General features: G+C 31.8%; 5 protein-coding genes across 7 annotated transcripts; 2 read left to right on the forward strand and 3 right to left on the reverse strand.

Annotated features, from left to right (window-relative positions):
- Positions 1-5,499: 5,499 nt before the first annotated feature.
- Positions 5,500-20,634, forward strand: LOC113396439 (solute carrier family 15 member 1-like). 3 transcript variants are annotated; one of them, XM_026634381.2, is made up of 12 exons: positions 5,500-5,586; positions 6,938-7,127; positions 7,202-7,284; positions 10,943-11,122; positions 12,977-13,213; positions 13,342-13,587; positions 13,898-14,001; positions 14,079-14,225; positions 15,819-16,062; positions 16,373-16,480; positions 18,262-18,408; positions 20,366-20,634. In XM_026634381.2, exons 1-12 carry the CDS (start codon positions 5,512-5,514, stop codon positions 20,546-20,548), a joined length of 1,944 nt encoding a protein of 647 aa, XP_026490166.2. In that variant the 5' UTR covers positions 5,500-5,511; the 3' UTR covers positions 20,549-20,634. The 3 variants fall into 3 exon arrangements, with proteins under 3 accessions (XP_026490166.2, XP_064076380.1, XP_064076381.1); XM_064220310.1 differs by lacking the exon at positions 18,262-18,408; XM_064220311.1 differs by lacking the exons at positions 16,373-16,480; positions 18,262-18,408.
- A 9,484-nt stretch (positions 20,635-30,118) lies between these two features.
- Positions 30,119-31,814, forward strand: LOC113396376 (uncharacterized). The gene is made up of 3 exons (XM_064220296.1): positions 30,119-30,148; positions 30,373-30,569; positions 31,310-31,814. Exons 1-3 carry the CDS (start codon positions 30,119-30,121, stop codon positions 31,737-31,739), a joined length of 657 nt encoding a protein of 218 aa, XP_064076366.1. The 3' UTR covers positions 31,740-31,814.
- A 162-nt stretch (positions 31,815-31,976) lies between these two features.
- LOC113396396 (protein scabrous) lies at positions 31,977-46,164 on the reverse strand. Its single transcript, XM_026634320.2, has 6 exons — positions 45,899-46,164; positions 39,396-39,561; positions 39,080-39,247; positions 34,171-34,632; positions 33,885-34,085; positions 31,977-33,710 (listed from the first exon to the last, which is right to left on the reverse strand). Exons 1-6 carry the CDS (start codon positions 46,063-46,065, stop codon positions 32,988-32,990), a joined length of 1,887 nt encoding a protein of 628 aa, XP_026490105.2. The 5' UTR covers positions 46,066-46,164; the 3' UTR covers positions 31,977-32,987.
- Positions 46,165-62,422: 16,258 nt separating this feature from the next.
- On the reverse strand, positions 62,423-83,994 carry Oseg1 (Outer segment 1). Its single transcript, XM_064220462.1, has 23 exons — positions 83,755-83,994; positions 83,238-83,468; positions 82,368-82,578; positions 81,863-82,010; positions 81,628-81,782; positions 81,280-81,477; positions 80,856-80,993; positions 80,213-80,341; positions 78,626-78,790; positions 77,296-77,436; positions 76,820-76,917; positions 76,493-76,646; positions 75,985-76,143; positions 75,469-75,629; positions 74,753-74,881; positions 74,374-74,519; positions 73,531-73,681; positions 73,037-73,225; positions 72,437-72,545; positions 70,891-71,053; positions 70,635-70,813; positions 69,096-69,248; positions 62,423-62,985 (listed from the first exon to the last, which is right to left on the reverse strand). Exons 1-23 carry the CDS (start codon positions 83,814-83,816, stop codon positions 62,809-62,811), a joined length of 3,546 nt encoding a protein of 1,181 aa, XP_064076532.1. The 5' UTR covers positions 83,817-83,994; the 3' UTR covers positions 62,423-62,808.
- A 43,833-nt stretch (positions 83,995-127,827) lies between these two features.
- LOC113396305 (fork head domain-containing protein crocodile-like) lies at positions 127,828-131,521 on the reverse strand. The gene is made up of 3 exons (XM_064220383.1): positions 130,432-131,521; positions 130,101-130,273; positions 127,828-128,605 (listed from the first exon to the last, which is right to left on the reverse strand). Exon 1 carries the CDS (start codon positions 131,454-131,456, stop codon positions 130,446-130,448), a length of 1,011 nt encoding a protein of 336 aa, XP_064076453.1. The 5' UTR covers positions 131,457-131,521; the 3' UTR covers positions 127,828-128,605; positions 130,101-130,273; positions 130,432-130,445.
- Between the last annotated feature and the right edge of the window lie 12,658 nt (positions 131,522-144,179).

The following is a 144,179-nucleotide window of genomic DNA, read 5'->3' on the forward strand; positions in this document are numbered from 1 at the left end:
AACATCTTCATTTAAATCGTTATGCTACTGTGGTCTAAAAATAACACCAGTAGTTTATTACTTTTACTTAGCATATTAAAATCTGATGATGACTAGCAGCCAAACGAGAAATTTAAATATGTTACGTTGCACAATTTTTTAGTAATAGTAATAATATAATCAAATTAATAATAATATTATAATAATTGTAGCATTATATGACAGATATATATGTAAAGATATAGATAATGGAAATGCGTCAGTTTGAATACCTTTGTATTTATACCCTGTACAAGACAGCTTGATCTTTTTGACAGATGCAAATTATTCTGATCGACATAACTTTAGAATGACGAACATATTATTTTCTTAATTTAATGATTTTAAAAATTGTAAAAATGTTTAAGAAAATACATATAATAAAATAATAAAGAAAACACAAAAAATTCTAAAGATTCAAGCGTTATCCGTAAATTTTAAGACTTTTCTATTATATATTATTGCTTAAAAGTAAAATTTAAATAGAAACACTGAAAATAATAGACGCTTGTACAATGTTACATCGGTCGGACGGTAGGGATGCGAATAACAGGCAGTAACTGCTACAAATATCGATTACAAAAATCCTTATTAAGTTATTGTTACGAACGGGGGTCCTTTTGGTAGGGTTCTCTTTGGCTAGTGGTTGGGGTCTCTTTAGCTGGTATAACTCTTTTTAGAAAGATAAGTTAAAAAAAAATGTAATTCTAATTTGAATTACGCATTTCATCCTTCCATCGACTGTTATATTTTCTGTTTCTCATCACTAGCCCGTCTGTCAAAAAGATCAAGCTAACTTGAACAGGTATAACGTTGCCTATTGATTTAAAAAGTACTTTATTTTCCATGAAAATACCAACAATTTCTTACAATAATATGGCGTGATTCGTGCTTCGGCTTCGATATCAATTACAGTTGGTATAGACGATATTCCATAATTATCAATTTAGTGTAAAACACTATTTATTAACATTATATAGAGGTCAATGTTAAGAGCATCTGTACTGAGAGAGTCGAGTCAAAGCCGCGATCACTATCAAGCATCAAGCGCGATCCACTAGCATACCCAATTACCTAAATCGAAGTGACAAGAAATCTATTGGAAAAATAAAAAAAATATAAGGTATTTTTTTATAACAAAAACTTTTAAGTCAAAAAAACTAAAATTCTCAGTTTTTTGGCGCCTGGCGTGTGACGCCTTTAATACGAAACTGACGGAGAACAGGTTGCGTATGAAAATGTAAGGCACGCGAACTGAATAAACTCGTGTTACCTATCAAAACCCCTCAATATATATATATCTGTGCACTATAATCATATATGTCGTATTTTCGGAATCTTTATATAGGTGTCTATAATCGATATTAGATGTAATCAAGTAACTAATGTTTTGTCAGGCACTATCAACTATGCCTAAGGCATGTCAGTACTTGCCGTGTTTTTAGTCTGTTATTTTGTCATAATAATTTGAGTACGTTATATATAATTAAATGTTATTATTTGTATTATATTTAATGAAGGTTATGGAAAATTTATTACGTTGACATTTTGTTGTGAATGCGAAATGGACAGACGTTTCCAATTTTTGTTATTAATTGTTATTGAAGAAACATTTACTTGTTTTAATCGGCGTATGTCCACCCAACGCTGTTATTATGATTGTCAATTATTCAAAATTATACATGTGTATATTCGAAAAGGAAAGGCTGAACTGTTTAGAATTAAAGTGGGGTTTAAATCGGAAGGTTGTGGCTTATGATGTTATACACATAATAGGTTAAAAAAAATCAAAAAATTGTTTAAATTTCATTTAGTTTATGCAATTAAATTGATAGTGTGGTGACTATAACATATATGCATACGGTAATACTTTGTATGAGATATTTAATATCTAACATATGAATTAAATATTTATAACCTTTCACTTATTCTGATTTATATTTGAAAATATAATTTGGTGATAAAATATTTTTGTTGTAAAATATTTATGATTATATTAACTTACGCTACGTCCCGGCATCGGATGGGTACTATACAATGTTATATATAGCCTATTCCAAGCACTAAACGCGAAAATACAAATAAAAAATCTTAGACGAGTTGTTGCTCATTGGTACATTGCGAGACCTTGACTAAGCTATGATATTATTTACGCAACATATCTGAACTTTGGATGTTAAATAATTAGGATATGTTTATTAGTATTGTAAAAATACACATATAAAAATCGGTAACTACTGTGCGCAATATAGTTGATCTATTCGAAAATTGCATAGAATGCGTGAAATATAAAATTGATTATCTTAATTCTTCGATTGGAATGGGAAATATGTATTTATTATAATATTTTTTTTATAATTTTCTTTGTATTTTTTATATACGTATATGTATATATCGGATATTAAATGAGAAGAGTAGGTGAGTTAATTTCAATTTCAATTTCAATTTCAATTTAAATTAATTATCCGTATACGATATAAAAAATAATGAATGTAACTAAATGTTAATTCTTAGAATGTAATAGACAAGTACATATATATATATTTGATTTAACAGTTGTGTTAATTAAATGTTTTTTCTTCCTAAATAAATATGATTAAGTATCATGTCTATTTTCTTATTTAAATGGTTTTCGTTTTCAGTATGAGTGAAATAACAGCCATCGACAATAAAGTATAAGATACATAGAAATGTGTCTGGAACAAAAGAGCTTTATTTTAATAATTCATACATAAACTGAGTTAAACTCCTTACGCAATAAACAAAAACAAACGATGTTTCGTATATTCTTTTATCTATGACATATCATAACAATATTTTGACATTATATTTTCACATCAATAATGACTAGAATGTTATATTTTATTGATCTTCTAAGCGTTCCATATTAATATTTTATTTAATTAGATTTATTCTAATTTTGTTTTAAATAAAATTTTGTATAATGCATAGCCGTCCAACTTCAATATTTTGTATAATTGCAACAGAATTTTGCGAACGTTTTTCTTTTTGTGGATTAAGAAGTAAGTTAAATTAATTATTATTTTAAAAGAACACTAATAATATTTTTTCAATTGTGACTGTAGGAGGTGTATGTTTCAAACTAAATGTATAGGGTATTTCCTTCTAAGGGCAAGATTGACAATGGTATAAGATCGTATTGATCGTATAAATGGAGAAAAAAATCAATATAAAGGTGCTCGGTCGGAATCAGTCGGAAATTCGATCGGTATTATTTTACCCCAAAGCTCTAGAAATAAAATTTTATTTATTTTTATTTTTCTTCATATAATTGCCGAAATGACCCAACGGAAAGTACAAGTTCTTAAATAAAGGTTGTGGGTTCAAACTCGGCAAGCACTCTAGCGCGTTCGTCAGAGCAGGAACATTTTACGCGGGTGACACCGCGCGGAGCAACTAGTTACTCTATAATACTGTATTCATCATAATAAGGCTCTCGACACAGATCCTACCTACTTGCAACCCTTTGGCGTACTCTAAAATATACAGATAGATTTAGGTCAATACCTGTTGACCATTTGCGGCGATGAGTGCCAAATGCCAATATTTAGCGTTCCCGCCGCCACCTGTTACTTTTTTGTTTGCTATATATTACCATTTAAAGTTTTTAGTATTTGATAATATTATGCTACTTGGTTGCTATTGTAATTACAAAACCTATTTCGACTCTTAAGACTTTGTTTTCAATGTGTGTTGATTTTCAATGATTTTCGTAATGGTTGTTTAATGTGTATTGTCAGCAATTTAATCGAATTTAAAAGCTTACTTATCTACCTACCTATCCCTTATCTTATGAATTAATTGGGCATACCCCTAGAATATTCTATTTGTAGGTTTAGTCTGGCCTCATATCAATAGTCCGGTGTTTCGTATCTAGAAAATGCTTAAAAAAAGAATGAACTATATAGTTAATTCTTTTTAGCGATATTATCATTGTACTTGCGCAACGTACTATGCCTACACGAGAATGCGGCTACTGTTGTCTACCACATCTTCATCATGATGTGTTATAGTATGCCTTTATTTGGAGCTATTCTAGCGGATAATTTTATAGGAAGATATCGGTGAGTTTTCTCAAGTTTACTTATAATTTCTACTTTATTTATTTACTAATTGGGAATAAGTTACTGTAAAAACAAAATAAACGTTGTTGAAAACTAAATTTTGTTTTGACGGCTATACTGAATGAATATAAAAGATCATCATTTCAACACAATTAGTTTGTTCCCACTTCCCCATGTAGTAGACAATAATAGGTAAAGTGTACCTAATAAAAAATTAGGACCAAAATACTTTAATTAGGTTCATAAAAGCACTACACGAATTGTCAGTAGGTTTAAAGCTACCACTGTTTCAGAATATAAAATATTTCTAGGTAGAGACCTAGAAGAACCGGCAAGACACTCAGCAATTATCTTTTTCCACCAATTTAAATATGTATTTAATTAAATACACTTCAATTTATTATTTAACGTGTATATAATTCAACGGGGCTATGAATTTTAAAATATTATTCTACAGACTCTTGCTTCTTTTCAGGGTGATTTTGTACTTTTCAATTATTTATTTTATTGGAACGATTTTGTTATGTTGTTCTGCGATTCCACCATTAATGCTTCCTCAAACGTAAGTTATTTATATAATTAATTTTAAATTTATATTAGAGATGTACGTAAAGTGTAATTTAATTCAATTCAATAACTATATATGAATTAATAACAAGTTATTATCCCTAAAAACAGAATTCGTCACAGGGTGCGATTCAGATTTGATTTTTTTACGTACGTGTGATATTAAAATATTGTGAATAAGACAGGAAGTTTATGTAATAATATTCTATAAATGTATGGCTTTCATTCAGACATTCAAAGACCGAATTTAAGTTTTGTTCGAATACGAATTTCCACCAGCGTCTTTAGTGGTTATTTTTTTCCCGTTGCTTTGAAATAAGTTTCTAGTTGTTATACATTTTTGGAGAGCTAAGAAAACGGTAATGTTTTTGAAATGATCTGCAAGACCATTTTCGTAACGGTTTTTTTTTTGTTTTAAGGCATTTTTGTGGAAAAGAAAATCAAAAATATATTAAAAAGATATCATTTTCCGTTTCGCATTTTTAAATTTGGACCGATAATTATTGTTTTAATATTGATAAATAACTACTGTTTAATGGTTTTAATAAACCAGAAGAAAAAATGAGATTTAAATTGTTACTTTTTTAAAATAAATACGTCGAATTACCAGTAACCATGTATATAATTATGTGTACATTCATTTAATAAGTTTTTAGTGACTATAATACCAAGTACTATGCTGCCCCTAACATTTCCGCTTCATTTTGAGGACTTTTGGAACTTGCCTCGTATTTAATTTATATTAATTTATTAATTACGTAAAATTAATTGTAATGAACTAGTGTTTTAATTTATGATACTTACTAAAGGAAATGTATGCTAAATTTGTAGTTATACATCGATGATTGGTTTGGCGTTGATAGCGACAGGAACAGGTGGTATCAAGCCCTGCGTAGCTGCCTTTGGAGGTGATCAGGTAATGATATACTTAATACCTGTTAGTTCATACATATTTATTAAAAATAAATTAAGTACTATGCGAGTCATTTTGTGACTTAGTAAGAGAATGAAGTTGTATCAGTTCAGTGCAAGTGAACTAGATGACGCTGCTAAAAAAGACAATGATATTCACATTAAAATATACTTTAAAAATAAATTGAGTGTCGAAAGTGTGTCTTGAGTATCGATAGGTTAATTAATAAAATAAAATCGGCTAGATATGTTTATACAGGAAGAACTAATAAAAAATGTATTCAGCGTAATTTGCTAAAGTATCAGTAGATGGAGCTATACGTTTTAGTAGATACACCGAATGATTATGAATGATGAGATATACCGAAAATACCCTATATTTTTGGTAGTGAAAAATAAATTATGAAATTTGATAAAAATTAAAATATATGTAGAAATATACTTAAATATTGATTTGATTTTGAGTCATAAAAGCGCATTACCAATTTATTATATTGAAATTAAAAGTCGTAATTTTTAGTCTGTATATCACGTGACCTAAAACACGAGTCGGAGTCAGATAGGCAAAAACTGTCATTTCAATATAATTTGATTGTTTGATAAACAACTGAAGTTTTAATGCTAGTATTTGTACACTACACTCCAACGATAGTGATCGGAATTCATTATTTTCCCAAAAACACATACTTTCTATTTAAAAGCAATTTATTTTAAATACAAATCGATATCACAAGTGTTGCAATTACATAGTTTATAAAAATTGAAAAAAGGATTTCATGAAGGTATATTTTTGTGAGACTAATAAAAAAATACAAATCTCGATATTACCAAATTGAATATTTACCTTTTTTTAAAGTTATAAACTAGAATAATTATAAACAACAATAAACTGTAGTCCTCTATTTGGGACGGAAATATATATTCAAAACAAAAAAGAAATTAATAAAAAAAAAATACTTTTTTTTTCTTTGTTATTATAACTTACATTTTCTAATCATGATTATAATGATTGCATGATTATGATGTTAGCCGAAGACTGCGGGTTCGAACACCAATTATTTTTTTTGTACTTAATTGGCGTTTATAATAATTCTCTAATACTTTTAAAAGTGGTAGTGCCACTCCGCATACAAAATATGTATATATATATCTCGTGCTCGACGCTCGACGCGTGCTCAAAATGAAAATATTTTTTTGACTAAAATCTGCTATATCTGTATGCACCAACAGGGATTGGAACAGTGTGGCAAATTAAGCTCCACGCCTGCTCAAAAATGCAGTAGGCTTTAGCCCGGAATAGGGACATTAAAGGGCTGCTACTTTACTATATAAGTATTTGTTTTTCTAATTTATAGTTTCGTTTGCCAGAAGACAGTCAGCAGTTACAAAAATTCTTTTCAACATTCTATTGTACGGTAAATTTCGGAGGATTTATGGGAATGATTGTAACGCCAGCTCTTCGCAGAGGCATCATGTGTTTTGGTGATGACGCCTGCTACGCACTTGGCTTTGGTTTTCCTGCGATTCTTGTGCTTATTTCAATCGGTCAGTCAGTTTAAACTATAGCACAAAAATCATTACATAATTTCATCTTCCATTAACTAATATCTCTGTTGTAGTCATATTTGTTATGGGAAAACCGTGGTACAAAATTAAGCAGCCACGTGACAACATTACATTAAAGTTTGTTTTATGCGCATGGGTAAGTCAATACCTAAATTTAGTTTTATATTCATCATTTACAGCCGTGTTCCTCGTTTTACAATAATCCTAAATCTCTAATGCAAATATGTTATCACAGACTTAGTAAGCGCCACAGCGACGGGCACGGAGCGGTAAACTTAGCGCAAGTTAGAGATATGTATAGATACATACATAAATCGGATGAACAAATTAAATATAAATAGATCAACATCGGGTGCATGGAAAAGGCATTTTTATATTGCATTTTGTTTACAAACCGAGATATCTTGCATTATATCGATTATATATTTAATATCGCGAACACATCAGGGGTATCATAGATTAAATCAAATCAAACACAAAATATTCTTTATTCAAGTAGGCATCGTTTTTTCAACATGAGATTTAAATTTATTAATAGGTCATGTGTAAAAATAGACGTCTTATCATAGAAACGAAGGCCGTGCGCCAGGATACATCCTGTATTGACTTTGCGAAGTCGGAAACTAGCATTTATAAACGAGGTATAATTTACCTTTATTCCTCGTTTCTAAATCAAAATATACTATTCGAGAAGGAAAAGAAATAAAAAAGTGAAATTACCTTAAGGCATAATACTAGTATACAAATAAGCAAATTATACTAATTTAGACAACTAACTGATGTTAATACGAGCAGTAATAACACATATACATAATGATAAACCTTAGAGTTAGTTGCCTAAATTTTCTACCGGCGAATGCAGTGGAGGAAACCATAAACGAGGAATACACTGTCGTCTTGAGTCTAGAGTGATTCCCAAATATAGTAACCATTGGGATTTTTACATTAGTCTTTTTGGCATTTAGAAATATTTTATTTTTGGAAAACCAACTTTGTATCAGTGTTAATGTATTGTTACATCGTTATAATTAGCTTGATTCTTGATCTTTCAATTCGCAAACCCAAAATTAATGAAATATATTAGCAAACAATACAATATAACTAACCATACCACTACAATTTACATAAAAAGGACAATCATTTATATATAACAAAAATAAAAAAAGGACCCAAAATTGATACTTGTGGAAAATATATATTTTTAGTACAGATCCAGAACACTTTATTCCAATAATAGATAGGTACCTTATAATTTCTTTGTTTCCAATGAAGAGCTTAACCGTTGACACCGTTAATTTTTAGCTTGTACAAAAGCGTTTCGAGCACGACACAATCAATTGCTTCAGATAAATCACAGAATATGTTATACATATCTAAGTGTTGCCATTTCAGCATCAATAGTTGAACGAACCTTAGTGAAACCGAATTATTCGCTATGAAAAATAGTATTTATACTAAATTTTTTTTAGAAGTTTTAATTATATTCTGTATGAAAATTCGTTACGGGTATAAAAAAGTTTTATGTGTCAAAGATTTTTGATTTTTTAACTTAAATAACTTACCTTTTTATGGCAAGGTTCGTCGCTATTTTGTATTTTGTTGTTATAATGAAATTAGAGATATCCTTGGACTTTTAAATTCTTTCAGGATTCACCAATTAAAAATTTCAATAGGTATTTATTAATTAGTGTTACGAGACTAGCCCTAGCCTCCATACGGAGCTACGTCATAGGATATTATAAATATATACAATTATTATTGTAATTAATTGATCAATAATTTGTACACCTTTAGTTAATATTATTTTATGGGATAACATTTAATACAGGCATGTAACACTATTTCTTATTTTAAAAATGATTGAGCTGTCATAAGGAAAACAATTGGATGATTGTGAGGGATTGAAAAGACATATAGAGAGATTGGAGCATCATTGTAAAAAACATAATTTTATTTTGCCATCCCGAACTACTGAAATTACATTAGTTATTTTATATATCTAAAAACATAATAAATATAATACAAGCCAAATTTACTCCCCAACAAGTTAGTTCCAGACTTCACGTCAGTATTTCATTAAATTGCACGTCGTGAAACAGGACATGAAATGCCTTCGGATATTGTTTTCCGTCGTAGCATGTGGAGGTGACTTCGGATAAAACGCATTTCTAGTTACTAAGGGTCGGTCTTGACGAACATTTAAGATATATTATTTTTATTTCCTTCAATAAGGCACGATACTGCCCAATAATCGCTTATTATCTGTAAGAATTTACAGATTCTTCTGTCTGAATTTTAAATTAGGAATTTCATTTACCCTATAGTAAAGATTTCTGGGTAGATACAATTTATTTTTAATAATACCGCCAAACATCAATACTCCGTATTGCTTGGTTCCGATTTGAAGGTCGTGCCGTGGCATAATCAGGCACTAAGAATATTCTAATTAAGATCATATCATTTGCAATGCATTAACATGTTTTCCAATTTTCTTAATTTAATCACACACACTAGGAAGCAGCATTCCTCACCAGTCTTTCTAAATATAAAAAAAAAATAAACAAAAATGTGACACATAGGTATGAATGCTAAGAGTGTGTGGGTATACTCGTAGAATTCTGATGCATTTATAAACGTATTAGTGCAATGATGCAGATTTTTTTTCGCCAGTTTTGTTTGGTGGTTGACAAAAGTATTTTTAAAAAATGTACTGATCCAGTTTTCATTTTAAACAATTTTAGTCTCAAGTCTCTTTTGAACATTTATCGACATTCCTTCCCATGTGTGATTTTGCTACCCGTACACATATTAATTACCAATTTAAGTTATAAATAGAAAAAAAACTTAATTCTTCAATTTGTATAGTTAGTTATAAAAATATAGAACCTATTTTCACATCACATGTACGAATCAATGCTATTTTTAAATAACCTTATCATTGTTAATATAGATTAATTGTAAATAATGTAACAAATGAATTCCAAATTGAATTATTTAATGCAAAATCCGTTACATAATTCAATTTGGACACACAATACAACATTATATTATGTTTTTTTACATATTATAACTTGATATTTTTAAATGGTTTTCGTTTGTACTGAATATAATATGAAATTGTCAGAATGCAAACATTTAATCTTCAATATCCTTTGTCATTGATAATAACCGTTGGTTCATCATAGTTATACTGTATAGTTTACTGATAAGTACCTATGATTAAGTTTTTCTCGGTGGACGGTTGGAATAATGAAAAACTATTTGCAGAAAACGTACCAAGGTTTTTTGTGCGTTTATGGAGCCATTTTATATATTATGTTGATAACTACTTGAAACCAGATTGTTCTAACGAATAACTTTACTCGTTTACATGTTCTATACAAGTAGGAAAAAAAACACAAATTTTACGACTCACTAATAGATCACCTAATAATCAAAACAGACATAGCGTCACAAAGCAAAATATCACAGGTTGCATACTAGGCAATGCATTGGCTTATATTGCCTGCAGCGTCTAATCTTAAATGGCCTTTCAGAAATATATTGATTTTTACGAATTTGAATAGAAAGTTTAAAAAATTTATTGATATATTTCGAACATCATAAATCGTGTTCTTCGTATAATTGATGACCCAACTACATCACATAAAGGGTACTCAGGCACATTCATCATATCAATAGAACGAAAATAGTTACAATCATTTTCTCATTTCTATGTTGTTACACTTTTTTTATAAGTAGTTATTATGCTGTTAAGGCTGCTCTACGTTTTTGTATACGATTTTATTTTTTAGTATGCAATTAAGAAGAGAATACGGTACAATAAAAATATCGATGGCCCTCCCCGTGGACATTGGCTCGATTACTCAATCGAGAAATATGGAGAGAAATTAGTTTCCGATATGAAAGTCGTCTGCTCAATATTATACCTCTACCTCCCGGTGCCGATTTTTTGGTCGCTATTTGATCAACAGGTTTGTCCTTATTATTTTGATACTCATGTAACATGACATATAATATACATTATTTTTAATCAAAACGCGCGTTAAAATTGGAAGAATTGATTTTTTACTGTTTCATTTTATAATTTTGAACTATACAGTTGTACACAGGAGTATTCATTGTCAAATACTTACATATAAAAATATTTTAATACAAAATTTAGCTACAAGTACAATATTTGAAAGTTTTTCTTTAATAATAATTAATTAATTTGGTTTAATTTAATTGTTTTATAATAAATAGTTAGTTGTAGTAGACAAAATAGTAATTGAATAATAAAAACTATAAAATATTTGAAACAAGAATTATTCGGCCTGACTGGTTTTACATTTTTAAATTAAATGCAAACCGCCACATTTATCATTAGCCAAATCATTTAAAATTTGTACTAAAACAGTATTTATTTAATTCTAATACCAGCAATATATTATGTATCTAAATAATCATCAATATATAAAGTCTTAATTATGTTTTAATAAAGCAATTGACATCTGTTCAAATTCTAAGTACCAAAAGTAATTTTAGCATCGGGTTTTTTTTTATTTACGTGTTGATCTGCAATATAGCTCTATGCCTAAACAGACATCAGCTTACACTTGACTGTTAATATTTTCCTTATTTAGTTAGTTTATATTGTAGCGTAAAGTCGTGTTTTTAAATGGATAGAAAGATTTATTTATTTATTCGTCAGTTCCATAAAACGAAAACATTTTCAATTTTATTGTGAATATAGTTTAAATTGGGCCTAGTTCGATATTGTACATTGATTTTTTTGCACCAGAGAACCGAATGTATATACAAGTTAAGCCGTTTAAAGTTGCTTAGTGTACTAGGTCAGCGCTAATCAACATCACGATGAAAGTATTTTTAAATTCATTTTGTCAGCTGTGAATACGCTATTTAAACTTATTCACTATTATCGTGTTGTTTACGCGGAGGTTCATTTCATTCAGAAAATAATTAAAATAGTCGGCTTGGCCCTGCGGTTAGAAGCCTTCACGGTTGCATGCAAAATCGATTCCGTGGCACCCACCGAAGAGACGGAGAGGGTACCGTTGGTCTTTTAGTGGGTATTCCGGTGTACCTGGGCGCACTCGGCGTCCTGGGCACCGGCGAGTCTCACTTACCCCCCACTTTAACCCTCCCCTCCATACTTTCACGTGGAGGAAACGCGAAAGACATTTTTCCAGCCAAATAAAAAAGGAGTTAGAAGCTGAAGATTGCGGATTCAAATACAGACAAGCGCCTCTTTCATGTACTTCATGTGTTATTTAGTTCATCTTGTGCTCAGCGGTGAAAGAAAATACCACGTGGACACCTGCAAATATCGGATGCGAATTTGCCACGTGGTTATCAACCCACACTGGATCAGCGTGGTGGAATAAACTTTTCTTTTCAAAAGGAAAGGTGGCCTTAACTGTTATGTAGTAATAAAATCTTATATGCAAAATTTGTTTAAATTTAAGAAAAAGAAGAACCAATTTAAAATAACAAAGTCTTCTGCAATATTATTATAAATAGTTAAATGACCACGTTAAGGTCTCGCTTCCATAACCGTAACGCTAAATTACAGATCTTTCTTACTTGTAAATTTAAATACAACATGTTAATTAAGGCTATTGTCCAATACCCAATGTTTAATTAAAATGTCAAGTGGTTTTCATTATTATAGCTGATCTAGTAGCGTGTCATAAGTAAATAAAAAATGTGCATCTACTCATCAATATAGATAATAATAAATCTACATACATAAAATTCTATAAGCGTTCCTCTGTACCGATTTTTTACGGATCATTGCGAAGACTATTTACTAATTTTAATACCAGGGATCTCGTTGGACCTTTCAAGCGTCTAGATTGCGAAGCGAAGTATTTGGCGTAACATTGATGCCCGATCAGCTTCAAGTGATGAACCCTGCAATGGTGCTATTAATGATTCCTATGTGTCCCGGCGGCGCTTGGCCACTCTTACCTGATCTCTCTCCGCTACATAAAATGTTTGCGGGCGGGATTTTAGCCGCAATGTCTTTTGTTTGCGCTGGTATACTCCAGATAAGTATAGAGGTACCTATATCTACTCATAAATATAATTGGAACGTAGTAAAGCAGACTATTAATTTAGTTTAAATTATAACATTTATATTTTATATATTCAGTGAAGACGGAATTATTTAGATGTTTTATGTCGCTAGCGTTCGACTTTACAACCGCCGGGGCATGAACAGACCGGTCTCGTAGCACTGAATACATTAGGATGTCCGGTGGAATTATCGGTAAGCGGCGAGGGCTCAGCGCGAGTGGACGCACGCGGCACAGCGCTCCTGTCCCCTTTACCTCACCGCACGTATGATGTTACCGTGATCTGCCCCCGGGATTGCTCCGGTAGAATTATGAAGCGATATACCGTCAGAACGCATCTGAAAACTGTAGCTGGAATGGTTAATTTTTATATAGCTATAAATATCATGATGTAGGTACACAGTGGAAATTTGAGATGGGGCAGCAAGGCTAGGGAAGAATAATTTTTAACCGTTTAAAGTTGGTGTCTTAAGAGCCGTCTAAGCAGTTTTATATCAGCAAGTTGCGTCTCCACAACCTAGAAATGATGGCCCAGTATCAAGGCAACTAAAGCGTTTCTGTCCTTTTTTTAATTTCCAACGTATACAAAAGATCACCATAATTTATTTCCAAATTTATATCTTATATATAATATAATTTATCTTATAAATTATATTGAATTGTCTGCAGTTTATGCCAATCATTATAGGACAAAACTCAGACGATGAAGTATCACTTTACTTTATGGATCCAGGAACATTTGTGAAATCGCTAACGGGAAAACCAAAGTTGAAGTATGATTTTTATTCAATTTTAAATGTCAAGGTTCCGTAAGAAATTATATAATTATAAGTTAATGTAATTTTGCTAGGGTTGTTTACATAGGTAACACGGGACCGAACAAGAACGTGACGATTAATGTGGAAACGGAGAAGAGATTGAATGATATTTACTATGTGTCGAACTCGCCAGTCGATCATATCGGAGAGTCCGCTTACATGTGCCTACAGCCAGGAAAGTGAGTCATTTGTTTTATACTCGAATTTGCTCTGAACATTATTATATTATATAATAATTAATAGCGTTCGTTTTTATATAAATAAGTAATGCAATTACGTAGACTTCAATGACGGTGCCAATTAGCAGAACATCTTGGTTGTTTATTTACGTTCTTTTCAACATTGGATCCCTAGGATTATATATACTTCAATAACCGTTATTTAAAAATATTATTATAATGACTAATTTCTATAAGAATAAATAAATACAAAGACTGAATTTAAAATCGAGATAAGTTTTTAAGTTTATTGACCTGTGTTTACAAAATTGTATAAATTATTTTATCATTTCGGCTTGACCAGTTTGGATGAGCTGTATCGGATAGATAAGGTGATAGCAACGTTTGAGTTGTTCAGGAGTTTCTTTGATCATATACGTTTTTATAATATTGATATTCACGCTGATATTATAAGCATGTAAGTCATGTTTGTTTGTTTTTGCAGAGGAATAACTACTAAATGGGATTTCATACAATTTTATTGTTAATTTTAAGCTTTTACTCTAAATAAAAATTATCTTTTGCAATTTGGATAAGTATTTGCAAGTATACTATTATAAAAAAAAAAAATATAATGTATCAATCGTTAAGCAGATAAAGAGGTATCGACATAGTATTATAATTTATAATATTTGTTTGTAACTTATTATTGAGAGAAATTACCAAACAGCTAAAAATTCACTATCCACGTGTAAAGTCAGCGCCAATAACTAGTTTAATAAACTTCGGTATCATATTAGTGAATCGTGGAGCTACGTGTTTAGAAATTTCGTGGTATTGTCAAGTAGTACTTGAAATTTCTAGTGACACGGTTGGATTTAACTTTGATATTACACCGTTTACTGTAAATATTATACTTGAAAGCTTATCACATATTTAAACGGCAATGCCATAGTTATATATGCTATGATCAATTATCACGTCTCGTACTGAATGTCGTCAGTTACTTGAATTAAACTGAGAACACTGAAGTGCTTTGATTTCGTTTTTATATGCGTATCTGTATCATTATAATATTTTTTTAAACTTGTGAGTGTGTTTTTTCCTACAGTTTTCGAGTGATAGGAAGTCGGCATAGTGAAATAGATATTGTTTTGCTATATATCTACTGCATGAGAGTTACGTTTGTTTTGTTCGACTGCTGCTAAGACCTGCATATTTATAATCTTCACTAGTTCGTAATTATACATAAAATTAACAAATCATTTAAATATATTAATGTATGTCTCTGGAACGACTAATAAATAAATGAAAAGGTTCTATGATAAAGTCCTCACTGACGGTTCTTCGGTTGTTAGTCGTTTGATTTTAATGAATAGAATGTTTCCATGAAGTCTCTTTGCGCCAAAATAAAAAGCTAAATCTTGATATGAGGAGAAAATATTTACTCGTTTGCACGCTTGTGTATTACTCTCTGCAGAATACAAGATAATATACATAAAAAACGTGGCGTCATATTATGTAAAAACAAACGCTCGTTAGAGCCTAACTAATTACAGTATACGTATGTATGTTTATTTTTGAATATTCATACTAGCAGCATGATGTTATTAGATTTGAATGGCGCGCTACGAGTGCTGATGGACAGGTATCAGGATCGGGCGAAGGTGACGTGCGCGCGGGCGGCGTCTACGTGCTGTGCGTGCGCGAGCGACTGGACCGGCTGGACGCGGCGGTGCTGCACGCTCCCAACCCACCCAACGAGCTGCAGCTGGCGTGGATCGTGCCGCAGTATCTGCTCGTTTCGATGGCAGAGATCATGTTCGCCGTCTCGGGGCTCGAGTTTTCATTCACTCAGGTGATTTTTTTTATTGCGGTGCCTATCATTTTGTTTGCTTTGCATTATTGAATATATCTTATATTTTTGACGATGTGACAGTCTTTAATTTAAAGCAAACGTATATGAACGTATATAAGATGTGAAAATATTGCACGTTCAATAAAACCAAGTTGAAGAATATAGATAACTATTATTTACATATACATTTTGAAAGTATCCAACAATTAGGCAATAAGCGTTTATTAACAGATTAATTATAAATTGTTTTTATATTAATAATATTTTTTTTTTGTTATATGGTTGTTGAGCGATTACATTTTATTTCCAGGCACCTAAGAGTATGAAGACAATCACGATTGCCGCATGGTACATGTCTGTAGCGATCGGAAATCTCATAGTGATCCTTGTAGCACAAACAAAGATATTCGAATCTAGGGTAAAAACTTTAAATTTTGTATTTACTCAATGCTTCAGCATCATTCGATTGTTTTATCTTATATTTAATGTATTATTTATTTATATATTTTTATATCGTAATATAAAAATATATAAATAAACAATACATTAAATGTGTTCACTCGTCGGAATTGGGATGTTTTTTGTTTCCTAAATTTCTATTTTGATCTCTTGTGAAGACCTATAAATTCCTATCTTTAGTAATGGTAAGCATTAAAACCATCTTTTATCGATTTCATTACTAAACATTAAATTTTGCTTTACGTATTAAATTAAACATTCATGTGAGATATAATCCGGATCCGATCAGACGAGACTCCGTTATTATTACTTTATAGATTAGTTATCATACGATTATAAAATAGCTAGATTAAAATTTTTAAAAGTTAATCACGCGAAATAGTTCTGTCATTCACTCTTAACACACGTATATAACACACTACGTAGACATAATCCGCTAAAACATTTTTCTTCTTTTGGCTTTGCCAGAGTCGGATAGTTATTCAGAAATCCTTTGCTAACGTTCCTTCGCTCGAGGACTCACATTTTCGATATTCTTCGATTGAGTTCCATCGCATTCTGATAGAGCGCGGATTAATATATTGTAACATTCCCGAAGACATTTCCTAAATAATAGTCTAAACCCTTTTCATAGCTTAGAAAAAGATAGAAAACGAATAGTAGACGTGAAAAGCGCTTTGTTTCGTAATATTACAAATTAATTTTAAATTTAAATTTTTCATATATACATTAGTAACATTAAATTAAACCTAAATCTGACGGTAATTCCCGGAAATTCTCGAAGTTTCTCATGCTGCCACATATTGGACCCGGTGCGGTGAATCCTTGGGATCCTAACAAGCTCGTCACTCTTAAATAGCAAATTTAAATACAATTTATGTTTTTATAATGTTTTATTTTCTATGTGAAATAATAAATATATATAATTGTTCGGAAGACAACATGGATGCATGCATAGACAACCCATTCTTGACATATTTTCTAGTATGCTAAATTTGTTATAAAGTATGTTTCATTCAATTATCAGCTCGGTGAAGGTCGTTTTTGGTTCGGATCTTCTACTATAAAGTTATTTCTTGAAAATCATCTTTCATTTGAAGTTAATTAATAAAATCCGTATCAAGTTGGTATTGAAAACTTCGGCCGTGAGCGTGATCGGACATATATACTTGGAACCATTCATTTTCATAACTAATAACCTTCTTGTAATATAATATAATATCACCAAATCAACACATGTTGAGAAAATAATCTTTTCAATATGTAATGCATGCATTAAAATTGGGTCGAAATCAGACAGGATTCCTTTACCTGCCACAAAAGTTAACAATAGTCAGAGGACTAATGTTAACTTAAATCTAGAGGAATTTTATCAGTTCAGGCAAAGCACTCAAGGAGGGGTTACAATGAAGATTAGGACAGCCACTGTTTTGTTTAACAATTCCCAAACCACTGCATAACCCGCCAAAACGGGTTGTAGGCCATCGTTTTTCAATAATGTAGAATGCTTTAGTAAAATGAAAGCGATATGAGTCAAGTTAAATCACTGAAAAAGTATTTAAATTTATTGTGTAAATAAACGTAAAACTATAACAACAGAAAATGGTAACTTGATAATTTATTTATTACAAACAAATTTGTGTCTTCCCAGACTAACTAACGTTTTTGCTGTAGAATATTATACTTTTACGAAATATTAAAAAACAATTAATTTAACATATTGTATTTTTGTACGTATAGGCGAAAGAATTTTTTGTTTACGCTGGTATGCTGATGGCCGCCATGTTTCTTTTTTATCGGATGGCTGAAGGCTATTGTTCAAGAACAATAGAGGGAGACGGGTCCTCCTCAGAAAGTCATCCATTACTGCACCACACACATTCTAGGGTTAGAAAATGTTATAATAACTAAGATGTATTAATTTAATTTACGAGTGTGTCGGTTGCGAAATGTAAACATCACTATTTTTTCTGGGTTGCACTTGCATCTTAATCAACAACGAGACTTAGACGGGAGCGTCGTTTGTATTCGTGACAAAAGCGAAATCCGCCCTATTTACTTTCCATGCTGCCTTTTACGTGACGAAGATCTATTCTACTGAACATCTGTATCTATTGAAGTATATCATCTGTAATCGAAATGTGTTTCATATGACTTATAGCAAATAATTCTATAGCCTGTAATATCTAGTAGTATTATTTAATAATAATAGGTATGATACAAATTTGTGATTCGATTTTAAACATGAAAATTTATATGTAATTTATTTTTTAATATCGACGTTATGTTTATATCTTTTTATTGTAAAACAATATCATAATATTTATTTAAGTACCTACAATCTCTATTCTTTAGTGAGCTGTCTAGAGCAAACGAGCTATCCCTCGTGCCGAGTTTGAAGTATTCGTAGTTCGAAAGGATTGCAGAAAGTCGTCAACATAAGTATTTCACAGAAATATATAAATGTCGTCGAATATTATACATCGAAAGCTGTAAAATATATTCTTAGAAATTCAACGTTTTGAGTTTGCAGGGTATTTGAAAATTTTATGAATTTAATCTTTTATATATTTATTTATTAAAGAACAATAACCAAATAATGTACAAGCGAATATCATAACTTATGAATAATATTACATTAGTATGTACTTATTCTATGAGTTCAGGAGCCTCAACTAGGCCGAGTCTGTGTCTCAAACGGTTAGTCTTTTCCGATGACGTTATACAATTATATACAAATTTAAAGTGAAATGCTAATGTGTATGTAGTAACATTTCTAATATTAGCAAAGTAGTCTGTTGTCGGTAGTAGTGAGTTAATAATAACAAAAGAGATGTAATTATTTTATCTTCATCTACCGACTTATACACAATTTGTTCGGTTTCACTACTTTGTGTGTTGTGGATGGTGATCTTATTGATGTTGGTTGACTTTAATGTTTTAGTGTCAACGCTCATATTTGCTTCAAGGTGGATATATTATTTTGCTTATCTGATGTATATTTATAAATTGTTATTTGTTATAACCGAAAGAAACGTAACTTAATATATACCTACCATAATAGAGTAGTATTTAAACGAGCAAATATATATTTAAATTCAAGTAGTCAAAGTACTGCATATGCCTACCGAAATATAAGTGGGCGAATATAAGCTATGCTCGGAGTATTTAGAAGGCTAAAATTAGAAATAAGGTTTTCCTAGAATTACGGACATAGTTTACAAGACTAGCAGACTGAAAGATCGATGGCTGTTGAAGCAGACGAGTCCTAAACAAAAGACCGCGGATCAGCAAAACTCAGCGTAGGACCAGGCCAGGTGGACCGATGATCTGAGGAAGGGAGCGGGACCCGACCGAATACGGAAGGCGGATACTTTGAGAGAGGCCTATATCCAGTAATACATTCTGATTGGCCGATGATGATAATGACTTAACCGATATAATTATCGCTTATATCGTATTTAATAAGACATTCCACTCGATATTTCCGCCATTTTAATTAGATCACTTAAAATTAAATTGCTAGCTTAGAATAATTACTGTTCTTTTTCAGCAGTGCGTTTTAATTATTTTAGTGATTAATTAGATTCGCCAGTTAATTTTTCGCATAATATTACATAATTTTACGCCGCTCAGTTTAGTAATAAATTATCCCATTAACAGCCGCCAATAATTTTATTTTATTCCGCGGTTTAATAATATCCCATTATAATTCGGTGTCTTTATAAGCTTAAATATTTAATGTGATTAAATTGTTTTTGTATTTGTTTTTCTATTAAAAATATACAGGCGGGTTTGGATTAGGGTTGGATTTTAAGCATTTTCTATAATTATTTTATTATAGGTGCTATCGGTTCATTCGGCGAAAACATCTGTAAGTCGTCCGTACAGTGAACCGGGTAGCACCGAGTCCTGTCTGGGTCGCATGGAGCGCGCTAGACCCTCGGCCTGGCCCGCGCATGCTGTCGTGCACGTCGGTACTCCGAGCACCACTGACCGGAGAACTACTACGTTAGCTAAAGATTAACTTATACTTTTTCCTGTTAAATAATTTAATTAGTTATTGCATAGCATGTTTTACCAAATGACTGTATTTGTATAATTTAAGCTTTTCCATCTTAATAAATGATTAGTTACGTACCTTTATGGATTTTTCATTGATGATGCGAAGATGTTAAATTTATTACTTAAACTAGCAGTGCTCGGACTTCGTGCGCGTTTGAATTTGACAAAAACATTTATTGTTGTAGCCTAAGTTACACCTTATTACATCAGTTATCTGCCAGTGAAAGTCCCGATAAAATCGGTCCTGACCTTCCGGAGATTAACCGGAACAAACAGACAGATAGACAAAAATTGAAAAAAATGTTATTTTGGTTTATGTACCGTGTAAAAATACATATGCATTTAGTAGAAAGAGGTTATTTCAATATTACAAATAGACACTCTAATTTTATTATATGTATCTATAGATTTAATAATGACTATTACGCGGAGTTATTACAAATTTACAATACAATTTGAGAGAAACACTTGAGACTGAGTCCTGTCCTTTACGAACCGATTTCTGTGAGTATGCCTAGTTGGGAGTATTGTTTGGTGATACAATTCGATAATTTAATTCTTAAGATATTTAAATCTCAAATTAAAATTATTTAGGCAGAGTGATATTTTTTCTATACAAATTTACTTTATTTGGCATTACTGCTTAATTACTCCATCTTCCATAGCACTGGCGCTACTTGATAACAATATTAAATACCTACTTCATACATATCCTTTTCTGTTCTCTCTTTGTTCTTAAAGTTTGATCAATCGTCTAATAATTGTAATTAAATAACTGAGTCGTTCGTCTGGTACCATCCACTCATTAGATATTTTACTGCAAAACAATACTTAGTACTGTTGTGTTCCCATTGAAATCAGTGTATCTACAGGCACATGGGACATAACATTACAGTTTTCAAGGTTTGTGGTGCATTGGCGATGTAAGGAGTGGTTGAAATTTTTCACAGCGTCAATGTCTATGGGTGGTTGTGACCTATTACCATCAGGTAGCCCATTTGCCTGTTCGCCTAACTAAATAATAAAACTAATTGTGACGTGAATAGAAAGAGTAATTGTAATGCGGAGTATCTACCGTTTTATGATAAATATGAAAATCGTTCAATAGGAAAGCAGTTATGCATAAAATTTCATAACTAATTCAGAGCTACTCCGTTCGTTGGCTTTGATATAAACCTAATAGTGATTTTCATTTTTTAGTAGGAAACCTTCCTAGTACAAAACTCAAGCAGCTTAATTTGTAATTCTTTTCAGATAGACATCTTCTCAACATATGAGTATATGCAACTGATTAGTACCGTATTTAATATGCAATATTTCATAACACTATCCGAAGTAATTTTAGTGGTATAAAAATGTTTAAATGTTATATTCAAATTTATTTCACTTTACCTAATAACTTATTACATTATATACAGATTGTTAACCGTTTAAGCAGTCAGGACGTTTAATTTAATAAAACGTAGATTTTAAGGAAACGAATGGATGGAGGAATTTATTTTCCGTTCAATCCACGAAGACGCGCCCACTATTTTCTGCATGGGGAAAACATGGGGTGGGAAACTCAATCCAATCTTTAGTCTTGAGTCGAACACGGCTCGGTGTACTTTGCTAGTTTAATCTACGTTACCGTGTATATTAAATTACTTTAGGTGGTTGAAGGATAGACTTAAATCTCATCTTCCGAAAGATGCAGTAGTCTTACACAATGCAGTGTACCATAACTCTGCTGGAAAAAATATCTTACAAAAAAACAACTATCCCATTCAATTAAAAATATAATTTTAGAAAGAACAAAGTCGACAACTTCTTAAATGATCATAGTTTCACTGCATTGTGCTTGCCCTCATATCAATCGGACCTTAATTCTATCGAAGACAACAGAAAAAATTTACGCCAATAGAAATCCTTTATAAAGCTTTTGATCAAATAAACGTTGACGTTTGGGCAATACAAGTCGGCACGTTGAAATAATAGCAAAACGAGTGTTTGAAATACTTTCATTGAGATTTACTTTTACTTTAGTAAATGTCTGTGATGATTCGGGTTCTGAATCAAATATTTTTGAACTAAGAGACCATTCAGAAATCGATAGGTATCGTTGTTCGTAGCTCTTTATTTTTGAAACTTATTTGAATTTATTTGGACATATGTATTTGCAATTTAAATATATATTGCGATAAAATGTGGGTGTTTTGTTTCTAATTTATTTAATATGTATAGGTTTGTTAATCATAAATGTATTGTAAAAAGAATTAAATTATAAAAAAAATAGTTTTAATTTTACAATTAATATTATTAGAAAATAATAATACGGAATATTGTGCACTGAATAAAAAACATAATTACCAAATTAGGAATATGTAGAGCATATTTCCAGTTGACTATGAATCTCTTCTATCTTTTAAGATATTGTCCGCCTGTCCACATAGACATTGAGCGTAGCATTAGAACTCACACTCTAGCAGCGTACATTGGACACTTGAACTGTAGCGATTGGGAATAGAGTGGGGTTTGTCATTATGCAGTGAACTATCTGGGATGAAAATGATCTTTGTTGAGTTAATTTAATATTCTGATTATGAGTTAATATGTACATGTGTAGTATGTTAACATAAGTTTCGAAGTTGCAACATGCAGTGATAAACTACACTCTATTATTTATGGTATACTTACTTACTTACGATGTTTTACCTGAGATAAATCTCTCAATGCTATAAGTATAATCTGCAGTATCGATTCGCACTCAATTGAATAGGTATATGCTCCATTTACATTCGCTTTAAAATGAAATAAAAACGCCAGCTTTGATGTTAATTTTCTGTAAGTTATCAAAATAATAAATAAAAAATTATGCGATATTCAGAGAAAACAAGCATAGTAGCATGATATCTTTGACGAAATATTTGCTTAGTTCATTCTAACAGACAACATACCGTACATTGTCACGAGCATCTTTATTCTCTGTGGCTCTGTAGGTGTGAATGACGAATGACTAAGTCTAGCTTTTTGTATTTTTACTTATTAATATGAAAAAAAATTAAGTATTATAAAAGTGCATGTTAACTAATTTACAATTGATCGATCTTATAAAATTTCGGTTGTAGTAACTGACTTATGGTAGGTAATAGCAAAAAAGTATACACGGATATTTTATTATTTTGTGTCGTGTATCATATATTATGTATTTTTACATCACAGTAGTAAACTTTTTGAAGTTTCTTGATCATAATGTTAACGATAAAGATTATGTGATACAGTACATTTTTGCCGTTTTTTAAACCATCAATGCTTCGCTAACTAGGGGAACAAAGAAATTAAGCCCCTTGTATGTATCATATTGGCTTTCTCACCCTTCAACCCATAATACAAAATGACATTAACACTTAATATTGCCAGAAGAATAAAATTATAGAACAGTTTATTAGCAAATCATACTTGTTTACAAATATATTTTTAACGTACCTACACTCAGGGATTTCACTGTATCACCAGTACAATCTATTTTTGAATTATTTTAAATATGAATGATTAATCATTTTGTTCGAAGCCATTTAGATTTTGACTGTTTTTCAGTGAGTAGGCAATGATAGCTATTGCATATCTTATACGTTAGTATTTATGACTTTTGTTTCTACCAATGTTTATTTTCCAATTTATTTAAATTGTATATTGATTGAAATAGTGTTTTGGCCGGCGGGATATTTTGGCCAAGGCAACCGGTATAATGGAACCGAGGAAGATTCGAATGCGACATTATTTGAAGTTACCGGTTATCCCTTGACGGGTGACATACCTCTACTTAATCGAAAGGTAAAAAATTATACGTAAGCTTTGCAAAATATATACATAAAAACAAATTCAACGTCTTATCTGCATTGTATCAAAGTTTAGGTATTCGTATTATAATTAATATTCAATTATCCACCAGAATAGTGATCTCCTTCACCCATGAACATTGGCACTGTTTGACATATAAACCAATTCTTAAACTGTCTATGGGCCTCCAATTATAAGAACTAAGATCTTATATCTACTGTACCTATAATTAAGTTAGGTCAGTCTCCATTCAAACCGGAACATGGCAGCCTAAATTAATGCTTATTGGCGATAAATTGACTGGTGAGTGGTGAGTTACCGCCAAGCGCAGGCCAGCTTAAACACCTACTTGTTTTAAAATCGTTTATACCCAAATAAATTTGACTTATTATATGAATCAATGAAACGTAATAGCAAGGACGAAATATGATTTTATAGAAATGTGTCTTTAAAAGAGTAATCCTATTGCGAGCAAAGTGAATAGGACATATAATTTGAAATTTGAGACACAGTACACAATGTTAAAGAGTGCCTTTGTTCAAATAGTGCAGTTAGGGATGTGACGTATTTCGTGGAAAAATTTAATTAAACTTTCACTCAACTTGAATGAAATCTATAAACGATAAAAAAAATTACCGAACCTATAACGCTTTTTAAACGGCAGGCAAAACTGTTGTGTTCCCGCTACAGCTGTAGAACAAAGTATATTATGTTACTGGTCTGTTGATTCAGTAATTCGGTAATTTGAGCGATATGAGGTCCATTTATAAAGATCTTTAGATTTATTAAGATTTTTTTATTACATTGTCCGGGTAGACATATAACTCCACTCTACCTGATAGTAAGTGGAAGTGGATTCCAAACGCGAAGACGACTAATACAGTCAGCAAGGATAAGCTAAATAAATATATATTAAGTATATTCGTATATATTTCATGTATTTTTGTTTCAATTAGAATAAATTTTAATTAGATATATTGCATAATAGCTAAAGCTTAGTTAGAAATAATCAACGACTATATTTATTTAATTTAAAATGTCTACAGAAATGTACAATTTGTCTTAAATATAAATTTAAAAAGCTTATGATATGAATATGACCATTCTTTGTAGATATTCCGAGGATCTCGAGTAAATATAAGAGAGCATCCTTACATTGTGAGCATACGTCGAAACAACTGTCACTACTTAACGGGCACTTTAATTACGAAGAACCTTGTTCTAACAGTGGCGCATCCTATAATAGGGTATTGATATAATATATTGTATGATAAAATACTTGATATTCGAAATAAAAGAAAAATAATGATACCAAATATCCAAACTTTAGAGCCGAGCAAATAATCCGTCTTATTGATAAAAAATAATAATCGTTTTGTTTTTGTAATCATAATATCATTTATGAATGTTGTGGTGGAGTTCGTAGCTGCGATTTCATTTGGTTGTTTTTGTGTTTTCTCGAGACCATATGTATTCCTCTTTTTGCGGAAAAATGCATTCGATGCACGATTAAATTTTCATGTAAGCTTTCAGGATGAAATCCTTAACCATGAAGAATATCGAAAGCCGCTCAAAAGCCTTATGGGAACAATTTTTGCCCCATATTATAGTACTGATATGCCCCATATTATATACTGCCTGATATGGCCTGACCATATATACCCTGCATATATAGTTTAAAAAATAAATGGGGTAGTGATATTTTTTTATATGCCTCATCGCCACGGTTCTTCCTCTTTTGGAAGATTGAATAAAAATGTGAAAGCGTATTGGCGGAAATAAATTACATTCGCAACTGATTACCGACTGTTAACTGTCTGTGAAATCATAGAACCTCAATTGCAAAAGATACATTTATTGGAATTGGAAGTATATATTTTTTAATATAAATTATATTTCATCTAGGCATTTGAATTATTCCATTCTGCCTTTTATATTACGATTGTAAAATAAATAAAATAACTTAATTTAATCAGCTTTTATATTTCTATTTCCGTTGACAATAAAATAGCAGTCACTTCTTATTTGATAAACTACACTGTGATTCATAAAATAACTTTTTATTTTTCAGGTTTTCAGCGGCTTATACGGACTAAACCATAACATTAATTTATCATTGTTATTAGTTCCATTAAATAATCCAGTCGCAACAGATAATTATACATATTTATATATTTTATAAAAGCTTTTAGTTTTTTATGACTTAATCCTAACTTATAACGAATTTATTAATATTGCAGCGGCAATAATAATAAATTTCAATTTTTATAAATTTATGATAAGAGCCTCGATGTTGAAGGTATTGGTTGGAATTAGTTACTAGACTAAACATTAACTACTCGGTACTACGTTCAAATTCATCTACTAAACTAAATGAAAGTTCGAAATGTTTCTTGCTGTGCATATTGGCACATTGCTAAAGATTTCAGAAAATAGTTCTCGTACGATATAAGTTATTCCTTGTATATTTTTAGTTATAAATTGTATTTTGTATGGTTTATACATAATAATAAATATAATGAAAATTTGTCGATACTTTGATTGAATATTCATATTTTAGTGTCCCACTACAACATCTAAAGATAGTTGCAGGAGAAAACTATTCAGACAGAGGAACATCACTATTGACAGTAATACTGGTTGTAGTTCATCAAAACTTTGATCCATTTACGCTCATCGCGGATTTGGCCATGCTCAGGTTTTACGAAGATGTTATATTCAAGTAAGTTATTTTTATTAAGCAATTGATTATATGTAATGATATGATTTTACTCAAATATACAATATATTATATAGGTATAGAGTATTTTGCACCAAATATGCAGAATAATGTTGTAGATATATCTTTAACTGGCTTAATATAGAAGTTCAAGCGACATACGCCAAATGAATAAACAAAATGTTAACTCGTGAAATGGAAGTGCAATGAAAAGCAAATGTTTTGACTACCGATCGCTACTTCCAATTGACAAATAATCTACTATCCCTGATTGCTTTTAACTCCATTCAAATACCATAACTAATATAAAGGGTTGACATTTTGCAACGTATAAACGCTTATCTGACATTATTGAATATATTATGAAAGTGACTATGTAGTCGCGTGCTTAGGATGTCCTAAGCACGCGATTTTGTTTACTTGGACCTTTGGTTTAAAAATAGTGTTTTGACTTGCAGTGAGTCATTTTGAAGTTGTTCTTTTAGTATTTAGCTAGGAAACCATCATCTTTGATTCAAACGCCCAGATAGTTAATATTTACAAAAGTTAATGTATTTAAAAGTTCGAAAGATCAAAAAATATTTCGTGAATCTACGAATAAGACATTTTATTTGTATTTCTCTCTTCTGTAACGATAATAATATATAAGAACCAAGGTTCTTTGAAAATATATATTTTAAGTAGTAAGTACTTAAAATATATTATTATTATTTACTCTTAGTATCCTTAAAGAAATCGACTAAGAAACTATTTTATTGCTTTCCCTGAAAGTAATTAAGAGAGGAACAAAATGAACGTAGTTTAGTTTAGTTAGAAAACTTTTCAAATACATACTTGAAAATAAATTATATGTACACAATATGGATATCACACTTCCAGTTAAATCAATATTAATGGAAAACTGACATCCTATTTCTCTGGAAGTTTTGTGATCGATTAAGCATGCCCAATGCACATTTTTTATTGTTTTCATTTTTGATAAATTCGAGCAGTTACGTTTCATGTATTATCTTTCGTGTTTTTACGCAAATAGAATACCTACAAATGCACGTATAAATACGTATTGTACGTCCAATCAAGATATATTGTCTATTACTTTGAATGGAATTTATTAATTAGAATTTTCAATTTCGATTTAATTATTCTTTATATTATATAGTCTATTTCTTGAAAATTCATTCATTCATCACGCTGCGGGGCGGATCAAATCAAGACCTATAAGTAAAATCTTATTGGAGTTGTATTTAAATTTTTTTTCCCCCGTAACTCGTATCGAAAGAAACGAATAGATTAAATATTTTAATTAACAACATCTATAGCGTTTCATCTTCGTTTGACAAAATTAAAAATATTAAAAAACAAAGACGTGTGAGATCTGCGTGGGCATATAGGTACATTAACGCCCTATCTAGCAAGGTCGACGACGTACATACATACAGGGTTATTGGTAATTCGACGTATTCCCGTTAGGGGGTAATAGGGGTGACTATTTGCGATAATTTTAACCCCCATATGAATTATGCAAAAGTGAACCATTTTTGAGTTATCGCGTTTTTTAGATATTTTCAAAAATAATTTTAAAGAGCGATCTTTAGTACGAATTCGGTCATGTTCGAATACGAATTTCCACCAGCGTCCTTTCTGATCATTTTCGGTTGCTTTGAAATAAATTCCTAGTTTTTATACATTTTCGGAAAGCTTAAAATAATCTGCAGACCAAGTTTCATAAAGTTTTTGTTTGTTTTTCAGGCATAAAAATAAAAAATATGTTGAAATAATATCGTTTTCCGTCTCGCATTTTTAAATTTGGACCAATAATTATTGTTTAAATATTGAAAAATATCCAGTGTTTAATCGTTTTTATAAATCAGAAGAAAAAAAAAGATTTTAATTGATACTTTTTTTTAAATAAATTTTTGAAGTTGCATTTTTGACTTATTTTGAAAATATCTAAAAAACGCGATAACTCAAAAATAGTTCACTTTTGCATAACGCATATGAGGGTTAAAATTATCGCAAATAGTCACCCCTATTACCTCCTAACGGGAATACGTCGAATTTCCAATAACTATGTATATCCACTTCTTAAGAGCGAATCCACCCGGAGCAGCTAGTTATTTAATAATCGTGATTTTGATGAAAGCGATTACATTATTCAGCATTCATATAAATCAAAGGCACTACAGTAGATAAACAAATCAAATTTGTGATTGTTCTACGACAATGACTAATTGTATTACGTAAAATAATATTGCTTAATATTGCTGTGTACGAATGCTTAAATTATTGGATTTCATAAATCTTGACACAATGAACTTATAAAACACAATTAAAAAAGTTAAATTAGTGAAGCTAATATTAGACGATGTTTCAGATCGTCAATAAAGAGCATTTCATTAATAATGCCTCACAAGCCATTTTTTGAAAGTGACGCGTTTGTTACGGGTTGGGGCAGATGTGACTTAACGGTGCGAAGTTAATAAAACATCACTTTCATGGTAACAGATATCAATTGTCTCTGATTTCAGCATCATTTATACAGACGTATTTGATATTTATTTACACTTACAATATTAAAATGACAATCACTAAATTTATTCAAGTGCTCATTTATCATAAATTCATAATTAATTTATGTTAAATCGTCATTTTAACTTCATATTCTTCCTGTTTTCGATTTTTTCTTATGACTTTAATAAATTATTTGCAACCACAAAACAGGACAAAGAACTCTGTCTGCCGCGTTCTTCGGACTGGTTCCCTGACGAAAGAATGGATCCAATGCTGAGAACCGTCTCGTTTCATATTAATCGTGAAAATTTTTACGCCGATGGATATAAACAAGTAGAGTATAAAAAATATTATATCTGAAAAAATATATCACTTTTAACACAACATTGTATGGTATTTAATTTCATATCTCTTCTCGTATTTATTTGCATTGATTTATGCTATTGGAAGTTCACATATTAAGAGTGATTACGTAGTATATAAATGTACCATCCAGATTTATTAGATGGTAGGGTGAGTGAGCCTGTGTAACTATACGAACAAAGGACATCTAGTTCACACATTGTAATGGTTGGGGATACATAGATGATGTAAAGAATAGTTCAAATTTCTTACGGCACCAATGGATATGAGTAGTGGTGGCCACTTACCATCGGGTGACCCACTTACCCGTCCGCCAACTAATAATATAAAAAGATATGAAGTTTAGTACAAATATTATGTAATTTATCCTTCAGCATGATACGAAAGTGCGGCCAGGGATGTTATGTCTGGGTCCGGCTCGAGAAGAGAAACCGTCTTTTGCATGTTTAGCTGTTCCCGGGGCCCCACTCGTGGTGAAAGCCAAATTGGCCGGTATTTTGTCCTGGGGGTTTGGTTGCGGCTACCTTCACGATCTTCCACTTGTATACACAAGTGTTCAATATTATACAATGTAACTAATTTTTTATCACAGTTATGAACATATTCACTTATTTGATATTAAGAACGTAAAAGAATATTTTATCTCCCTTGTATTTAGAGGGATTATTGATATCCTTCATCAAAGTTAAAATAATTCAATTGATTACACGAACTTATCAATAAATTTTTAGAGTATATGAGTATAACATAATATAATAACTATCTGTACGGAATGAGAATGATACACATTAAATGTACTGGTAATGAGGTAGAATGTATGCTCAGTAAGATTTTTTGCTTATCATTTTAATTTACATTTATCTTAATCCGATATAATGTTTTCCAATCCAAACAAGTCACATTTAACATCTAACTAGAAAGCAACGAGATATGTACTTTATAAAAAGTTTTAGGTTAAAATCACATTTAATAATCAATCTTAAAGTGTTTTTAATGTTTAATATTCGCCGGGTATAGCCTTTTGTCCGAAGTTTTTGTATTGATCCGCAAAAAAAAACACAAAGGTCTAAATTACGAGAAACAATCAATCAACAATGGCGCATAGAAATATTTGTCATGAGGTGGTTGGTCACGAGTTAGTTTTGCGAATGTATTTTGTTTGTTTTCGACTCGACACACCTAGGACACTATACAATTGCGAGAATATAATGCTTAGGAGACGTTTTATAAATAGTTTAAATTAATTTCTTATTCATGTACTTTCTTTATTTGTATTTTTTGTTTATTAAGAAATCTATTATTTATTTTTAGGTGGATAGCACAGAATATAATATCGTTTCGCAAGCTATCCATGAAAAACTTTTCTCAACTGTTCCAAGCAACAAAGTCCTGCATAATATTGGAATGGTTGGTAAAGAATAGAGTTTCGAAACCGCCTTATCATCAACATGGTGTCAGCTACAGAGAGCTGCAAATGTTAGAACTGGACCGCGAACTTTCCAAGATACAAGGTGATCTGTACGATATTAGAGACTTTATTAATGAAGAAGAACTGCGTTCAAAGAAACAACTAATGTATCGACTAATAAAGGAGGAACAAATTAAAAATAAAACGAAAGATATGGAAAAAATTGTTCTAAAGCAGCAGTTGAAAATAAAAACGTACCCATTCATAAGTAATAAATCCTTACTAGATTTTAATATCAAATATGACGATTACAATAATTCTGATGATGATTAGAAATTCGAAATTTAGACAGTAGTTTAGCTAGATGAGTAAACCAATACCCTCACCTATAACGTGGTTTAAACTTATATCAGCCTTTATACTGATAGATGGGGGTGTAAAAGAAAATAACAATAAATAAGCAACAAATTAGATACCGATGTAAAGAAATATTTTGATTTAGTTTATCGTGAGAATGTTATCTTTATATAGATTGGTGTTTTTTTGATTCGGCGAAATAAAAGATATATGTTAATTTTTATGCTTTATTTGGTTTAAATCCCTTGGTACATAATCTCTATAATATTCAGTAGAATTCAATATACTTATATATATTTTTTAATGTATGTGGGCTGAAAAACATCGTGGAGATTGATATAATATAAAATAAATAAATACAGTTTCCCTCTATCTAAGGCGGCGTTCACTTGCCCCGAAATAATGTTATCTTATATACATACATAATATTAGGAATAAGGGTACATTAATATGACACTTTAAGCATAAAACTACAACTTAATTTCGTAACATTATAACTAAAGTAATCGTGAGTGGTGAAAATAATCATTGCTTGAATTTGACAAATCATTTTAAATAAGACTTAACACGTTTATACACTAGAAGTAAAACTTAAATTTAACCTATGAGTAAAGTAATATATTTACAAGCAAATTATTCGCTTTCAAAAAGCATACTAAGAATAAACAAATAAATAAAGGTCAATACTGTTAACAGTAATTTTCAAGTATATGTTTTCAGATGGGCCTTGTTGGGGTATTGTTTTTTTTGTTCAATAAGTCTGTTTGTTAAAACAGTCCCACTGACCGAATCGCGATGTACCGCGTCAATACAGTGAATCGAATGCCGCTTTTTAACAAAAGATATAAATCCAGCCGCTATTACATATTGTGTCTCAGTGACGAAAGCTTTATTCGATAATTACAGAGTACATTTATTAGTTACGCTTCACAATTTAAAAATAATGTAAAAAGAATATTAAATTCTGAAAAATAAGTATAGACATGGCGAGACTCTGATATTGATTTGAAATAAACAGACAAAGTAGCTAGAAATTATATATTTATCCTACAAGAATCTACTCAGTTCCATGAAACTTTAAATATTAAGTACCATTGTTTTACTAGGTTATCTTTGGTATGATTAATATATATATAATAATTATTTAGAAATTTTATAATTAAGCACATATGTGTGCGACTATATGATTGATTAATTATTGTATCGTAATAAACAACGCACTGTTTAAGAACAACCAGGCCGGCGGTACATACGCATCTCGCTGGTTGCCACAGCGATCCACTCATTCCTAGCAGAGTCGAACCAAGTGAGTCCGAGGGTGTACTTTCCATTAATGTTAACATGCTGGCAGTGCGAGAACCACCATCCGCCTTCGTAATTTCCAGCACAATGGGTGTTAGAGATATCCCGATCGCGATCAATAGTCGAAAATTCCATATGGTTTTGATATTCAAATGCGTCACTTGCATTTCCTTTGAATCCGGCGATGTCCAATACGTAGCCAGTGTCAGCGCTGCCCACAACAAAGTATTCGTATTCGGCATACCACCAGCTACCGTAGATATCGGTCATATCTATCCTCATAGAGGAACAGTTATCAGAAGTCAGTTGATGCATAGACTCTAGTCCTATCCAGTATTCGGAAGCTGGCTCACCGAAACCGCGAACGTACTCGTTAAATTTGCGATTGAAGTCAACGGATCCATTGTAACGACGTTGAAGTAGAGTGCTTCCATTAACGCACCAGGTCTCAATCGGATAATTGCCGGGGTGGATCAGATATGCTTCTGCGGGACCAGATATGCGAGAACAGTCTTTTGACAGCTGACTAACAAGATCCTCGTATTCGCGTTCGATAGGTTGCAGTTCTTTAACTTCAACCATAAGATCAGGTAAGGAAAGCCCCATTGTACCGTTTGATAATTTATCAAAATGGTTAGCTTCACTCTGTAACAACGAAATTAATACTTTATATAGACATGGTCTATTTGGAAACGCTGGAGAACTTATAAATATCAAAATAAACATTGTTTAATAAAACTAACAATGTACCAAAATCAATAAATAACTTATCAAGAAGACTACATTTTTTCATGCTGTTAATAAAATAAAAATCTTTACCTTGAGAATGTGATCGTTAAGGCGATAGTAATGCTGCTTAGACTTAATCTCCAGATCAGCTATTGAATCGTTAATATTCTTAATAACAAGGCGGTCTATTTCAGCACGGTCAATAGCATTGCTTACGCTTACGGCAATCGCTTTCACCGACTGTCGCAGATTCTCCTGATCTTCTTTTAAATAAGACGATTGTGCATTAAGCTGAACGAAAAAAATAAAAAAAAATTAAAGCATATATTTATAAGAAAGAAACGAAAAGGATAGTAAATATTTTTATTTTATATACCTGTGCGAAACTGACGTCTAATTTAGATATTTCTTTTCGGAATTCTGGTATAGTTTTATCTGCCTTGTTTTCAATGCTTTCGACGTCTTCACGTAATTCTAACATTGAAGAATGTATTTTGTCGAAATCTGACATTTTCTGAGAAGTGTTTTTGAGCTCATCTCGTAGTGATTTGGCTTCAAGTTCGAGAAAGTCAACTTTAGCAGAAACGAGGTCCCAGTTAGGTTCTTCGACACGATCAAGTCGCTTTTGTATATCAAGCATCTGTGCCTGTAGATTTTGTTGATACTCATCTAGTTGATCTTGGCTGCGAGCCAGGCGAGAAATTTGCGCATGAACCATTTTGTTGTGACGGTACTTATGACCGTGCTCCGCTTTCAATTCTCCCGCCCTGATTTCATGTGGCTCTAAAACGTCGTTGTAACTGTCCATGTTAAGTTCTTCGAGTTGTTTTGCTTTGAGCTGAAACAAATTATTATTATAAATGATAGCCCTTTATTAAAATTAGTTTAGTCTATTCTATATAATATTGTTACCTGTAATTATTACAAGTTAGTTTCATGTTTCATTATCATCAAAATTATTATATTATTAGAAGGAAACAATTATCCGTATTGAACGAACGATATTAGTTTTGACGTAATAAGGTACCTGTTGAATACCTTGCTGAACTGAAATACACATGCATCCCGTCTTTGAAGTTAAATATTACAGAGAGCTCTGTGACGGTACTCACAAAGTGGTCATTGAATCACAAATAATTAATTAACAACAACAACATTATGTTTAGTTAACATTGTTGTCCATACAAATTGTAGAAAGCAGTGACAACTGACAGTGAGACATGATTACATATATTTGTAGGTTTATTTTTTAATTTGATAGTACCAAACAAGATTAAATAAGATAGTATATTACGATTATTTTGATTTTGAAAATTTTTAAATCTATTTTTTAGTAATCTAAGTAAAAACTACCATCGACTTGGAAAATAATACACCCAGATTTGAAGACAACTGGCAAAAATGAAGCCCCGTTCTATTACATAATAGAAAGTATTAAATTATTTTGCGATCATGATACTTGTACTTGTACTTGAACATGATACTTGTTCAATTTCTCCTTAATGTCGTTTAAACTTTGATTAATAGTTAATTTAATACTCAAAGGCTCTAAAATATAGTAGACTTCAGTATCCATTTATATTCTATGAAGCCTATTTTTTAAACGTTTTCTATTACGAATAAAAATCGTATTAAAATATAAATAGATAAAAATAGTTTCCCTGTAAAATTAGGAAATGTAAAATACATTTAGTCAAAGACTTATAGATCGTTAATTAGAAATGTCAAGATAAAAACAATATGTATCTGTGTTTCCTATAAAATCAAATACATATAACTAAAACCATAAGCATATTTTTCTCATGGAATGGCACTAAAGATATATTGTAATATTTACTGATACAAAATTTAATTATTATTAAAAAATACTCTTAATAACATATAAAGCTCCTGTGAGTTAACCGCAAAAGCTTTATAATAATAATAATAAAAAAAAACATAAGTCTTTGACGGGGCCGTATCCGTTTGTATTATAATTTATTGAAAATAAAAATGTTCTCGTTTAACAATTCTATTCATGCTTCATAAGACCACGGAAACCGAACCAGTTTTAGTCCATATCTTAGTTAGTACATTATTTTACTGCATTTTGTTAACTTCCACCGACATACAGATTTAAAGGTTTTTAAATTATTTAACGATTTAAAAAAATCAGAACTCTGCGCCCATTAGATACTTAGTCATATTCTGTTTCAAAAAAAGCAGATGAAAAAAATAAAATTCTTAACAAATTTTTATTTGGATGTCCGCAAAAAGTTGTCGTATTTTAAATTTAAAATCACATCAATGCTTGTTTTAGCGTGTGACAAAAACTTAATCACGTCAGCCTAATTAATTACTGCCGGGGATCAACTTTCGTATAAAATGTTTCGCGCGGTGTGGTGTGAGGTCTTCAAACTTTTTGCCAACATTAAATGGGTCGACTTAACAACATTTCACGAGTAAGCGGGTATTGCAAGCTAATACTTCAAGGGGCAATATTTTCTCACGGTGCTTCTTTCACCAATCCAGAATTTAGAAGTACAGTCACTTTAATATTAAAGTAAAATACAAGTCTTCAAAGTTTTCTATTACGTTACTTTGCTTATTGATTTGCCTTTTCATTTAGAAATGAGGTAAAAAAGAGAAAAAAATATATCAATCATTCTTATTATTTTAAACGAAATTTATCTCACTCCCTTCGGGATGTTTTTAATCAAGTGTAATATTATGTATATTTACAATAATATAGATCTTTTTGAAAGAAATGGTGACAATCAACAAGACAAGTGATTTCTAGGCAGAATATTGAGTTATTTTTTGAGTAAAATATTCAAAAAATAAGTGTAGGCATATTTTGGTTGTATTTAGGAATTATTCTAGTTTAATTTCAAAGTTCAACCCTTTAGGAATTTATCCTTATGATGTTTTTTTAAATTAAAATATATTTCAAAGATATAGCTATTTTAGTGAAGGTTATGCATTTGCCTTTAGACGTGATAAAACCCGGATTGAGCGCTCAGAAATACGAGCTTCAGGCGCTTCAAAGGAGGTTAAAAGCGCTCGTTTGGAAGAGAGTTCGGAAAATGCATTTTTTGAAGTCGAGGAAGTCCAATGCATGGATCAGGAATCGCAGATTGAAAAACGGAAGTATAAAGTACGGTGTCTATACATGGCTCTATAGCATCAACTAAAATTACAATACAAATTTACTATTTAAATGAAAACCTTAAAACAAAAATGCATGTCTCTAGAAAATACCTAAAATAGAATGTGTACTGTGCAATAAAAATAATTAAAAGTGTGCTTAGAAATAAAATAATAAGTCGGTATACTACTTTAGTTCATTACGTTTGTTGTAAAAGAATACTATTAGCAACCTATATTGATTTGGTTTTGGAATAAAAGGTGATATAGTGTAAAGGACAATTTTACCTATATACTCAAAAAAAAAAAATGCTTCTTTATGTAAGCGTACGAAAAAAGTTTTTGGGTAAAGGAAGTCGTTTATCGTTCTCTATTATTAAAAACCGCACCAAGAACAGACAGGGCCAGAGAGTTATTTTGTTTTATACTATATATAGTTTGTATCTCATATATCAAGCTATCATCAGATATATCCGGTACAGATGTAATGGTTTGTTGTATATATTTACTAAACTATGTACATATCTCAAATAAGATACCACATAATTATATTGCTATGGAGTATATAATTACAGCGTATCACTCTCACATCTTGTAGGTTATCCTCAAAGCTTCATCGTGAAATGTATCAATGAAAATTACATTGCGATTGACGCAGATGGATGCCATTCAAATTTCGCGGCACTGTGGTTGCCATACCTATACAATTATATTGCTACAAAGACCTTTGTAGTTAAATCGTTGACCCGGTGCAAAACATTGTCTTTATAAGGAACTTATGGTAAAATATTAATACGTTTCGTTGAGCGACGAAGCGATTTTCTATTTAATTATTTAAATCATATTCGTTTACAATCATATCGACCAGTAAAAAGTCGCAGGCGCAACGGTTAGCGACGGTTATATTCATCGAGCGTGAAGAGGGTCAGCACCTGTTATTAGAAGTTACATTTCATCTTTACCACATTCAGTCAACGAAAACCTTTTTTTATAACGTTTAATAATAAGTTTATAGATAATATTAAATATCTAATTATTTTGTTAATTTACATAATTTTAATTTTAGGGTCAACACTATTTTCATTTTGAGAACTCTTATGTAGATTTTGTTATTATATAGTGTGATTAAAACAAATATAATGGCTAAAACAATGTAGTCAATTTACCCGTGAAAATAATGATTAATTTTTATGCATAACACATAAAAAAAGTTGAATAAAATAAAATCGTACTATCTTGTTAATATTGTTAAAATGTTTGTTTCTACGTTTGTTACTGAACCCCGTTCGAATGACTGATCGGATTCTAACAAAATTTGGCACGGAAGTCGTTTGTGTATTGGAACACGGTTTTAAATGAAGCAACTCCGGATCCAATACTGATATAACCAAAAGTTTTTCCTTTGATATTTTTTAAATGCATTTCATAAATCGTTTACAAAATTTAATAACAATGTCCAACACAGACGTAAAACTATTCGGAGCTCAACAATTCTCTTGTTAAGAGTCCGACCATATCCCTTTAAATGACATTTCATATTGCATTCCACGTGATCGTGAGTATGAGTGTAATAAAGGAACTCTACGAAGTTGACCGTTAGGTTGGCTTTCAGCGGTTCCTTTCTCTAGCAGAGCTATTCATCGGGTACAATACGTATGTACGTACGTATACGTACATAACTTTATAATGAATTTGAAAAGTTTACGAAAATTTTCAGAATAAATTTATATCATTTTAATTTAATAATTAACTCATATTTTAATATGACTAGAAATGTTCAGAGTTTGAAGTATATCCGCCTATTCCTATTTGATGATATTTCACATAACTACGCGGTTGATTTTGAACACAACCCGAACTTTTTGAATTATAATTCGGCATAATAGTTTTAACAGTAAAAAAATAATGCAGATGGTATTTAGTTACTAATTAAAATATCATTTTTGAATTGCTAAGAAAAATAACATTTCGTTTTTAAACATATTATGTAAAAAACTCGATTTTCACGATAATGGCTAAGGCTCGCCCCTTTTCCCCAAACTTCATTTACAATCGACGTAAACACTTAGTACCTCTAGGGGACCGCGTAATTGGTCTAAATTGCAAACACGAAACAAAATATTGAATTAGGAACATATACAATTAGATGTCCTGCTTACCTCCTTAGTTAGTTTTCCGAAATGCGTGCGCAGATGTGCAGTCATACTTCTCATCTGCTGGCCCTCTAACTTGAGACGTCCCATTTCTCTATCCAGGTTGTCAACTCTTGCCTCTTGTGTTCGCGCGAGCTGAGTCAAGTCCGTAGCTTCCGACAAAGCTCGTTTCAACTAAAACAAACGAACTTATAAGATATTGCTATACCCGAATGGTCGTGCACCTATTACTCTGGTAAAATAAGTTTTGATATAAAACATTACATTTATTGTGTATGTTGAGTATATTTATGATTAATAATTGAATTGAATACAAACTCACCTCATTTCGAATGGTATGGAGCTGGTGAAGGAGTAGAGAACTATTGACGTTGCGGCTAAGCTCACGCATCTCAGTACGAAGTTCCTTCATGGAACTCTTGGCCCACTCCAAAGTGGCTTGCTCGTTGCGTTCATGATTGTCGGTGCAGGCAGAAGCTGGATTTTTCCTAAAAAACCGTAAGTAGTTAGAAACGCATTTCATTGTTTTACGACGCAGTAATAATACCTTATAAATAAAAACACTCCTTAAAGAAAATTACCTTTCACTAAGAAAAATTGAACATATTTAATTACTTATAATTACTTATAAACAGTAGATATATTTACGCAAATTAGTGAGCAATAGTGCTCGGAATAATGTACCTCTATTGGAGTTTACTTCCATTACCGTGAAATATAATGTTTCCGATTAGTGGATGTATAAATAAATGTACGAGTAAACAGGATGCGATGCTTCGCAAGAGCGCGCGAACCGTGTCTCCCTCGTGTGCCCTTTTATCTGACTATTGATACCGAATAATAATAAAAAAGTAATTAATAATTATTATTAAAATAAAAATCAGTATATCTGTTATGCGCTCAGTGTTAACTGTCTTCGTCATATTTGTTTAAAATTTGTTTTATAAATAAGCATAAAAACATATATTCAGACCAAGTCCAGAGTCCAGGAGACCAAGGAATATTCGGGTATTATAATTATAATTTTACAACGTAAAAGGCTACAAAATATATCGTATGAACTACTTACATAAATTTAATAAGTGTCCAAGCAACTTATTACGTAAAGTTATATTTGACCGAACACACACATGCAAATAAATATGGTTAACACATGTTATGTATAACTTAAATACTACAAATCAATTCATATAAACCGTGCTGCTGTAATACTAATGCCAGAAAAAAAATTTTTTTTTCATATATTAACAATTATTGTATTAATAAAAATAAAATCAAACTTTGATTCAATTATTCAACATGTAATGTATTCTACGGTTTTATAGAAATAGGTAAAAATAATAAATAGATTTAGGTTCAATGCTTAGGTATTTGTATTGATCATATCAGCCAAAATTATATTTACACAACCCTGATGCACACAATGGTAGCATCGAAGTGTATTTAAATAAGACGTTTTCAAATGAACCAACTAGGGCATAAATTAGATATTATTTAAATTTGTTTCTTAATTAAATGTAGGAAAATTAGATATTAAAAAAAAAGATTATTTTTAATACAATATATTCTAATAACAGATTTGAGTCTACCGACAATTTCCAAAACTATACGACTGATATAACTAACAGGATTTATAATTTTGGGAAGGTTATATACGTACTATAAAAAATATCAAGGTAGGCAGACAGACATATCTCTATACCTTATATCCATATATATTGAGAGGTTTATGATATCTAAGTTATTTCACTTTAGCTTTATTTGCTTATCAAATGTTGAAACGGTATATGTCGTCACAAACAGTGCTTTGAAAAGAACTTTTTGAAAAGATTAGTTTTTTTTTTTTAAATGACCTTGTATTAAATTTAAACATTATCAACCTTACTATAATCGTTATTTAGTGTGTGTTTAGTTAACACTGATTTCTAATAACATAAAGAAGGCAAAGTACTCTGTAACTTATCAATCACGGGCTAAACAGCGCGTCTTTAAGTCCATTACCGTCGTTATCTGTTATTATCTATAAAACTTTTGAGTTACTTCATAATTTAAATGTATATATACTTCAAAGAGGTCAGTTAAATTATCATATATTAAACATTTATACATTAAATCGCGCTGGGTATTTATTTGTAACTATTAACATCAAATTACGTATTAATTAAGCTTAAAATTGTTCAATAACACCTAACCATAACCAACAAGTACTTGTGGATTTTCTGTACAAAAAATTGAAACTTATTGAAATTTAATATCTCGCAATGGTTATATTCATTACAATGACTTCCATTAAACAGGTTGGCCGATTATGCAGAGACGTTAATCGTGAGAAATCGATAAGTCGTCGTAAAACAGATTACTAACAATTAGCAAAATCATTTCCAACCACATGCTTGAGCGAATTAATGATTTCACCGATAATTATAGACATTTTTACCCTATACATTCATACCCTATTACATACCCCTACCCTATTCGTGCTAACACTTATTTTGTGTAACGTGTTATTTTTTTCATTTTCTCCTTTCTCGTGTTCGATAATATTAAATAAATAAATATGATACCTTAACTGATAACAATTTATTTAACAAAAATTATTTTAAATAACTTTTTAACGTTTTATCGTGAACGTTATCGCTTTACCTGTATTAGTATGTAGAACGACGAATTAAAGAGAGGCCAATAGCCATAGCCTATTGGATCAACGAGTAGCACCTGCCAGTTGATTACGAATTAGAAACACGCCGAGGACAGCTTTAAATCTCTCTTATTAATAATTACAAAGATTTCGAGATATTTGGAATACGGGACCGATGGGTTCATAAGCCATATTAATATATTAGGTAATATGTAATATTAAAATAAATAAACGTTACGATAGACTTTATGTGTACAAACAACTAACTTCTGATTATATATAATTCATATATTAATTATTTATACATGTGATATAAAAATATTCGGTGCAATAGATTTTATCGCCCTACTCATTTGTGGGCTTCCGGATGGGGGCTGGCAGCATATTATTTCCGGTTGGAATATAAATAACCCATAATAGCCAGATGTTCACCCCCATCGATATATTTAAAAAACGACCTTTATAGAAAAAAATATATACTGATAAATGTATGAACGGTAAGGTGTAAATTCTTGTTAAGGCGGATTTTAAGAATAATTAAAATAATGTTTAATTATACTGTCTTGTACATTAAAAGTATCTACGAAATAATTATAACGAAGAAGCTGACGTATATCATCAGTAATAATTCAAAGGTATTAAAAAATAAAATCGGATAGATTTTTTTTTTTTATTTATATAATCAAGATGTTAGGATTTCGAATGATAAATTAGATTTTATTTTAATTCAATATTTTTGTATACTTAGTTATTTAATCTATTATTTTCAATATTTACATTAAAATTACAAAAAAAAACAGCTAATGTTACCAGTATACTATGTTAACTTGCTGTCGATAAATGCTAGCAGGTGGTCAGATATGGATACGTCAGAAATATAAAACTACACTTAATAATCTTAGATTCACAGCGCCAACGCTATAAGGTCCATAAGATCGGTCTTAGCCTCTTAATAAAATTAAATTGTTAAAAATCGATGAACAAAACACGAGCGAACAGCTGGCTTCATTGCATTCCAAGTATGCAAACCCATTCTGTTGGTATAGTCAGAGGTTCACGTTTGCAGTTTAGCGAAACTTGTAAAACCAGCCGCGGAGCGTCTCGTTCGAGATCCTGTGCGGAGGATTAAAACTGGGAAATTTGTTTCGCCAAGCACCAAGCATTCTATATCTCAGTTAAGTATTAATATACGAGCACGGTCGCACGGCGATTAATACTTGAGCGGTGCGCTAAAGCCTGTTCTTAAGTTGCGCGTCTACGGGCGCAGGTGTTCTCAAAGTGCTGATTCCACATGGTTTACTGTCCATATTTCGACCAATTAAAACTTTATACAAATATGATACAGACATTTCTCTCGGATTTATCTTTGGAGTATTTACAAGAACGATGACACTTTATATTTTGAAATCGACGTATGAGTGTCTGAGAGGTTATCGCTTTTCATAAAACACAATGCACTGTACCTACTATTTGTTAATGTCATGAATTATTATTTGGGATGTGCAAAGTGTAAGCAAAATGAACTTTGAATAGAAGAGGAGATGACAGCCCTACATGTGTACATAACCATATTGATTATGTTTATTTCATATTGAAATTGTGTCTAATGTGTATCGATATTTACTAAAGCAGCATGGTGGAATATGTTAGAAGTTACCTTTTCTCAGTGTTAGACCATTAATTTAATTTATAAAAGTTTTAAAACCGTGAATTGGAAATTTTAGAATTTTCAATTTTCACCGTTCTAATTAATGACTATTACAATTAGTAGTGAAGCTAGGCATATAGAGACCTCAGTGTGGGGTTGATTAAGGCTCCTACTCCTAATTTATATATCATTTAAATACTCATATAAATACAGATGACCGTTTCCGTTTGACTAACATTCCCTCTGACCAAAGTATCTAAATTCTAATTTTTATTAATGAAAATGTTTTATTGTAAAAAAACATGCCACAAAAAAGCAATAAAATACAAAATAATACGGATTTTAATGAAAATCGCTGTTTTTTTTTTTTCGTTTTTAATGGCTCGCATTGACATTGACCCCTGCGTCTCTTTCATTGGTATCCAGAGACAGCGATCGCTCGAGCGTGCGGTGTAGGTCGATTGCACATTCATTCGACGCTTAAAATGACAATCCTTTAATTTACTATTATAATATATATATATATATAATATAAGTTTAAAATTTATTTTATATATATTATAATATATAAGTTTAAAATTGATGCCTTCGAGATTCATCAGTTTAAAAATATTTTATAACTTATGGTTTCACTTGCCTAAAGATATTTTATAAAATAAAGTAGTTAACGGAGGAAATGTTCTCTTAGTCAATATAAACCATATTTTTATTTTATAAGGTTTACGGGAGAAGTCTTTCAGTTTATACGCGCTTTAAAAACATCAAAGGCTAAATATAAGGCTAATAAATGTATAATATGATATTTCAGTTAGAGAAAACCTTAAAATAAGATCAAAGTTTATTACATATACAAAAACATTTATATATATTTATATTTATATACTCGGAATTAAATTGATATTTTGTAAAATTATATACGGAAAGTTTTATTACGAAAATTAAACAAATTCGTAAATAAAATAATTAAAAAAAATCATATAGTTATCAATTTATCTGCTAATGTATCTTGATTTTAATCTTCTACAATAAGTAAATCTATATGAATAATTAAAGTTTGCATTGCATGTTCTCGGTGTTTCAATTCAAGACTTGTTATCGCCTGTCACCGCACAAGTGATGTTTTTGGAAGATACTTTGCTAAATCCAAGTGATGGACTGTTCTTGTATCTTTGAATATTATAAGACGGCAAAAGTATTTACACCGAAATCTTACCTAATCCTTATGCAATTGATATCATATCAAATATCCGTTCATTACATTATCATCATTAAAATCTATATCCTGAACTGGAACTGATCCTACAATACGACGATACGAAAGTCTTGTTCAGTCATATTCCAAGTATATTTTGATTGTATTTGTTTTGATCAAGAGCAAAAATAAAAACTATATAAGGAAGGCACTGTTTATAAGGAAGTATTTATTACAAAATTCTGAAGCATAATCCTAAAAATACAATTACAATATACATTATTATTATAAACACAGATAACTGGGATTTAGGTTCGACCGAGAAACAATCAAGAAAAGCCGAAAATCAAATAACGCTATTATCCTTTATACGTGACTAATGAAGTAAAATTTAAATATGATACTATTAGCTTGGTATATTTGCTAAGGGTGATTGTAAACATTTTTACGCAATATGTTCAATATAAAGATATGGCTCTCGTGTACAGATTATGTCGAACAGATGACCTGGTTCTCGGTAAGAGACACTCCGTTGTCTTCAAACACCACTTGTATTCTCAAACTTTTATATTATGACACGTTTGCGCGATTCCACGGGCGTAAGTAACGTTCCTTTTATGTCGTTTGAGGCAAGGATAAAATTTTCGTAAAAATTGGTTATACACGATAATATACACTTAATGATTTTAGAAGTTCGTGGCTAGTCTAACTTTGTAAAGAATATACTTTAAGTTCGTTAAACTTAAAATTTATATTTATTAATGTTTGATTTTTTTTTCGTGATTTTATTGTTCTGAAAGGACAAAAAGAATACCTTCAAAGACATTCTTCTGTTTTCATAAAACAACATTTAGTATGAAAATAGTTTTCTAGCTGATTAGAGATCGATATCGCAAAGCTTTTTGGTAACATTTATTACTTATTGAATTACGAAAGCACACATTGACGTCCGCAAAACAAATACTACTTTTGATACAGTATAATAATGTTTCGCCATGAACTTCAACTAATTAAAAATAATATAACTATACTTTTAAACAAAACATTCAACAGTGTTGATTAAAAAGAACCGTTTCCTCTCGATTGCGGATCCTTCAAAGTATGTTCCATAAAAACTTAATCGATCTTCAAAGTTGCTGTGCAAATAATTCGCATAAGCCTTTTAAAACATTCGCCATTTCAACAGTTTTAGTTATGGATAAGTTATTTATAGTTAGCAAATTATTAACAGTTGTTTTTGTGCATATAATAAAGTTCCGTTAACATAAAAGACAAAGTAAAGAAATTAATACAACTTACAATAAAATTAACTACTTTAAAAATTATTCCTCAAATTTTTAAACTTACTTGAGCTCGTCGATTTCCTTCTTCAGGCGAGATACGTCGGTCAGGTGAAGAGTTTTAAGCAACTCGATCTGTTCACCCAACGCCTGCAGTTCTTGCTTAAAGTCTATTTCGCGGGCATTCACAGTCCATAAACAAAATAAAAGGGCACAAAATATAATGCACTTCATGTTCGCGATGTAGCGAGCGTAACTCGTGCGCGGGCCTCGGGAGACTAGTTGCGAGTGGCGAACGTACGATGCGCTCGGAGCCTGAGACAGGAATGGGCCGCGTCCTGCCCACACTCTTATTATACAGAATGCAGGGTGCGTTAGGCGCAGATGCGTTCAACAGTTGTTCCGAACACCGAAACCCACAGTGATCTTGTTCCAAGCTCAGACCTATGTACCAAATTGTAGTAGCTGCATTATTATATGCTCTATTGATTATGTTCATCGATATCGGGTAATTGAAACACATTGTAATAATTAATTGTTAATACCGATATTGTAATAAGATTAGGTTATTTCTAACAATAAGGTATATTGTTTAAGAAATAATAAAATATTAATAATATTTGGCTTCGGAAAATGATTCAGTCACGAAGCCTAATTAAAACATATATAGATTTAGTTTTTTGTGCTCAAAGTAATAAATGGTCCGTAGATAACATCCACTGCGCGAATAACGTTATCCTTTCTTAATAAGATACTTTCGATTTTATTCCATTAGAGCGGATTGGCGGATTTAGTATGTGAGATTCAACTGACAGGCAGGTTGCATCTCGTTTTTACCTCTCGCGTAACACGAAATGAATTACAAATACAAATTGAACAAACGATAACTCACTGCTCCTATTCTAAGCTGCGAACACTGGCAATCATGAGTCGCGGATTACAATAGTATAATATAAAATCGTACTACAAAATTATATTGGAAACTTATAAGGCGTTTCATAGAAAATTGAAATATAATAATGCATCAGGCCGTTTAATTAACTTGTACAATGGTATATATGTTAAGATTATTTTACTATGCAAAAGGCAATTCGATATAAATATATCAAAGAATGTTCGCACGAATTGTTATTATTTCCACTCGAATAACAACAAAAACTTTTTAACAAATTAAATATAATATATAATGAATATATTACCAATAATTATCTTTATATTTAGGCTTATTTTAATATGTTATGATATGTAATACATAACCTTTTATAATACATTTATTTTTTAATGCTTGAATCATAGTTCCAATGGACCTGAACCAATACATGGTTACGACAATTCTAATACATAGGTAAAATTTGGAATTGTGATATGTAACTAAAAATAGAAAAAAAAGCATAATAGTTATATAAATCGAAACACGTATAACATTAAAGTTATTTTTACTTTAATTAATCATGGGTTCCATACATATGTATGTATATTTAAGATATATATTCGCAGAACACTTATAAGAAATTATAACGCTCTGATAATTCAACGTGGATCCTAGCATAAGATCTCTAGATCTCTCGTTCAAATCTAGACAAGCCGTTCAGTGATTTTATTTGTGTTTATCATCTTTGTGAAATAAGCCCTGAATCCATTCCTGTTATGGTACTTATCTGAAATAGCATTCATTTTTAATAATCGTTTGTTATTTAAATTAAAAAATATATATAAATTTCCACCCTTAACTACATACGCAATTTTGGAAATTTAATCTCATAGAATCTCTATCATAGATACCACGTATTAATTACGATTATTGCGCATAATTTAATCGGACTAACTACGTAATAATTGCAATAATTAAACTAATATCCGAGTCGCACAATAGTAGCGTGATATAGCAGCCTATCTATCTACATACATGTTTCTAGATTCAGCCTTTATTATATATATATATATCAAGCAACTAGCACAATTAGCCTACTAAGCCTCAGATCTACCGTTTGACATCTCTGTCGAAGCACACAGAGTGCGAATCAGAGGGTAGAGGAGAGGTTTCGATTCTGTCGTATAATATATTGAAACGATATATTTATAATTCGGCATACCGAAGTTAGAGAGAGGTTCTTGCTAGCAATCTGGTCCGTTATGTCTTATAATATGTCTTAATAAAAATATTGAATATATTTAACTTTGTAGGAAGGTCACTATTTAAGTTTATTTCGAGACGTTTTAGTCCAACCCATCGATCGAATTTTCCCAATTTAAGATACAGGCTCGAGACGATGAATATAAGCGTCAGAATTTAGAGGGACATTAATAAGTTATTCAGTATACAATTAGGTGTTGAATAAGGTGTGTAATATTTATAAAAATCATGAGAATATTAAAGTTATTTTTGTATTATATATGCGAGAGTAAAATCACGGTCGCAGACATGTCGTAAATCATTACATACATCAAAAAAAAATCAGTGCGAAAAAATCGATTTGGTTGAACTTACTTTCAAGATGCTGCGGAAATCAATTCGATAAAAGTTTGGTTGATTCAATTCAACATATACCTACGTTTCAACAAAATAATGTTAGTCGACTATATAATCAAACGATGTGACCCTCGCAAAGAGTTTTGCCAAAATGTTGTCTACACTGGGTCAAATAAGATAACTTAAATATGGGAAGTTAATAAAAGGTGAAGCTCCTAAAAGCCCGCTTAATGTTACTTGAGAGCTCTAAGGAACGTTTTACGCTCTGAGTAGTCGATATTGATTGACACGACAGATACTGGATTTAATTATTTTTTTATCATAAATCGTATTTAGGAAATAAGTTGTCATGACATTGTATGATTTTTATAAAGATGCTTCGATCAAATAATTATATCATTAACGAATAATGTCCCTGAATGTTTTTTACTAACTTTTTGGTCTAACATTGAAATCTATCGCGGTAAATGTTCGTTTTTAAGAATGCAAAAAATAAAATCTAGCCTTTGTATGTAAATGAAATAATATCTTTCGTATAAAAATACAATTACATGCGTAACATATTTTTTTGAAGACCAGCCTTTTGTTTCGATTCATTTAATTTCAATATATTAACTTACAAAAATTTAAAGGGAAAACGATATTAAATTTTTGGCAATATTTATAAAATAAAAACATAATAGAATATGTGTAGATAGATAGCAGAAAAATAGTGTTTATAGCAGAATAATGTTAATATTAGTTTAATATAATACGAGTAAATTATAAAAACCATTACGAACATTGTAATTAATACCTCGGTTTGGTTAATAATGTGCAAATAAAATAAGTCTACAACTATTAAAAAAGTATAATTGTAGTAACAAAACCGCCTTAATGTTATTTTAGCCGGCATAATTTTTAGTTATAGAACAACTCAAAAACTGTAACTAAATTAAGTAACCGTAAAATTAATTTAAGACCTGGAATTGTAATAACAATATGTATAACATAATTATAGTCTGTTACTTAAATTAAATAGCTATATAAACAAAACTGTCTTCTTCTTCCTCAATTCCCACATTTTTTTAAATATAACAGTGTTCCGGAAGCTTTACTAATACAGAACGCATTATCCATCGAGTATCTGAGGGATTTGATTATATGTGTTATCATCACGTTGGCTCCGAAGTGGTTCATGAGTGTCTCGTCGGCTAAGAACCGATTGCACTGTGCTCTGTCTTGCTCTCTGGTGCCATAATCCGTTCACCAACGTTATCTTTGGTACTTCCCAGTTCTGAAGGAGATATCGCTTTCTGTATACTGGGCTCGAGCAGTCATTGCTGTAGATACTGGCTTCTCCTTATTCGAGTCTCATCTTTAACAGCCCTTCTTGTTGGTTATTATAAACATTATGGAAGCTGTATTGGAAGATTTTTGTGACTTTCGTAGCTTGGAGTATTGCTACATACCCGATGAAGTCGTGGCCATGTGGTCTACAGGTTTGATTATCTGTTTTAAGCTTGGCGACTGGAATTGTCCCATGTCTGCTTTAATTTTCTGGATGGTGGTTGCTTTGGAGGTTATTTTTTTATCGCTTAGGACGCTTACTTTTTGGGTTAAGAGGGCTCTTGTTTGATTTTAGTTGCACTCTTTAGAGGTAGAATACATGACGAAATGGTGGTACTTATCAAGACAGACACTCACAAAGCCATACAAGTAAATCTGTCCTCTTGGTCACAACTGAAAGGAGCTTAGTAATTATTTACTATTTCATCTGATTTACTCGTCGTGATTTAACAAAAATATTAGCTATTTTTGCTTGCAAATATATGATCAATGTTGATCTGAAGGTCTTGCTGAAGGTCGCGGTTACAAATCCTGATATAATTTTACGTGTTCATTTTTTTTTTATATAAATGATTTTGTACTCGGCCTTCAAGATTCAAAACATTGTGAGAAAGTCTTTCTGTATCGGATGAAATCCTGCACAATGTAGTCGAGAGCAGTGTGGCTTTTTATTAGCTCCAAACCTTCTCATTAAGAGAAAATAAGCCTTTTGTGCATCATCGGGATATTTATCGATTTTATAGTTGTTAAGTATTTATTTTTGCTAATTGCTTTGCAAAGAGGATATACTATTTTTATTCTCCTAATTGAAAAAAAAGCTACTATAGATTTATTCACTGAAAAGGTTTTTGTATATTATTTTATTATATACGTAACAGCGCCTCGTAGTTTGATCCGCTTGAAATGTAGACTTTTTATGTAACAAGCGTGAATGTTTTGTTCTTTTTTTAATTTAATTCTTTTGTGTAACGTCAAACTCTAAAATATAACAACCCTTGCATTCATTTTAACTTTATTCGATATTTTTGTAAAGTACAATAAGACAGAAAATGTTTTATGTTAATATAATAAACTTATTTTGTAGATAACTTACTAGATTTAGGGTATTTAAACCAAAAATGTGTTAAGTGAATTACTATTTAATTAACTTCTAGCTGCAATTACAAAAAAGAAAACATGAATGCTTAGAAAGGGCACCTACTCTCGAAATGAGTTTCGCTGTAATCACAAAAGTCGCAACGCAGATATTACTGTACGTGTACTTAGCCGAGCAAGTCTTCTATGACAACATACATATTTATACAAAATAATTTTTACGTCAGTAATGAAATATGCACGTTCGTACTCCAAATAAATGTTATTTAGAAAAGTCGTATGACTTAATAAATAAACAGGGTGGTTTGTTCAGCCGAATTAACGTACATTTTACATGGACCCAAAACTTCTTAAACACAATTTTTTTACAAGTACTTATAAGAATAATTTGTTTCAAGTCTAATAACAAAAACTGCGTTTGTAGTCATATCAGTGACAAAAAGGGCATTATTTTATTTTTTATTTGAATTTGTGCTATTTGTATTTATAATATTCCTGTCGCAAGCCAAATATTTAATCTTGTACAATGCTTGGATATAGGTAAGAAAAATAAAATACGCGGTCATTTGCATTTTAACATATGGTCTATGAATGATATGAGAATTCAATGGACCGTTAGAACCATTAACGAAAACTCCATGAAAACTTCGTATATATAATATTTAATAAATATGCAGAATTATAAAATCGCGTTTGGTTTTAATTTAAATAGTTTTTTAGAGTTTTGCGCGTGTTGAATCGTTATGTAATAAACGAGGAACATTGCATTAATATGAAAAAAAACAATGTTGCCAAATAAAGTGAGAAATATTTTATAATAACAGTAATAAAAATATTTGTAATTGCATAGAAAATTCCAGCAAGGTTCCATTAAGGATATAACTCTTTCTCGACTATCTCGTTGGTATCTATGGCTAGTTTATGAGGCTGCAAATTCTGAGGTCCCGGTTCGAAACCGCAAATCGGGCCAACACAAATGTTTTGGGTTTTTCTTTCGAGAAATTCTCATTACAAATCGGAGTTTAGTAGTTGGCAAAGTTGGCCGGTCGTGTCGGATTTGTAATCCCATTAGATTTTGTGAGTAAGGGAATAAAGACTAAACTTGTATGGACGAACACACTAGTGCGAAATAGTATCTTTGTCGCTTTGTTTCTCCACGGTGACCACACCATGAAGAAAATCGGTCAGATGGTCTTATTTATCGTAACACATACATATGCAAAAAGTTTAATAAAAGTAACAAATTATTTCTAAGATGTTCATAGAGCTTCTCTTAATCTATTGCAATTTATTACACGCTTGCCGATACACGTTTTGAACATAATAATACCGACATATTCGACAAAAATACAGAAATGTATAAACGCCAACACCTACTTAATATAAAAGAAGGCATTTGCCCAGCTGGGCCGTAAGACATTTATGGGCTGTAATTACCTACCTTACCTAACTTACACGTGTGGTACTACCGCACGTGTAAATTATTCTTCGAGTTTCAAGCTATCTCTTTAAAAAAATCTACGTAAGTCTATTACATAGGTTCAATTAAGAATTTAACATTGGCAATAATCTAAGAAACTAAGAGAATAAAATTACACTCGGAAACGAATCAAAGATAATAATCACCAAAAATTTGTATTAAATTTTACCTTTTTTTGTTTTACACGTGTGTTATGTGCCTTCTTTGTGATAATGACAGAAATTCAGTTGATTATGTGTTGTTTTTAATCTACAGTGTAAACCCCTATGCGTATTGCGTATGGGGCAAAAAATCGTCTTAAATCCATTCACGGAGCAGATGGATTACGCGGGCGCCAGGTGAATCTGTTCATAAGATAGTCCTCTATAAGTAAGGAACATACCAACTCCTAATGTATTTTTAATAAACATTTATTACTTTGTACTGGGTTATATATTTATCTACGGTTATTTTTAAGTGGAATAAGATTTATTAAAAAAGGCATTATAAAAATAAGCTTTTTTGAATATATCTGTCCAAAATAATGATATTCAGTAAACCCGTTATTAAGTATTGTTACCATTTTCTTCGGTTTTGTTGAAATGGTTCAATATGAGATTGTAAGATTTTAAGAGTAACACACATAGTATTTTATTCGTGTAAAAACAAAAATACACATCCATTTAGGGAGTAGCAGTTGTTGAGAAACAGCAACACTTCATATTGATTTTCAGTGCAATAAAATTGTTAGTGAATTATACGCATAATTTAATGAACTAGAACATTATTTTCATCATTATTTATATTAGAAATTATATTATTAATATCAGTTTTTTTTTATAAACTATTTAAGCTGAGTAGATATGGGCCTGATGGTAATTGAATTCGGTAATCGTTGGTTTGTCACATAATAACCAATTTTATCGAATATTTCTAAAGCAAACATTAACGTTGGCTTTTCAGGTTCTGTGTCCGTCTAACCTTTTTCTGCACATAATTATGTTTTATCTTCATTTCCATGCAATCCGCGACATATACGCAGCGGTGCGGAGAATAGGGTGTTAAATTGAATGATTTGTTTGTTTGCTAGAATACTTTGCGTTACTTCCCTATTTATTTAATATCAGACTGAGCCACAGCGAAGAGTGACCGGGCTTAGCTTGTAGGTATATAAAAATAGCAATAAATGACTTTTTATTAGCAGAAAGAGGGTAAGTTTGGTAGGAATATTGGTGGGCAAGAGGTTTGTATAAATGCAAAGGTAACTCTGTCTGCCTGTTGCTCTTTTACGGCCAAATATCTGACGACTAACTCCTAAAATGCGAGTAAAGTCGCGGGCGATAACTGTTATTTAATAATGACGACACGAGTGTGTTTTTGCTTAACCATAAATTAACACAGCTTAAAGAACAATTACATTATTGCCTGTATATGTGTTTCATAAAATATAAAAGTAAAATAAAATCAACTCGGACGAAAGCTCATTAATTAATAATAATTGTTAACATTGTGTATCTTCGATGCTTCTAGATCCACAAACAAAATTGCACCATCAAGAGGCAGCCTTGGTTTTAACGTCGTCAGGTGTTTTTGAGTATAAAATAACTCTTAATAAAATACTTAAATTATTACCAATGAAGAATGAACATCGAGAAACAAATAGAGAAGGTACTTTGCACAATGTACGAATTCAGCACCGAACAAAATTTATGTTAATGTTTAAATTTTAGCTTTTAGTGTGTGTGTTATCAAGTTGTTTTATATTTACTTACTTTTTTTCCATATTTTCACAAATATAGAATTCAAAAACGATTACGATTGATATAATCGTACTAGATAAAATTTATTAGTATTTCAAAACAATAACGAAATATTCGTAATGTACACTATATTAAAGGTGAAAGAAATTTTAAGGAATAGAGTCTCAAATTATTTGAATATTGATAGGCGTGCAGCTGTCCGAAACTTCAAAAGCAATAAGATTAGTGCGTGCCGCGTGCGCTGATACATTTAGGCCGAAACACATTGTTATTAGCGACAGCTGCAAGACACGCTCCTATTAAATATGAGCACAAGCAATGCGCGTCTACCTGAGCTACAGTTTTTTGGTTTCTTCGGAGCGCGCCTGTTTAAAATAATGTCGTTAAACATCACTTCAAATATTGAGTATTCGATATCTATCCGACGAGCAATACAAGTATTTCTTTAGCAAAAAAAATGACTATCAATTTATGAAAAAGCATAGTCCATACACCAGTTACAATTATACGCTATAGCAGCTATTAGTATATTTTAAAAGGATTAGTTAAATAAAGAATAAATCTCAAAATCGATTAAAACAGTGTCGAGCTATAAACTAATTAACTTAGATTTTACTTCTGAGAGCACTGTTTTTTACAACCAACTCGCTACTCAATGCAATCAAAGCCCATTCAGTGGTTTGTTACGTGATTGCAATGAAATTTTTTTAAAAAGAAGTTTCTAACTTTTATTCACGAGCTTCGTTTTTAATTATTATACACGGTACGAATGTGTGTGTGTTGTCCTGTTAGTTGCAGAGCTAAGATTTTCAAAAGGAATTTGTTTCATATTAAGGTAGTGAAATGTTTTTATTTATTCATAAACAATTGTTTCAAATGTTAAAAACACATGAAGTCATTTGGTCATTTAATGAGAAATTTTTAATAATTTGGCATGGCAAGAACAAGAAAAAGCAGTTAGTTACCAAGTGCCTAATAAATTATCGTTAGTTATTTTAACGTAAAATCTACTTATGTAATTAACAAGAGGCCAATAATAATAATCAGAGAGTAATTCTCCTATAACTCTTAAAGATTAAGAGTTATTGATCATTCTGTTTAGAAAGCCGCAGCATAATGAAATAGCTTCTTAATACACACACAAATTACTATTGACGAAAATAAATCAAGGCAGTTCTAGGTCTTCTGATTTTTATTGGTTTTAAAAACAAATGGTTTTTAGTAGGCAATGATATAAAGGTATCCGTACCTTTCTGCGCTAGAAAAATAAATAATATATTCCGAAAAAGAATCCTCGCTTGTATAGAATCATTTGCACCTATTGCTATGAAAACATCAGGTATAATTACCGAAAATGGCTTCTTGGGGACGTTTCCCTTGCAATAATCATCGGCAAAGCGGTCCCGCCGGAGGCGCGGGAGCATATGTCGAGGCACATCTGTCCTATCCTATCTCGTGCACGTTAACAAAGTAGCGCACGAGTCATGTTTATTCCTTTAACAGGATGTGATATTTATAGTGTTTTTCATCGTTTAGAATTTTTTGTTGACGAATCGGTTAGATTCGTTAATATAAAATTTATCATATTATATATAATATGTCAATAGATTTAACGCCTAATCCGTATATATTGATATTTACTTATACTTAACTGTTTTTTTTTTAATATATTAGAGCAAAGAGTAAGCAACATATATGAAAACAGATTTTATTCAAAGTAAATAAATATGTGTCACGATTTAAGGAGGTGTTTGATATTATGATTTTTAAATCTACCACACGACCAGTTTATCGATCGACAACAACCTGTAGGTATATCGATATCGGCCGAGATCGCGGCGACACCTGCGCGTACGCACCTGCCCTCCTCTGATTCGCCAAAAACGAACAGTCGGACTCATCACCTGCCGCTTATCGATAATCTTGTTTGTCGAATATCGACTAGGTATCGATGTTTAATATCGTATTTTGACCTAAATATCGTAATTGAGACAGGTTTAGGTAACTAATACAGTGTAATAACCAACCGGATGTTTCATGCATGAAGAGATATTTTATTAATAAAGTACATTCAAAATTTTGTGTTATATTAAAATACAACGTAATATTTTCAACACCAATAATAATGACCATATAAAATCCTATAATTTGTCATTGTTATAAAGAAGCATCAAGGACAAAGTTTCGTCACTTGATCGGGAACGTCACTATGTGATGTCGATACGAAGTATTTAGCATTAAAGACATTAATTGTGAGGCTACAAGCTGTATGCAAATCAAACCGCACGTCAACGTAGTATAAAATACTTTCAACTTTCGTTTCCTGGTACGAGGTTGATTTTTGTGCACGTGGCAATGCAATTTGACTTTAGTCACGTTTTGTTCTTATAACCCAGTATTTCCCAAACTTATTTTTATCGTGGACCACCTATTGGCATGTGTCTGTAACCACAGTTTGAGAGAAACACTAAAATATGAACTAAATTTAAATTTGTTTAATATTGGTGCTTTTAATTCTATCCTTAGTAACCCTACGAGTATTTCAGCAATTAAAATCTAAGGCCCTTATAAAAACTTTGCTTACATTTTTGCTCTTTACTATCAAAAGCAGATAAATTTTCGTGGACCCCCATTAACATCTTATGGACCCCCATTTTTTATTCACGCCTACTTAGACCCCCAGCAAGTCTCCCGTGGACCCCTGGGGGTCCACCTGGACCACTTTGGGAATCACTGTTATAACCGAATATAAAGCGATTAATTCTTTGATAGGTTTATTTCAGCCAAATAAGTACTAAAAGTAACAATAAATTAAATAAAATATAATTACGATAAATTAGAATATCAAGAATTATATGGATGTACAGATACATTTCCTACCTTTAGTCATGTAAAGCTTTTAAATTTACAAAAAGACATTATGTGGGATAGGTTTGATTAATATTACGTCGGGCCGACTGTTTTATTCGCTAACAGACTGTATGTTCTTGCTACTATATTTCGTGCCTACAATTTATTGTATGGTAGATTTGAAGTAGGTAGATGTCGCATTATAATTAAATAGTACGAAAATCGAGCGTGTCAGTTTTTCCAACCTACGATGAAGACATAACACGACAGAATTTAACCACCATCATTAAAATTAAAAAGGTATCGAACTCAATTTTAATATTGATGAGCTAGTTCACGCAATATCTACCATAAATTACGAGGCCTTAAAACTTTTGAATTCAATTATAACAAAATTATTCAATTTTAGGATTCAATGCAGAAACAGGAAAACCGCTTTGTTCAGCCCTGTCCAGCAGTGGATTGTGAATTGATCACCTATCTATCGTGTCAGAACCTACGGAGATTGTGTCGTGGGGTATAGTTTCATCGTATAGTGAATACAAAAAAAAACATTTGTCGGGATGATGAATGTGTTGGTGACCCAGCTCTTGTCTTATCCAATATAAGATCGAATGTTGCTTAATACCTGTGAACCTTGGCTTATATAATTAATTTATATAAACGTGCCTAGAGGTTACCCACATAGTTTTTAGTTTTAGGCGTTTTTAGTAAGTACTAATAATGGCGTAAGTAGCATTTTCGGGCCAATACACAAAAACGGTATATTGGAATTAAGAAGAACTTATTTTCTTGTCGATTTTTGGAACGTTTTGAAATAATAGAATCACTTGTGACTCGCTAAAGTCTTAATACCAATATTACCATCGTTTTGTTATGATAACATAGAAAAAGGAAAGATTCACATCAGTAGATTTATTCAGAAATAAGGTTATAGTAAAAAGTCAGAAATGTCAATAAAACAAACGTATGTCTTTGAACGTTAACTTTATTTAAACTAATACACGGACGGTGGTTTTATCACAAAAGGTTACATTGTCTTCTATTTATATTAACTAAAAACAAATCAAGAGATCAGATTCTTGAGCTTAACTTCTATATATGTATTTACAGTAAGTACAAGCAGATTTAATCTTACATAGTCTGAACTAGGTATTGTGTTACTTCAATCAATTAATACTACACACAGTACAGAAAGTTATAATTAGAAATAGAATATTTATTATTGTATCACAAAATCATGATAAATACTTAATTTAGGTGTATGAAATAAGACAGTGTTGAGAGCAGACATTGATGATTTTATACACATTTAATACTTTATGAGAAAAAATTAATCATATAATTTTTTACAAAAGCTTCTTTTTCAATTAAAAAATGCATCGCTTTTTAATACACAAATCTGGTAATAAGTTATAATTAACGCCAAGTCAGAATTATTTCTATATTGTGACTCTAATTAATACAAATATTACATAATATAGCGTGCACCTGTAGTGCAGTTATTACGTTGTGATTCTTAGTAATACAACGCCTTATATGCGCGATTGTAAACAGTACATTCGTATTGATATAGAGTGCATTATCAGTGCGTATTAAAATTTTTACAATGTGATTTTTAAAACACAATATAATGACTCTAAATAAAAGAGTAGAATAAATAAATCACAAATTTAAATATTGTACTTGTCATTATACATTACCAGCCCTATAAACGTCGTTTCAGAGTATTTTAGTGAAAGAATGATTTCTCTCTTCACTGATTTGACATTCGAGAGGAGAAGACAGCATCGTTTGAACAATCACCTCCAAAACAACGTTTGTGGACAAAGCAGTATTTTTCTAAATAATACATTTATACAATCGAAACCAAGACTTAACAAATTATTTTTAGTCAGATATTGTTTTTTTTTTTATTTCTGACTTTGATTTTTTTTTTATTTCTTTTGACGAGTACAAACAAAGTTTTTTTCTCTTTCATCAAACTTCAGACGTCAATTATTTATATTTAGTTTTATTAAACAAATAGGTGAGATAGCGATATAAAGCTTGAACTTAATTTCGATTAGATAATCATATGGTATATTTTTTAATGTTCACAATGCAGCTGTCGCCATATTGGGCTACCATTGTAACATCTGTCGACATATTGTCGTTCAAACCATAAAATTTCGAATGCATCTTTGCTTTATGAAAAACACGATCAAGGTGTTCTTTCTTTTACCTCGGTAACCTCGGTAACTATAGTCAAACAAACAGTTCCGTCACTTCGAGATATATATTTCTTTACAACTAGAATAATAATTAGAATCTACGTTTTTCTATTTCCGATTTGCCTGCAGTTTTATTATAAATATTACTGCTGAAAGAAATGAATAAGATATATTGGCTGTTCATTAAATTCTTCTAAAATGTTAAATAAATGCTTATAAGAATTCATCGTAAAATTTTAATCCATTACTTGAAATGTATAATTTTTTTTTAAAGATTAAATAATTACAAAATATTGTATATTATATTGATATATTCTTATTTCGCGCTACATTATAAATTAATGTATACTTGAAAAAAAGGTTCGACCGAATTCCAGAAATTAATTAACGTGAATCAAATACATCTGCGTCAAAACCAAAGCTGCATATTACAGCGATATGAGGATTAATTGACGTACACGAACGGTCACGAAAACATGTATACATTGTCGGTCTATATACAATTAAAATACACACATACGAGTTATTTTAAAAACGATGTGAGTACTCTACACGGATAACACAGGATTTTGTTGTAAGATTACATGAAATATTTTTATTATAATTAAAAATTACTCAATTTTTTATGTCAACGTTGACGTTTAGCTAAATAACTAAATTAGCAAACGTTTACCCGCCTATAAGCAATACAATTTAATTAGATTATTTTGGTGTTTTAGTATAGATATTTAGTAGGAATAATGCAAAAATTTAATATTTTCAAATGAACGTTGGTCAATGTTGACCCGGCCTCGACATTATATTGCAATTTATAGTGTACGGTGTTGTGTTTCGGTAAAGGCCGAGAGCCACCGTAGGTGTAAGTGAGTTAACCTGATGTAACGAGCGTTGCATTTTCAATGTGTATACTTGAGATGACAAGTTATCAGCACACCTCCCACCTGTTCATCTGCCGTTATTTTTTAACCATGAGAAAAATATTTTTGTTAGCTTAGAGTGCATCATGAACAGCAGTTTGTGTTAATCTGTGTTTATAATTAAGTTCGATCGAAAGAATGCGAATGCATTATATTCCGATATGAAAAATAATAATAATAATATAAAAAATAAACTTATTACCATATTATTTATTATAGTTAGCTTTTTAATAACCAATGCGGTTGCACGCGTCATTCAAAAATATTTATATATATGCCCTTGTTATTTAAATTAAACATTTCTTTACCAGGCCGAAGAATATGATTAACCTATTCTAAACAATGATGAATGCTGCTGTAGGCTCAGTTTTTTCTGCTACTACCAATGTCTCTATATTGCGATTGTTTGTATATAAACTGTAATGTGAAATTAAAAAAAATTGCAATTCTAGTTTTCATTCAAAACACAGCTTTCGACTTTTTCGTTCAGCGCACTTATCATTTTCTTGCATTGGGCCTTAAAACGCAATTTCCGCCACTGACGCCGGAGTTTGGCTTTGGTACTAATAACATTTGTGTTCTGTTACGTCACAGATCCAGTTCACGCCAGTCACATCGTCGTCACCCATCTTGATTGTATACTTGGAAGTATACCCGAATCGAATGAGGCCCGTCCTTAGACCTGGCTATAGAAATGTAAACACGCGATCGATGCTGAATAACTTGCATACAAAAGCACCCGAAGCGTGGTTTAAAATCTGTGCCCGTTAGCGACAAGAGAGAGACAACCTGGTGCGTAGTACAACACACTCCTGCGTGTAGAGCAGAAAGCGGTAGAACAGAAGAGGACGTAGCTTTGAGAATCATCTAAGAAATTTTCGAAAAACTTTAAATATGACAGTAGCGGAAACTGTCAGCTCGTACTAAAAATATTTCGAAACAACGTAAATCCTATACGAGGGCGAAACGTGGAAAATTACAAAAAACAATTTGCAAAACCCAGTATCCGTAAACTGGCGTTTTCGATGAAGTGTCGGTATTTTCTTGACTCCTGGAGAAGATAATTAACCATCAGCTGATAGAACACTACAACAATAGGGCTTCAAATAAGGCACTGTAATTGAAATCAGTACTCGACTTGTGGTGCTCTGCCGATTGGCAGTCAAAGGCTTCAGGAAATCTTGAATTCAAGCTTGAATCTCAATACTGAACAGGAAAAACAAACACAGTAGACGCTTTCCGACCTACCTAAGGGAATTAGGATCCTAAGTGAATGCCCATTACTCGCCGTATTCCAACTTGAAGTATATTTTTTTATTTTTAATTAATAAATTTATTTGCCGACACAAACAATCTCTACAATACTCGTGATCGAAGCAAAAATAACTAAACATTATCCAATACATTTTATCGTTATCGTAAACATAATGATAATTAAGTTCGACTTAACATTAATAATATAGTTGTAGTTTAATTAGTATTTACTTAATTGAAATTGCAATTGGTATATCATAATTATAGCGAGTACTATCTTAATTAGCGCGAAGGAAGATACAAACACGATCTTCATTAAGGCAAAGGAAGCGAGACTAACGCTTGACATGACTTATGACAATTATTTAAATAGCATTTAACATTATTACATATCTGGACACATATTCGTGACTCTGAAGTATTTAAAATAGTTTCAAGACATTTACTATTACATTATAATTTCATATTTGTATAAGAAAGAAAAATATATTATATCGTATTTAATGAACGCAAAGATATACTATAATATATATAAAGTGTACACTAAGGCGGACTCATTTACCCATAAAACGATTAACGATAAAACGGTAACGTCTACCTATCGAAAATAATATTTATAAACAGACATATCTACATTTATATTTTATTATAAGACAGACTTAATATTATTTGCAACCAGTGTAACTACCACTCAAATGTCAAGGGAACTCATTACTGACAGTATTTCATTATAAAATTTAAAATAATAAATATATGTACATGAATGTTATATGTATAATAACTGTCTCGTCGGTGTAGTAGCTTGTTATGAGGCCGAAGATCCGGAGGTCCTGGATTCAAATCTCAGGTCGGGCTATTAGAAAGTTATAGGGTTTTCTATTGAAAGATAGTCAGTAACTGCCCGGAGCCTGGAAGTTGGAAGTGTTTCCATTTCCATTACAGTCCCTTGCCTCGTAGAGCATGTAAAGCCGTTGGTCCGCGCCTGAATTCTTCCCCTTCGTACCGGATTTGCCGTCTCATCGGATGAGAGTGGGGAAGGGAGAATGCACCTGTGTCTGCACACACACTTGTTCACTATAATATGTCCTGCGTAGTGAGCTGGTCTCCCTTGGGGTTGGCCGCCGTGGTAATCGGTCACAACTTCATCATCATCACATGTATAACAGCTAAATCATACAACAGTGATGTTGATTATTAATTAAAAAAACTACTTAATTAAATTTGTTTAGGTCAAAATACAGACATTATGATCAATATATCAATGCTTTTTGTACTGAACCCCTTGAATATAAAATCTGTCAACACGAAATCCTTGATGTCCGTTGGCTCAAGTAATAAACTGACTATATTATAAACTACTCCACGGACATAAATACAGGGCAGGTGAAACTTTGCGGAAATTAATATATAATGTAATAACGATCGAAATTATTCAGAAAAATACACTAAGTTTGCAATGAGGCTGCTGTATAACTACCAGATACTTACTTTTATTTATTGTGCTGAAAATATACAACACTAAAATATTATTTATCCTTACGCATTAATAAACTTGAAATCAACGATAAATCATAACTTAGGTATAGTCATTATAAAATATCCTAAGTTGCGATAAAATCGATTATTCTTATTATTGCCACGTGACGTCTCCATTGCTGGGGCTGCGAGGCGTCGGCGATTCGATGTCGTTCGTCAACGAGCCTTCTCTACTGTCCTCGAAGTCCCTTATTTCTTGTGACGGTTGTCTACAGAATGGACAATGACCCTTCGTAACTACTTGTATTTCGTAGTCCTCCATATAGAACAACTGCAAATTCAATAGGTATTGTTACGTTCGACGCGCCCGTAATTACAATGTCAATTGCATTCATAAAAGAGTTTATTCATGGTTATTGCTTTATTACATCGATTGAAAAGGATACCGTTGAGTGGATTTAAATTTGTTTAATGGATGATGAGAAAGGACTTTAACTGAATCTTTCGGATAATCCATTAGCGCAAAAGATACTACGACTTTTTTCTATGAAAAGGATTGTCCCGAGCTTCATGACAAATGTACGAAGTATGTATGTAGTGGTTTGTGTTGCAGCCGAATGTCTGTGTGTGTTTCCTACATACCGATAATAATATCACTAAGGTGTTCTTTATTTATAATTATTCATTTTGGCTATCAAAATTATACACTAACAAATAAAAATGTTATTTCTGTCTAAGGTTATACAAAATGAATATTATAAACACGAAAGTTTGTATGTATGGATGTTTGTTATTCATTCACGCAAATACAAATTAATAGATTTAAATGATACATTACAATAATATAGTTTCTACATCAGAATAATATATAGGCTGTGTGAAAAATACTTGACAAGCAACCCCTATAACGTAAAAATAGTATGATCTTAATAAGTAATGATCAGCTCACGTGTATAAAAAGATTTGTGAAAATTATTTCGAATTACTGATTTTGGACGTACCAAGAACTGAAAAATTTTACCCCTATTAGGTAACTTAATATTTAAAGTTAATTACGTGTAACTTATTAGTATTTATGTAATATATGTTATGTTAATGATTTCTGTTAGGTTTTATAACAAAATTATTTCATTCAATCAAATTTATTTCAAATTCAATGTATTATTTATACAACGAGGGAACACTTTTAAATAGTCATTTTATAAGGTCACAAATTCGCTTAAATTAAATTCAATTAGCCTTTATAATTGATATATTTTACAATTACTTTGTGTCAATGTCACAAGATTGTCGAAGTTTTCAATATACGCTCAGGAAAATAAAATAAGTACTTACTTTTAAAATTATTACTATCGGCATCAATTAAATGTAGATATGATTTTTTAACTATCGACTCGCCCGGCTTTGCACGGGTGAAATGCTGGATACATAAATATACTAAATAATGTCTTTATATTCAATGCTCACAGCTTTTGACATTTGACAATACAAACCGCTATGTCTTGCGGTTTAATTCTTTAATATCTTCGAAAATATTCATTTAAATTACCTGTGTGGCCCATATTGATCTATATTAAATGCACAATGCATTTTAGGTACTTAATTGGATAAGGATTAATGCTGTATTGCATAAAATCGCTTCGTAAATAAGCTATCATTTGTCGTAAAAAGTAAAGGATAAGGAAATGGTTATTGTGAGTTATACCTAAGAGATTCAAAAACACATCAAATTCCATCGCGGATTTTTATATAAGGTGTACAATACTGTAGTACATTATTTTGATCTATCTCGTAGGGTTCAGCCAACATTTGCAATGTAAGCGTAAAAAATGTGTTTATTTACATCACATTTTACACTACATTAACAGCCTGTAAATGTCCCACTGCTGAGCTAAGGCCTCCTCTCCCTTTGAGGAGAAGGAGCATATTCCACCACGCTGCTCCAATGCGGGTTGGTGGAATCATCACATTAGAGTTTAAGGAAACGTGCTATAAGGTGTAAGGCAGGCGAATGTGTTGGCCAATTCGCAACTTCGACTCTCGATACCTTTACTATTTTCGGAAGTATCACTGCTCACACACACATGTGCGAGCCATATCATGCATTTAACATGTATATATATATGGGACAAAAAGAATCTGCCTAAAATGTAATATTGTTCTAAAATAGTTCTAAAATGTCTAGTATGTACTGTGTCGTAGTTAGAAACTCATTGTCTACGATACTATGTGGAGCTCCGAGCGTGATTCTATGCAAATGTCTGCCCATACGATTACCGTCTCCCACTTTAAAGTTTATTTCCAACACCGTTACACTTGGCGTCATCTCTTTACTCTATGACCGTTCCTCTTTTGCTTTAAAACAACAGTGAGATTCGTTAGTGAAGAATACGCTTATCTACGTATAATCCAGGGATGTTATAGAGCTCTGTGCCCGTTAGGGAAACAATCGAATATCCGAAATAAAAATCTATCAAAAACCGTAAACTAATCCAATAAAAAAATACTTTATTAAAATTTTGCAGTGTCATTAAGATCAAATAATAAGGTAAAATAGTAACCTTGTAATTATTTGTATTTCCCTTTTTCCAATTTCTAAACCTATATATTTTTTCGGTAACTGAAATTATCCGGATAATCCTAAATAATTGCCAACCCGTAACCATATCCGAATCCGAAAAAAATATTATACATATGTTCATTTACATTCATTTTCATATCTGAAATAATATTATATATAAATGTATTTATTTTTAATTTTATTTATTAATTAATGAATTATTTTATATATATTTATATTATCATCTATCCTTATCACCCTTGGTATTATTATCAAAATTTCGATAAAGGCAAAAAAACTCACTACTCGATGTCAGTTGACGGCCAGAGCACCTTAACATTCTGTTATTGATCTCTGGCAGGCAAGTGCTCTCCCACTTGAGTTGCATTGATTTTTCTTATGGTTTCCACTGTAAGTTCCTGGTGCTTAGTTCTTACCTCAGAATAACTTTAAGAACGACTTTTTATCACAGTACTCACATTAAATACTCCATCTCTCGCAGTTGTTAGTTTTTGCGAATTTGCCGCTTAAGTCCTAAATCTACTGTTGTCGTTTAAGGTTATTTAAAACGACCGACTCGCCATGTTTGAACTTTGATTTTATGTAAAATCTTTCGAATCAAATCTTTTCGTTCTTCTAAAATATTACACGAACAGTCCACGAACTGATTCATAAATTAAAATTATAATTATCAATTTTGTAAGAATTTCATAAGTCTATATGGCATTAATTTAACTTTACGAAGTAGGTTACCATGTCAAAATATGGTACGCAGCTTATTATTGAAACAACACAACAGCAAACGTGGACAGGTATTATTCTGCCTTCAAAGGTGTCAACGGTACGTGCCAATATGTTTCCAACAAAGATTTATAAATAGACTACTTTGAAAGAGCTTTTACATTGTCTTTTATAAATTATTTTTTCTACTCTTCAAAGGATTATGTACGGTTCTTTTAAATTTATTATAAGCCTTTTTTATATGTCCGTAATATGCCCCGGGATGGCTTAAATGTATATGTTATATGTATGTATTTTATTTTAATACAAAAATAAAAGAAAAATCTTAATCGGTAATTTAAAATAATATATCTATAATATTTTACTTTCATGAAAATGTGAAACGTAACCACGTTACATTCGAGAATAAAAGAAACACACACTATGAGCTACGTACCTCAAAGACAGTTGGTATCATGAGCGTAATTTAACCGTAAGTAAATAAAAAAAATTGAAATTGTGTGAAAGATTAATTTATTTAAAATTAAGTACTTTTTAAAACGTATAGGATCAGTCCAGCATCAGTCCCGGACTAGTCCAGATACTCCTTCATTCCTTTCCCCAATAAATTAACATTAATGATTTGAAAATAAAATGGAACATCAAACCTTTAAACTCGCACTGAATATTAAAAGTACTGAACTTTCTCCACGAATTCGCGTCGCACTTGAACCGGTTTTAATTATATGAACTTTCTTAGAATCTCATCACCTCTTTAAAAATTTGGGTTTTAAAAATGTTTATTTAATCAAAATAAGATTAAATTTGCACAAATTCGTTATTCCATGACTTATAATCAATGACACTAAGTGCCCATATCAGTCCATGTCAAATAATTTCTCCACAAGATACAAACTTAGGTAGCAAACCTAATTTTGTATCAAGTTGCATTTTGTTCCATCCTATTCGCTTGTAATATACTAATCTCCCTTTTATTAGTAAATTAAAATGAATGTTTGTATGATTGTCCTCTATGCGTTTCTAAATTTTTAGAAGCTTTGGTAAAATGTTTTTCGTACGCCAGCGACAGACCTGGCCTATAAAAAGGATATCATTCCGAAATAATTAGATAATTTTCTTAAAAGTTTGAATGCAATTGTATTTTGACTCGCTGAGTACTAATATATTTAAATTGGTGTATATTTTATTTTCAAGGTCAAACTTAGAAAGAAAAATATATTTTTGTCCTTAATTTTGGTTATATATTCATTACTTAGAGGAAATTGTTTTTTTTTTTTTTTCAAAAGCTGTAGGCCATTAAATTACAAGGAAAACAGACATATAGGCTTTTTGAAACTACACACCGATAAATTTTATTTTTTTTCTATATTTGTCCATCATTATAAAAGTTTAATGTAGACCATAACTGAACGCGTGTATAGTATAGGTTTAAATATATTCATACAATGTGCAATGTTGCTAACGTAATTGTTCGTAGGTCACTAGGAAAGTTTTGAGATATCGTTAAACTATCAAATGCTTACAGATCAAACTATTACCAATGATAGCACGTCTTATACAGTAATGGATAACAATTAAAAAAAAAACAACTTACCTCCATTAATTTTTTGTGAATTTTTAAATGTGACAAGATGTCAGAGTTAACGCGTCGCGATTTTCGAGCAATTATTTTCTATAATTTCAAGCGAGGTTTGAATGTTTGTGATTGTGTCAGTGAATTAAAATTTGTATTGAATGAGAAAGCACCATCCCGTAGCTCAGTGTATCGGTGATACAAACAGTTCAAAAGAGGAGATTTTAACTTTTCTGACCATTCTCGATCTGGGCGATATCTGTTGAAAAAACTACTTGAGATAGATAGACATATTACTTATAAACAAATAGAGCAGCTCTTGAAGATTAGTGCACCATCAATTCATACTATTTTACACGACCATCTTCAAGTAAGAAAAGTTCGCACGTTATGGGTACCCCACTTGTTAACAGCGGCCGTGGTCGTGGTCTTCTTTGGTAAAAGGGGTATAATCAAGCGAATAACTCTTGATGAACAGAAGACTGTTACCGCTAAATGGTACACAGAAATTTGTTTGCCTCAACTGATTGAATCTCTCAAAAACTTCGGCCAAACTCACGCATTGACACTTGGCGGCTTCATCACGATAACCTGCACATCGCGCTCAATTAACTCAAGATTTTCTAAGTTAATCTGGATTAATTCTACTAGAGCACCCTACCTACAGCCCTGACCTTGCACCCTGTGACTTTGGTCTCTTCCCAATGATCAAGGATAAATTGAAAGATCACCGGTATTCCAATGATGAGCAATTAATTCGAGCATGGGATTTGGCATGTGAGGAAGTGTCTGAAGAAACGTGGAAGAAGATTTTTGTAGATTGGTTTCGTCGTACGGAGAAGTGTATTGCAGCCGATGGAAATTATTTTGAAAAAAAAAAAAGGTTAGTTATTGAATCTCAAAACTTTCCTAGTGACCTACGTATATCGTACGTTGACATGAAATTATTGTAATTGTACGATACTTCTCGCATGATCGCTGTCGTCACTGGAAACACGTTATTTTTTTATTCTAAAGTAACGCAAATGTTCTGTTTTATCTATTTCAATAGACAGACCTTAAAACCAATGTTCAAATTATTTTACGTAAATATTATTTTTTTCTATAGTTGCACCATGATGACGATGGAATGAATAACACTGTATCCTATTCAATTCTCTTTCATTAGAGTATTCTAGAACTTTTGTACCTAATTAGTTAACCACGAGTTACAGTGTGATTTTTTGTCTGAAAAACGGTAATTCTCCTTTTATTCGCTCACAGTATAATTTTTTTTTATGTGGGTGTACGTGGTGTTTTACATATGTGTATAGAAATCTTTGTGTTTGTGTAAATTCATATTTAATTTTCCTTTTCATTCAAATATTAAAGCTTATATAAATAAACTTACGGAAGAGGTAATTATAAAATAATCTATACAAATTTACGTTGATTAAACAGGGCAATAAGCATTGTAAACTTTTGCGTCCCAATCTGACGTTATAATTGTCAATAATTGTCCGTATCATGTATGTAATTAGATATGTAAAAAAAGGTAAAAGAAACACGTGTGGTTTATTATACATACGTTATGACAGGAGGGACAGGTGGTGACCGGCAGCTCGGGCAGCATGTTGCGGTAGTAGAGGGGTGGTAGCGGCGCGCGTCTCACCACCACCGTGCAGGCTGGGTTGAGTTGAAGAAGCGCGAGCCGACTACATTCTACAATACCTTCATCTTCCTGTCAAAATAATGTTTAATATGTATGAAAAACGAATTGACGATTGATATGGTAATTTGATTCCGAAACCGTTAAATAAATTGAATATCTACATATATGTATACTAACTAATTGGAAAATAAAATTATGCCATTTAAAAGGTGTTACGTATTACGATACCAGGCGATACTAGTTATCATAATTATGTTTTATTCATATATAATTGAAGATTTGGAGTTAACTCTTGAAGGCGCGCCCCTCTACTTGAATTTAGTATCGGCGCGCATTAGTATGAGTGAGTGAGTGACGTTCGTGGTTAACGATGTTTTCGTGTGCGTGAGACGATTAAAAGTAATGACAGCATAAAATACAAATGAGATTGTATTTGTTTAATTTATTAAAAATAAATTGATTTAACGTGGACGGGCTTGCGTTCGTGAGTGAATCTATCCTGGATGTATTCAAATGTAAATTGTTATAATTATTACCGTTTATATTACACTCGTGCAAGTATAATTTAACAAATAAAACTATGGTATTTTTTTTTTAAATAATGAAGTATAACTTACTCTTATAACAAGTTTTAACTATATACTACCATCAGTATCGATAGAAGCTGTCTACCTGCCCGTATGTGATAATTACATCTTACCGTATGCTGCCTTAAGGATTTTTTAACTAATTCAAATATATTTTTATAATTGAAACAAGACTTGTTATTTCAATTTCTTATTATAAATATACAGTGTCGAGGATTTATTTTATACGTGTATTTGCGCGTAGAAATATTTACGAGTTCAGACAGTAAGTCCATCTCATCGTAACTAGTTTTCAAGGTAACCAAAAGAATGGATATCTAAATGTCGAACATAAATAAACTGTTAAGAATGTGATTCTCAATTTATATTTTATATCATTTCTCGATCTTTCTTCTCTTTCTATATCTGTTTCTTTCTAAGGTTGCCTGGAAGAGATCGCTGTTTATCGATAAGGCCGTTTATTTACTGGTGTACAATAAAGAGTATTTTGATTTGATTTGATTTGATCTATGATTAATATAAAATAATGTGAATTCAGTCTAAATTAAATAAATACAAATTCTCTAAAATTTTTGTTTTTTTTTTATTTACACATAAAAATAATGGTCATAGGTTTTGTGCAAGTCCATTTGGATCGGTCACCTCTACTATTCCCAATACATTAGTAAATTTACCCCAAAACATGCAACATAAAATTTTAGATTTCGTGGTCGAAAGAGCATTTGTGCAATATAAGGGAATCTTTACACTTCTTTAATTTGCTAATATTTTTTATTTATAGTATAATTATTTTTTTTAGTATTATTCACTTTAATATCATAAGTTCATTGGTTATTTCAACTACACGTTTCATAGAAAAACGACTAACCTCCTCTACTTTATCCAGGAACGGGTCCGAATAGTCGATGTCGTGATTTATCCGTAGAATATCGGCACCTTCTGTTTGGTTTTTTTCGACTTCTGGTATGGGCATGCGTTCAATCAGGTCCATCGCCTCCACTTCGGTGATGCCCTCCGTGGGCTCGAATTGAACCAGCGGTAGAACCTCTAAAAGATTAATGTTTAATATTTTGTCAATGTGAACCACCAACGAATTGGTTAATTGGTTCGCCTTACGAACTTACCATGTGTAGCTAAAGAGTAAGCTAAATTGTGTCTACATCGTGGACACTGATTTGCGAGAGGTGGTACGTGCCGACGACATCGCCAGCACAACGGGACAACGTCTTCCTCCCCGCTGGTATCAGTAACGCCGCCGCTCTTTAGCATCAACAGTTCCACACCTTCCTAACAACCATAAATAACTAATGAGAGAGGATTTTTTGTAGTAGTTAAGACGTGAAGCTTTTTAAACTCTCAATACATCTGGCATCGCCACTCCACCTACCCCCCGTAATTAATTCCCAATTTATTTTGAATTTATTAATTCATTTTAATAATTAGAAATATTGTAACGAATTGTATGCTCTTTGATCTGTATCGCCATCTTATCTAAATCATTCGAATTAAATACAAGTAGTATTTGCGCCATCTACCGAATAATTTGGTAGATAATTAAATAGAGAAACGTTCAGAGATACAGAAAATGTAACACAGATGGCGGTACAAAGCAAGAACTGTTCGGATTTATAAATATCGACATACGGAAACGTGATAGTGAAATATGCAGTAATGATAAATAATATAAAAAATCGGCTTTCAATATATTCTGGCTAATTTTAGACCACCTCTTATGTGGTCGTCTATTAACAGGATTTATACATAATACATTTTATATATAATTTTCAGTTTATGTGCTCCGGATTTCACAATAAATATTAAATGGGATATAATAAATTGTCGTTGATAAGTTTACGTATGCTTAAATCTTTAAAATTACGCAACGGATTTTAATGCGTTATTTTAATAGATAATATAATATATTCGTGTAACGGGAAGGTTTATATTTATGATACATGCATAATATAGTAAAGAAACACTAATCCTTTTAAAATGTCTGCGAGATACATCAAAATAATGTAGTACAGTAATTTACACTTTAATAAGGTCTACAAAAAAGTCTGGAATGGTATATGACTATCTCTTAAGGTTAACCCACAATAATGATTTTTTATCCTTCACTTTTAGTGAGAAATAATGGCTTATTTAAGTAGCTTAAATGCATTATGCATTTCTTATAACCCAATACGGCCCTGAACTGTAAAGACATTCTATAGTATATTTAGTTGAATTGCACCCAAGCGAAGCCCGGGCGGGTCGCTAGTACCGAATATATCGTAGTACCTTACTCAAAGTAAAACGATGCCAAGCTAAGAGAATAAATCGGTACACTGTCAAAGTATATTTAAAATGACAGTTCTCGAACGTTAGCAAAACAGGCTCAAGGGACATAACATCTTAGTTCTTAAGGTTGGTGTTGTAGTGGAAATTTAATATATTACGGTTAATATTCATTACGCCATGCCAATCTATGGGCAGCACGGAGACCAAAAACCCTCAGACAAAATTTATTGTTTGTGTAGTGAGCATTATCGTGTTCACATAATACTGACAACGTACAAAGGATGTCGTGACAGTCGATTCAGCTAATTGTTTACAGAAAATAAGGACATTGCAGCGCATGCCGGTTATTAGTTGGACATATAATATATTAATATGAAAATATTTTACCTGGAATTTGGGTGGCACTTGCAGACCTAAAATTTTATCTAACATTTGCCGAGCCAGCGTATTGGCATTGAGGACTTTAGCTTGTTTAGCCAAACACAGATATAAGCAACTGATATTAGTGGAGGATAATTATTTCCAAATATTCGTATGCAAAAATAGTTTAAAATCCCACCGATTGTGAGTAGTGGGGTAAACTAACTCTCTCTTGTTTTTTAAGGAACCTTAACAGTCTGCAATGCCTATTTTCGTTCGAAAACTCGTGTAACCTATGTAGGTAACAGGAGGTAATCAGGAGGTTTGTGAATAAATTAATAACTTTTTTCATGTATCATTTTATAAAGATGCGGTATAATCGCATAATTAATATATAGATATCTGTGTTTATATGGTTTATATAACGTTACGGCCAAGTGAGAAGCTGCAACCGAAACGTTTTCTACTTTACAAAACATATAAATTACGAAATAAGTATGATACTGAACTTATGGGCAAATTAACGGGTAAAACTATTATTTCTTCATTAATAATTATCTTAATCGGATTTTAAAACCTTATCATCAAGTTGCAAAAGAGTAATGATGTAGTAATGATAAAGGATACAACATAGAGACACCAGAAGGTGGGTCTCCGTCAAGCAGCGCTAGGACGTAACGTGCTGCGTTGAGTAACGTCTCCGGCTGCGACAGAGAGAAAGGTTCGTGCACGCAGCGATGCACGGCGTCGTAGGCATGATAGATACGAGCCAGGCGGTCGTATTGCTTGTACTGGTGCAGCAGTTCATCGCGATCCCTGATAACATATTGATAAATGTTTAAACATAAAAAATAATAATATGACATAAGAACCAAGAATATTAATAAAATATTGCCTGTTTGCCTATCACATGATATCAATTAAACTTTGTATGAATATAATCCTGACATTTTAAGTATAATATGCGTTTTGAGAAGAATTGAGTACTTCCAAAGATATATACAACATTCTGGTTTGGTATCTACACTGATACGTTAAATATGTTTACATGAATAAAGAGATATAATGTAGTGTTTTATCGTATCGATTAGGATTAATATGATTTAATAGTTATGGAATACCCTTCCGCTGTCGCAGCCGAGTCGAGACACTGAGATGCGAGTAAGTGGTGCAAGTAGCCCGCGTCGCTGTAGCGTTCTTCAGTGACAGCGTTCCCCACTAGTACATTGAAGACGCGCATGGCAGTTGCAGTTTCGCCTGCCATATGGTACGCTGGAAAGGAAAATATCACCTCTAATTAAAACGTTATAGATAGATATTTGAACAGAGCGCTGTTGCCGATTAGTGCGTTCTTGAAGAAGTTTTTATTTTTATGACTTTTTGAATAAAGTTCAAGGTATTTTTATATTTGCCTTCGCCTTGATATTTTAAAATTTACGAGTGGTGGTCCAGCCTAAAATTATTATTGAAGAATACTCAACGTTCCATTTTGAAAACAGTTGAATCACCACTAACCGAACACTAAATTACATGGCCGTATAGGGTTAACGTTCGTGCCCTTCTGTTTCTTTATAAGTTGACGCACAAGTAATGCTTTGCATTGATCTAGTAACTCCTATATCCATTGTTCCACTATTCAAAACCTATCTTCCATGCTCATTGAGTTTGGTAAAGCGAGCGTAACATATTGTTAGCGCTGTAAGAAATATTAATCATTCCTTACATCGCCAATGCACCTTGGAAACTAAGATGTTATGTCCCTTGTGTCTATAGTTACACTGGCTCACTCACCCTTCAAAACGGAATACAACAATACTGAGTAAACTGCCTGGCGGTGGAATATCTAATAAATTGGTGGTATCTACCCACAGGGGCTCTCACAAATCGTAGGGATTTGTGTAAGCCCGTTGCGCAGGCAACAATGTAAACAATTATTTAAAAAAAAGTAATATTACTCTAAGTACCTTTCTGAGCTTCAACGAATTTTTTCTCTTGAGCCATACGATGAGCGTACGGCAAGTACACGTCCTGTTTGCAGTCGACGTGTTCACGAGCGAGGTTGAATGCTCGGGACCACTCGCCTGCTATAACGGCCAGTTGAGCGACTTTCCTGAAGGAGAATGTAATGAGTAAAATTTAAAAGTTAAAGTCGTGAGCAACCTTTCGGCCAAGAACTTTTTTTAATGTTACTGAGGAAAAATTTTTAAAATAATGTATATGGAGTTACACTTATTTAAATTTTGATTATTGTATCGAATAATCATTTACTAAATAGGCTTATACATATAATTAAAATGAATACCTTTCTATTGATAAACAAAGATAGATGATTTTCAAACTCACTTAAAATCTCCAAGTCTCTGGTAAACATCACCGGCAGTACCATATTCCCCAACAGCGACTAAGGCTTCAGCTATATGACGGAGAGATTCGCTTGAACCCTTATCCATCTTTCTCGCAAGCTCTATTAACCTATTCATCGAAAATAATTAGACGAATATTAATTCTGTATTATTTTGATAGGAAACAAAATTGTTAACATTAAGAGGCATATATTTAAAGAATTTAAATTGACATGGAAGAAAAAAGTTAAATAATAATAAACACAAGTTATTGCTTATAATGTTAGTAAAAATATGATATTCCGATTAATGTTTTGCAAATAAAAGTGAATCAATAATTTAAAATATATGTATATCGCCGCAAAATTGTAAATACCGTTAGATTATAATCTATCTCGCAAAATTGTTAACTGTAGAAAGATTGTGAACCATTATATAAATAGTAAACAATTTAACGCATTACTTTTCGGTAGATTATAATCTACCGAAGCTTATTAAAGTTAAATTATAAAAACTCTAAGCTAACCGAACCGATATATCATAAACTATCGAAATATTTGACATTTTATTTTGAGTTACTTAATCACCTTTCACAATATTTCGACAGTATACAATCTCGCGACATAGATTACAATCTAACGGTATTGACAATTCTACAGTACTATATATTTATATATATTTAAATTAATAATATTACACTTCTTGTATCTAACTCACATATCACGTCGTCCACTTTCAGCGAGCAGCTTCGCCGCCTTCTGGACGTCGCCCGCAGCGAGGTACATCTCAGCTGCGGCGCGCGGTTCGTTCACTCGGCGCGCCCACTCCGCACGTTGACGCGCGAGATTCGTTAACCCATCACCCTCACTGACGTACTCCTGTAAATATAACATTAATTGCTTTGCTATTTATAAATTTGCATTTATTAAATACATCTACAAAAAAATCTGCATTTATAAATAATAAAACGCATATTCATATTTAAATGACTTTTACAAAAGAAAAGCTATAATTGCATCAACATTTAATAAGTGGTTTATTATTATTAAATTTAATTTGAATTACAAGTGCGTGGTAAGGACTTCAATCGTAGTTATTAAATAATTAGTTAACGATAAATAAACCTATCAAAATATTTATGAGTCAAGTTAAAAAAATGTTTAAAATAAATATTATAAAGTAATTCAATTTACCGAAAAAATTAGTGCAAAGATAAAATAGCAGTATTTTTACCTGCGCTTTATTAAACATACGCAAATCGAGATAGAGGGCTAATGCACGGTCGTCCCTCGCCGCACTGTGGAATATGCGTGCAGCCTCCGTGTATCGTCCCAAGTGCGCGACAACCTCGCCCGCTATAACAGCATGCTTCTCCCCGTTTTCGATGCGCTCCTATAAAGATACAATATCGTAATCAAAATTCTATAAAATAAATTATAAACGTGCATTAATAAATATATATCGTCACCATGTAGTGAAAATTCGTATTTGAATTCCTAATTTTACTGAAAATAAAACTGTGTGCTAAAAAAGATTGCCGTCGTGTTTAACGGCGGTCTAAAAATTAAAATAGTGACCACCATTAGACTCTCAGAACTCGGAACGCTACAGGAGCTCGATAATTAAACTTAGCTTTTAATACAATTATTTAAGACGTGAGGGTATCATTATAATGATGATAATTAATACAATAACAATTATCATATGCCGAAAATCAAGTTATTGGATTTAATTATGTTACCTGCAATTGATCAATGAGTGTGAGGTAAGTAATGTTCTCGCTGCGCTGGAACGCTTTACGCGCCACTTCGAAGGATAACTCCTCCAATGCTGCAGTGCCGAGTCGCTCCCAATCTAAGGCCGTTACACCCAAGCAAGCTACTGCATACGCATCACTGATCGATATGGAAAAAAAAGTAAAATGTTTATCTAAAACTAAATTTGAGAAAATTTATATTTATACGAAGAAATATTAAGTGAAATCTATCACGTTCTAATCTTAAATTTCTTGCAAAATTGATTGTTTAACTTTTTGGCTAAGGATATTAAACTTTATCTAGTTACTTACTTGAACAATTTTTGTTGTATATATTGGTGCACGGCATGAGAAAGCGGTACATTTACAGTTTGCATAGAGTTGGCTTGTAAGCAAAATACACGGCCTCCCTAAAAAAAAATAAGCTCCATAAATGAAATTTGAAAATTCAAAACAACGAAGATATTACAAATATAATAAAGTTATAAAACCGTATATAAACTTAGCGTGAGAATGTACAATCAAGTCGTTAATCTATATGACATGAAAGTATTAATTATACGGTACATTGAATTGAGATTTAACCTAAAAAATAAAAAAATCTTGTAAGCATTGTACCTTTTGTAACTAAACACTTTGCTTGGAGTAGCGTGTTCACGTATTAGGATTATGTTCGAACATGGTATGTATTGTAAAAATAGGTCACTTTTTGGTTATTAGTCATCAGATATGTTAAATTAGACAATATTCTTATGTTAAAGACTATTATGGTAATGTTGTCACAATACCTGGAATCCTACAACAGAGCCGGTTAAAGGTTGAGTGGCGGCGGCGAAGTGAGCTGCTTTTATAGACAAAAGTCCACCGCCCGATAGACAAAGCAGTTCATCACACCAGGAATTCCAAGATACCGCTGTTACATTTTCTTCCTATAAATAAAACTAAATTAATATTTCAGTTTCATGGCAATATATATATATATATATAGGGTTATTGGTAATTCGACGTATTCCCGTTAGGAGGTGATAGGGGTGACTATTTGCGATAATTTTAACTCCCTTATGCATGATGCAAAAGTAATCCAATTTTGAGTTATCACGTTTTTTAGATTTTTTCAAAATAAGTCAAAATTGCAACTTCAAAAAGTTATTAAAAAAAAGTTTCGATTAAAATCTATTTTTTTCTTCTGATTTATAAAAACGATTAAACACAGGATATTTTTCAATTTTTAAACAATATTTATCGGTCCATATTTAAAAATGCGAGACGGAAAACGATATTATTTCAATATTTTTTTTTATTTTTTTCCCTCAAAACAAAAAAAAATCATCATGAAACTTGTTCTGCAGATTATTTTAAAAACATAATCGTTTAATTAGCTTTCCGAAAATGTATAAAAACTAGGAATTTATTTCAAAGCAACCGAAATAAAATGATCAGATAGGACGCTGGTGGAAATTCGTATTCGAAAATGACCGAATTCGTACTAAAGGTCGCTCTTTAAAATTCCCACAAAATTGATTTAAAATAATAACCAATGTAAAAAATCTTACTTATTTACTTAACTTACTTACTTAATACAAATTTAAAATTAAATTTAGATACATGAACAGTTCAGTAGCTAAGTTAGTGAAAGGTGTACAGGATGGGTTAGTGACGTCATCGCAGTGTTGCATCATTTTTGTTCAGACTGGCGCGCGTACAAGCATATTTCGGGAAAATGTATGTTTAGTGTAAAATGAATCACTACCTATCCTACTAATAAATGTGCTCTTTGTACAAGGTTATATATAATGATATTCAAATATTTCTATTACGTCTTTAAAATATCGTGAAAGGCCTTATATACATATATGTACAATACAATATAAACTATATATTAAAATTTACTCCTATATAGACTAGTTACTCAAGAATAGGAGTACAAACATTTTCTTTCACCAACACCGCATATGATGTGGATATCAAATGTACATTACATTACATATCAATATATGTAATAGATAAAAAATAATAGGTTTAGTTACGTATTTATAAGATAAACGAGAAAAAGGTTAATCAATAAGGGTAATTAGTTTCAATACTAAATAGAGGCGGATATGGCGAGAAGAATAGTACCGTATAAAGAAGTTCGCCATTCGTCAAGCTGTACACGCGGCAAACAGACGCCTCGTCGACAACCGCTAGACGACTGCGCGATGCATTCACGTCCAGGCAGCGGACGTTGCCGGGACTTTGCAGGATTACCTTAGCTACCCCGCTGGCTGGTTCCACTTGCCATATCTGAAAATGAACAGGATTAATCACTCAAGTTACATTAAATTGCATTCTTGCCATTATAGTTAGTAAAATATAAACAAATATATCAAAATATTGTTGTTTTTATTTCAATAATACATGTGTCTGAACACTTATACATTTTTTATTTATTTCAACTTCATTAAAATATAAGAGAAGAGTTATGTTTCGTAGTAAAACTCGGTTTTATATGGAATATCTAATAGTTTTAAAAATAAAGTTTTATTGGTACTATATACTTACTAATAAAACGTGCATACGTGCAATAAAATAAATCGATGTGTATTCGATTAAAGTATTCTATTCAAACTTGGCTCAAATTCCAATATAAGTTGATGAAGACTTCGTGCATATACCCAGACTAGCGACGTCACGGAGGCGGCCGTGAGGTCAGTAAATTCTATCAGTGCTTAAATTCACACCCCATCGACTACGTTCTGAGCCGAGGTGCGATCTCATAGGAGACACCCTCAGGACGAACGTCACTCTCGAGCCCAAAAGGGTTCACCTTAAGGCAGAGTCTTAACACTCGCCCCAACGTTCGGTGATGCTGTAAAGGCCAGTAGGGCCACCAGCAATACTCAATCAAGATACAAAAAAATTGTGCATATGACATAACTTATACAGGCTTCGAACTAACTTGATAATTATTATATTCTCAGACATTTAAATAAATCTCCATTATGATTTTAAATTAAAAATTCACTTGAAGTTCAACACTACCACATCATTTCTTACGCAAACTATATCGCCTAGTTAAATTTAAGTGTCAACGAAAATTCTGTGAGAGGATTACATCATCGATTTTCTTCATAAAATTAAATTTAAATGGAAGTCGCCTATATCAGTCCACTGGGCGATATATAGACATAAGATATAATAAAACAGAAAAACTGATGATGCTGAAACTGGGTATTTGAACGTTCAGTCTGACTGACAAATCATTTCACAAACTTCTAAAACTAGAAACTGTTGACCTATAATGAGTGTTCAATTCGTATTTTTCAGCAAATTAACTGTAATAAAACAAATTAAAAAGGTAGGCGGTCAGCAATGTGATAGCAAAGAGGCGTCACAGCCTATACACTGTAGTGGCCTAACTTGAGTATTATTATTAGTAGTGGCATAATTTAAGTATTAGAAGTTATATCCTTAGTGGCTATAATTATAAGTAATGTTGGTAGCACCAAGTAAATATTAAATTGGATAATTTAGACGAAAGCGAAATTCAACATCGATTCGATAGTTCTAGCCTAGCCAGTGTATTATCATTTCAGTAACTTATACAAAAAAATTGACAGCATTGTCAATATTCAGATAGATTACACTTTTTTTACATATTGCTCCAAATCAATAGTTATTCTGTAATAAAAATAAAAATTGTAATGTAATTCTCTGCTCACTTACTTGCCCATTAAACAATCCTAATAGCAAAACCTCTTCTAGTTGTAAAGTTGTTACTTTGACATAACGAATAGGAGCGGGAACTGTCCATGACTTGGGTAGCTTTGAACCAATCATCGAAAGCTTTGTATCCTGAAAAAATGTAGAAAAAACTGTTTCAGATATTTTATATTATAATATAAAATTAACTACTAAGGTAACAGATTCAAATATAATCATAAAATCTTTTTACAATAACTCAAGCTGAGGTGTTTAAATAAATAGAGAACCAAAGTAATAGATAAATAGCAAGTATAACTATAAATAAAATAAATGATTAAATTATTGAAATTAACGTTAAAAATATTGACGGAAATGAATTCTGCATAAATTCTGATGATAATAAAAAAATGGCTCTATATAAAGGAGAGATTTGAGGTTTTCGAAAAGATGACAGGAATTCAATTTTCCTCTTTGGTGTGAATGCAACGAATGTGAGACTCAATATATGAATAACACTAAATATAAATATATAAATAGATATATACATTTTATTTATCAATTAACTAAAAGAAAGTAACTTAAACATACTGAAGAATACAATGTCACAGATTTCCAGGGATATAAATTTACTTATACCATTAAGAGAAAACTAAGCAATTATTACCTGGCATATAAGTAAAGCTTCACTGGTAGCAACCAATAGTGAGCACTCATTCCTTTGTATTAGTTTTTCCTTAACTCTGTAGAGCATACCTTCCAAGTCTCCTTGTTCATACACCACTACTCGCTCCGGTAATTGCACCTTTGAATAAAACAATTTTATAAAACTATATACTATAATATGAATTTTATCATTTACTTGTAGTATTATTTTTATGAATAACGAAGAATAGTTAAAAATTTAACATTTAGATAATAATATACATTCAATGAAATGGTTACCTTTATTAGCTTAGGGTAATTATTAATAAAAAGACAATATCTTCTCCCTTGAAACATTATAACAGTATACTATTGAACCATGAGAATAGTTCTCTGCTGTACATATTGTAATTTAAAATTTAAAGCTAAGAATATGACAAACTTACTGCTAAACGATGTTTATAGATGGCTATTTTCTGCACTCTATCATGACACTTAATCCGAACTTTATTTCCAGAGGTTAAGTGTTGTATGATTATGTCCGTCATGTTCTCTCTGTAGGCATACCGTTCACGGTACAACCCATGTACTGTACTATATGCTACTTGATAACACCACAGGGTTCCATCTTGACAAGCTACTGCCTATAAAATGAAATAACCGTTAGTCATTATTTAATGAATTTATTAATACATTAATGATCAATTTTAATCCACTATATAATCTTTATTTTAATGAAAATAAATAAAATATTATTTTTTTTAAATAATGTAATGTATAGAAAATTATAATACCATGGAGTTTTGAGAATTTGAGGGTGCAACAGACCACACCCATTCAACAGGTGTAGAGACTATTAAAACCCCTTCAGAAGTCAGCACTGACCAACCTCCAATGCCGCCCACCAAAACTAAAGCACCAAGTGTTGTTATTGATAATGCTGATAGCTCTGGAAACATTATAGGATGTTATCGAACTTTACCATTAAAAATTAAAAATGCCAAAACCTTTTATGAAGTATAAATTTACCTATATTTCTTTCTTTTAAAACTTGTTGACCTTGAATATCATAAAAAGATAAAGTGTCATTCCAGTCAGTGACTAAGAGAGTTTGTTTTAAGAAAGTAACAGCCCACACTGCAGCATCTCGTATTATTTTCTGTATTTCTTCACCTAACTGTAATAAATATAGTATTTGAGTATTATATATTTTTTTTTTATACATTGGTGGACTGGGAATGGAGTCAACTAATGATAACACACTCTCGATAGATATTTGAACTGAAAGAAATATTTACCATTCCTCTTATTCGCAATCTACCTTCATCCTATCCTAGGGAATCCCAATCCTAGGGAACTAGGATTTCATGCCTGTATTTACACTGTTCACTCACCTTTCTAACCAGACCACAACAAAACTTTGCTGTTTGGTAGTAGAATATATGATGAGAGGGTGGTACATCTCCAGATGGGCTTGCACATAGCCCTACTAATAAGTAATGTAAATAAATAATTAAATATTAAAGATGGCTACCTTGTTGCGTAAGGATACTCCTCCATTTGCTAATCCTATAGCTAAATGTTGTCCTGTTGGAGACCATGCGCAGCTTGTAATACGACCATTGACCCTGTATTTTTGAACTGCTTTTACATCAGCTGACCAGAATGCAAAATCTGATAATGCACATGATGCCAAGTGATATGTCACTGGATTATAAGCTAAGCATTGAATTGCTTCATTGTGCCTGTAAAAAAATTTAAACATTAAACTTTAAAAATAATGCTTTCATTTGGTTTGAAATATCATTCTCCTGTTGAAACAGATGATATCCAAGATTATTGATAGTCAAGCACCTGCTTAAAGCCAACCCAACTTGAAAATGTTTTTACTGGTGAATAGGTTACTTTTCATAAATTCAAGTGTACGAAGAGCACATATGTTAGAATGATGAATATTCTATATACATATCACTGTATTTAGCTCTTACAAAACTAAGGATACTATTTTATCATCTATTTATATTAAATCAAGAACTACAGTTTTTTCCAATTTTATTTTTGAGCTTTCATAAGGCTCTTAGAAACATGAATTAACATTGCAGAGACAGAAACTTTTGTTTATTTTTTACTTCATACATATATTCATAGAATATTTGTCAGTGTTTTTATAAAAATAATCAATATCATTGTATATGTTAAAATATATCTCAAAGTTAGTAGTCTAACAGTTCATTTTTAATATGAATAAAGTTTCTATGCTGCAAAGTTACCATAAAGTAATACAGATATAGTACTATGATAATATCAAAAATATACAAACAGCATATGAAATATATATTTGCTGTATCATTTCCATTTAGTGATGTAAGTAATAAATCATAATAAATATCTAAACATTACTTACGAATATTTAAGAACACCCTCCATTTTAGATGTCCATATTATAACGTTTTTGTCAGCACTCCCACTAGCAAATTTCTTACCGTCATTACAGTATGCAACTGCATGAACGGCTCCTTTATGAGCTTGTAAAAGTTGAACTAGGGCTCCATCTCTAGGATCGTACACCATTACCTTCTCTCCTGCTCCAACTATTAATTGGGTCCCATCTGGACTAAAGCATATTGTATGAACACTAAAATAGATTCGAGTATTTTATTATTATTTTTAACTGGAATAATTACAGTTATATTGATACTTCTTTGTAATTATTAAGCAGTACAATTAATTTGTGCCTCAGCTATTTTATTAATAGATTTGGTATATTGAATACTAAAAAAAGTCTAAGCTTTTAAATAGACAATTTTTTTTTTCTTAATTTCGGCATTAAGAAATATAGTTTAATATATTTATTTAATATAAATAAATTATATGAGATCAACTTTAAAGCTAAGAATAAATTATATTTAAATGAAAAGTACCTTGAAAATTCAATTTTATCGGCTTCGTGAATTTTATTTACCCATTTCGGGATAGTCCTCATTTTGTAGTTTTTGCAGTAACTTTAAAGAAGACTTTTACAACTTGATATCAAAAAAAATCATCTAGTCACCTAACAATGAATATTTCGTTTACACAAACAAGCTATAAGCTTTAGCACGCTTAAATTATAAAATAATTTATTCAGTTGACAACGGTTACATGGAGAGTGTAAACAAACTTGTTTGTAGTATGTTTTTGATAAGAACATACATTTCCAATTCATAAGAAATAATTAACATTCATACACTAAAGTATACATTTTTTTGTATTAAGTAATTAATTTATAATTTAAATATATTTACTTTCAATTAAAGAATTCTAAAGTTTTAAGAAAGTAAATTTTAAATTTTGTGACATGCGTAATGTTGACGACAAGCGATACTTTTCCAGCAGGTACAGATTAGATAAAACGGATAAAACTATAGATTATAAAGTAATCTGTCCTAAAATCAGTACAACAGAGCCTTTAATCTAGGACTGCCACATAAAAATATAGATTATGTATAATTAGAAATATGAATATTCATCTAAAAGCTTTTGTTCTATTAGTCTAAGATAGCAGTTAAAAACGTTTAAAAAAAATTAAGAGGGTGAAGTTGTGGACAAATATTTGTTTGGAAGTTCGACAATTTTGTTAACCATCACCATTTCTGCCAGAAGACGTCCACTGCTGGACAAAGGCCTCCTTCAAAGATTGTTTCGTGGTAGGCACTCGAGAACTTTTCTGCCTCAACGGCCGTCAGTTCTACGAGTCGCTATTCTTTGGGCTTTGTCGGAAAATTTGGTTCGCCTGCGGATTTCGTTTCCAACCTCATTTTTAGACCTACTCGTTGAGAGACTGCTGAGCTCACCGAGCATGGTGCCGACTTCTATGTACTTGCCGTTGATGTTGATGCCAAATCCTTTCCAGTTTCCAGTCCAGAATCTTGAAGAAATTTTCCAAAGCAGCAGTGAACAGTTTCGAAAATATTACTTCTTGTTTTACGTCTCGCTTGAGTTGGATTGGTTTCGAGTTCTGATGCCGGTAGTCGATTTGGCACCTTTGAAGAGACTTCAGCACGGCCCAGATTTCAATCGAATCATAAACTTTCTCATAGTCTACGAATGCGAAGCATAGTGGTTGGTTGTATTCCTCGGCCTTCTGTATAATCTGCCACAGTGTATGTATGTGGAGTAGTGTATGTGGTCTATGGTACTATAGCCTTTTCGGAAACCGGCTTGTTCGGAAGGCTGGAAGCGTAGCCTATGTTCCACTCGATGACTTCTTTAATATAATTGTATTAAATTGGCGTGTTCGCGAGTTAGAGACTTTGAGATCTGTTTATTGATCCGCCGATATTTGAAAGTATCGTAACCTGAGGACGTCATAATCATTTTTCGTCTTTCCTCCATAAGCCGCAGTATAGTCAGTCAGATATTTTTTGGTTCCATTTGTCTTCTAAAAAACTGTCATTGTATGCGTACACTACTTCTCATTCTGTTAGGCATTCGAATTGTTTTTGAAGGTCAAGCTGAAAGAGTTCGATATGTAAATGTGTTGGACAGAGCGTGGACTTCATCTGTCGGGACATCTTGAATTCGACACTGAGATTCAACGAACTTCTATCCAGTATATGATCGCCCCGGTTTTAATCGCATTGATCAAAGATGTCATTGAAAATCTGTCTTCTCTTCGACAAAATAAAGTCTATCTCATTTTTGGTTGTATTATCGGAACTCATCCAGGTGCTCATCATTTGCGGTGTTCCAGCTTCTTGAAGAAGGAGTTCGTTATAAAGAGTCCCCCTTTTTCCATGAAGTCAGCTGACATCTGACCCAGAGGATTCCGGTCTCCAACTCCAAATTTCCCCAACTTCAGCTCACATAGTGTGACTTGTTTAGTGCTTTCTCCAGTTCGATGATATTTTCCTGTTATTTTCGGCGACGGCAGTGTGCGACTGCTATAATTTGCCACTGCCAAGTTCGTCGGTGTTGGTAGCACGGTTTATGCCGGGGATTTTTAGCACCCCCTGCACCGCCGTTACTACAGCTGCTATCAAAGCTAGATAATAGCAGGGCTGCCAAGAACTAGGGGCCACAGCTTTTTTGCGTTTTTCAAATGCCATAATTGGCACGCATGGCAGGCGGCTTGGCGATCACAGTAAGGTGGTCATAATGCTTAGAGATCCGGTAAATATTCCTTCGGGACGACTTTTATGACCACCAAGGGATCAGGGTGATCGCCGTTACCACAAGTCGCCATTTTGTTGGAAATACCTATTTATGCTTCTGCTTAAAGTATATTATTTTTATTACAGCGCGTATTTATTACCTAAGATGATTATATTGATAAGGTTTGTATGAATGTTCGTCATTTATTAAATAACTAAAAACTTAGAATTGAATGTAAAGGCATATTGTATGTACACTAATATTAGAATACAATATTTTATTATTCCAAATGTATTTTTAAAGACCCAAATAGTTGTTTTTTTATGGTTGAGTATATTTTTACAGTCTAGAACTCTAGAATAGTTAGAATTTTGCGAGTTCCTTAATCACGTATTCAAGATTTTTGGTACATATATCGAAAGTACCATGTATTAATAACTATATAGATTAAGTTTACAGTTATTGATGTCGTTTGAAAAATAACTATTGTAGTTATGTGAAATAATTCGCCATTTATAATTTTTTATCAATATTCTATATTGGCCGCAAGAAATCGCAAGCTTCCTTTTGGTTTAGAATTTTAGTTAAGTGACATTTCAGAAGGCTGATTATTTTTTATATTGTGGTGCATAGTAAAGCAAAAATAAAAAATTACCTACTTGAGATGTCGAATGACAGTAAAAAAATATGTGATTGAAATTAGCTCTTTCTTGTCTAATTATCGCAATACATAGCGAAAAAATATATATAGAGAGACGCTTACCAGAGGCAGAAAGCAGCCAAATACTCTATCACTTAATCAATCGACAATGAGCCAAGGTCGCTCTTTCAAGTCATCGTTTCAACTAGCTATAGAGTGCACTACACTGCGTTTCTCGATCTACGTTCTTTGCTTTAGGACTCGTCTTGGTCCTTCGGTTCTTCTCAGCATCATCACATTTTTAGTTGTATCCTTTTAAGACACTCCTAGCATAATAATTCACTCCACAGCCCGTTAAGCGACAATGGAAATGTGGAAGTGTCACTAGTTTCACAGTTATCTGTTTCGGCAACGTACATAAAGTATGAAATGGCAGTTATTCAAATCGAATCAAATCAAAATATATATTATAGTACAAGTAAGCTCTTGCGAGTACTTTCGAATTACAGGATTAAAGGATTAAATAAAATTTAAAACTACCACACTTTCAGAATGTAGATTCTGATGATAACTAGTAACATAACATAACTTTTGTTTTTTTTGGAAGATTTGCTTAGACTATACAGCATTTCAGTAAGTTGTTCCAGTAGCTCTACAATGATAACGATCGAAAACTGGCTTGCTATGGAACGCATCATGGTTCTTGAAAAAAACATATCACCTCTCTCTACCTCTACAGTGCCAGACGCTACTTCCGTCATTTTATAAACCTGTATTAGGTAGTAAATGGGAAATTATGGTAATGACTTTTTTTTAATTTTTTTATGTATACTGTTTTCATATAACTTTCGATTTTGTGAAATAGAGTATAATAATAATTTAAATTTAATTAAATCTTTTGACATTCGAAATATGATTCTCCAAATTTATATAAATTATTAAAACCGAATAAAGCTACAATTAAAATAAATGGTAGATACAGCAGCTAATCACTTTCTTGAGAAAATAATTGATATAATAAAAATAATTATTAAAAACCATAATCTAATTATGAAAAATCACGTGTAGAAAGTACCAAACAAAAAAAATTTGTCTGAAATTTTAATCCATAAAATGTTCAATATTTATGATCTAATAAGTAGAAAATCTAGTTTGTTACTTTTACAAATGATTTAATGAATAGGTGTAAGAACACAATAATAACAAGAGTTATTATGAAAAAAGTGCTAATCAGCCTACCAATTCCAAATAAAAAAAAGTATCACCCGAAAGAGACCGATTGTATGTACCAATACCTTAAATACACTGTATGTCATTATTATATGGTACTTAATATATATTTATTAGGCATCACATATTAGTAAAATGAAAATACATGTCAGTCCAATGATATGAGCATAAAGCATAAAAACATACTTATTATCCTGCCAGTCCTCGTGTTCCTACCAGTAAGAGAAGATGGTACCAGAGAGAGCATGTGTAAATGCACGAATATATGGAATAGCATTGGGTAGTATCTGCAAAATTGCAATAGAACTATCTCAGATCAATTACTAAACGAAACATAGTAATGGTAATTTGACATTTGTATATTTTCGAATCAATCGTGATTTGCATACATAGTTTTGTTCAATTTAATTTAATTATTATGATATATAACACAGGATACCTAGTATAACTTCTGAATTTGAATTCCAAGTGAAAAAGTATGGATTTAATTTTATGATAATTTTAAACAGTGATGTGCTACGCCAGAGCCATTAAGCATAAATGTGTGCGAAAACATATCGAAATAAAATAGGATAAGTTAAGTGAGGTTATTAATTATGTACTCTAATACAGCTATGGGGTGGCAATCAGACACGACCAGAGGTTTTTTTTCCCTGAATGATGTATTGCTGTTGGCCCGACTGGCCTTTACAGCTTCACCAGACTTTGCGGCGAGTGCAAGACTCAGCCTTGAAATTGAATCCTTTCGAGCTCCAGAGTGACGTCCAGAGTGAGTTCGTCCTGAGGGTATCTCCTATGAGATCGCACCTCGGCTCAGAACATAGTCGGTGAGGTGTGAACACTTGAATTGAACACTGATTGAATCTAATTGACGTCACGGCCGCCTTCGTGACGTCACTAACCTGGATCCTCGTTTCCGCCGGCGGAAACGCTGTGAGTGTGAGTAGAGTAGTGTATTTTTCCCTACAAATGGGGCGTTTGCGATAGTGAAGCTATCGTCTTCGTCGTTCAGGACGTGCACAGACCGCCTGAGTCTATTTGGCCGATTACCACTGAGGGAGGTGTATTGGCATGCTCGTGCTATCAAATCGGGTTGCTATGCTGTTTAGCTCTCTCAAAGTACGCCGTGGAAAGTATTTTGAGATGTTTCGCGATCGAATCGATGTCGAAGTCTCTGTGGAGGTCGATGTTACGAATGTACCACGGCGAAGACCAGAGGTGAGCGGTGCAATTTATTAATACAGTGCCACATCGACATCGATAATTATCAATTTAATCTCATAAATTTAAAATATATTATGAGGTAAAACGAAATTTCTTAAAAATATTACAGTTTAAAACACCTGTGATGTCCGGTCGGATTATTACGAATCATAAGCCCTTGTCCTTTGCTGGATCTTGATCGTTCACTCACTATAATTATTCTTCTTGAGTTTCATGTTTTCAGATCATCCATCATACTTGAAATTGACTCTTGAAATTAGGTATAGGATAAATTAATATGTTCATAATATACTTTATCAATGAAGTATATAAAATGTATGCATTGATACCTAAGTGACATGAATATTTATTTTTAATAAGTATATCTATTTTAAATGATCTATTTGTGTCAAGAAAATAATAAAAGCGAAAACTTTGCACTAGGTCGGTAAGTCGGATTTTAAAATAAAAAAATGGACTTAATGTTTGTTGACACAGATTATAAACATTTAACAGTTCCGGCCATTGGATTTCTTTTCCCGGGATCAAATGGGCCATTTATTACTAAGCTTGCGGAACATGAGTAAAAGGAATGGAACGCACGATGAAAGATTTCAACAGCTCATAAGAATTGATAACAACGAACATTCTTTTTCGTATTGACACAAGGTCTAAAATAGCAAAAAAAAGTCTAATGAGAATTTACAAAAACTTGATGAGACATAATTAATGTAGTGTGACATTCGAAACGCTACTGTCCGCCCATGACGCGCCTTTTATCCATAAATTACGACGTGCGCAGCGACATAGAGACCCATTCATATTTGTTACGCTTTTAAAAATAAAGTTGATATTCCTATGTTTACTATCATTTTATAAGTGTGTATTGTTTTAAAATTGACATTAGTAGTTTGCTCAATGCTTTGGGATTTTTTCGAGTATCACGACAGACAGGCTGTCGCCGACGCCGGATGTAGTCAGGTAGTTTAAAATTCGTTGGAATAGTTTGTCGTATTATTCTGTAAGATTTATTATTATTATCTAGCTATATATGTAAATATATAGTTATAGTAACATTTTGATGAGGCAACAAATAAGTTTTAAGCACGTAGAAATAAAGAGAGAAACTTAGATCTCAACGGTGTTTATCTGCGGTATCAATTGCACTCAAATCAAAATTTAAAATAATATACCTATATCCATGGCCTTGCCCTTGAATTTTCGGCTGGTTATATAAAATAATATACTTGTTAACACAATATCCTTCTTTTGTTCATGAAGTTATACATAGGTGGGTATACATAATTAAGCTTGACAATTCTTATTAATAAATTTAATAAATAATAGAATGTTACTAACCCGAGGAGTAGATTTCATGTCACTATTATCTTTATAATAAAATCTTATTATCAGAACTGATAATAAATAATAATAAATTAAATTATTTATTTTCTTCCATCGAAGTTCTCTTGCGACACGATTTTTCCTGTCAATTATCGCAATAATGTCAACTGTTTTGCATAAATATACATATGCACTATCTTAGCCCGTCTCGCAAATTAATATTTATTAATATATTTTGAAGGAAACGGAATACAGAGTGACACAGTATTTTATTTTATGAGTTTCTATACATACAGAATTTCGAGAAATTTGATTTAGAAGAAATTAATAAAGATAAAGATAATTAACACCAAGTCTGTAACATCTACAAAAATTAACATTTTACTTAACTTGTAACTTTAAGGAAGTAACTATAATGTAAGATATTATTTCATAAATTCAACTTTCGTTCACGATATGTTGTCCATTAGTCCGTTTATACATCATGTAGGACGCTTGATGGATTTCATAGAAACTGTTTTGCCTGCTTTAAAATATAGAATGCTTGTGATTATATAGAATTCAAGTTCCAGAACAGTCAAATCCCAGTTAAACCCCAGCGTAACCCTACGACATGGACCTAAAAGACAATAATATAATATAAAATATGAATAATAGAAAAAGTAACCTACAAAAACATCTATGTTAAAAATATCGCCAAGAATTATTCCTTTGTTCATAACACAAAACATCTTTATCACTATAACCCAACAAAGACTAAACGGGTGAGATAATAAGTACATTCTGTAAATTTTATCACCCTGTCACGTCCGGTGCCACCGGGAACACAATTAATCCATTTGGAAATTATCCGGTGCATCCCCTTAGGCTTTAATTAAAATTTAAATGGCGACGGCTCTTTATAGGCGGGTATCACATGAACACGGACCGTCATTGAATTTTAGGAGCCGGTGAAAAGCGCTCGCTGAATTTATGAATTTAAATTGATCTATTAAAATTTTACCCTGGTGTGCAGGGGTTGAAACGAATGCAAGTAACTTTTAGTTTGCCTTCAAATATATTAACGCTTTTTGGCATCAAAATCATTATAATGTTATATACGAATAAAGAAATATATTAATTAACTATTTTCATCGAGATTATTTTCACAGTCGAATTGAACTTAAAATGGTCTGTTGAAGCATAAAATGTTTTTTGGCATACCGGTATCTTATACCTAAGTATAAGAGTTATAATTACGTCTACTTTCAATTGAATTAAAATTATTCTATGCATACATTTTCATATCTATATATCATCATCGTAATAGTTATCTGTCTTAGTTCACTAAGTATAAGTCGTAAAAGATTTTTACTTACTACCGCTCTAGAGAGCAATTCTCTTATCGTGTGAATGGAAGCGGAAGTCCAAAATCAATACTAGCTTGCAAGAGAAGGATAGAGGAACACAAAAGGGGCGGCGCTGGCTAATTCTACTTCCCGCCCCACTCGACTTTTGTAACAACCCCTAGTCTCTAACCACAATGGTTTTCAACAATTCAATTTCGGGGTACGCTATATACGTATCTGGGTAGATGACTCATTTACCTGCAAGTTGAACGTATATAACGATGTATATTAAGTACACTTTATCACACAGGATACTCTTAGGCTTTCATATTTAAAATTTCGAAACGTGAATATGATCGTTATAATTCCTGTTCCTGTTCTTAAATAAATATTATACTTATTACCTACTTACTACGATTAATTTCACATTTATAGAAAGTTAATTTATTGTACATTTATTTAACCAAGTTGTAGATACCTTATACCTAAGTCTAACTAAAGAATAATGATGAATTATATACTATATATACCTTTTTAAGTATTTTCTCTTTCTACGTTACATAATTTTTACTTCAACCTGACTCAGATTTTGATCAAAGCTGTATGTATAATACACAGATACCTACAGTTATTAAATTTTAATTAACCTAAAATATAGAAACTTATGTTTACAAATAAACTGAAAAGTTAATCTTTACGACACTAGAAAAAATTATGATTTTTTTTTAAACATTTTAGTAAGTAGCTAGAATCCATGTGAAAACACAGAGCATATTAGCATATTCTTAATTAAAATTTATCGCGTTTAAAATTAAACTGCAATAAAAAGATTATATAATTATTAAGAATTTGAACTGTAAACAGATTAAACATTTTCATTTGGTTCTTAAAATTAGATACAATAACATTTTAAAATATGTCTTCTGCATTGAATTTTGTTCTTCTGGGACTATTGTGTGGGTATAATATTTTAATATTTGTAAGGCCTTCGTGAAACGTAGAAGGTAAGACGAACATACAATAATATTGTTTTTTATATTGTAGATTTTTTACATAAAAGCGATACAGTATACGTAGGTGACTCAATTACAAGAATGAAAATGAAACTTCTGCACATGACTCGAGAGCTGTTGTTAAGCATAATACGAAACGTTCAGAGAGTCGACTATATCAAGGATTATTACAAAGATTTACCTACCTATGATATCGGTCGATTAATATACACCATAAGGAGTAAATTTGCAAGAATGACTAGAGTATACATACTATCAAACGAAAAACACCATATCTATACCCACAATAAGGTTAATAATAAAGATCTATGCACTCACGAAGGCGCGCCCCACCACGTTAAATTATTATCGGCGTTGATTAGTATGAGTGACGCTGTGCTTACGTCTTAGTGTGTACGAGATGACTAAGAGTAAAGACAGCGAAAAATATAAAGAAGATTATATTTGTTAAGTTCATTATATTAAAACGCCGATAATTTAACGCGGAGGAACGCGCCTTCGTGACTGAATAGATCTATACTAATTAGGAACAATTCTGCTTGATTCTTTTATTTTGAATAATGAAGTTTTCTTGTGAATAATGAATATTATGCACAAGGAAGTTTAATGGAATTTAGAATTACTTTTTGGTAAGGGTATGTTACCATGTTGTGAGGAAGGCCTTGAGCATGGATGTGAAGGGATATTGAGGTAGAGGACGACCAAAGAAAGGACGGATGGATTATTATATGGCTAGAAATAATGTTACTTGTGAGATGACGTCAGACAGAGCAGTCTAGAAGAAAAAGACAAGGCAGGAGGATGATAAGTTAGAATTACTTTTCGTTTTAATAAAATCCAGGCCTCCCCAGGCCTATGGAAGATTGCTGCCTCTTACTGACTCAAACTTTTAATAATCGAAATATATATACGGATTTTTTTTTTGCGAAGTGCTATGGAACTCGTTTTTGAGTTTTGAAACCTTGACGAATGTGTTCACAGAGTGTACGGCTACTAAAAAAAAATATTTTACTGAGTTTTGCCGGTTAATCCTGGGTAGGCCATCCATCTTTTATCTTGTACAATTGTTAAAATATCGCTTAAATAATATATTTGAGGGTGCTAGCCCGAATGCATAAGTATATGCAATTTAAAATGAATGTTATATTACTTTTAATAAGGATTAATTCTTTGTTTAGATCATTTGAACTGAATTTTTCGAAAAAATGGCTAACCTCAGTTAGCGATAATTAGGCAAGCAGTGGTAAGCGTGGAAACACATATTTTTTGAATAAACAACTTTTCTTAATTGTAAAACATGGTTTGTAAGATTAACTATTAGATTTAAATTGAATTTAAATTTAAATGCTTTAAAAAAATATATTTTCCACTTTCCTTTATTTTTTGCTCGCTAAGCTTGCTAAAGCTTGCCTATGCAGTATATCTGTTATTTTAGTGGTAAAGTTTTTGGAAGAGGTCAAATTTTGGAAGAAGAAAAATTTTATTTTTTTTGTTGTCAATCGGGATAATTGCTTGGTTATCGTAAAGTAGCGCAGAATATAGGGTTCATTAGGTTAAAAAAAATCGATAAACGATGGTCCTCTTGGAAAAAAGCATTGGAGCGTTACTCCTTACCACTTTTTTTCAAGCAGTGGAAACGTTCAGAAAGGTCGAGCTCCAGCTCTCCAACTATCGTCAGGGAGCGACGGTGATCTCACCGCCCATACTCCTCGCTAGTGCATACGGCAGCACGAGCGTCCTCCTCGGAGCTGAAATAGTAAACGTAATGTCCCCACTTCGAGCATCTACGTCCCCAGGGTTACGATCTATCTTTTAACCCAGGACGTTGGAGCTGTGGGTGGGCCAAGCGATCCCTTCGTCGTCTCAACCGAGCTTAATTCTTCTTTCCCGTTCTCGATCCCGTTCTGAATCATAGGGTCTCACGGAAGGAGACACGCCCCTCCACACAAAGCCGACACGATTGCTCACAGGATGAGGTCTCGTCCAATTCTACTTACCCCTGCTACAACTAGTCAGCTCCCTTATTTACTATATAGCACAAAAAGTATGGAACTTTCTTCGCAATTCTCTGAAAATCAGTGCATCATCACGTCAAAGAAAAAAACACCTGAATAAAGTACAGTTTAATTAAGATTTATTTTTTGTAAAAGTTATATTATAATTAATAGACATCTTTATTTATATAGCTTATAGTAAATATGAAAGAAATCCAAAAAATATCTATGGAGGTGGTAGCTCTAGTAGAGACCTTAGAGGAGTGGGAGGCCAAAGCTGGTACGCGTAGCACAAAGAAACCTTCATATCTAAAAGCCTTGAATAATTCCTTACTCAATATAACGCCTGCACAGCTAAGAACTGGGAATATAAGAAAGGGAAGGATTCATCGAGGTATGCGTAACAAAGCTTCAATCAAACGATATCCGGAACGGATGGACGGAGTGGGATTTGATTCGGACATTTATTAGTTTAATGGTAGAAATAATATGCTGATGCTAAACCAACAATAAAATTTGTATTTGTAATGTTTTTTTATCTACCTATATATGTATTTTTTTACATCATAGGTGCAGCATAGTTTTTTGCTCTGTTGTACATTTCCCCTAAACTTGAAAAATAAGTACAGTCTGCTATTTTTAAGAATTTACTTCATATCTCACTCGTAAAATTTTTTTAACCGACTTATAAACGATGATACCTTAATTTGCTAAGAGTATTCATAAAATGTTATTATTGATTATTTATTATAGTCAACGAGGCGTTTCCCTTTGTGGTATTTCACAATCGCGTACTGAGGTGAGTATACATTTTTATTTGCATATCCGAAGAAATTGTTACATATTTAATAGGTGTAATAAAGTAACGTAAGAGAGAATAAATAATATCTACATATTTTTACAAATAATGTATGTCTGAATTACACACAGAGTTATAGATGTGACTTGTGTACACGGTTCCGAGTCTCCCACGTTGGGTAGAAGTCGGCGCAAGGCAGCAGCAGCGTTTAAGAGCTTCAGGTCCAGTTGGACAAAATATTGTTTGCAGCTCCATCTTCCGTCCATCAGGCCTAGATAACTCATCCGGGTCTTTACTTTCACTGCTCCCTGGACGGTGATAAAAACTCCCTACGGGACCATGGAACAAAAGAGCCTCCGTTTTTGAGATGGGGACTCTAAAGCCCAATATATCGATGCCGACGACCCCCGGAAGGACGTGTGCTCGAAGGCGCCAGACGCCGACACGTTCCAGGGGATTGGGCTGAGAAATGACCCCTGTGAAACGCTGCAGCCTCCTCACACGGAACCACCAGCCCTGGAGGTAAGCCCCAACAGCCCCCTAAGATAGGAAGGCACTCCAGGGAAGACTGTTGAAGGCGGTTGCGGCATCTAGTGGTACCGTCAGAACCACATCCCTTCTGGTCACTGCCATGTGGTCGGAGTCTTCAGGGCGTTTACGGAGTCAATGGTAGATCGACCCGCCCTGAACCTGTACTGAGCCTCTGAGCTCGGCCCCTCGTCCTCGGTGCTGAATGAGATGGCCGGTGAGGATTTGCTCGAAGAGCTTGCTCGTCTAGTGGACGACCCTCCTTCGGCAGCAGGATGATCTTGCCTTTCCATGACTTTAGGAACGACTGCTGGAAAGACAGTCCCAGGGCGTCTTGCAGAACACGCCCTGGAATTCCGTCCAGACCTGGAGCATTATCTTTGGCACTCAGCCGACGAGGCTATCTCCATTTCTTGCTCCGTGATGTATGGTGGAGCCACTTTGTTATCCATCATTGAGCAAGGGGTCATTGCAAGATTTGTCGTAAACAAATTAACAACAAAAATTACAATATAAATATAAGCTTACGGCCAATATGAGATTCAAATAACGAAACCGGGTCATAAAGCATATTGTGGAAAACTTATGAGGTTTCATGAAGTTCGGGAAGATTCATGAGTGTTTGAATATATGACATCTATCTAAAATATGCGAGGACGTATAGGACAGAATGAAAACGTCTGAAATTGTACGTATGAGACATAGAGTTTGATGGCCGCAAGGTGACGTTATATGAGTCGATGAGTATATTTATGTTTCATCAAGATAATTCATAAAAAAATATATATATTTAATTCAACTCGACAATTACAAACAAGTAATTTAATCAAATTATTTTAATGACGCAAAATGCACATTCGCGTCTGCACGTCTCAGTCACTTTCATTCACACTCAGACATCTTAAGTAGACTTATAGATATTAGGACATCATGACGTATAATTTGTTAAATAAAGATATATTTAATTTTCATGTAGACTTAAGTTTAGTTTAGTTCTCATACAATAGTTACTTTAAAAACGATATTAACTTCTTCATATTAACATCAAACAGTACCAGCTGAACTTGCGGCTTTACTCGCATGAAATTTATATAAATAAAACTTTACCTTTAGCACACAAACTGTCGCCCCCATTTTACTCCATCGAGGAGAGGATTATAAAAGTATCCTATGTCCTTCCCCGGGACTCACACTACCTCCATACCAAATTTCATCTAAGTCGGTTCAGCGATTTAAGCGTGAAGAGGTAACGGACAGAGTTACTTTCGTATTTATAATATTAGTATATATTAGACATTTTTTGGAAAAATATTAATATTTTAGACTATGCAATTTGTACAAGTAATTTCAGAGGTATTAGAAGATAGATCATTTAGGACAACAGAGAGCTTAACTCCCGTTTTATTATTACATACCATAATTAAACATATTATTTTCTGAAATTAACACACATATATACATACATATACATGTATTAAATACATTAGTTCTGGGACGGAGCGTTAGTATATAATATAAAAAAAAAAACTTCATCATAGTTGGTTGCATTAGTTGCGTATTCATCGTGTATCGGCGATTCAAGCGATAAAACATAAAAATATACAACTAATATAACTATAGTACGCCTAAGTGTTATACCAAGACTTAACACAGTCTTATATAATTTATTATGAAAGTTAATTCAGGAAATATTTTGTCAATCTATTCTTACGTCTCTACTTGGTTTCTTAGGATAATAAAACAATAAACCAAACATTAAGTATATCCAAAAGAACATATAAGTAGCAAAATATAAATTTGTATCGCGATTCAGTGTTAAATTTAATTTAAAGTGACTTTTTATAAAAATAAATACAATATTGTAAACAAAAATGTAATTAAATGAAACAGACTTCTATCTAAAACAGTTTTGAGCTGTACAGAGTGTAGTAATACAGAGATAAGAAAATGAATAATGGCTCACAATTCAAATAAGAATTTATTTAAACACTATGCTTTCTTAAAAATAAAATAACTAATATTAATCAAAAATATATGCATAATATAAGAGATACCATATACATTCCAAAAGCTAAAATAAAAAGCAGTATTTTATTTTACTTGTGAATATACTTTTGTTAAAATGTACTAATAATAAATAAACGTTACTTAATATTCCAATGAATATTATAAGTATACAAAGTCGATACGGCGACCTATATCGTCTATTAAAATTCATAAGCATCTGTAGAGTGCAGAGAGTGCTTCGGGTCTAACATGACCTAACAATAGCTCCGAAGGTCTTTCACGTCACAGATGGACCGCCACGTAAGCATGTGTCCTATTGTTTAACCATGGCTGTAAATTCGTCGTAACAGAAAAAATCCCGCGCTGCGCCGCCGCCCTGCGCCCATATGGCTTACAATAACAAATTCTTAACCAAAAGTAAACCGATGTATCCCCGCGTTCCGTTTTTAGTGAGTCGCTTGTACGCAGGCGAAATGGCATGAAGCCGTTTGAGTGCTTTTGTTTCCTCCAACCTTCGAACACTTCAGCTGAGTTAACTTTAAACAAATAAATTAACGTACTACGGCTGCACGCGCGTCGCGCAACTAACATTTATCTCATAATAACGATTTGCTTAATTTTGATACGGATTTCAGTAAACAAAATGTGTCTGAAATGTATTAATTTATTTTTAATTCAATAAAAATAATTTTAAATACGAGCTAAAATATGTCACCTTTATTTATTTTACTATAAGTAAGATTATTATTACAATTTTTTTTTTAATTTTGAAATAGGAATTTAAACTAGCAAGTTTCCGCCTGCTGAGTGGTCAGATGGTAACCTATATAAGAAATTAATCATTCAATCAATTAAATATTGTGTAAATGGTGTCGCAAATAAGGAACTATATTTTATTACAATTAACAAAGTCTGGATCTTTTTTTATTTCTGATGAGATATAGGTGCCCATGTTAATAACTACAATATTATCTAGAATATATTAATCTTATGAAACAATAAATAAAAAACGAGCTGTGTAATGACCCTATCTGTTATATCCGGGCCATATATCAACTTGTGAAAAAAAATATCTTAAATATACATAGGTAGGCATTAAAGCAGCCTAATGGAATAACCTACGAGCATTCTCCTACGAAGAGAGGAGCAGCTATATTCTTCCGTGAGACATTTTACTTATAGTAGATACAAAAATATATCAATTATTTTTCCATTCCGTATCTCGTAAACATGTTATATGTCTTAAATTGTTAAACATAATAAGCAACAAAAAACGTATATAATGAGAATTGTCTCGTATCATGTCGGAGAATGTAACGGTCGCGGAAAAACAAAATTTACCCATTTTTAAGATGGCTGCTCACAGGCTTGTGGACCAACAATTCTTTGTCGATAATTTCGAGTTAAGCTTTTTAAGCTTCCTATATAAAAAATAGCCTTCGACTGCACTAACAGAATTTCAATTGTATCGTAATTTCAGATCTCAAAAGAGATAATAAGGTTCACATATTAAAAAGTTATTAATGTTGTTCATAAATGCTGAAACGTGTAAGATTATTATTTAATATTGAATAAAAGCTCTAAAGACAGTAACGATAGCGGATGTAACATAGACGCTACTTAAAATTTCCAAAGCAATCTGTTATCAATATTATTTATACAATTAATCTGCTTTGTAAGCATAGTATAATCTTAACAAAGGCGAGGTGAAGTTTGAACGTTTATTGAATATCGCATTATTAATATTCTGAGGGTTCTCAAGCCCGCGGTCATCTGTGGCTCAACTCTGCACCGCCTCAAGGAATCCACTTAACGCTGAATCGATATCTAATTATGCTCAATACTTTGCAGTCCGATTAAATTCAATATTCAATTTTCCGCCTTTTATTGAGATGTTTCTTTTACGTGAAACAGTAATTTCGTGATAGAAAGAAAGTGTAACAATTAGGCACGTAGTCAAAAAACAAGATTTTTTTAAAAAATAGGTAAAATGTGTATATACATTTACTTATGGTCTAGGTTATCTATGCAATAAGTAATACATGCAACGTTTAAAATTTTCTTTCTTCATATAACCCGAGTGGTATTATACTTATGTTGGTCTGAAGGTACGGCAACAAAATTGGCCGTATTTCGGTCACACGCGATACTTCAGTACCTAACCATGTAATAATTATTATCATTACTTATGAAACTAATATGAATGTGTAAAAGAATTGTTTATTGAAATATATGTAGTACTAGATCATTTCCGAAATGTTTAAATAGTCATTCTCCCAATAAAAAATATTTAGCATCGACGTTCTCGAGCCGCAGGTTTTATATTTTAACGTGGGCCGTAACGAGTGACGCAGCGACAATGCTGTCTTTCAAAAAACGCCTTTAAAATCTGTTACAAATGATACAAATTACTTTGCCTATATTCTGTGGGTACTCTATTTCGAATGTCATGGATTAAATCGACAATAAATGTGTAGTATTTACTTTACATTTACTCTTTAATTGTGCATCGCGTTGACTAGTGACGAGCGGACACTCGCACGAATTCTCTTCATGACAAAGCACGTTTGACGGTAGGTGAGCCTGCTCTGTTATTGTATGAAATTACCCTCAACACGACTTAGTGTGGATATATACTAAGATAATATGTTAAGGTACCTTTGAAATATATGTAACGATTATGCATTACAAAATGGATTGCAGAAAACTAAAAATTCTTACTGAATATTTTTTATTATTTATATGTATTGTAATAACACTTTGATAATTTACCTAATATGAATATTAAATTAAGTCCTCATAGTAGTAGCTTGAACTTTATTTTGATTTATTATAAAGAAGGGAACAATACATATATAGAGATCATAATGTTCATATTATTATCTTGCATATACGAATTATATCTTTGTGTAGGTAGTACATCCATAATGCAATCTAAAGAACAAGAGAAGGGAAGCGAAAGCGTTCAATAATGTTACTCGAAAGACGCATGCGTCAACCCCTGGCTGCCGACCTTATATCATAATTATATACCTACCGATAAAACTCATACACTATGTATAGGTACATACCTAAACTTATATATTATAGATTACATAATCTATACTTCAATTTTTAATATACATATTATTTTATAAAACGTAATTCAAGTTAAACAAAAAAAAACATTGAATATTAATAATATGTTTTATAAAGTAACTACATACCTATACTAAAATTATGTGTAAGTAGGTAGATATATAAAATCATAATCAATTATATTTTACGCTTGATAATACCTCTAATTCGATTTGTATCATCACATCCCGGGGGGTCTCCCAACAACATGGCTGTTGTACTTCACGTCATTCACATTCAATTCATAAATCGCTACTTTTTGCACTTTATTTTGTAATTTTCGATCTTATGCCTATAGTAATAAAAGAAGATTTTGCAACGTGATCTTAAAATAGTTTTGAGGTTCCTAAACAAATAAATGTTTTTTTATATTTTATAAAGCACAACAATAGGAGCTTTTATTGGCCGTTTTGTAGATCAGAAACTGTCACGAAACGTTAAGTCATCATCCTATCGGCTGTGTAAACATTGAAAATTAAAAACTCAAGTAGAGCGCGCCTCAGAAAGAGCTATTCCTTATGTGTTAATGGAATTGTGAATGGGAACAAATATATGTATTAATTACGGTATTAAGTACCCGTACGCACCAAAAATAATACGTTATCTATGTTACATAATATGTTATATTTGTCTAGATTAGGTTAGTATGGCCTAAATTAAAAAAAAAAAAAACAAATGTTTATAAGAGAAGACGTCTATATTATGAAAAGATAATTCAATATTGGTATTACAATACATTCGATGTCGTATATATGTATACTTGTTAGCATTCTAAAGATCTTAACTTGATATACCTAGTTAACAACACTGTGACATACTTTACTATCTAGAAAAGTACCACTAGAGGAAGTCATATCGGATAAGGGAGAACAAACGTCTTTCCCATCACCGGAACACTAAAGTCATTTGAAAAAATTAATCTTAATCCTCATTGTGAGGTACGTCGCAATAACACTGACTCGTAAATTCGTAACCACTACAATAGGAATTAGAAGTACGCTCTATTGTCGCAAATTGGGCAGTCCCTCGGCCGTGAAATCACCGTGGAACTATTGACAACGGGCGTTAATAAAAACATGACGACATGTCAAAACTGACCAGATTTGGTAGGCGACAAGTGACGAGCATTGTTCGAGGCCCATTGAAATCGGTGTGGGCCTCATCGACGCCTACGTGGTGGCTCGGAGATGACGGGAATGCGGAGTGACAATGTTTGCGCATCAGATTGCTCGAAGATTTAATCGTTGTGTCTCGAAATTAAGCACGCCCTCCATTCATAAAATTTTGCTGAACACAATTTCAATGAGAACGTCATCTTTACATAAAAGAAGTGATTAGTTATCAGTGATTACGCAAACGTAGTACATGATTAAAAATATATACAGGATACTAAAAACTCTCGAGGAGAGACAATTTCATGTTTTGAGAGCGAGATTCTAGAGCTACATCTTATCTCATTAATAACGATTTTTTATATTTGAATGGTAAAATAAATTATAAATTTGTACCAAAGGGCTTTCAATAAAATATTGATAATAGGCAAAAGTTTTGTAGATGACCCTTTCATTATTTTGAATGTACATATATTAAAAATATCCGATTCCTATATACATTTCAAGACGCATACTCAGTGGTTATAATAAATAATGGCATGGATTTGTAAAGCATAGTAAGCGGTTGTTTTTATTTTCATAAAAACTTTGAGGAACAGTCGATTAAGTCTCTGAAAGTTCGATCCATTTTGAGAAATTGCGAGTTGAGAATTGGCGCCATCACCTTTAACTGTTATTGAAATGGTGTCTGCGTTAATTATAACTATGATCATGTTAGTTTCATTGATGTATTAATCAGGTATAAGTTTGATATATCAACTTTGATTTTGAACTATACCGAAAGTGATTAAGGGCGTCCCGTGGTCGTCTCGACTTCGTCCGGGTGAAACGAGAATTTTATCAACTTCCCGATGGACGCTTCGACTGTCGTTTTCATATTTAACCATCCAAGAACCGATTTGAATACAAACAAAAAAAATCATCGTAATCGGTTCAAGCGTTTAGAAACTCCTAGCATTTAGGAATTCCGAACAAATTATGTAACGTTGACATACCCACGTAGGTACAGCAGATTTAACAACTAACAAAACCTTTGCTTGACAAACGATTTTATTTTTTGTAATGAATTATAATTTCAATAAAGGTATTTTGGTTATGGGAGTATATACCTTATATTTACAACAAAGATTGCCGCAACCACTGGGCAACACTAATTAAAAACTGGTTAAGATATAAATATTCAAGCTAATGTTCTAAAACATTTCTGGAATTAAAGTTTTTGTCTCAACAGGGGTTTAATTATATGTAATGAACTATACAGCAATAAGTACCTATTTTATGACTTATACTTTAAGTACCATTAATGCAAGACCTTATTCGAATAAGATTATTTCTATAACTTTTATAGAAAAAAAATTATGTTCAAGATATCATACATACTGTAGTACCTACAGTTAGTACCAAAGATCGCTCTCGTATTATCGCAAATTGATTTCTTTACAATAGACTATAAAGTAAAAACTAGAGACTATATACATATTTTGTTAGTATTACATAAAAATATACCTTTATATATTTACCACGATCCGTTTTCAGAGTAACTAAAATACAATTTTAAAAGCATTTAATTCATAAATAAATCTATAGACATTATTTTTCGCATTATTCAATTGAAGATGATTTACATACCTACGATCTTACAGCAGCTATGTATCTGTATATATTGTAATTATTATTTGTATATAGGTATTTATCGAAAAATCTGAACAATTTGACTACAGATAAAAATATTACTCTGTACTTAATAATGGTATTACTTCAAATTTAATTTTTACTACATTTTTATATGTTTTTATAAAACAGAAAAGTTTTCGTAGCTGCAGATAGTGTATCATACCGTTAACTAAAAGCATAACAATATTAGCGTAAGAAGAAACATTATTTACGGATAAGCAACATTAGGTATAGCTTTTTTAAAAAATATTAATAAATAAAAATATTATTTATTTCTGAAAGTAGTTAGACAAATAAAATGGTGTCAGAACCCGAGAGTGACTCGACACCGCTGTGTTTGTCTTGTGTATTATACATACCGTCTAGGAAATCCTTCTTAAGTTTCTCGCTGTGAGGTTCGGCTTTTAATTATTTTATCCTTCTTGTTTTCAAAAATATGCGAGTCAACGCAGCAGTACTTACTATGTCCTAATTGTATGCAATATGCTTAGCTTAGCTTAGCTATGGATAATATAAATGACTGAAATACATTTATTGATTATTAGATGAAAAGGGTATGAAAAAAAATGTAATTGTCTAAAATTATAATATTGAAACTGCGGGGGATATATGACTTTTATTTACTAATTATAGTTCCACGTACGTACTGTATACTTACCATCGAAAAACAAAGTATAAATAAATACCTTGAATTCAAAATGTTACGAAATTTATAAACAAAAAATAATGTACAATTTTCATTTAGGTATTAATACGTGACCATTTGGTTCATACTAAAGTATTTTGGTTATAGTTAGGGCTACGGATTCATGACGTGACGTGGCCAGCGGACACTTGTTCGGGCTGAGGTTAAAAATTGTTGTACATTGGATTACGTCCTGTCCTCCATGTGCTCGCCACATTGCTCCGATGTAGCTGCACTGATCTAACACAAGATATGAAATATCAATTTTTGCCTTTAAAGGTATTAGGAATTCTATATCGGCCTTCACGCGCTGCTTCTTGAAAAGGGTATGACTGGTCAAGGAATCGTCGGGTTACGAAGCAAATAATTATAAATAGTAATTTTGTTTATAGCAATTGTATAATAAACTTATAACACTACTCATATTATTTATATATAATGTTAATATTTACATGATACTTTATAATCTAGTCGGACTTATATCACGCAATATTCTTCATTACTTTCAAAGAAACTATACAAGCTGTAAAAAACAAGTTCAATTGAATAAAATGTGGACTAATAAATAATATATTCGTTAAAAATATAATTAATATTAACCAATGACTTTGCGAATAGCGCAGTTATTTCAATAAACACTCAGACAGATAAGCTCTTCTTTTACCCGATACCTATATTAGGGGAGATGTGTTTACGCAGGGGATATTTGTGTGTGTGTATTTAATGTTAAAATAAGTCTACCGACCGAAATTAGGCGTGGAGGCTAAATCCAAATTGCAGCTGTTTGCTTCAAGCCGACGGCGAATCGATTAAATGGATCGAGAATTTCTATAAGCAATAAGTGTTTAAAATATATTGTAGGTGCTAGATTTTCTTTCATTAGCAACATTTTTTTTATATACCTATACTTTATATAGAATACTATATTCGTTTTATGAATTTTGTTTATTTCGGTTTAAAATAAAAAGTGATTAGATACTAATTAAATTTTACTAACATAGATATGTTACTGTTAAATTTTAATAACATAGATATCTCTATTTGTTTCGGAAATAATATTTCTTATAACTTACTATTATCCCCTATTTATGACTAGAATGAATTTAGATAAGTATAAGGTTTTCATCAATCAAGTAGGTATGTAAGTGAGTAATACGTCACTAGTATAATTATATATTTAATGTTGCTTTTAACAAAACAATATTATATTATAATTCGAATTGTTTTCGCATAAGTCGTTAAAACACTTTATATAATTGAATGAGCAAAATGCAAGTGTGCGCAAATGCGCGATAATATCAGTTAACCGTTAGCCCGTGAAGGAGTTTGAGTGTTAGCTCCTTTTTCTTCTGAATTGCTCAATTAATTACAATGCCTTTGAAGTTATTAATGTGAACGCTTTAAAGAAACTTAAGATGTCAACAACGTTTTTCTAAAATTGCAAGAGGAGTAGCGAAATGCATCCATTCACTTTAATATTTATTATAAGAAGAATCAGATTGTAGAATCAAATATACTTTGAGTTTATATGTCGATAAATATAGATCAGTTGAGCTGTATAGTACTTTTATATTGTACTCTGACTGTTTGTAAAGAAATATTTAATTCTCGTGATTCTTACAACCCTAAATAATATTAATATATTTCATTTGACAAATCAATGACAAATGATTTTGAACAAACTTGTACCTTATATAAAGATACGTAATATATCCCCATTAGTTGACGAACATTTAAATTATTATAATATTATACTGTAATGTTACGTTAAAAGCCTAGTAGGTACATATACATGTACTAGGCTTTTAACATTATAATACTATAATCTACAGTATGGTTATGGCAATTTATATGCTATATCTAAACTCTCAAATAAATGCGCAACCTCTAAAAAAAGCTATTTGCAAAACTATTTCGTGGTAATCCTGTAATAATTCAATAGCGTATTGAGTCAGGTGTCATCAATTCAGACGTCACAATTGATGACCCGCTATAACCGTTTGATCTGATCAAAAAAGATGACAGACAGATCGCCAAGTCGTTAGATTTGATCTCACGTATCCGCCTGAAGCGTTATAGTGTGTGAAAATTGGCGGGTTCTTAAATCCAATACGGATGTCCGTTTTAACAGAGTATTTTTTCCAATTCATATATAACACTTCAGTTCAATTTAGTAGCAAACTTTTGAGAAATGAATAACTATTCATACTACAGTATTCTTATTAAATTATAATTATATTCATAAACAAAACTAAAATTTATTCGATATATTTGTACATATGAATATTTTCATTACATTGTACAAATACAATTTACTTTCATTATAACTTTTTGAATTATGAATATAATAAAAATAATATTAAGTAATTGTTGATTTAAAAAATATATATATAAAATACTTACTAACGAAATTAGAATCTAGTTAAGTAGTTACACCTCAATCGAAACGCTCGAGGGGATGATTCTCGTTTATCAACAGCGGACTCAATTGAACATCATCATCACAAAGGCCACGACGCAAAATATGCTGATCCGCAGACAGTTTCGAATTAAAACCGCATCGAGGATCAAATTGAAAGGGGTTGCGGGCCGTGGCGTGGCGCGATAACGCGGCGCCGCCGATGCGTGAGCGCTGATCCTTCGTTGCATGCGCTCTGAACAAACCGTGAAAAGCGAACAAAGTGAACAAACCTGCACTAATCCCCGCATTGTGAGTCCACGCGGGCGCCCGTGACAAATGTACCGCGACCCACCATCCGCGATAACTTGTTATCTTTATAACCTAAACTTCAAACATTTCTTAATTAAAATATTATTACAATTGTATATTTTTTTAATTAACAATTAATTTTATTTTTGCACACTGTATTTATATCCCTCGATAAAGTTTTGCAAAAGAAATGAGCATACAAGAGCTATCTTTATTATCTTAGTGTGCGTGACAGCTACTTTTGACACTCGTCAAACGTCATACTACTTTATTAGTATACGTGTTCTTAGTGGCGAACTGTTGACCACATTGTTGTTCTTCGACGCTGATATAGTCTACCTAGACATACCTAACTACTGAATTTCTTGCCGGTTCTTCTCGGTAGAATCTACATTCCGAACCGGTGGTAGCTTTACTTTAAATAGTTTGTTAAAAGACGATTCAAAAGTGCTTATAAAAGCCTACTTGAATAATGTATATTTTGATTTGATTTGATTTATAAATAAGTAATCAAACTTAAAAATATCTCATTATATCTAAAGCAACTATCAAGGAAAGTTTTCCTTTTAGTAAATACCTTATAGGATTATTACAATTAATTGTTAAATGGTGTGTCATTATTTTATAATTTACTTTAAATATCCTAATTGAAATCCACACTAAAATTCACAGCAACTAAAAAAACTAAGTAATTTCTTATTTAACAAAAGTTATTGTTTACTTTTCAAATAACATGAATGGTGTCCGTAGGGATTCATTAGTAATGTATTTAAAGAAAAAAAAAGTCATTTTGCAAGTATATTTTAAACTCTATAAGCGTTGAAATAGAATCTTTAGAAACTACTTTTGTTTATCATTTTAGAGAAAAAATCCGGGACAAGCGGACGGGATGAATGGTGTCAAAATGACATGTCAACTTTTATTTTTTCTGCAATTTTTTAGACAACTCTGCCACGCTGACACATACAGTATGGGCCTATATACGAGACTTTTGGCCGACGTTATTATTTTTATTAATTAGTATCATGTAAATGACATATTTAAAACAATACTAATTTAATATGTCGAGAAACAAATAAACGTAATAAATATTATGAACAAAATTACGTACTTGTTCGTTCGATTTTTTCGATACACGTCATTTAGATGCGTTCATATTTTCTAATGTGTATATTCGTGTTATATGTAATATAAAAAGAATAAGTATCAATATTAAATTGGAGAAAATGGCTTCTCAAATACCTATAGTTTTTTAATAATTTGAAATTGATAAAAATAGTCTCCACTCTAATAAAATAGATAGGTACTTACATACTATGCTGGACTTAAAATTATACAATTTTTAATACATTTTTTTGGTATATCCCCTAGAGTCTAACCAGCTTCAGCAATGTCAGCGTACAAAAACAGTTTTTGGATAAAGCATCGTCAAATTCAGCCATTTTGTACAAAATATTTTGGGGAGTGAAAACTTAGTATGAAAAGGAGGACGATTAAGGAAAGTTGTAATAAATTGTCTAAATAAAATAACTTATATATTAAACAAAAAAAAAAAACGAAACATTTTCACTATCATGTCGGTGATAAAGTTCGTAATAATACCGGTGAGTAATGTAATAGTCTACCTGTTAATTTGACAACATATTCAATCGTGTGTGATAGAGCTACCTGAAAAGCGCAGGGACCACCAACAATACATCAAAATGTTACTTCATTGTTAAAAAATTGAATTAAAGTTATATTCCTCGGCGTATAAAAGATGAAAAAAATTGCTGCTACATTTTTAACTATTGATATCAATGTTTTAAGACGCACAAAAGAAGTTTAGCCTTAGACAACAATGGCGTGTTGGTAATTGTGATATTGTTCGTTTTTGCGGATTATATTGAGCTTGGTATTGTCCCGCGGGTCGAAGCGCGAGGTGGATTATTCGCCACATTAGCCACTGCGAGATCGATTCCCAACTGACAATAGTTGCGCATTTTGAAACTATCCATTCATTTTTAATTTTTTCACGTTTTCAATACCGACTTTGTTATCTTCATTCTATCAACATTGTTATAATTACAATGTTAAGCTGCCTCATTGGTCTACTGACTAGCTGAGAATTGCAGATACAGAGGGCCAATGATAAGTTTTTCGGAAGTTTGGGATTTAGCAGTTTCATGGCATAGCAGATTTACATCCAGGAGTAGGTAAAGTCCATGGTCAACTGAATTATTTCCGGTCGTATTGGATTGCCGTCCTATCTATGAAGATGAATCCAATACGATCTACCAGTCTTTATTGGAGATTGCTTTAAGTTTGCACTTTACGGGTTTACTTAAACTCTTGATCAATATTGTACCTCCTGTACCATTGGCTAGTATCGATCGAGTATTATCTCCGTGACCAAAATCGATCAGAAAGAGTTTTATCGTATCGTAAGTGGAAGAAAAAAACGTTGAAGCGCCAAGGTGCTATTGGGAAATGAGTTTTAATAACTTAATTTTAAGCTTCAATTCCCAACAGTACCATTTTGGACATTTAGCTTTTCTATCTTTCCACTGACGACATAATTAGAATACCCTTTAAAAAAAACTAAAATTATCGTATAAATTTTTCAGTGGTAGGTTGAAACCAGTCTATATTTTTACTTATATGGGACTAATACTTAAAACTGAAGCAGCGGTAAATTGATCGGTCGTTAGCGGTAAGCTCGACCCTGGCGCCATTGAACGCGGGTTTGTTATGATTACCGCGCCGCAGAAACATACCGTAATTTTCGATATTTTTACAATTTACTTTTCATTAACATACAACTTAATTGTGTTTTGTGTTGAAGTCTTTAATGAATAGAAAGTGTAATTCTAGTAGCTTTTACGATTATTGTACAATAAATGCCCTGTTAAAATTTATATATAGGAAGACCGAGAAATAGTATGTGTTAGAGTCCATACGGGCGTATATATGGCAAACATACAGAAATTTGAAGGTACCAAAACAAGAACATAATGTACATTACTTTCGTAGTAAACTAATGGCAATAATGTCTACTATAAATGAATCAGGTAGTTAAATGTTACATTTGAATAATATTATAGTGAAAAGTGTAAATAATGAAACAGAAAGGTGTGCCCTTCATTTTTGTAAACGACATAATTTGGTGTACACGATTTACGACTTCCAGATTGCGTAAAAACACGTCTATAACAAACTAAACAAACACAGGCGCGCGCGCAGCCGTCTATAAAGCGCAAGTTATCTACATTTAATTACATTCGGTATTTTTGTAAGTATGGTCGAGACCGCCGGCGACGCGCGCTCTGGTGGCCACCTTCCGCTACACTGCGGTTTTATCAATTAACCAATACTTTCCTGACATTTTATTTAATAAGGTTGACACGATATTTAGTACATTGAAATATGTTCATTTTTACGTTTTTGTACTCTAACATAGTTTGCTGAGACCATCAGAAATATTTTTAAAATGTTATATTTTTATCTGTTAACTTTGAACCAATTATTTTCACACACTGCAGTCCAAACTTTTATTACTAACATAATATAACTAGATATTATTGAATCCACACGACCATAAAAATCATCAAATTGAGTTGTATATTATATTTGATTATATTATATTATATTTTCTTACGTTTGTATGTATACGTAGACATATACAAAGTTAAGAAAAACATATATATACATATTCTACATAACTTTGTACATCGCGTATGTAAAGTTTATTTTAATAACTCAGTCAATTTTATGTGATGGTATTTGCGTTCAAATCATAATATTGTCTTTCGGTTAATCTGAAATAAAATACCCGAAAAATACGACAAATTCATATTTATTCGTTTGTAAATCGCTTAACTCATAATAATGATATTTAAGATTACTGGATGAAATTTATGTCCACTTAAACTGTTGTTTTGACATTGACAACATATATTGAGATGTATAAAATAAGTTAATGTAGGCTTATGGACTTTCATGTTGGATACTTTTTTATTTAATGCAGTTAATTCTGCATTTTAACATGTTGATTTAACGCTTAAGTAAAATAAACTGACATCGTTCTAATTTATATTTACCTACCTAACGTAATTAAATCAGACTTTGACACATTGCGCCATTACAAAAGATTTCAATTTTTATTTTATAAATTGTTACTGAAACATACAAAATGAGTGAATATTTTATTTTAATATTTTACTAATATGATAAATACAACAGTTTCGTAACAAACGTTTATAAAGTTCGATATGATTTTGGAATTTTATATAATATCGAAACGTAAACGAGTTCGAGCTAATTGCCGTAGCTCGTATAAGGGGAGAGTAATACATTAGTGAGTACATAAGGGGAGTGGGCAAACATCGAGTTATAAACCGTTTCCACTGAACGCCCAGGGCGGCATTGGTCCAAAAGAGGGTTGGCGGGAATAGGCTAATATTTGCCTTAAGGGCTGAGAAGCAGCCGACTAATTGTTCTTTAAATACCTCAGACCCACCCTTCACCAAACATTTCTAAAATCAATTTACCGAAGTCACATCCCGGTTATTCTACTTTTTCGATGACGATGTGAAATAAGTAGTGTTGCTCAGTGAGATAGCTCATAACGAAATGCGACGCATAAAATAAATAAAATGTGAATTAAATTTAGAATTAATTTTCTTCTCCTACAATAAACTAAAATATATACAAATATTTGTCATCACCAATATTTATTAACTAGCTGTTCGTAATTTCGTACTGCAATACTGTAAAAAGAGTTGTACCAAATTATTTTAACATAAAAAGCACAATTATATTCTCTTGCGATCATCTGATCAATAAAGTTCTTATAAAAGACCGGTAAACAGTCTACCTGTTAATTTGACAACATATTAAATCGTGTGTGACGGAGCTACCTGAAAATCGCGGGGACCACCAACAATACATCAAAATGTAGCTTCATTGTAAAAATTGAATTAAAATTATATTCCACGACTTACAAAAGGTGCAATAATAGTACAGTTTTTTATCTTGAATAGTTTTAAGACGGATACAAGTATGGTATATTTAGTACGTTAAGAGGCAAATATGATATAAAAGTAGGTCCCTACTCAAAAGACATACAAGTATTATTCCGTGTTTTATAATAACTTATTTTCGACGACAGACATTTTTTAAATTAATAGATTAATTGTTAAAGAAATATAACGTGATTGTAATTTATCTCAAAAGCATTAATTTATAAAATAATTGAAAATTAATTGATCATACTAATTTAACATTTCTATATTTTCATGAAATTTAAACATGTCACGTTAAGTCAATAGTCTAAATTTTAAGCGAGTGAAACTACACGGAATCTTCTCCAAAACGCGCTTCATCTTCTCATATAATATTATATTGTTAAGTCGTTTTTTTCAGGTGTAATCATAATAGATCATAAAGTTCCTAAACTAAAGATTAAGGCAATCATACCTGTATTTCCTGTGTTCTTCTTTCTTCCGTTCTATAAATTCACCGTTCCGCTGCTTACAATATCGTTATAAAGGCACCTCTATTTTTAAATTAACATGAAAAATGGAATGTGAAACCATTGGGTCGGGGCTGATCGACGTTTGTTTCACTGTCAGCGTTTCTATTTCTGCTGCGTCTATTTGTCACGCTCGTCTAATTTGTGTTCACGTTGAAGTAAAGATTTATTGTTACACATCGGATAAAATTTTATCGTTTGTGATATTTTATTACAATACTTATGACTTTAAGTTTTTATAAACTCACTATTTATATGATAAATGTTTTGCTAACATTACTAACAATAAATAATAATCGCTATACAGTTAACATATTATTTAAAAAATACACATTAAATGGCGCTGAACTATATATAATATTAACATAAACTTTTTTGTATAAATGAATTTTTAATATAAAAAAAGAGAACACTGAACATTAGTATAATATTTCAATTCTTAACTTCGAAGTTCTTCGTGTAATCCACAGATGATGGATATCCGAACATTAGACAATCAGATAACCGCTGAGTGTTTCAACAACGAAAAGAAAGAAATTAAAATAACTAGCCGCGTGGCTGGGTCCATATGGGCCATGTCTTGGCCTACCCTTTCTGGGCCCACTATTTTTGTAATGACAGTTCGCAGGCGGCCGAACCGCTCTGACGCGACCGTTCCCGGGAAACACCTAATTGTGCCGCTCGGCTCCGATTCGATGAATGAATCGTTATTAAAATCAATTTATTGCGTAGTCTAACGTTCTATCCAGATTTATTGGCGAGGAAGTATAAATCTATTCACACAATACATCGTCGAGTCCATTTTCTTTTGCCGACCCGATGGAAGATTTATATGAGTGATATGTAGCATGGGTGACGCTCTATTAGTTAATCTTGATAAAAAACAATCTACATACTTTAATTTTAAATCTACACCACAATATGTATTACTGAAACAGTTATTAGCTTGGTCCATTTTTAAAGTAGCAATATATTCATAGTATTAAAATATTTTATAACTATGATTTTAATATCGTAGAGTTATAAAATGAAAACGAATGTCGTCCAAAGATCTCACGGTTGCGTAAACGTTACTAAGTCAAGGATTAGTAGAATAGTTTATTTTAAAACGTCTTTATTTATTTACTTAACAAGTGCTTAGTAGTAACACGTAAACTAAAACTAAACGAAAACGTGTGCGGCGATACCCGACGCGAGAATCAAACCTGGCGACGGACACGATGGCGGTCGAACACGTATCATAATAAAATAATATTTAATTAAGATAATGTTTTAATAATAATTAAATATATTTGACTAATTAATTTTACTATGAAAACACGGCTATACGTATCGATGTATGTGATGTGATCGTGAAATTAAATTTCATATAATTGCACGTATAATTGTTGACTAAATCGATTTTGTAACAATTGAAAAAATACAAAGAAGATCTAAAATTTGAATAGATATCTTTTGTTTTATGTCTTATAGCATCGTCGGCCAAAAGGAAGGCATCTCACAGTACGGTGGCCGGTTCCGTGCCAAATTAGACTCGATAAAGTAAATATTTATCTAAGTTTCAATATAAACGTAGGAGGTGAGATAACCGTCAAATCAAATTGCTTTTTCGAATCGGCTGCGGGTGGTAGCGTAGTTTCTCGGATTTCCAATAAGCTTTTAAAGTTTTAATCTATCGAGAAACTTATACTCGCTGGCTTGAAACTTTTCAAGACTATTTACATTGGACGTATTATAAGTTCTTTAGCAATTTACTCGTGCAAAATTGTAATTCATAATAATTATTGAATCCAATAAAATTATAAAAGTAGAATAGAAATAATAAACACCATAAAACAATGTGTTTTTGGATAACCGATACTTATAGATACTATAATTAAAACAGTTGTTACAATATAAATTAATATTCAAAATGATTAACTTTTGTTAGTCTAAGTAACCAGAGCAAGTCGGAAACTTGCTAAGAATTCGGTTTCAAAAACAACATCAGTAGGTAGTTGCTTCTGCAATAAAATTAATTCAACATCGTCAAGTTTTATTTGAGTAAGAAATTTGACATGAAAGCAGTCAATACGAGTGAATGACAGTTGTGACAGGTTGGGGGAAGACGGGGGCGTATCCGGGTGAGGGTAGCGAGAACGTAGGGTCGTTTTGACGGCTTATTTTTCAGGGGTGATGTCCTGTTTCACGTCAAAACGCGTCATAATATGGACTTACAGCCGTCACTTATTTAAAGCTAAATATTTTTTTACTTTTAAATTATCTACGCTGCGCCAAAATTTTAAATTAATAATCATTAATACTCGCACAGCTCGCGATAACTAAATATTTTATTGATACACATTTAATATGGGTGGGTAAAACCGAAATATAAAAAAATATTGTACCTATATTAATTTTAACTGATAAATTTGGCACCTTTTATCATTGGTTTAATTATACATTGTCTTATAAAATTTTTGAGACTGTAATATATTTACAAAATATTCTAAAATAATTCTTCATTTTTCTCTTGTATGTTGACAGGAAGTGTCTGGAACTACGCACGGGTAGAATTAAGGTTAACTTCTAGTCTCATTCTATAAAAGATGAGACATAAAATAGTATATTATTTTATTAGTAAACCAAATTAAAAATACGAATAGATCTTACCGTAGAGTAAGCATCATGTCTTCTGTGCCCATGCGCTTTTTCAAATATCGAATTGTAACATGTCAAAGGAGGCCAACGACTATAGACATCTTTTGTTTTTCCTATAGTTTGCGTTACTATGGTTACAATTGTAGTTATTATCAGTCAGAATAATATATAGATGAGATCTGTAAAAGATTTGAATCACATAATCATTGACTAATATGTATACTACTAGATGCGCTTTCCGGTACTGAGATTATACGCACAAAGTTATGATCAATTGACCACAATTCATATAGTCAAATGCGAGCGAGCAAGAGAAGCTAACTTTAGTCGACAGCAGCGATTTATTCATAAAAAAATTGGATCTTGTTTTTGTTGTGGGTCATAAAACAACATTGTTTACATGCGCACTTTGTTTACATAATTTAATATTTAATTATCTAAGTTTAGACATCTTAGTGCGTCTTAATATGCCATTTCGCTCACTCGTTCCTAGCTTTACCTAAGAGGAAGTAGTACAACCTATATGCGTACATAGATTACAGAACTCAGATATGCCAAAAGAGAAAGAGACCAAAAAAATAAATAATGATTCTTGTGTTTCAGATATCGTACGGTAAAAGTATACAATATGTATACAATAAAAACTATTTTCACAAAAATGCTGAATTGCGTTGTTCACATTTCACAATACTTACCTACTGTATTAGTTTGATTTTTGTTTTTTTTTTTTTAAATATATACTATAAAAATATAAAGATGATAATGAATTTTAAAACATAACAATATTATTATTATTATATTCGTTTTTTATTATCTCACTGTATCATACAGTAAACTGCAAATGTTGCAGCAAAAGCTTATTTAACCAAAATGCAGGAGTAAATGTGAGTGGTGATTTTACTTTCTTTTTAGATTTTCTCGTCACCGGCACGAAAGAGAAAGAAGTAATGGATAAAATGTGTTCAAGGTGAAATATGTGAAGAAACACGGCTATCATCGAGCACTCGTGTATTTGCTCCAACCACTTTTGTAAACAAGATTGTTACACAGCTAAAACTAGACGACGGTACCTTAAAATGTGTGCTGTGCCATTTGAAAATCCCAAAACTTCAGAAGATAAGCTCAAGCCATCCTCACATACATTGTTAGTAAACGTACACGTATCTGATTCGGAATCTATATTTGACTCACCTAGAAAAAGTCAATTAAAAACAAAACATAGAAAACTCACAGCTGCCAAAAAAAAAAACAGAGTAAAAGTAAAACGTAAAAAGTAAATTTCAAAAATATCTTAATCTTATCAGCTCAATTAAACAACTCAAGACTGTTCCACAGAAAATCTAATAGAAAATGTGAACAAGCTTTTGCAATAAACTGCACTTATCGAAGTATTCATAAATGTGGTAAAAAAATAAACCAAAGAAAAAAATTGCTTACTCTATGAGTTAAAAAGTTTGCACTTAATGCCTACATATTTGTAAGAAAATGTTAAAATAATGCTCTACCACACCCTAGAACTTTGTGTAGTTGGTATGGACCAATTAAGGCCTGAAGAAGCTTTAGGCCTTTAAAAGCATTAGAACTTAAGTCTAAAACTGGTAAACCAGAAAACCCGTATTGTTTTCGTTCGTATTCCATCGATTTTTGACCTAATGAAGTAAATTCGTCAAAAAACTTTATAAAAATAAAGAGCTTGGCATAGTACATTTTGGTACAGGTCTGCAAGAGGATATTTCCTGTCGGTTAGCATTACCACCGAAAGTAAAGCTATTTGAAAGATTGCTTAGAAAAGTGTCACAGGGCTGGAGTCGTTAACTCAACATTTGCTGTTCAGAAACTAGGCCGTCAACTGTCTGATGTAGCCAACATGAAAACTCGTTTTCCCAACCCTACATTTGATGTTATCGTTGACTCTTGCTACATGATAAAGATCATAAGAAATACATTTAAAAAAAAAATCGATAAAATAATTAAAAAGTGAAATGGCAATTGCTTGTTGAACAATTAATCCAATTTAATTTGGCTTAGATTTGCAAATAAACTATCACCAAGGTATTTATATACATTTTAGTAACAGTTTGATGAAAATTAACCCTTTAGCTTTATGATGAAGTGTTAAAATCATCAATTTTTGATACTGGATTATTTGATAAACAACCTCTTTGATGTTTTAAATACTCCAAATCTTCACTTTTAATCGTTACAATAATATGCAAAAACAAAGACACTATTCTTAAATCGTTAAGCAAAGTAAGAGATTACATTATTGTATTAAAAATTCATGTCAAGCAAACAAGGTTCATCAAACGGTTGTAGAATCCAAAAATTACTTTTCTTTTTTTTTGGTGCTATTTTATGCATCGAAAGTATAAAAAATATTTATTATGGATGGTCGACGTAAATAAAATGTCGTTTTTTTCTACATACCGACTAAGCCTAGATCATCTTGAACTTTACTTGGCTGTATTAGGAAACAAAGCGGGAATAATAATAATCCCAACGTAATTCTATTCCAGGCAGCGTGTAAAAAAATACTTAGCCATCTCGAATTTACGCGAAACTGCATGCCGCTGAATATTTTTCCATTTTACCAACATCAGTCAATATCATAAACAGAACGAACGAAACTAACCGACACGAAGATGCAGAATTTCAAGTTCATAAAAATGAAAAACAAATTTTAAACTCTTTTATCGAAGCCAGCGTCAATAGTTAAATTTTGTCAAAAAAACTTAACGGTAACAGCTTTACAAGTGCTTGAAAATTGATTGTGGGTTACATATCCGGATATGTATTCCGCAAATTGATAAAAATACTAAACTGCGAAGAATGTATCACAAATTTAACGACAAGTATAAAATTGTGGCATTAATAAATCTGCAAGACATGGACGAACTGTGCTACTCCAGTTTTTGATGTTTGTGTAAAGATTGAAACATTTTTACTGTCATTGACCAGAGAAGAAAACATGGAGGAAGAAATACACCCCTCAAAATACAGTAATGTTAATTACATAACTTGAAAGTTTGTTTATATATGTATGTGTATATACATATATAAATCTAACGATAAATCGAATATCACCTACTTACATAATATCTACCTTCTCTCTCACCAGTACAATAACATATAAACTTGAAAATTTTAATATTACGTTATTATATATTTTACTGTAAATTTAATGCGACCCGAGCGAAAAGATTTATGCATTTAATCCGTTACATTGATGTTCATCGAGACTTAGATCTTATTAGATATAGAAGTCAATCGGCCGAACTATTCCAAAGATATTCGAAAAAAAAAATTATAAAAAAAATGGTTTCAGATAACTTAAAAAAAATATCGTGTGATTGTTTTCTTGTAATAGATTACTTTTTTCAATTTTAAAATCTACATCGATTGCCGCAATTTTATTTCGCAAGGTTTGAAATAGACCGCGTTTCAAACATTTTATATTTTTAAAATTCGGAATGTGTAAAAAAATATTTATAGGAAATGATTATCTAGTGCTTTGAAAATTGCTCGAAATTATAGGGATAGCCTGCGGCCTTAGTGCGTCGCACAACGAAACTAAACACAATTAATTCTTGTAAATGTTTCAGTAGTGCATCGTACAGTAGATTGTACATATTATTATTATCATTTTTATATTTACATGATACACATGCTATGTAGTACATTAATACATTATCTGTAATTTTGATTATATTATGTTGTTATAGTGATTGCCTAATCCACTTAGTACCTACTATTACAATTATGACCATTAACGGATCAAATAATTTCACTATAATACTTTTAGAGACAAACAGAAAAAGATTAAAACTATTGTGAGACATTTGCACGATCGTGTAGACTTAATCACTTCGAACTAACATCCCCTCCCGCTTTCGCTTTTCCGGCAATGTGACATTATTTTAATTTTGAACAGCACTTCTGGTAGTATATATATATATATATATATAAGTCAATACACATAATTTGAAGTATTCCATTCGTGTGTTGATAAAAAGTTGTTAATAATCGTAATTTTGTTATTAAGTATTATTTTTAATAGAGATTTTAATACAGACGGAGGTCATAATACAGACCATTTTGCCTTAGCTATTTTACAACTACAGCTATCGTCTTTTTACTGATAAAAGAACAAACAAGTAACAGAATCATGCAAATCCCGGCAAAATACCATTAGTAAAGTTCAATTAGTGATTATTTTTATATCGATAGAGTTACCTGCTCCTTTGTATCTGATAGGCAAAGTGGCGAGACCGATATCGTTGACGAGGAATATCGTATATCCATATCGTAGGTCGATACGGAAGGTGATATTGACAGGGTTTGTTATAAAGTGTCAGATATTAAAATCATTATCATCCAAATGTGTATGATATTATGATAAAGCTCGATTCGAAAGCCAAAAACTGCGAACATAAGATTTTCTGTTAGTTATTTCGTTTTGCTTCCTTCAGACCGAGGTCAAAATCAGACGAAACTAAGTTTAAGGAACAAATTAAAGAAATAGATTTGTTATATGGTTATCAATCTGTCATTAAAAGCCTTCAATTGTAATGGAATGGAATCTTTAGTACCAATGAAGTCAATGATAATGAGCGAAACTTAAGTTCTGGTGGGAACTCGAGTGAAATCTACCAGCTGTAGCTGTTTCGTTGTCGACTACACCAGTCGCGATAACGTATAGTTCAGTGAGTAAATAACATATCTACTCACTGATCGATTTACATGAGTGAACAGATCTACGATTAGAAACCGGTGTCTCTAAGGTAACATAAGCAGCCCTTTGGTGTGCGTTTAGCTCGTGGACCATTGAAAATGTATGGTGTGTTACTGTGGGGGATGCAGACATTAGTTGGAGTCGTATCTGAGAGAGATAGAGAGAGATATATATTCCTGCTTGTCGGCTCAAGAGGCTGAGATGTGAGGTTAGCCCTTGATTTTCTATCAATTTTTGAAATAATTTGTAGTTTTAAAGGAACGTATTATATATCATCGTGCATGGTATCTATTAATACCATTATTATTAAAATTATGAATTACATTATTTTTAAAATTATGGTCTGAATTAAATCCATACTTAGGTAAATTAAATCAATAAAAACAAAAGATTTTTTTTTATAATTGAGGTGATTTGATGTATCATAAAAACTTTAAACGGTTCATTATTGTAAAGAATGTAGAGTTACAAATTATGAACAGAATGGGCCGAGTTGACTAAAATATGCTGTTGTTTCGTATTGTCTATGTTAAGAGGATAACACACGACGTCACCTGTGAGCAGCATGGCTGTGCCGTAATCGTCTTGCATAAAATTACATTTAGAATAATCGGGACGCAATACCTAAATATTATAAGTAAGTAAAGTATTACGAAAAACTCCGCCGCGTGTGTCTATCCATCTATCTGTCTGAACGCGATAAATTCAAGCCAAGCTGACTTTCAGATTTTTATAGAGTTTTAGTAAAAAAATGGTTTAGGTGTATCATTAAGGTTTTGCGAAAATTTACTAAAATACGAGGCTTTACTAGCGTGTGACGCTTAAACAAATTTAATATGTATATAATAAGCATTTTATGTAAACGAGTAATTAAAAAAAAAAACGTTTTAAGATATTATTTATAGCATTTATATTGTTATTTATGTTAAATATTATACACGATAAACAAAATTCAATAAAAATGTAATGGTTAGCAATTTATCATAAGTATTAGCCGAGTTCATTCAATGACTGGAACATGTAAATCGTTATCGAAGTGCAAGTCCCAATGCAACCCTGGACGGGCAATCACCACCGAATATATGCGTGCAAAAAATGGAGCTCGGCATTAAATAAAAACATCCTGATGAAACCGTTATGTTTCGGGTGAAATTCTGTAACATGTATAATGAGGCCCGGAGCTTATTGATGGAATAAGTTTTATATTATAACAAATCCTCAAAAGGAGTTAGCAGTGCGCCTTAAGCTAGCAGTCGGGATATTGACACTGAAACTTTTACGTTATAAAATATAAACAGTTATTAAAGTAATAATTATGCTTTTCATAGTTGAATCAACTTTAAATAGATGGTAATAGTTTTCTTATTCGCTTAAGCCTAGGTTAATGTAGGGCTATAGAAACAGACATTTAAACTCCATGTTTTCGAGAGCATAAAATTATGCCGTCGGTCCCGGCTTTATATATTATCTTCATGGAAAATTCCTAGTTTTTTTACATACTCAATATAATAAATGCAATTGCTTTTATAGATCTCCTGGTATATTTGAACGAAGAAAAATACTTTACTATGTGAAAAAAAATCTTATGACACCAAAACTTCCAACCCGTGACCTGCGGTTAAGATCAACACGCACGATACACTGGGCCATGGATATGAACAAATATAATTAAGCGATACTAGCTTTTTTTCAGACTTCCTTAGTATTATATATAATATGTTATTAATATTATTTATCTTATAATTTTTATATATAAACATAGTACCGTACCATGCAACGTAGCCGTAGTATACATTATATAAAAAACTATATTATGTTGGTAGATGTTATGTTGACTAGGCTTTCCTAATTGTATACTATCATATGTAAAATATTTATTATGTTTTTGATCAAATATCTAAATATGTTGTCAAAACAAATCAATTACATTTGTTTTTAACAAATATATGTATATTTTGATCAAATCATATGTAACCATAATGCATCAGTACTTGGATATGGAAGTTGCAATAAAATCTTGAGAGCTTATATCGAAAAAATATTTGGTAAATTTAAAGTTTTATTTTTTTAAAGCGATGATTTATTTATTAAAGGATACTTACCTTAAATATTGGAGCTCGTCACCGCACTGTCGGTCGTAATTCACGCCGCGGATTATTTTCTTATACGTATGATACATGACTGTGCTCAGATGCTTTCCATTCCGGTGCGCCGGGACTATTAGAGGCATTGGATAAACAAAGGATTAAATTATCGCGTTAAGACGGAGATAATCCATACAGATGAGGTGGTTATTGACCTTCGATCCTCTAAGAAAAGCCGTCTGACTCACTCGAGGTTAGTTTTAGGCACTTTCTTTACAATTGTCACAATCTCCCTCGGTCCCATAGTTTTTATCATTGAAACAATGAATAGAATGTTGGTTGTTTTATTTAATATATTATGCCTTTTTGCGTAATTTTGTTGGTTTTAGTAATTTTAAGCCTCTGATATTTTATTACATAATGTTTTTTGTAAATAATATTTTTTGAAAAGATATTTAGTATTCTGTTAAACCATTAAAATACTACGGTAAATATTACATATTTCGTCACGTTTACACATATTATTTATTATAGTAAAACTGTAATATATCGGTGAAGATCCACTCTGTTTAGATTTAGCTTTTTACAGCAATTTCATATACAATTCAATTTTATCTCCCAATTTTATTAACGTACGAACTTTGAAGTTTATTCGAGCTTAGAAACAAAGTGGAAATAAAACTGAATTAGTATTTTACAATAAATTACGGTGGTTACCTACTTACGGCGTGTTTATAGCGGAGAAAAATATAATCATCAACATTGTCGTAAACCAGAGCGTTAGATGGCGTGGGTTTTAGGCTCGGTACACGCGATCAGTAAAGCGTTTTACGATAGTTTAATGTTCATCAAATTTTAAAGTTTACGGAGGATTTGATACAAACATTTACTGATTTATTTTTCTAGGAATTTTGCAGACATGCAGCTAAGAAACTATCCGAATTTGTTTAGATGTATTGGTTTCTAAAATTGATTAATTTAATTAATATTTGTACATATTTAAGTACTTAATGTTAATAATTATGTAAATATATAATCATTAATTTATATATTTGTATGTCCATAGTACTAATTATAAAACAAGATAAGTGACCTCACGAAATAAATTCGGTAACAATTTACGATATTGTTAAATAGGTAGATACTAGTTAGAGCCTTTTTTACTGAGCTTTAATAGAGCCATATAATAGTTAGGTAGTATAGACAAGAAGGTTGTTCGTCCAGACAATCGGCAATCGTTCGACAATGAAATGCTGCTCTAGACATATTCTCGCCCCTGTTCCAAGAGATCATGATCAGTACAATATATCTTATTTATTTTGATTTGTATATTTCTAGAGTCAAGTAAGTTTAAGTCCAGATTGTAAATATATTTTCATGTTATTAATCATATCACTTTTAAAAATAATATTTATAATACTAATGATACAAATATTATATCGAATGTCATTGTTTAATTTTGTGTTAACGGAAGAAATTAATTTAAGCCATGAAATTATTATATATTTTGATTTAAGTACTATTAGTGTGTTATAAATTACCTACGATTTTCCTTGAAAGTAAAATTCGGAAGTTTCGTAAAATTTCCATAAAGACTATTTTAGAAAAAAATGTTTTCAACTTTAACAAAATTTAAACGTAGCGTGACATGATTCCACATATAAAAGAACAATAAGTCATTTTCTATACTTCTGCAAAAAGGCTTCTAACAGTACCAAAAATAATAAAAGGTGGGTAACGACCCCAATAGGATGGATATGGTTTGCAAAGAGATTCCAAATTATGTTAACGGTAATATTTTATTTTTGTGACTTTAGTCTTTATATCAAAAGGCATAAAAAGTATACGAAATAACATTTAATTGTTAACGCATACTTATTTAAAAAAAAACACGTTAATTAAAAAGAAAACAAAGCAATAAATAAATGAACTAAAAATGTATTCGATTTAATATTTAAAGGCGACTAGTTCTGCCAAAATGATGTAATTCGATCTAACTGGCCGAAATTTAGCATTTAAACAAATAATATGAATGCCAATGTAAACATGATTTTGTAGAAAAACAATAAACAGGGAGCTGGTTCACTGACCGATACAGCAGCACGCTCTGCCAAAATAAGCACCCCTTACCTTCCACAATAACAACATATAAGTGATTATATTAAAACTGCTTACCGATTTCTCAATTTCAAAAGTCCTTATTATTATTGTGAATTTCTATATCGTTAATATGTTATTATTTTTATTTAAGGTTGACAATTGTATGCATTATGTTTTTAAATAATATCTTTATCTTATATAGCGTAAGCCGTTTTTTGTCCCAGTGATTATAGGACGATAGCTGTACAAAAAAAATCGATTATGGTTTCACTTTGAAGAGCTCCAGCCGTAGATGTGAAGAAAATTAAAGAGGATTCTTGATTGCAATTTACTATATTGTTACAATTTAACAAAGAATTTGAAGTTACTGGCCGTTTAGAGAGCGGACGTATAAGAAAAAAAATGGAAAACGTAAATAAACTTAAAGTAAATTGATATCGACAAACTTTAATACTAATTGAACTAATGCATACTGTCAAATATATTATAAATTTCAACAAAATCTGTCATAATTTTCGACATACTTTAAAATCTTTTCACAATACGCGCAGTTTCGCGGGTGACCCACGAGTATTAATAATTGTCCTAAAATAAACGTTTATACTTATATTGTAATAAGAAGGAATAGGTTCATTATTTTCGTGCATTATAATGGTAGCTTATCTCCGTCAATTTACTGATATTTATTTTCATTTTTTAATATTCTTAAATGAAATTAATTACTGAAGTTACCTCTTTTTTGTTTGATAAAATTTTCGTTAAGTACATAAAAAAACAGTATTGTCGTTTTATTTTAAGATTCAGTAAAGTAAATTTCTATTAAGATAGAGATTTTATTTAAACTCTTTACTTTTGATGATAGTGGGTGGTGGACGTCAACTGAAGAATCCAATACTAAATGACAGTACGATCCCCTTGACGAACGTGGCCGCCAGTTTAAAGAGACCTATACCTCTATAGAGTTATGGTACAAATAAGCCAGATTGTGGGATCATAAAAATTGGTAAGTATCCCAGCATTGTTGCGATGAAGCTCAGCTCCTTGAATCGCCACTTGTATTTTTTAGTTAGCATCGGAATGCGAGGTCTAAATCAACGCTGAAGTACCACTGGTACTCGATGTATCGAAATGATTACGATGATGACATTGCTTACTTTTTACCTCGCAGTGACGTGACGGACATTATATTATAAATAATTCTTTTGTGCGCTTAAAGTAAGTCAGCGTTTTTTATTCTTATCTCCTTTTTAAGTTTATTTTTGGAAGTTAATGGAAACAAAGAATTATTTGAAAATCTCTTACCATATCTCATAAATACCTAGGTAAACATATACCTACACGTATTAATAATTGTGCTATTTTTATTATAATTAATATTTTAATGGAGATACGCTTACTTTTTTTTAACATTTGCACAACCCTTATAATCCTTCCAAGAAGAATTTTGAAGTAAGCTATATGCATATAGAAACATATAAATAGTTTTTATATTATTCATAAATTCGAACTACATATAATAAATAATAAATACTAAGTTCAATTACACAAGCTTAAAAATTGATTTGAGAAATATCCAGACAATTCATTATTGTCACTATATATTTAATTTAGTTGTTTAATTTAGGTATTAAATTATTAATTATTTACTGATGTAAGTATAAATAGTAAAAAAAAACTTTAGCCTTTATGTTTTCTCGATTTGAAAGATAGTATATTTTTCAAAACAAGGTTATATAAAAAAATATACTAATATAAAAACAACTTTAACTTTAATGAGCTGTTGATAATATCGTTAATTTTTAAATTGATTCACCAATTTGCAGTTAAATCTTTCAAGAGCATCTACTTGAGATTTTTTGTTTAACGAATACTCGATTTCAAATAAGGACGTATTTTAATTGAAAATAAAAAAGCATCTGGTTATGCTAAATACAAATAACCATTTATTATGTAAATACATATGTACACACAATTAAGACAATTATCACAAAGTCATTAATTAAAATAATCTAAAATTTCCATCACTACTTATTCATTTTAAATATTTTCTTACAGCATAGAATTATAATAGAAGTACAGTATAGAATTTAAGTAAGTCGGTAAGATCTATTAAATAACTGTTTAAGAATAGTGTAATGCTTCGGATTTCTGGAATTATGTTTATCATGATGTTTCGAAAGCATCCCATTATAAGTTCATTTAAAAATGAGAATAAAAGAAATAATTAAATTAAAAATTTATATATATATATATTTTTTCTCATACGTACATAATATTATTTACGAAACTATGTATAAGTAATAGACATAATTAGATTTATTAAATTCATGGGTCGATTTTTTGCAATTCGTCGCCTCTTATCAGTATGTTTTCGAGAAAATAAAATCAATATTACATTCATGAACGATGTTTTGGATTTACAATCAACAATTGAGAGAGAAACATATCATCGTTATATAATATAACATAATTATACCTACATTATAAATTTATGTTATGATTTCATAGAAGTAAATATAATATTATTTGTGTTTGTCTACTAAATCAATAAATACTAAACCACAAAGCAATGTTAAGAAATAAGTACATTAAGATCATTTATAGGTGAATAAAGAAAATGCTATTTTATAAAAGATGTTCTATTTAATATAAATAAAACATAATTATCAGAATCATAATAGCGAAACACTTTATATATCAGGTAAAATATTTTCATATCAGCATTTTTTTTTATATGAGATCGTTATACAAGCATTAGGTAATATATCTTATCATTTAAAATGGATTAAAAATATAATTATATATTGTAATTCTGAATCTAAGTGGTTTTCGACTTCGATACGAGCTAATACTACTTCAAAATTTTATTACAAATAACTACGATTTATTTCTGTTGTATAAGTCCTTAACCATTTACATTCTAAGCAAAGTCTATGAATCGATGTTTTAAACAATAATATGACTGGCCATAAAACATCCTCAAGATAATTTTAGATCTGATGCAGTAGGCTAATAGCACTTATGTATGGTACATGGATTATTTGCCGCCGATATTGGCTTCGAATTATACGATCGGAACAGGAATGTAACTGTTATAAAAAGCAACGTCAATATAATAAATTTAAATTATTTTCATGAATATAATATATATTGTAAAAACTCTTAATGCGATATTTATAAATTATTACATCGAGACGTCATTCGAGAGTGTTTTACGGCGCGATTTTTTTTTAATTAAAATTGTTTAAGATTCACAATCACCTTAAACTTATTTCGTTCGTGAATTATCATTTTCTTCAAAATCTTGATGTATGTACCTACTGTTATTGAGACAAAAAACAATTATACTGAAAACGTTAAGAATTCATTTTATTTTTTATTATTAAATAACGATATATAAAACGTCATTTTAAATTAGAGTATAGAGTAATCTCGTTTATCATAATATAAGTTAGTATGTGTTTGTATTCGGTATATAAAACAATTTCTTTCATTTTTCATGTGTTGATACACCTCGAAGGTCGCAGTAAAATTCGTTAAAAAAAACATTACAAGTATTCAAGATCTTACGTTAAACTAAAAATAATTTCTTTAAGAAGATCGTAATCAGCGTGTAATTATTCTTACCTTAAAATGTAATTAACCACTAACTACCAACATAAAGACTAGAAAAAGATAGTTCTTAATTACATCTATAAGGTTCTATATCGCTAACTTAATTGTATTTAACAATATTTAGTCGTATGTACATTGAAGATAATGAATATTTTAAAATTAATTTCATGTAGTCTTTCACTCAAATGGATAAGATACACGATGAGAATATCGTTATCAATACTAACTCGATGGGTAATGGCAGAGCTGTCATTGAACTTTATAATTATATTTATAACAAAATTACATTACGATATTTAAATATTGTGTGTAATAAAAAATATTACAGTACGTAGTTAATAAGGTTCTATGATAGCACTATCGATTCATTAATACCTAATATTAAGTATATTAAGTTTTCTAAGTGTGTGTATATCTAGTGATAATATTGAAACAAACGGTAGGGCTAAATTTTATAATACGTACTAGTGTTCGAAATTCACTAGTGTTCACTTATTACCTATCGTCAATAGGCATTATTACATCAAGCACTTCCCTGCTCTTCGCCTCCCGCTGTCTTCAAACCGTTCTACCTGGGACAATAATAATAAATAAATGAATTTGTGATCGTTTGATCAATCATCGTTTTATGAATTATTTCATAAAATACATAATATATTATTTCAAAATTGTTTAACGTTTAACCGTCGAATGTTCAGGTAATGCGCGTGGAGCTTGTTTTAATGTTATTGCGATCAATAAGAATATCAATTATTTAGTGAGACCCTTATGAAAAAAAAATGAAAATAAGAATCATCTACATACATTTTTTTTGTAAGTAAACTTGTTCTATTGTTTTAATATTTACTAATTAATTATCTAAATGAATTTAGGTGGGTGGTGAGGTATCTACACCTCCTTATTATAAAGTACCTTTAGGTATATAACAAATTACTTACTACCTCATATAGTTTAATATTCAAATGGATGAGTCCAAGTAGGTGGTAGGTATATGGAGTGACTAGAACTACCAATTTATACATGACAATCAGATTGTTTGGATAGAAATCTATTGACTAACGAAGTCTCTCCTTACCTCTTTACGTTAAATTATTTCCGTTTTAATAAAATACCAAATATAATAAATAAAAAAAAATTAATAAAGCGTCATTCAGGGAAGAAGCGCGCTTTCGGGAGTGTATAAATCTTTTGTATGAATCTGAATTAAGTGCCTGTATGTATTTTTCTTTAGAAATTACTTAAAATACTTATTAAGTTTTTCTTTTATTTTTTAATAAATATGACATATGAAAAAAGTATAGGGTACTATTTCTACCATTAAATTTATTTAAATAGAAACTAATATCAATTAGTATAGGTAGGTATATCGCGACTTAGGTGTAAAATGAAAACGTACGTCTACGTAAGTACGTTAACTAGGTACCTACAATAAGTTTCGGTAAACCCTAATGAATGTGACATAAGTATTTTTTTAAGATCATCTTATTCCTTAGAAATTTTAGTTAAATATTTAAAATATAATCAGAAATAAGTATAAATGTTTGACGATACATTTTTTCTTTGACAGGATTCTACGCACTTGGTCACCAGATGGTCAGTTTAGTTATTCTTCGATGCACAAAAGATAAAAGCGGATTAATGGACACCCAAAAACATTAAAACAAACTCCTATTGAATAAGTATATAGTTTTTTAAAACATGATATTTTTAGTTTTAAATCTAAAGATAAAAATATTTACTTTAACTAACATAATATTTATATTTAAACAAAAATTACAAGTATAGATTTATTTATGATCATTCCTTTGTTATGTAAGTAAACAGTTAAACCGTCAAGACAAAATATTTCAATGATTTCTCATGATTTAAAAAAAAATCCGTATGCCCTGGTATTACGAGTACGTTCCTGGAGTACCAAACAGTTCACATGTTGTCAAACAATATCGTGTTGCTTCTTTACGACACGAACCCTCAGCAGTGGAACGGCGCAACTCGGCGCTGCACGGACACTCACGCCACTAGTCATTGTTACGGGCAATTTTAAACACATGTGAAGTTTCGACATACCTATAGGTGTGAACGGAGCGGGAGGCGGCAGGGTCGGCCGCCGATCTGTAAACAGTGGTTATCGACGCGACGCCACTTGGCTTCACGGCATCTCCGGCTACAGCGCTATATTTATCCGCTCTGGAACTGACGCGTACGGCTAAATCCGTTCGGCGCCGTGTGATGCCGGCCTCCTGCAACCACAACCACGTCACGAAACTACCCGACGCTTACCCCACGGCCGCTGGGGTTGAAGTCGAACGCAACTCGCACAGCGTTATTCGCGACGCCTAAGCTAAATGGTTTAAAAACATTCGCAAGGCGCTTGCAGTACAAATAATGTTTGTCTTACCTGAGGGCGATATCTCAGTAGGATTTATGAGCTGATGCGGGTGCACTGGCGACACATGCTTGGTGGTGATAGTAAGAGGGTGCCGGCGTACGGTAGTGATGATGAGGCGGTGGGGAAGCGCGGTAGGCATCGGGAACAGGTGAGCCTCCTCGGAATCCTGCCAACTGACAACTTGGTGGCTCAAAAAGATCACGAAAAGATGGTGGCAGTTGCTCAGCTGGTGGTTCAGGTGCAGCATACCAGCCAGTTGTAGCTGCTCGAAACTCCTCAGCGGCAAGTGAATACGGCTGGGGCGAGCAGTAAACTGCTGATGGGGGTAAACGGGGCTCACTGAACTCGTCCATAGGCTCTACTAGTTTATCATACCTCGAGCAATCTGAGCCTGGTTCTCTTTTTGGTCTACATTCAAATATACGAGGCTTTACATCTGGTTTGACATCGCGTGCTTGTCCCAACGCGTCCGCGCTGCTTAGCGCCTCCTGTGCAGCCAGGGCTTCCTGCGCTTGTTGCAGTTGTTGCTGGCGCTTTAGAGCTTCCTCTTTTTCTTTCAGAGCATCTTTTTTCTTAAAGCGACGCCGCCGTCTTAGGTAAGAACCGTTGTCGAACATATTATATGAATCAGGATCCAAAGTCCAGTAGCTCCCTTTGCCTGGTTTCTTATCGTCTCTTGCCACTTTAACAAAGCATTCATTGAGACTTAAGTTGTGTCTTATTGAGTTTTGCCACCCTTGTTTGTTTTCTCTGTAGTATGGAAAACGTTCCATTATAAATTGATAAATACCATTAAGCGTAATTCGGCGATCAGGTGCATTTTGTATCGCCATAGCAATAAGGGCAATGTAAGAATATGGCGGCTTGACCATATCTTTAGGAGTTCCGACATGTTGTTGGTGAGGATGGAGATAGGGTGGCCCATAGCCATATCGATACTGTTCATAGGCATATGGTGTCACTCCAGCGGAATAGCCTCCCGTGGCTCCACTGCGGTACGCATAATGGCTCTGTTCACCGAACAACGCGTGCATCGTGATGAATTACGTTCACTGGCACAACATGATAAAACCCGACCGCGATACCTCGACGCGCTACTCCTACGGCAACAAAACGATGACTGACTGATTTTGTTTAGATTCACAACAAGGCTCGTTTACATAGCGGGCGCTAAACGAGAGGCGAATGAGCGGAATTGTGGGCGACACCGGTTGATGCGTTACGCCGCAGCTAGAACCGCCCACTTCAATATATCGTTTGTCTCGTTTCGGCGACTGTCTGAGAACTGTACCCGTCTCCTTCTGACCAGAGCTAGGATGTATCAGGTGGGAGGCTAAGCAAAGTGGGTGTGGCTTAGGGCGGTACCGACCCGAATTTAAAGGCACTTCTGAATGTATATCTCCCTTGCGTCCCTAGCTCTTAAAGCCCTTTGTTCGGCGCGATTGACAATTATTCTTGCTGCCACAATTCAGCAGAACTTGAACACTTGTTACAATTCCACATTTATGAAGTAAGGAGGTAAATATTTTATTTATTAGTTTAAGGACTAGGTTTTAAAATAAATATATTACATATGTTAGTATATGTTCTGTTATTCATTACAAATCTTTAGAAAAGTTCAATAATATTTTATTTAAAACAAAGCTGTGTTACGAGGTAGGTAATTACATGTATCAGAAGTTTTATAAAAAATTTGGAATACAATTGTTTCCTTCTCATAATAATTAAAAAACAAATTAATATATCATTGAAATACAGGGAGGGTAAAAATACAATACCCCTAGATAGGTATACATGTAGGTAGACGTATAGGTATACCTATTGTGTAGGAGTTTTAATAGGTAATATTGTGTTTTGTGTTATATTTATTCTTACGTAAGTTTAATTTAATTTATTTTTTTTATCTAACGCGACCCAGTTAATTTAAAGGTTCCATTACCTATATTTGAAACATAATATAATTTATGTTAAACAATTTAAATAAATAGGTAAACCTAGACTTACCTATGTAGGTATGATTCACTAGGTATTTTATTTATTTTTTATTTATTACTTGGGGGCAACTACGTTTATGGTTGTACTTAATAGTTTATAAATTTATCTTAAATATTTTATAAAAATAAAAAAAATATAACATAGCTACCTACCTGTAGGTATTTATAATCTGTTATGTTATTGAAAAATAAGTGAATGGTAATAAAAACGTTGAAAATGTAAATGTACTGTGATCAATATTATACCTAGGTAAGTAACTCCTACAGGTATGCCTTTAATAGTGTTAAATATACAGATATTACCTATACGTTATAATATTAGGTATAGACCTACTAATAACTAAATAGGTACCTACATAATGAAAAATAATCTATTCTTGTTTTTGTATAAGTTCTAGAAGGCAACCTTTGTTGGTAGGTATTTTTTATATTTTTGGGTAAAGCTTTATACTAAAACTCTTGATTTACGTATTTATCTTTTAATATTACCAGGACATATTTAAGTACTGACCCTTAAAATAACAACAGTAGGTATCAAAACTTTTGCTGCTTAGTTTTTAAGCAATAGTAAGGCAAAGTAAAAACTTTGACTCGATGTGCCGGTGTCCGTTGGTTTCGGAGGACTATCAAATGTTTGTGGCTGAAGGGAAATCAGTATTGCCACTTAAAAATTAAATTACCAATCAAATACGTTGATAAACTGCCAAAACAATGCAAGTTTCTCTTTCAAATACTGGCTCCTTAATGCTACTTCTCCTCTACATAGGTATATACTTTTGTTAAATAATAAGCTCTACCGCTCTATCAATCTGTAGTTGTAGGTAAAAAACAAACACATATTTTAATACTTATTGTAAGCGACGCCTAAAACTACTTGTTATCAAATGAAAAAGTAGAAAATATATCTTAATCATTAGTAGGTATGAAAATATATACTCAACTTAACGACAAACGTTAAAAAGAGCAATCTTTTTTCCATTTTCCAAAATTAATCAGAACCTATTAAAGATTCAGGAGACATATTCTGAAATTTATGAAAACTATAAACTTTTTGTTTTAATTCTTAGGTACTTGTGTGGATTTTTTTTCAGATCGTTAATATTTTTTACTTGACTACATAGTTATTTGACATATCGGACCAATAATTTTCATTTTTGTGAATAAATTTGTAATAGGTATTTCAAATTTTTTTTAGTAATTATGAATAATAGGTATATAGGTACCTATTTAGGTATTCTTGATATATCTGGTATATTTATCATTTATGGTTAATTTCTGATTTAGTAAATATAATAATAAGTATATTTAGTTTTAACCAATATTATGATACACGACCATAATACATGATGTTTATGATTATGACAGAAATTAGTATTGTGTTCTTAATTTAATTTGTTCTGTAAATTGATAATTTAATATAATTATAATTATTTTTATAAAGGACGGTAGTGTGTGAAATTAAACCCTAAATATTAGGTAGGTAGGTTATTGTAATCTGTTGGAGGAAAGTCCGGGAGTACGATAGATGTCGTAGACATTCCAATTGTAGCTCATCTAACTTAGTGGTTGTTTGTTGTGCAGTGTGTGGTCTTGCGTTGTCGTTAAGCAGCAGTGGCCTAGAGCGATTGACCAATCTCGGTTGTTTAGCAGCGAGTTCTTCCTTCATGGTTTGCAGATGCTGACAATACATATCTGCCGTAATCGTTTGGCCCTATTTTAGAAAGTCCACCAAACACTCACAAGTAACTTTTTCTGAGTCAATTTTTTTAGAGCAGGATTTGGCTGGGTCTCCAGGGTTCAGCCATTGCGACGAACGCTTTAGATTATCGTACAGTATCCAACTTTCATCACAAATAATGATTTGATTTAAAATCCCTTCATTATTGTCGGTTGAGCAAAGTAATACAGCAGTCGACGCATGTTTACAAATTCGATTCACTCAATTCATGAAGTACCCATCGTTCAAGCTTTTTACTTTCTCGATTTACTTCAAGTGGATGAATACAGTTTTATCACTTACCCCGAAGCCTGCAGCTATCTCTAAAGGGCTTTGTAATGGATCCGCTTCCACAACAGCCTTTAATTCTTCATTTTTCACTTTGGTCTCCGGCTGCCCACGGGGTTGGTTCTGAAGGTCGAAATTTCCTGAACAAAAACGTTGGAACCTAAAACGTACCGTGCTTTCTTTTGCGACACCAGCGCCGTACATATCATGAATCCTTCGAGCTGTTTCTGCTGCACTGGTGCCACGGTAGAACTCGTACTCGTAAATATACCGATACTTCATGTTTCCCATTGTGCGGTAATAAGCGACGCCATGATAAAAAATAACGAGGAAAAAACAAATGAACGACTGTTTTTAAAACTCAAATGTACCAGCTAAATGAATTTATAAATTTTAATTTGGAATTATTAACTAAAGTGGAGATATTTCAGTTCAAATTGGTCAGTACGACAAAACGCTAATTTCATACGTAAGCACCTAATAAATAAATAAGGATAATAACTTAACGAAATAAGTCTTGATAAAACAGTCGAGAGAAATATTTGACTTCAAAAAAGTGATAGGTAGCAAACACCTCTCTCGACATTTCACTTCCTCCCTAGTCCCCTATTCCGTCCGTGTCCGACGTGTCACTACACGTGCTCTAAATATCCAAAAACTCAACGGGCCGAAATAAATAGGATATTTATTAGGATATCACCCACACTAGCTACCTACAGCTGATTAAATTTTCTTGCCTGTCTGCAAAGCAAGGAAATTAAATCAGGTATTACGAATGTTTGGCCTGAATCGCCGAGATATTTGGTAAGTTTGCCGACTATATCGAATAACCGTAATATCTGTTTACACTAGCGACTTGTCGAACAAAAATCCAATATTTATGCCATCCACAGATAAGCTGCTCTACACGTACTGTTAAGTAAGTAGGTATTGAATGTTATTCCATCATTCATCCGCCAATGGCCCATAACCGTAATTGTCAATAAAGTTAATTTTCTTACATTTCATATCTATTTTACTAGATAACGTTTCCCACATTTATTTGACTACGCTCTTTAACTAAATAGGTATGTTTATTAAGCTATTAATATTTATAAAAAAAACCTTAATAAAAAGTACCACCTGGTGTTTGACATATGTATATATATAGACTGATAATATCTTAAGTGTATCTATAAATATTATTTTATTACTTTAATTTTTTTAAACTCTTTAAAGATGGCAGTCTAGCAAATTGTAGCCACATTGCTAGACTGCTATCGTTTCATTAATTAAATAGCAAAAGATCACCCAGCAATCAGAAAGCAAAAAGAATGACTAACTCATACCAAACACCACCAACAATTCTCTCAATTCTGAACACCGTGAAAGCTTAACCACATACGTCTTACAAAGTCATACTACGGGTACGTTATAGCTACATACCAAAAGTCAAGCTAAAGTTAAGATGGCTTAATGAGAGTTCTTGAATACGGATTATGGAACCTACGATTACGGATCCAAACTTGGGCAAGTATGACTGACTTTTCATGTACTTAATTCGTGTTTATACTTCACTTCATACTCAGCTATTAAGGAAAACGCTGTAACGAAACATGCATGTCCCAACCTCATGTCTGATAAAATTTTGACACTTGAATCCACCAACCTGCATTAGGACAGCTTGGTGGAATAAATTCTAATTTTTTATCCCCTAGGAAAGAGGACGCTTTAGCCCAGCCGTAAGAAATTTAGATGCTGTTACCTGACTTTTATTTTAATTCTACTTACTAGTAGATATAAAAATTTATTGTAAATAGATTCAGATCATAATAATATTTTTTTAATGGTTATTTTAAGATATTGTTAAATATATTATTTTTCATTGTATTTCAGAACATGTTTCTTAGAAATTATAAATTCTCAACTTTACATTACATTAAGTCTTGCTTTTTTACAGAAGATCTGGAAGAAGACCATTTAAAATGAAACGTTGCAAAATAAGAAGCATATAAGAACGTAAGAATAACGAAAGAGACGGGAAATGTTTTGGTGTTTAATTTTAGGTTAGATTTGACAAGCTAGCTTTGCATTAGGGGATAAAACACGGGCATCCCGGGAAGTCAAATTACGAGAATCCCTGCTCAGGGGAAGTCAAAAGGAACGCTAGGCATATAGCATTCCATTAGCTTTTGTACTCGTAGAAGTACCTGCAATATATAAGGGTTATCTTCACCAGCAGTTCAAATGAGACAGTTGAAAAATAAAACGGTAAGAATAAAAAAGTAAAATTTAAGAAGTTACATAAGATAAGTATTATATGAGAGAGTATAATAAAGATTTTTAATAATAGTATTATAATAATAGGACTTCGTAGAGTTGATGAAAATTTTGCTGTAAAATTGTATTCTCCACTTGGATTATCACAAAATTCGTTAACCTAAATTAATCGTTAACCTATACCTCTTATGCTTAAATCCAAAATACTAATATACAGGTTCCAGCGAGACGCATCCGCAATTTTTCTATCTGTTTCGTAGAATACCACCAGCCAGATTACCCGTTCCTTTAACGACCATTCGACGTGTCTCAACTTATCTAGTACAACATACGAAATGTTAAATTAATAATAATTATTATTTTACGTATAGAGGCTAATAAGCTACTAAGTCCCACTTATAGAAAAAAAGTCGTGAATTCTAACAAATGAAATCTCAATCAAAAAGGTTTGATTATTCCAAGTAGCAGGGGTACCTATTTCAAAAATTTTGGGAGCTAATTAGGTATAGGTAAATACAGAGGTTTCTCAAATATCCAAGGTCCCCATATCCCATTTATCTAGCTTAAGCTATGCTATGCTATATATGCTACATATCCAATAATATATGTATATTATTAATGTTATCTAATTGCATCTTTGAGGTATTTTTATATTAGAAGTTACTTTGAATGAGCTGATGCAAAACTTTAGAATATTTGAATACTTTACTAGAAAAATACATCCCAATAACTACATCTTTCGTAAAAAAGGTTGGAATCAAACCAAATGGTTTGGATTGACGTGATGAATCCATAAGATTTATAGAATTATAAAAAATAAAAAACAGATAAGTATAAATATGGAATAGTCAATGTGTTCGTATATTCTATTTAATGATTTTTGATGATGATGTACGCTCAGGCGATATGAGTAAGAAAAAAGGATCCAATGAGCTAAAAAATATATAGAGCATAAATGTGGTTCACATATGTATGAAATGTAAAATTTAAAACAAAGGTTTAAATACGAAAAAAGAAAAGAGCCAAGAAAAACTGCTTAGAAATCTTAGGCAGACAAAAAAATAATGGCAAACACGCCAAAACGCGATAACGCGGCAGGTAGGCACGATATATAGTATGTACAATAATTAACAAAACCAGAGGCAATATTAATAAAAACACTTTACAAAAAAATATTAAAATCAAAAAACTGTTGATAGCAAAAGATTACTTTGGATTTCCAAAGAACCTCACCATTCAAAATAAGACATGTTAGATACATAGAATAACAAAACAAATACGAGCATTTTAAACAACACAAGGATTAATGACGAAAATGAAATATTAAAAAGCAACTTTTTAAATTGGAATTTAAAAAAAATCCTGTAGTGACTTCATAAGAAATGCAAATGAAACTTATGTTAAATTGTTTAAAAGTTGAGTACTTTGGTCTAAAAAGAGCAAGAATTACCAATATTAATAAAAAAATATATCGAACAAGGCTCAAATAGCACAGACCTGAAACCTGACCAACAACACTTGTAATAAAGAACAAAAACGGCGTTTAAATCTACCAATGAAACAATTAGATGATAAATTAATATCAGAACATGGTAGCTAACTGTTATGGTTTTTTGTAGACGTCCATTCAGGATAGTATTCCTAAACATAGCTGTGTGAGATGTCTGTGTGATTTAGAAGTACAAGCTCTTTATTTAGGACCAAGTTGCTAAGGTGATCAGCTTAAGAACCAGATTAATTGATACTTTAAATTTTCAACATGATAAGATCTAAAGTACACGTGTTCGTTACAGTTAGCCAGTGCTTAAAAAACGACACTAGTCGCTTGTGCACACCTATGTCCGCTGCTGCTGAACAGAAAAATCCGCTCATAGAAAAAACGAACCATTTTCATTCCCACTCTCCCAGATTGCAGTGCCAATAAATATATAAGTATCTATATATACCCGTTACAAATATATCTTTGATAAAATTTCAACTCTGTTCAAGGACATATCACAGACCCAGAAATTATGTGGAATAATAATAGCGATGGACGGACATGTGAACAGAACCGGGGCAGTTTTCAAACCGACTTCTTATAAGGTGTTATGTCCAACATGCTGGCACTTTTGTTCACTTTTAAGACATCAGCATTTCTAAAATATCGTATCTCAATAGTCAAAGGCAGAAATTACCGCAGACGCGAAATTAATGTATTTTATGCTATTAATAATGTCTGTCAAGTTTGTGAATGAAGGCCATGGTTAAAACATTACCTGATATTTCAGAAATAAGATCTGATATCTTAATTAAAATAAAATAAATTAAAGCTGTAAGTAAGTATTTGTTTTTAGATAAATACCAGGGTACTTATATCTTAAAGGCCTGCAAGCACCCCGGCAGATGACTAATGGCGGAGGTAGTCACATGGGAAATTACTAGCGCTGCCTGTATCCAGCTCGCTTGGCACGTACACCAAAAAACAATAGATTAAAGAAATAACCAAAAGAAACTTGTACCAAAGTGACCAAAATTGATCAAGTCTCAAGTAAATGACTCAAAGTAGCGCAAAATGATTTTTTCAGTTGACGATTTAGTTAATAGCTATCTATGTGGTAGGTACAAATATATTACTCTCAAAGTCGAGAAAATCGATGGTTTTCTGTAAGGATGTAGCTTGACGTAATATTGTGGAGGTTAATATATATGTATTTGTATTGATACATATAATTTGAAGTACTTATTATAAATGCAAAAGTGAGTAATTTTGTTATGCTTTCGAACCTGAGCCGATCATCGTGAAATTGAAATATACGTTATTAGGGGTCCAGAAAAGTTTTTATAAACGTTTTATTCTATTAATTTATATCCCATTTTTATAGAAACAGTTTCCTGTACTCATTATGTTTAAGTGCTTAATAAAACTGACTGACGTACACCGCCTGAGTCGGTGGGTCTCGTAACATGAAATTTTGTACATTAGCAGCCTGTAAATTTCCCACTGCTGGGATAAGGCCTCCTCTCCCTTTGAGGAGAAGGTTTGGAGCATATTCCACCACGCTGCTCCAATGCGGGTTGGTGGAATACACATGTGGCAGAATTTCGTTGATATTAGACACATGCAGGTTTCTTCACAATGTTTTCCTTCACCGCCGAGCACGAGATGAATTATAAACACAAATTAAGCACCTGAAAATTCAGTGGTGCCTGCCTGGGTTTGAACCCGAAATCGAACTAACGAAAAACTGAACACGGTTAAGATGCACGCGTTCGAACCACTGGGCCATCTCAGCTCTAAAATTTTTGTACAGGTTTACCTTATGAGAAGTACTAAATAACAATAACATGACCATAACATGTTATAAAAGACAGGGCAGAGACAGAGCAGGTTTTTCAAAAACTCGTAACATTCGTAATAGTCGAATCGTTCGTTAGATGTTACCGATGGGAAATCCCACTGAGCTTACGCACACGTCTTTTAAAACTCTTTTTGCATTTTCAATCAACGGCACAGTCAGAGATAGTTTGATACTTTGGTGTAGAACATATTATTGCTTTGTATCTTTATCAATATTTTTTTGTGTTTTAATAAATTTCATTTCAAAAATTTACCATCTGAGCAGGAGGTACTACAAAAGTACAGTACAAAAGTTGTTTGCCACAGCGACACTTAGGTCAGAATAACCCTTTATGCTTATTATTATTGACTCGACGTAGACTTCATCCAAGACTCTCGGTGTTTGCAACCGTATAATCTAGTCTCTGGTGAAATAGCCGCTGATATATAAAAATAACTATTAGAGGTATTTCATATTTATGATTGTAAATACAAGGAAAAGACTTACCCACTTAACATTTTTAAAAAATATTTTCACACGACCCTATACTTCTTTATTTACGTTGTAGGTATGTGGACAGAAAGAATTATCGTATCAAAAATTACTCTAAATACGTCGTGTTTTTAAATTTCTTAATATTAAAAAGAAATGTTAAACAACCTATCGATTTTTATCTGCGTAGAAATAATAATGACATAAAATGGGAAAATTATATCATGACAGCCCAAATAACGGATTCTTTCGGTAGTGAAGCGACCTTTATAGAGGTCTACCTAAAAGAGTCGGTATATAAATAGACACGTGCGAAAACATTAAAAATTAAATTTACCAAACTGCATACGACCTTATTAAGTTATTTTATTATTAAAGATTAAATTATATTGACAAAATCCGAAAGACGGAAACAGGCTAATCTTAGGTCGGCTTTTGTTAAATAATAAGATGAATGGGTCTTTTTTTGTCTCCTCCCAACAAAGCCCACGCACGGTCGCCTGAATCAACAGTGCCGTTACAACTTCCGAGGTATTTAGTTAATCACTTATAAATGAGTAATTAATCAGTGCTAACTGTTTCATTGCAAAAATATTACCATTTTTGCGATTATTCTATGTTTTTGTGACTTATAATAGTGCCTAGGTTTAGGTTAGGTAAGGTTTTATTTTTTATTTTATTTATTTATTTATAGATTTTCGAAACACCATCGGCATATTCACAAATTTTTAAGAAAAAGTATGGCTGTTATGGCTGTATATATCATTGTCATGAGAAGCGATATCATTGTAACTACTCATATATCGGATCATAGGCGAAAACTTCCCTACATTTATACGGAATCTAGGAATAGCGAAGGTGTTTTGAATTGGGTGACGCGGAATCGTTCTTGGGACATTTATATAAATTTGAGAAAGTAACTTTTGCGAGTCTATTGAACCATGCATTAATTTATGCAGAAATATTAAGTCATGATTGGACCTACGCTTCTCCAATGTGGCAAATCTGAAGTGTTTCAATCGTGTATAATAGTCTGCACGATATGGACAGCTTCTATCTTTATATGCCAAAAACTTTGTAAATCCTTTTTGATTTTTTTCTTTTTTTTTGACAAAAAAAATTAAAAATGTATTATTACTCCACCACCTCTACAATGAGGCTAAATTTTCTACCCAATTTGTAATATAAAAAAATTACGATTTGAATTCAAAGCCTAGCTGCTTACTAATTAAAAAGAAGGAAAAATGTCAAAGCACTCGCTTATTTTTCCCAAGCTAATTACTTTAATTTTCTGTCAATCAGAAAGTAGAGCTTTTAGGCTTTTATTTTTTCGTTGTTGGCAGGATGCTACAATCTATCAAAGACGAAAATTCAAAACTAAACACAATTAAACAGTTATTATTAGAAACACTAAAAGGTTTTACATAAATAAATATATCAAATTTATATTTGCATGAAATATTTTTATTTATATTCGAGTCGTCCGCCCTAATTAAAACTAAAAATTGAAACAACTCTAAAATAGACATTTTAATGAATGAATGAGGTACCTACACATATCTTTTTTAATATTATAAATTCGAAAATAACTCTGTTACCTCTTCACGCTTGAACTGATTTAGATGATATTTCGTATGGAGATATATTGAGTTCCGGAAAGACATAGGCGTTTTAATTCACCCCTCGTGGTGGTAAAGCGGGGTAGACGGTTTGTGTGCTATAGGTAAAGTTTTCGTACGGGTGAATCTATAATAGGTACTTATATTAATATGATAAATAACAATTTGAAAATTTATTTTCCAAACTCGAACAAAAAGGAAAGGTTCCTTATAAAAAATTATCCCTGTTTACTATAAACATTTTTTGTTTTTAAATTAAGAGTAATTTCAGAACCGTGCTTATAAAAGACCGATGTCAGTTGTGTAGTTTATTTTATTTTTATTTTCAATAGGACAACCAACACCAGATACAATATCACATAAAAATAATAATAAAAAAAAACCTTTCAAAATTATCTTGCCAAATGTTCTATTTACAGGTAGTGGTACCATGACTAACACGTTGCACAATATGTATTAAAAATATAAATTAAACATAATCAATGATTAGAAATAAGAATTATAATACATTTGTTTTTAACTATTATATACAAAATAATAATTCATAAAACCAATAAGATATTAGATAATATACCATAAAATTAGAAATGAGCATTAATAACTTTATTTTTCAATTGAACTGAGGGCGGCTGCCGTGACATATATGTAAATCTTTCACTTGATTACTAATGGTAATGTATAATAATGTTAATCTCGATATGATGGATTTTTTCCTAATTGCGTTCTATATAATCTGGTATAAAAGAAATGACTCGTATTACGGGAATTAATGTGAGGGATGTTTAAGGAGAATCTTGATAAAAGTTCCGGACACTCAATATTATTGTTAAATAAATTAAATAAAAAAATTCATTGACATGATTTTTCGTCTATTCTCCAGACTTTTTATATTAAACAGATTGCACCATACATTATAAGACTTTAAGTTTATACTAAATCTATATGACAGTTGCATATTCTAGATTCTATTAATATGCAATTATTGACACGGTGACCGAATTAAGCAACAATGTTCTAATCTGCTACGCACAAAAGAATTAAAGAGACTTAAGACAGTTGCACTCCTTTTCAAGTGTTTGGAGCATTTTAGAACGAAGTCTAGTCATGTATTTGCTATATCAAGAGCTATATCTATATGCAGGTTGAAATTCAATTTACTATCCAATAAGATGCCCAAGTCACGAATCCTATCACCTTCCTTTTTTCTATAGTTTTTATATAATATTTGAACGTTATTATTTTTTTTTTAAATATTTTTTTTAGTTAATTTTAGATATAATTAGTGTTACTAGATGTGCAATCACGGGTGGACTATTCGCTTATTTTCATAGCTGAATGTGAACTTTACTCCGAGCCGGTATTGAGAAATTCATGAAAGAAAAACCACAAAAACTTCTATTTGCCCAATTTGGGTTTTGAATCGAGAACCTCATAATTTTCTGCTTATATCCACGGGGAAATCTGTAAGGTTAGATTGAGCACATAAATCAAATGATCTTGTAACATACAACAACGTAGGGCTTAAGATCTACCTAATAGGGATTTGCAAGGATTCATTTATCTTGCACTTATTTGTTAAAAAATAATACTAAATGTATATTTTCTTTTTACACCAACTGTAGCTGTGTGTACCCGGCCTTACACGGGTACAATAACTTATAGATCGTAGTACAAACATAAAAAGTAAAATTCTGCTTTCTTCCCGGATAGATAAATTGATATTATCGGCTTTTTGCATAAATATGCATGTATACATATAAACCTTCCTCTTGAATCACTGCTTATTGATGAAAACCGTATTAAACTCCGTTGCGTAGTTTAAAATTGATTAAATATGAATTTTTTTTAAACAAACGAAAATAAAAACACATTCTAGATTTTAAACCGCGAAAACTTTAAGTAATTTAATTGTAAACTCATTGGCTACATTGCTGTTTTTTCGTTTTTCATTTGGTTGACTGAAAAGAATTAATATTAGAAGTAGCTTATACATTAATTGTAAAATATTTGTGCTTGCTTGTCGCATAAAATCCTCTATTATAAAAACAAAAACATATTAAAAAATAAT

The sequence above is a fragment of the Vanessa tameamea genome, chromosome Z, assembly GCF_037043105.1.
Source record: "Vanessa tameamea isolate UH-Manoa-2023 chromosome Z, ilVanTame1 primary haplotype, whole genome shotgun sequence".
Lineage (NCBI taxonomy): Eukaryota > Metazoa > Arthropoda > Insecta > Lepidoptera > Nymphalidae > Vanessa > Vanessa tameamea.

What these genes read in the sequence shown, in the direction of transcription:
- LOC113396439 (XM_026634381.2), top strand. Translation starts at nt 5,512, where the DNA reads ATGATTGGTTTGGCGTTGATAGCGACAGGAACAGGTGGTATCAAGCCC. An exon ending in AGTTTGTTTTATGCGCATGG is followed by an intron (nt 7,285 to 10,942) that starts GTAAGTCAATAC and finishes TTTATTTTTTAG; the next exon opens with TATGCAATTAAGAAGAGAAT. An exon ending in GGTCGCTATTTGATCAACAG is followed by an intron (nt 11,123 to 12,976) that starts GTTTGTCCTTAT and finishes TTTTAATACCAG; the next exon opens with GGATCTCGTTGGACCTTTCA.
- LOC113396396 (XM_026634320.2), bottom strand. Translation starts at nt 46,065, where the DNA reads ATGAAGTGCATTATATTTTGTGCCCTTTTATTTTGTTTATGGACTGTG. An exon ending in TCCATACCATTCGAAATGAG is followed by an intron (nt 39,248 to 39,395) that starts GTGAGTTTGTAT and finishes CGTTTGTTTTAG; the next exon opens with TTGAAACGAGCTTTGTCGGA. An exon ending in TCGGAAAACTAACTAAGGAG is followed by an intron (nt 34,633 to 39,079) that starts GTAAGCAGGACA and finishes AATTTGTTTCAG; the next exon opens with CTCAAAGCAAAACAACTCGA.
- Oseg1 (XM_064220462.1), bottom strand. Translation starts at nt 83,816, where the DNA reads ATGAGGACTATCCCGAAATGGGTAAATAAAATTCACGAAGCCGATAAA. An exon ending in ATGGCGAACTTCTTTATACG is followed by an intron (nt 77,437 to 78,625) that starts GTACTATTCTTC and finishes TTTTATTTATAG; the next exon opens with GAAGAAAATGTAACAGCGGT. An exon ending in GCTCTGTTGTAGGATTCCAG is followed by an intron (nt 76,918 to 77,295) that starts GTATTGTGACAA and finishes ATTTTTTTTTAG; the next exon opens with GGAGGCCGTGTATTTTGCTT.
- LOC113396376 (XM_064220296.1), top strand. Translation starts at nt 30,119, where the DNA reads ATGTACCATCCAGATTTATTAGATGGTAGG. An exon ending in CAGATTTATTAGATGGTAGG is followed by an intron (nt 30,149 to 30,372) that starts GTGAGTGAGCCT and finishes TTTATCCTTCAG; the next exon opens with CATGATACGAAAGTGCGGCC. An exon ending in AGTGTTCAATATTATACAAT is followed by an intron (nt 30,570 to 31,309) that starts GTAACTAATTTT and finishes ATTTATTTTTAG; the next exon opens with GTGGATAGCACAGAATATAA.
- LOC113396305 (XM_064220383.1), bottom strand. Translation starts at nt 131,456, where the DNA reads ATGCACGCGTTGTTCGGTGAACAGAGCCATTATGCGTACCGCAGTGGA.